At 44.7% G+C, this 144,179-nt stretch overlaps 2 long non-coding RNA genes across 2 annotated transcripts in view; both read left to right on the top strand.

Annotated features, from left to right (window-relative positions):
* The window catches only part of LOC143809060 (uncharacterized), a 50,932-nt gene extending 7,994 nt beyond the window's left edge, over nucleotides 1-42,938 (top strand). The window contains exons 2-3 of the long non-coding RNA XR_013222050.1: nucleotides 39,192-39,258; nucleotides 42,815-42,938. This is a non-coding gene — a long non-coding RNA (uncharacterized LOC143809060). The remainder of the gene's footprint in view (nucleotides 1-39,191; nucleotides 39,259-42,814) is intronic.
* Nucleotides 42,939-67,191: 24,253 nt separating this feature from the next.
* On the top strand, nucleotides 67,192-129,061 carry LOC143809059 (uncharacterized). Its single transcript, XR_013222049.1, has 3 exons — nucleotides 67,192-67,365; nucleotides 85,644-85,750; nucleotides 128,898-129,061. It is a non-coding gene; the product is annotated as an uncharacterized LOC143809059 (long non-coding RNA).
* Nucleotides 129,062-144,179: the final 15,118 nt, after the last annotated feature.

The raw sequence follows: 144,179 nt of genomic DNA, 5'->3' as shown, positions 1-144,179 counted from the left end.
CCCAATAGAAGTCAATGGGAACCTGAACTTCGGTGCTTGAAAATGTCTGTAAAATGGTGATAATAAGGGCTAGGGGGCTGCAAAATTAAGCCAAATGGGGGTAAGAACAAGATAATTGCCCTTCAAACAAATCTGGAATGGGAAAGTTACTTAAAATAACATAGTATTGTAGGGTGGAGAGCCAAGCTAACGGTCTTTCTTGCGTTTCTGGGCCGGAACCATCGGGGCTGTCACCAGTGTTTCAGGGGGAAGACATTGTGGACTGGAGCAGTTCAGGGCACCTGACTGAAGGGAGCGGCTCCGACATAAATAGCAGTTTGAGCGGGAAGATGGGACATTTGGGGGGGACCAAGCTTGTGAGTAGTAAGACGGTTAACTCCCTCTTCACGGACCCACGCCCGCTAGCTGTGCCTATACCCTCAGCTAGCCAGACTGCCGACGTATCCTACCCTAAGCCCAGAGAGACTTCCATCCTGATCAGGATAAAGTACGGACCTTTGCTCCGCTCACCACCACCGAGGCACAGCTTAGTCCCATCCTTGTGGTGCCTGCTGAGGACCGGCCCGTGCCTGTGGCTGTGTCCGATGGACAGTGTGCTCCTACTGTGGCCTTGCTCACTTAACTTTCTGCTTCTTCTTCTGTGCTGCCGACCATCACCTCTGCCTCATCGTGATCAGGAGATCGCGTGCCGAAGAACCCGGAGGATTCGTCATCGCAAGGAGAAAGTGCATCGCTCATCTGCGGGACCGGATCAGAGACATCTCGCACCGCGTGAGGCGCCGCCGAGGGATCTTCCAGCCGCCTTCCTCCTGTGGTGCCCCAGGGTCCCGGTCATCACCGTAACATTGCTTTCCTCACTGGGAGAGTGATGTTACACTTGGAAGCGATGAAGGATATCTCTTTATCCGGTAATCACAATGCACACAACATGTTCACACTCCAGGCCACAAGGGGGAGCTTTTGATCCTATTCCTAGGTGACTCCCCTATATATTGTGGTTTGGAGGGAAAGAGTAGTCAGTTCCAGAGGGAGACACAGGAGAGGGCAGACCGACAGTGTCAGAAGGTCTGAAGGGGTCCTGTTGTGAATTTGGATTCTGGGCTCCCCCGGTGGCTACTGGTGGAATTGAACTGGTGTCTTCATCTTCTCTGTTCACCTGTTCCCATCAAGATGTGGGAGTCGCTTATAACCTTGCTGCTCTGTTAGTTTCTTGCCGGTCAACAATGTTATCAGAAGCCTCTCTGTGCTTGTTCCTGCTCCTAGACAACTACTAGATAAGTTGGACTCTTGTCCATGTTTGTTTTTGCATTTTTGTTCCAGTTCACAGCTGTAGTTTCGTTACTGTGTCTGGAAAGCTCTTGTGAACAGGAATTGCCACTCTGGTGTTATGAGTTAATGCCAGAGTTTTAAAGTAATTTCTGGATGGTGTTTTTGATAGGGTTTTCAGCTGACCATGAAAGTGTCCTTTCTGTCTTCTGCTATGTAGTAAGTGGACCTCAAATTTGCTAAACCTATTTTCATAATACGTTTGTTATTTCATCTCAACTCACCGCCAATACATGTGGGGGGCCTCTGTCTCCTTTCGGGGTATTTCTCTAGAGGTGAGCTAGGACTAATATTTTCCTCTGCTAGCTTTATTTAGTCCTCCGGCTGGTGCTGGGCATCTAGAATCAACGTAGGCATGCTACCCGGCCACTGCTAGTTGTGCGTTAGGTTTAGTTCATGGTCAGCTCAGTTCCCATCTTCCAAGAGCTAGTTCCTATATATGCTTAGGCTATGTTCTCTTGCCATTGAGATCATGACAGTTTGACCGGCCCACAAAGTGTTAATTGTTTGGGCTGAAGCAGGAGTAAAAGAAGTGTTGAAGGGAAATTTTTTTTTTTTTTTTTTTTTCTTCCCCTCAGAGTTTTGCTGCCTAGCCCTTAATTGCTGTCTAGCTGCTTCTTACCTCCTCTTAACCCTTGAATGGCTCTGTGTCCACCTGTTTGTAATGGATCTTCAGAGTGTAACTGCAGGTTTGAATAATCTCGCCACGAAGGTACAAAATTTGCAAGATTTTGTTTGTCATGCACCTGTATCTGAGCCGAGAATTCCTTTGCCGGAATTTTTCTCGGGGAATAGATCCGGGTTTCAGAATTTTCGAAATAATTGCAAATTATTTTTGTCCCTGAAATCTCGCTCTGCCGGAGACCCTGCACAGCAGGTCAGGATTGTGATTTCCTTGCTCCGGGGCGACCCTCAAGACTGGGCTTTTTCATTGACACCAGGGGATCCTGCGTTGCTCAATGTGGATGCGTTTTTTCTGGCCTTGGGGTTGCTTTATGACGAATCTCATTTGGAGCTTCAGGCAGAAAAAACTTTGATGTCCCTATCTCAGGGGCAAGATGAAGCGGAAATTTACTGCCAAAGATTCCGTAAATGGTCTGTGCTTACTCAGTGGAATGAGTGCGCCCTGGCGGCGACTTTCAGAGAGGGTCTCTCTGATGCCATTAAGGATGTTATGGTGGGTTTCCCTGTGCCTGCGGGTCTGAATGAGTCCATGACAATGGCTATTCAGATCGATAGGCGTTTGCGGGAGCGCAAACCAGTGCACCATTTGGCGGTGTCCACTGAGAAGTCGCCAGAGAGTATGCAGTGTGATAGAATTCTGTCCCGAAGCGAGCGGCAGAATTTTAGACGGAAAAATGGGTTGTGTTTCTATTGTGGTGATTCTACTCATGTTATATCAGCATGCTCTAAGCGCACTAAAAAGCTTGGTAAATCTGTTTCCATTTGCACCTTACCGTCTAAATTTATTCTATCTGTGACCCTGATTTGCTCTTTGTCATCTATTACCACGGACGCCTATGTCGACTCTGGCGCCGCTTTGAGTCTTATGGATTGGTCCTTTGCCAAACGCTGTGGGTATGATTTAGAGCCTCTGGAGACTCCTATTCCTCTGAAGGGGATTGACTCCACCCCATTGGCTAATAATAAACCACAATACTGGACACAAGTAACTATGCGTATTAATCCGGATCACCAGGAGATTATTCGCTTTCTGGTGCTGTATAATCTACATGATGATTTGGTGCTAGGATTGCCTTGGCTGCAATCTCACAACCCAGTCCTCGACTGGAGAGCTATGTCTGTGTTGAGCTGGGGATGTAAGGGGGCTCATGGGGATGTACCTGTGGTTTCCATTTCATCATCCATTCCCTCTGAAATTCCTGAGTTCCTGTCTGACTATCGTGACGTCTTTGAAGAATCCAAGCTTGGTTCGTTACCTCCGCACCGAGAGTGCGATTGTGCCATAGATTTAATCCCGGGTAGTAAATACCCAAAGGGTCGTTTATTTAATCTGTCTGTGCCTGAACATGCTGCTATGCGAGAATATATAAAGGAGTCCTTGGAAAAGGGACATATTCGTCCATCGTCATCTCCCTTAGGAGCCGGTTTTTTCTTTGTGTCAAAAAAAGACGGCTCTTTGAGACCATGTATTGATTATCGGCTTTTGAATAAAATCACTGTTAAATATCAATACCCATTGCCGTTGCTGACTGATTTGTTTGCTCGCATAAAGGGGGCCAAGTGGTTCTCTAAGATTGACCTTCGTGGGGCGTATAATTTGGTGCGAATCAGGCAGGGGGATGAGTGGAAAACCGCATTTAATACGCCCGAGGGCCACTTTGAGTATTTAGTGATGCCTTTTGGTCTTTCTAATGCTCCGTCAGTTTTCCAGTCCTTTATGCATGATATTTTTCGCGATTATTTGGATAAATTTATGATTGTGTATCTGGATGATATTCTGATTTTTTCGGATGACTGGGACTCTCATGTCCAGCAAGTCAGGAGGGTTTTTCAGGTTTTGCGGTCTAATTTTTTGTGTGTGAAGGGTTCTAAGTGTGTTTTTGGGGTACAGAGGATTTCCTTTTTGGGATATATTTTTTCCCCCTCTTCCATTGAAATGGATCCTGTCAAGGTTCAAGCTATTTGTGATTGGACGCAGCCCTCTTCTCTTAGGAGTCTTCAGAAATTTTTGGGCTTTGCTAACTTTTATCGTCGATTTATTGCTGGTTTTTCGGATATTGCTAAACCATTGACCGATTTGACTAAGAAGGGTGCTGATGTTGCTGATTGGTCCCCTGATGCTGTGGAGGCCTTTCGGGAGCTTAAGCGCCGTTTTTCCTCTGCCCCTGTGTTGCGTCAGCCTGATGTTGCTCTGCCTTTTCAGGTTGAGGTCGACGCTTCTGAGATCGGAGCTGGGGCAGTATTGTCGCAGAAAAGTTCTGACTGCTCCGTGATGAGGCCTTGTGCCTTCTTTTCCCGTAAATTTTCGCCCGCTGAGCGGAATTATGATGTTGGGAATCGGGAGCTTTTGGCCATGAAGTGGGCTTTTGAGGAGTGGCGCCATTGGCTTGAGGGGGCCAGACATCAGGTGGTGGTATTGACTGACCACAAAAATTTGATTTATCTTGAGACCGCCAGGCGCCTGAATCCTAGACAGGCGCGCTGGTCATTATTTTTCTCTCGGTTTAATTTTGTGGTGTCATACCTACCGGGTTCTAAGAATGTTAAGGCGGATGCCCTTTCTAGGAGTTTTGAGCCTGACTCGCCTGGTAACTCTGAGCCCACAGGTATCCTTAAGGATGGAGTGGTATTGTCAGCCGTTTCTCCAGACCTGCGGCGGGCCTTGCAGGAGTTTCAGGCGGATAGACCTGATCGTTGCCCACCTGATAAACTGTTTGTTCCTGATGATTGGACCAGTAGAGTCATCTCTGAGGTTCATTCTTCTGCGTTGGCAGGTCATCCTGGCATTTTTGGTACCAGGGATTTGGTGGCAAGGTCCTTCTGGTGGCCTTCCCTGTCACGAGATGTGCGAGGCTTTGTGCAGTCTTGTGACGTTTGTGCTCGGGCCAAGCCTTGTTGTTCTCGGGCTAGTGGATTATTGTTGCCCTTGCCTATTCCTAAGAGGCCTTGGACGCACATCTCGATGGATTTTATTTCAGATCTGCCTGTTTCTCAGAAGATGTCTGTCATCTGGGTGGTGTGTGACCGTTTTTCTAAGATGGTCCATTTGGTTCCTCTGCCCAAGTTACCTTCTTCTTCCGAGTTGGTTCCTCTGTTTTTTCAAAATGTTGTTCGTTTGCATGGTATTCCTGAGAATATCGTTTCTGACAGAGGGACTCAATTCGTGTCTAGATTTTGGCGGGCATTCTGTGCTAGGATGGGCATAGATTTATCTTTTTCGTCCGCTTTCCATCCTCAGACGAATGGCCAGACCGAGCGGATTAATCAGACCCTGGAGACATATCTGAGGTGTTTTGTGTCTGCTGACCAGGATGATTGGGTTGCTTTTTTGCCATTGGCGGAGTTCGCTCTCAATAATCGGGCCAGCTCTGCCACTTTGGTGTCCCCGTTTTTCTGTAATTCGGGGTTTCATCCTCGATTTTCCTCTGGTCAGGTGGAATCTTCGGATTGTCCTGGAGTGGATGCTGTGGTGGAGAGATTGCATCAGATCTGGGGGCAGGTGGTGGACAATTTGGGGTTGTCCCAGGAGAGGACTCAGCTTTTTGCCAACCGCCACCGTCGTGTTGGTCCTCGGCTTTCTGTTGGGGATTTGGTGTGGTTGTCTTCTCGTTTTGTCCCTATGAGGGTCTCTTCTCCTAAGTTTAAGCCTCGGTTTATCGGCCCGTATAAGATATTGGAGATTCTTAACCCTGTTTCCTTCCGTTTGGACCTCCCTGCATCCTTTTCTATTCATAACGTTTTTCATCGGTCATTATTGCGCAGGTATGAGGTACCGGTTGTGCCTTCCGTTGAGCCTCCTGCTCCGGTGTTGGTTGAGGGTGAGTTGGAGTACGTTGTGGAGAAAATCTTAGACTCTCGTGTTTCCAGACGGAGACTCCAGTATCTGGTCAAGTGGAAGGGATACGGCCAGGAGGATAATTCTTGGGTGAATGCATCTGATGTTCATGCCTCCGATCTGGTTCGTGCCTTTCATAGGGCCCATCCTGATCGCCCTGGTGGTTCTGGTGAGGGTTCGGTGCCCCCTCCTTGAGGGGGGGGTACTGTTGTGAATTTGGATTCTGGGCTCCCCCGGTGGCTACTGGTGGAATTGAACTGGTGTCTTCATCTTCTCTGTTCACCTGTTCCCATCAAGATGTGGGAGTCGCTTATAACCTTGCTGCTCTGTTAGTTTCTTGCCGGTCAACAATGTTATCAGAAGCCTCTCTGTGCTTGTTCCTGCTCCTAGACAACTACTAGATAAGTTGGACTCTTGTCCATGTTTGTTTTTGCATTTTTGTTCCAGTTCACAGCTGTAGTTTCGTTACTGTGTCTGGAAAGCTCTTGTGAACAGGAATTGCCACTCTGGTGTTATGAGTTAATGCCAGAGTTTTAAAGTAATTTCTGGATGGTGTTTTTGATAGGGTTTTCAGCTGACCATGAAAGTGTCCTTTCTGTCTTCTGCTATGTAGTAAGTGGACCTCAAATTTGCTAAACCTATTTTCATAATACGTTTGTTATTTCATCTCAACTCACCGCCAATACATGTGGGGGGCCTCTGTCTCCTTTCGGGGTATTTCTCTAGAGGTGAGCTAGGACTAATATTTTCCTCTGCTAGCTTTATTTAGTCCTCCGGCTGGTGCTGGGCATCTAGAATCAACGTAGGCATGCTACCCGGCCACTGCTAGTTGTGCGTTAGGTTTAGTTCATGGTCAGCTCAGTTCCCATCTTCCAAGAGCTAGTTCCTATATATGCTTAGGCTATGTTCTCTTGCCATTGAGATCATGACAGGGTCCTGTAGTCCGAGGTACTACAGCCCCTGGAGAGACAGACATGCAAAAGGAAAGAACATCGTTCAGTGAGCGTGCAGGAGAGCGAAGCACAGGAGAGTGATATTAGGGGAGACCAGCTGCGAATGGGCTGCCTCCCTCTGAAGCGCAGATAACCGGCAGTCGGAATACCGAGGTTGTAAGGGATTCTACGACTTACAGCAGAGACTGGCAGGACAGCTGAACTGCAAGTTACCTGTCCGCCACACACACCTGAAGACACAGTAACACATAGAGCCCGGGACGTGATAGAGTCCCTATAAAAAGGCTTGAGTTACCTGTCATACAGGTATTGTCTTATCCTATATGGGGTACAGAGAGAAGAACAGTGAGGACCTTATCTGAAGCCATAGGAAGTAAGGGACTACAACACCACCACGCTAGAGGAAGGCTTTTAACTCCACCTGGTAAAGGGGACTCTGGATTCGCTTCCAAGCCTGCCGGACTCTGCCTGCCCTGTGATCTAGTACCCTGGACTGCGGTTGCCTGAAGCCTACAGTAAACCAGGTAAAGAGACTGCAAACCTGTGTCCTCGTTCTTTACTGCACCGTTCACCATCCTCATCTATACATCGGGAGCCCTGGGGATATACTTCACCTGTGGGAAGTTATATCATCTACCTGCCATAACATCACCCCAGTGGACTCCACTGAGCAGCATCCCCACTGACCGAATACCAGAGGTGGCACCACAAACATAAACTTTATTCCCTTTAAAAACCTTTCCCTTTTACATGGGCGCCCAGGGCCACGGACCGGGTCGCCACAGTGACATCCCCCTGTGAACACCGGAACCGGTACTGGGTACCCCACGGCCCTGGCGGGTGACTCATTCCAGCGCACAGAGACTGATAAGTTAACCTGTTATATTCTTGTGCATTTTTACTTTCCCCCATTCTCCAATCACATCCCTTACCTCCTGATTGTACCATTACTGTTCCTATACATAAAGAACCTGTTAACCCTTACTCTGCCTCCTGTGTGTCACTGCATCCTACACACCTGCTAGCATCCTACAGTATCAAAAAAATACATAACCTTGAACCAGGAGGCAAAGGTTCAAGTGAAGCAGAAGGGTGAGTAGGAGGTGGTGGTGTATGTGGACTCGTAAGAGCTAGCCAACAGTTTTTTTGTTTGGGTGGGGGGGGGGGGGGGGTACTCTGAAAACAGGCAGTGTAATAATCTGTTGGACACTCTCTCTTTGTATACAGGCCATGTAATACTTTTTTGGGCTGAAAACAATGAGGAGAGCCTCAAGTAGGAGATGGGGCAGTGTTGCTGGTAGTGGTGACGTAGCTTCTGCAGGGAGAGAGAGAGCGTTGTCGATCTGTGTCTGCTACACGCCATAATGCCTTCCTCTGGTGCAGGCAGGCGACAGGACGTTCTCTGTAATTTCGTAGGCCCGAGTACCACTGGATGAATGGTGAGGTCAGGACAAGTAGAGGTTGTTTTAGACTGGTTGGCTTAGAGTGCTCCTCCGCAGGCGTACTTCTCTGCCCTGTTGAGGGCAGAGCAAAGTACTGCAGTGCGCTGGTGCCAGGGCTCTTTGACCTTTTCCGGCGCCTGCACACTGCAGTACTTTGGTCTGCTCTCAACAGGGCAGAGAAGTACGCCTGCGGAGGAGCGCGATGCCGGGGAGCCTGTGTGGATGATGCAGGGACGCTTCATCCACAAGAAGCAAGCAGGAGAGCGGCGATTATAAAAAAGATGGGAGGTGCCAGACCAGCAACGCCCATTGGATCGGACCGCCTCCCAGGTGAGTATAATAAAAGTCATTTTTCAGTTCCTCCAGGTCGGATCGGGGGCTTTTATGCAGCATTATAGAATGCTATGTATAAGCTCTGAAAGGTGATGGCCGTATTCTATATAGGCCAAAACTGCTGACAGGTTCACTTTAAAGGTTAGTACAATTAGGACAAAAAAAACTAACTTTTAATGAATGTATTAAAATGTCTTAATAAAGACTCTAAAAAAAGTTCTATTAGATGCATAAAAAACACACAATCAACAATAACACCATCTGCGGGTACTGCGATGTACCATTTATAGTACATGTATCTTGACACAAGTCTCTAAGTGAATGCTTTGTGGAAGATTTTTGGTGTACACTTAGTGTTAAAACCACCCTATGAATCTATCCACCTTTTTGAATCACTTTTTGTAAGACAATATATAAAAAAGGTCTCACCCATTCATGATGTGGTTACTCCGGCAAGTAATCAGCAGAGTGAAGCTTTCAAACACATGTGTGAAGAAGCTGACCACGAGTGTTTTCCCAACTTGTTTCCTCCCATATCGAGATTCATCAGTGGAGTTTCCAGTACATTCCTTAGTGGTACTTCACACAAATCATAGGGGTCCCACCGCTACTCACAGTAAATCAGGATCAAAAAGCATCTCATACACAAAGAATTCCAATTATTTATTTCCCAGACTACTGGAAAACACACACCAGTTTAGAAAAATTATTATTTTGGCCAATTATTTATTTGTAACACTACTAGAAAACACACAGCAATCCGGAAAAATTATTTCTTTGGCCTACAATTGGCAACAAGACGACTGATACCAATTATTTATTTCTCAGACTACTATAAAACACACTCTGGTTTAGAAAAATTATTTATTAGGCCTATAAATGGCAACGAGGTGGCTTATGCCAATTATTTGTTTGCCACACTACTAGAAAACAATACTCCTGAAAAATTAATTATCTGGCCTACAAATGGCAACGAGATGGTTGATGCTGGTTACTTATTTCTCAAACTACTAGAGAAAACACAGCGGTCCGGAAAAGTTATTTGTCTGGCCTACATATAGCAATGAGATAGCTGATGCCAATTATTTATTTCCCAAACTACTAGAAAACACACAGCGGACCGGAAAACTTATTTGTTTGACTTAGAAATGGCAATGAGATGGCTGATGCCAATTATTTATTTGCAACATTACTAGAAAACACGGCGGTTTGGAAAAATTATTTATTTGGCCTACAAATGGCAAGGAGAAGGCCGATGCCAATTATTTATTTCTCAGACTACTATAAAATGCACAACAGTTTTGAAAAAAACAATTTCTTTGGCCTACAAATGGCAATGAGACTGCTAATGCCATAATTTATTTCCCAGACTACTATAAAAACACACCGATCCAGAAAAAATATTTCTTTGCCCTAGAAATTACAACAAGACGGCTGATGCCAGTTATTTATTTCAGAATCAGCAAGGTAGAAAGTACTAAAATATAACTTTTAATTTATATGCAAATAAAATAGCCAGAGGCTAATAAACATACAAAACAAATAGACACACAAGTCTCCTCATATAAAACCAAATAACCCAATATAACCCAAATAAAAAAAGTTATACTAATTTAGTCCTCATGTGTAATGAGGTGCCTTACAAGACGACGTATAAGAGACTGGATATAAAAATTTAAGGAACGATCTCACCATGAATGCTGGTGGTGTCCTAAAGAAGTTGTCCAGGTCAGACCCCTTGTGTGGTATAGAAGGGGGGGCACATATTTCCCATAATAATTTCCCCAGGATCAAACGTAATTGTGCCCTACAGCACAATACGTGGCATGACTGTGATGACTCCAGAAGTGGCCACAGTCTAAAAGCTTGCTGATTGGCTGCAAACTATGTGAAAATCTAAATTTGTGGCAGTCTCAAAACTTTTGGCCACAACTGTAGATTGTGCAAGTGCCCAAAGTTTGCTAATGGTTCTGAGACTGCTGAGTTCTGCCACCTCTGTCAGTTCAGTAGAGAGCTACTAGAGCTGCTTTACGGGTGTGTGACCATGCTGCTCTTTTATTCTGTCCTGATATGAAAAACTATAGAATTATTTTTTGAGGGGAGGTTAAGTACAAAGATGAGCAAGGTTCCTATTTGTAAAGACCAAATGCGCCCCAGCCGATTGGGGGTGCACAGGCTCTTGCCACTCCTTAGCAAAGAAAATGGGTCCAACAGGGCACCTTTTCAAGAGCGCCATATCAGTTGCATGGGCTGCCCCAATATTAGGCATACCCTTGTTTGGGGTTTATTAATGGAGGGGGGCATAAATATATCAAAACTGAGGCAAAAGAAATTTGGATTTGTTGTCCAGTCCAATCAAATTCTAGCTTCATTTTTCACAAACGTTGACGATGTAAAACCAGTAACCCCATTGGGAGCTATGAGTAACTGATCCAAAGACGTTTATTTTTGCCTGCGTAGAGCTAACCTTACAGCGAATGTATGCAATATTAGATATTGGCCATATATACATACATGTCGATATCTTCACCCATTATATCTCAGAACTGCTCCATCTTGACATGCCTAGAATCTGTAAATGTGCTTTCACACTGCGCTTTGTCCCACATTCATCGGTCCCGTTGGTGCTTACGTCCCCCCCTACAACACAGAATTGTGCTGACGGAGCCATTGACCATATATGCCTACTGGAGGAGAGCGCTCAGATGCATATTACTATGTCTAAGGGTACTGTCACACAGTCACACTTTGATCGCTACGACCGTACGATCCGTGACGTTCCAGCGATATCCATACGATATCGCTGTGTCTGACACGCAGCAGCGATCAGGGACCCTGCTGAGAATCGTACACTGTAGCAGATCGTTTGGAACTTTCTTTCGTCGCTGGATCACCCGCTGACATCGCTGGATCGTTGTGTGTGACAGCGATCCAGCGATGTGTTCGCTTGTAACCAGGGTAAACATCGGGTAACTAAGCGCAGGGCCGCGCTTAGTAACCCGATGTTTACCGTGGTTACCAGCGTAAACGTAAAAAAAACAAACAGTACATACTCACATTCCGGTGTCTGTCCCCCGGCGTCTCAGCTTCTCTGCACTGTGAGCGCCTGCCAGCCAGAAAGCGAGCACAGCGGTGACGTCTGACGTCACCGCTGTGCTTTCCGGCTCTGCTGCTTACACAGTGGAGAGAAGCAGAACGCCGGGGGACAGACACCGGAATGTGAGTATGTACAGTTTGGTTTTTTTACGTTTACGCTGGTAACCAGGGTAAACATCGGGTTACTAAGCGCGGCCCTGCGCTTAGTAACCCGATGTTTACCCTGGTTACCCGGGGACTTCGGCATCGCTCCAGCGCCGTGATTGCAACGTGTGACCGCAGTCTACGACGCTGCAGCGATCCAAAGTGTGACTGTGTGACAGTACCCTAAGTGTCTGCCTCCATTAGGCGTTGTAGACTTGCAGCTGGACAGGTACTGGATGGGAGATATGTGTCACCGAAGTGGTTAGCCTCGGTGATGTAAACCTGGAAAAGCAGCTTCCAGCATAGTTAGTATTGAGAGAGTTTTTTAATGGTCCCAAATTTAGGGTCTGGGTTTTAAGAACGGCAACTAGAGTTGGGTGGGACTGGCCGTTCCCATATCTCTACCGCCAGGTCTTCGAATGGCCTATTTAAGACAGTTTAGCTGCTTTATTCTTGGTCTGTGAGCAGAGGTGAAAAGATCCCTGATATGTTGGTCAGTCTCTGCCTGAGTCTAGTGTTTACCTAATTTGCAAACGGGTGAGCTCGTACCTGCTATAGGAATTGTTTTTGTATATTTTTGTCACACTTGTTTTCTGCCAAAGGAGGCTATATTCGTTTGTGTGCTTTCAACATTTGTGGACTTTGTAATAAACAGCACACTGTTTGACATAAGAACTGGATCCCTGTGTCTAAGCTACCAGCTACCAAAAAGCGAAATCCTTACAGTGTATATGCCCAAATATGATGCATCACAGAGCACACATTGACTCCGTCGGCACCATTATAGTCAATGGTCCCATCTGTGCATACACCCTAATTCCGTTTTGCAGTTGTTTTGGACATAAGTTCCGAGAGACCCTGAATGTGGCAAAGAACACAATGTGAAAGGGCACTAAAAAATATAGTGGCCTGTCACTTTAAAAGAAAAAAAAAAAGAGTAAGGCACACATATCTCCCACAAGAGGGCACTAGAGTGCAGATTAAGAAGATACTTTTAGGACAATCTGAAGGCAAAATGTATCTCTTCAAAACTAAGAAAGTCTAATTATCTTAAAATCATAATTGCAGATTATGTACAGATCGTACAGATGTATATATCTTCTCTAGTATCAAATACAAATGCCATGAAAACATGTAAAACTGACTAACAACTAAGAAGCTAATATTCAATTCTAGATACGTAACAAATTCTATAGCCAAAGTATGAAAACCATCATAAGAAAATTATGAAACCAGGACAGTACACGCTAGTGCCTTAGAACCTACAATATCTTTCACCAGGTGGCTTCATGAGGAATGCTTTCTATTTACTGACAGCATGCAGAGGTCTTAAAATGTTAAATCAATAGTATTTATTTAAAGTTGGATAACCCAGGTAACAGGAAAAAAAAAAAAAGCTTCCAAACTTTTTTTATGTGGTCAGATAGTACATTGAAGTGTACAGAGAAATATTAAACACACAAGACATGACAAAGACATTCATCTTTTGAAGTATTTTGCTTTCCTTTGCTCAGTCACATTTTTTCTTTGTTGTAGGAGCAGTGAAACTATGGGCTCTTTATTGTAAGAGCAGTGAGACTATGGATTCTTTACTGTAAGAGCAGTGAGACTATAGATTCTTTTCTGAAAGAGCAGTGAAACTTTTGATTCTTTATTGTAAGAACAGTAAGACTGTGGATTCTTTTCTGTAAGAGCAGCGAGACTTTGGATTCTTTATTGTAAGAACAGTAAGACTGGATTCTTTACTGTGAGAGCAGTGAGACTTTGGATTCTTTACTGTAAGAGCAGTGAAACTATGGATTCTTTACTGTAAGAGCAGTGAAACTATGGATTCTTTACTGTAAGAGCAGTGAGACTATGGATTCTTTACTGTAAGAGCAGTGAGACTATAGATTCTTTACTGTAAGAGCAGTGAGACTGTGGATTCTCTACTGTGAGAGCAGTAAAACTGTGGATTCTTTACTGTAAGAGCAGTGAAACTGTGGATTCTTTACTATAAGAGCAGTGAGACTATGGACTCGTTACTGTAAGAGCAGTGGGACTATAGATTCTTTACTGTAAGAGCAGTGAGACTGTGGATTCTCTACTGTGAAAGCAGTAAGCCTATGGATTCTTTACTGTAAGAACAGTGAGACTGGATTCTTTACTGTAAGGGGAGTGAAACTATGGATTCTTTACTGTAAGAGCAGTGAGACTATGGACTCTTTACTGTAAGAACAGTGAGACTATGGATTCTTTACTGTAAGAGCAGTGAAACTATGGATTCTTTACTGTAAGAGCAGTGAGACTATGGAATTTTTACTGTAAGAGCAGTGAAACTATGGATTCTTTACTGTGAGAGCAGTAAAACTATGGATTCTTTACGGTAAGAGCAGTGAAACTATGGATTATTTACTGTAAGAACAGTGAGACTGGATTCTTTACTGTAAGAACAGTGAGACCGGATTCTTTACTGAAAGAGCAGTGAGACTATGGATTCTTTACCATAAGAGCAGTGAGACTATGGACTCGTTACTGTAAGAGCAGTGAGACTATAGATTCTTTACTGTAAGAGCAGTGAGACTGTGGATTCTTTACGGTGAGAGCAGTAAGACTATAGATTATTTACTGTAAGAGCAGTAAGACTATGGATTCTTTACTGTAAGAGCAGTGAGACTGTGGATTCTTTACTGTAAGAGCAGTGAGACTGGATTCTTTACTGTAAGAGCAGTGACACTATGGATTCCTTACTGTAAGAGCAGTGAGACTATAGATTATTTACTGTAAGAACAGTGAGACTGGATTCTTTACTGTAAGAACAGTGAGACCGGATTCTTTACTTTACAGAAAGAGCAGTAAGACTATGGATTCTTTACCATAAGAGCAGTGAGACTATGGACTCGTTATTGTAAGAGCAGTGAGACTATAGATTCTTTACTGTAAGAGCAGTGAGACTGTGGATTCTTTACGGTGAGAGCAGTAAGACTATAGATTCTTTACTGTAGGAGCAGTAAGATTGTGGATTCTTTACTGTAGGAGCAGTGAGGCTGGATTCTTTACTGTAAGAGCAGTGAGACTATGGATTCCTTACTGTAAGAGCAGTGAGACTAGGGAACTATCTGCCACATGATATGATAATTCACTACAAAAGTACAAAGAGGTCTGGATGTTTTCTTGAAAAAATATAATATTATAGGTTATGGGAACTAGATTTTGTGATGGGACTTTGATCCAGGGAACTTGTCTGATTACCGTATGTGGAGTTGGGAAGAAATGTATCCGCTAAAATGGGGAAATTAGCATCTGCCTTCATCTGGATCAACATGTCAGGTAGGTTATAGGCTGACCTCAATGGACTTATGTCTACTTTCAACCTAAAAAACTCTGAAACTATGAGTCCAGCGTCACACTGGCGAGTTTTACGGACGTATGAGCGCATAAACTATGTCCGTAAAATACGCATAACACACGGCCCAATGATTCCCTATGTCCCAGCTCCTATCAGCCGTATTTTACTGATCCGTATTATACGGTCTTGTACGGCCGTAGAAAATCGCAGCATGCTGCGCTTGTCACTGTATTGCGCAAAAAAATCTCCAATGAAAGTCTATGGGGACGAGAAAAATACGGATTCCACACGGACCAGCAGTGTGACCTGCGAGAAATACGCAGCGGTGTTAGTGAAAAGCCGGTAATTCAATTGCCGGCTTTTCATTTCTCCTTCCCAAACCCGACAGGATATGAGACATGGTTTACATACAGTAAACCATCTCATATCCCTTTTTTTTTGCGTATTCCACACTACTAATGTTAGCAGTGTGTATGTGCAAAATTTGGGCGCTGTAGCTTGTAAAATAAAGGGTTAAATGGCGGAAAAAATTGGCATGGGCTCCCGCGCAATTTTCTCCGCCAGAGTGGTAAAGCCAGTGACTGAGGGCAGATATTAATAGCCTAGAGAGGGTCCATGGTTATTGGCCCCCCCGGCTACAAACATCTGCCCCCAGCCACCCCAGAAAAGGCACATCTGGAAGATGCGCCTATTCTGGCACTTGGCCACTCTCTTCCCACTCCCCTGTAGCGGTGGGATATGGGGTAATGAAGGGTTAATGTCACCTTGCTATTGTAAGGTGACATTAAGCCAGATTAATAATGGAGAGGCGTCAATTATGACACCTATCCATTATTAATCCAATTGTATGAAATGGTTAATAAAACACACACACATTATTACAAAGTATTTTAATGAAATAAAGACACATGTTGTTGTAATATTTTATTAGACTCTTAATCCACCTGAAGACCATCGTTCTGTAACAAAGTTAAAAAAACAAACAACAATATCTCATACCTTCTGTTGTTATGTCCCACGATGTAAATCCATCTGAAGGGGTTAAATCATTTTACAGCCAGGAGCTGTGCTAATGCACTCGCTCGTGCCTGTTAAACCCTGGGTACTGAATGGAAAGCAGGGTGACCTGTAGTTACCTTGAGTTGCGGTGATGCGCCCTCTGCTGGATGTCCTCATGAACTGGAGCCTTGGAAAAGTTCCCACGCTCGAGTTCATATGAGGACATCCAGCAGAGGGCGCCTCACCGCAACTCAAGGTAACTACAGATCACCCAGCTTTCCTTTCAGTACCCGGGGTTTTACAGGCACGAGCGAGTGCATTAGCACAGCTCCTGGCTGTAAAATGATTTAACCCCTTCAGATGGATTTACATCGTGGGACATAACGACGGAAGGTATGGAATATTGTTGTTTGTTTTTTTAACTTTGATTCAGAACGATGGTCTTCAGGTGGATTAAGAGTCTAATAAAATATTACAACAACATGTGTCTTTATTTCAATAAAATACTTTGTAATAATGTGTGTGTGTTTTATTAACCATTTCGTACTATTGGATTAATAATGGATAGGTGTCATAATTGACGCCTCTCCATTATTAACCTGGCTTAATGTCACCTTACAATAGCAAGATGACATTAACCCTTCATTACCCCATATCCCACCGCTACACGGGAGTGGGAAGAGAGTGGCCAAGTGCCAGAATAGGCGCATCTTCCAGATGTGCCTTTTCTGGGGTGGCTGGGGGCAGATGTTTGTAGCCAGGGGGGGCCAATAACCATGGACCCTCTCCTGGCTATTAATATCTGCCCCCAGTCACTGGCTTTACCACTCTGGCGGAGAAAATTGCGCGGGAGCCCACGCCAATTTTTACCGCAATTTAACCCTTTATTTTACCAGCTACAGCGCCCAAATTTTGCACATACACACTACTAACATTAGTAGTGTGGAATATGCAAAAAAAAAGGGATATGAGATGGTTTACTGTATGTAATCATGTCTCATATCATGTCGGGTTTGTGAAGGAGAAATGAAAAGCCGGCAATTGAATTACTGGCTTTTCACATATCTCGCGCTGAATTAAATATAAATACAGAATATATATATATGTGTCTCAATGATATATATATATATATATATATATATATATATATATATATATATACTGTATATATGTTTTAACGAACATTTGAGCACATAAACCCATTAGATGTCGGTTTTGCAAGCCTGCGAGAAAATATCGCAGTACGAATGCCTTACGGATTACATTCGGAGGATGCCATGCGCAAAATACGCTGACACACCCTGCCTACGGATGACATACGGATCACTATTTTGGGGAGTTTTTCTGCGTATTACGGCCGTAAAAAACGGACCGTATTTACATACGCTGAGTGTGACGCCGGCCTGAAACACGGGGAGAGGGAAAGTTCGCTCTCTATGGCAGGACAAATGTGGCAGTGGAGGAAACAGTAGTTTAAAATAGGACAGAGGATGCAATTATAATGAAAAAGTACATGACTAAGTTCAACTATTTTTCAAATAAAATACAATAAACATATTTTTCTCCTTTTGGACAGTCCCCTAAACCGTAAATAGAGCTCAACATCTTTTATCTATTTAGCAAACATGTTCACTATATGATAAAACTGACTTGGAAATAGGATTACCCGGGTCAGTATGAGTACGCAGATATCAAACATATATCTTTTTTATTTAAGTGGTGAAAAATTTGGAAGTTTGCAAAAGAAAAAAAAACCTCCAGATTATGACTGTCATGGCAATGCATTGGCGCCCTGCAACGATCACCTTACGGGTGCGCCAATGGGTTCATAGAATGATGATCCTCCCTGCTGGTACTTGTTAAATGCCGCTGACAGATATTAAAGATGGGATTTAACAGGTTAACAGCCGTGGGTGGAGCGGAAAAGCACATGATGGCTGATTAAATGAGCAATCATCTGCCGGGAAAGATGGACACGACATATGATATACATGTATGTCATATGTCGTGAAGAGGTTAATGGTGGACATTTAAAGGCACAAAATACCATGTATGCCAAAATGTTAATACTTTATAACAATAGCATTAATTACAATAATTAGTGTTTTTTGCTTTGTACTGTTTTGTACTTCCATGTACTTCAGAGACGCTGTTGATGTCACGTAAAGGACATTTACGAGTGCGGACTCCACTGTCTGGTCCTGATGACTTCTCATAGGTCCTGATAGTCGCTGTAGAAATTTGTGTTGTGTTTTGGGGGTTTTCCATATTTACAATACTAAATGTAAGGTGAAAAGTACTGGAAATTTCCTCAAACTGAAGCCCGAGGACATCGATGTAATGATAGTTACATAAAAGAATGTTAATGGTTCCTCTTCTGTCTCCAAACAGGTCGGTTCGTTTTTCTTTTAGTACTGATTTAGTGTTTGGAAAAAGCGTCATACTTTGTATAAATTGTGTATATCAATGGTAAAGTTTAATAACTTACAGAGTGAATTTTACTGGAAAAATGTGAGACCATCTGGACTTCCAATAATGTCTGCAAATCTAAGCACCCAGAACAAAAAATGCCAGAAGATTGTGCCCCGGCAACTCAATAGATGGTGAACCCAGGCACAGAGGGCAAAGAATGAGACTGCAGTGATACCTCGACACTCGGCCACATTCGGCTCTGGAAGGCTGGCTGAGTACCGATCAGTTTGAGTTCCAAGGACTTTTTTCTCATGAAAAATTAGTGTAAAAATATTTATTCATTTCTGTGAGCCACCAATAGCCAATATCTGCACTTTGTATTATTCATAGTGCAGTATTTTATAGTATGGCATTTCTAAATAGGTGGGCTTCTTTTGTTCTTTCAATGTTTAGGGTGTCATTGACAAATACAGTACTGTTCAAGTTAATCATTACAGTAAGTTTAAAACTCCTAATTTTTTATAAGGAGGGCGGAAGTCTTGCGTGAACGATGGTGAAAAAGGGTGAGAGGAGGAGGAGGTCATTGTTCGGAAAGGGGGTCCACTTCCATAATGACTCAAGATAATTCACCTTCTGCAAACTTTTTTTTTCCTGCCTGTTTGCTTCAATCTCATGAAATACGTCTCAATGAAAATCTGTTTTTCTTATTTAATGAAGATCATTCTAAAGTGAGATACAATACGGTCCTTCACTATGTTAAGGATACGGTCTATTCCAGCTCCGTTCAAAAAAGTTTTGCATTTCTGACACATATATCTTTAAGCACTGGAGCTGGAAGTTCTCCCTTTTGCTCCTCTTCCTCACCTGCAAATTCTTGTTTTGCCATCTCTCGCTATTCCTTCTCAAGGTCCTGCAGTTCTTCGGTCTTGAACTCTTCTCGGGGCTCCTCCACCAATTCGTCAACATCATCAACATTGACGTCCAGGTCCATGCACTCCCCCAGAGACATCATCTCCTTGACCACAGGCTTATCCTCATCCTCAAATCCTTAACATTTTCTCCAAACAGAGTTCATTGTCCTACAGGATACGTCACCCCAAGCCTTGTCTAGAAGACTTATGCAATCGAGAATGTTATAAATGCTCCTTCCAAAACTCTCGGAGGGTCAACTGTGTATCAGGCGTGATTTCAAAGCACCTATGAAAAAGTCCTTTTGTGTAAAGTTTCTTAAAATTTGATGTCACCTGCTGGTCAATGGGCTGCATACGGAGAGTTGTATTCGGTGGCAAAAAAATTTACAGACATGAAATGACATTCCTGCATCCATGTTTACTCTGTTCCTGGAGGGTGTGCAGGTCACTGTCCATGACTAGAAGGGCAATTGTTTTTCCTGAAGATATGTTTTTACTAACGGGCCAAAGACTTCGTACACTCATTCATGAAAATTTTGGGGGGTTACCCAAGCTTTCTTATGTGCTCTTACATGGAGCTTGCTTTTTTTTAACATTTCCGTTAAAAGCTCAGGGCTCTTCGCTATGGTGGACAAGCATTGGCCTCAATTGTCTCCACTTGCATTCCCACTCAAAAAAGGGTCAGTCTAGGCTTCATTGGCTTGTGCCCTGGCAAATGTTTTTCCTCTTCAGTGAAGAAAGTCCTATTTGGCACTTTGTACCAAAACTATCCTTCGGCAGAACAAACCCTTCCGCATCTACGAACACTTTAAATTCTGACTCAAACTATTCTGTGGCCTTTTGGTTGGCAGTGGCACTTGCAGCCTCACCATGTCAAACCACTCTACAAATTCCATTTCTCTTTTTAAATTTCTCAAACCAACCATGGCTGGCCGTGAACGTTTCTGCTTCAGCACTAGGTGCTTGCTTTTAGTAAGATCTGCATATAGTTGCAATGCCTTGTGGCTGATCATGGTCTCTGGAACATTATTACCATAATTTCTCCATCTCTTCCATGATTTGAGACCTTTGCTTTGTTACCGCCTTTACTCCTCGCAGTACATTAGCTGCTTTAATGGCTTCTTTATCCTTCAGTATTGTCGATATTGTCACCATGCCCATAGCTAATGGATAGTTTTGATGCACATATACCATTTTCATACTTGGTTATAAGTACTTTTTTCCTTTCAATTGTTGTTCTCACCATTTTCCTCTTTCCTTCACTGTTAGCACTAGAGACCTTCTTGGGTGCAGAGGTGACCATATGGTACAGTACTGTACAGTATATGTAAAATGGTGATCTGTTCTTTGCTTCATCAGCACGACATCATGAGTTGGGTGCCAAGCAAGTAGTCGAGCAGGGAACCAGACTTTCTCAAAAATGTTGGTTGATGACCGAAAAGTTTGGCGCTGTTTGAGAGCCGATGTACCACTGTAAAGGTGGTATGGCATGTAAAATGGGCATGGCAATGACCTAAACGTTCCACTGGCATGTGAAGAAGTTGGCAAGTATGCATAAATGGTTTGTTATCGATTCTGGACATTCTTCTTCCAAAAACAGCTCCACAGGTGTCCACAGGTTTTATGTGTATCATAACGACTCAAACCCATAGACTTCAATGAAGCATAGCCTAATTATCAGACATTAATCATGGACCTCAGTGGCTGTTTGGGAAATATAGCAATCATTTTTTTTTGATCGTGGACACCCCTTCTAACTTTGATGTTTTCTCAAGGTTTGGACAAAATCATGGTTTCCTGGGCATTTTAAAAAAATGTCATAATTCGTGAAGATTTTTCAAAAGTGATTGGCAGAGCTCCATATGAATGAAGCACCTACACTTTTTCCAGCACATACGAGTGTGTTGGGTAGAGTTGGTCAGATTTCAGATTTGCTCCAAGTGCTACTAATTTGTCATTTTTCTTCAGTTTTCACCTCTTCTACTAAAGACGGGACCATCACTTCCAAACTGAAAACTGGTGTGTACAGGTGCATACTGAGAGCAGCCATCTCCATATATAACTAAGAAATAAAGTAGCACTCTGTAGCAATACATATCATGGAAACATGAATATATGAAATATGAATTGCACTACTGCTCTAGATAATAGGAAAAAAAATGAAAATTCTTAGCAAATAAAGTGGCTAACTGCTGTATGCCCACCAGCCATGACAAGGTGATCTCCTGTTGCTGGGGACCTATCCTAATACAAATCCTCTCCTAGGCTTAAGTCTGCATTTACTGTATATGAGTAGGTAGGATCCTGCTGTAATTAAAACCACATGGTGGTACTTATGAGCTAAGTATCTTCATATCTTTACTATTGTGCAGTAACACTCATGCTCTCATAAAGTCAGCATGGCACAAACTTTTCTCCATCTTTTCTGTATCTGGTTCTGTATCCGTATCCTTCTATTTCTATATCTGTTGATCATATTGCTTGCATTAAATGATGGTGTAGATAAAAAAAAACTAGAGAGCCTTCTGTTTTTTTATGAACTGTTAGATAAATAGGGAAGATGGAGACAATTTTTTTTCACATAAAAGAAAAACGCATGAAAATCAGATGTAAAAAAAAGTTTGAATGAACTCTTAAGCTGTTAGAGGCTGACCACCAGTCCCATGTAAATCCACAGATAACATTGCACTCAGGTAAAGTTCTTGTTTTTTCGTCTAAGTCACAGCAGAAGGAACATTGCCAAATAGATTTATGACAGGTTATAAAATGACTTATACCATGAGATGATGTAATTAGAAAACACTGTGTTATTTTGTCATCCATTACCTGGAATACGTCCCATCAGATACTGGGGGATAATTGGTTTGGTAAAAAAAAAAAATTCCAGCTTCAATAGACTATTATATAATCAGTAGAAAAACACGTAATGTAATAATACTCTATGTGACTTTATTGCATATTATATCATATTATCATTTAATTTTTTTTTTGTTGTGCATTATAAACGCTAATTATATATTTTTATATATTAAAAAAATAATAATAATAATATGCCCCTAGATTTTTTTTATAAATAGTTTTATCTTCAAATGGGTATATTTTTTTTCTATCTCTCCCACAATATTTATTATAAAAAATGCTGAAGAGAAATTTAGATTAAGGGCTCGTACATACTACTGTTTTAATCGTACGAGTGCTATCCATCAGGATCAGGACAAGGTATTTTGGTGTCCTGGACAGATGAAGCCGATGGCGCCCCCACATAAACCCTCAGCCCCCATGTAAAGGAATGGGTCAGAGACTAAGGTAGCAGTACCCCTAACACACACCCGCCCTCCGATGGGTCAGGTAACGAGCGCTGACGATCACTTCCACTAGAATTGTTACCTATTTCACCACAAAGTACCAGCAAAAGTAAAAAAAGAGGTGTACTTTACAGGTGATGCTCAACAGGGAGTGTGTTTTCATAGTTAGATATGGAATCATTCATTGCTTGGAGACCACTTACATGATACCAGGGAAAAATAGCGATATTCATCTCTGACATCCTATATACTAAATATCAAACCCAAGCAAACCCAAGGACAGTCATGCAAACTAATATTATTTAACCATAATGGGGACAGTTAGGTTTTTCAATTAAGCTGTGCAGCATTTGGCGGATATCCCAATAGAAGCTAAACAGACCCTGTTATAAAAAGGATAACATGCAACATGCAACAAATACAGTTTGCAACATGTGGTTTTGGTGCCAATTTCCTATATGGATAGTGGTTCTGGTGACATATTCATATACTGAAGGTGGTTCTGGTCTCGTATTCCTATACTGTTGGTGATTGTGATGACATCTTCATGTAATAATGGTTGTTTGGTGCTGTATTCATGTACTATTGCTGGCTCTGGTAATGTATTCACGTAGTGATGATGGTTCTGTTGCGGTATTCATCACCAGAACTGTCATCAGTACATGAATACGAAACTAAAATCATCATCAGTATATGAATACATCACCAGAGCAATCAACAGTACATACAAATGGCACCAGAACCATCATCAGTAAATGAATAGGTCATTAGAACCACCAGCAGTACATGAATACATCACCAGAGCAATCAACAGTACATACAAATGGCACCAGAACCATCACCAGTAAATTAATAGGTCATTAGAACCACCAGCAGTACATGAATACATCACCAGAACCACCATCCGTAGATAAATGCATCACCAGAACCACTATCAGTACATTACATTAATGCATCACCAGAACCTCCATCAGTACATGAATACATCACAATAACCACTGTCAGTAACTAAATACACAAGTACATGAATAAATCACCTGAACCACCATTAGTACATGAATACATCACCAGAATCACCATCAGTACATGAATACATCACCAAGCTTAGTACAGCAATAAATTGTAATGTCAAGTCAGGCCCATGTACATTTGTATCTCATGAACCTACAGTTCCCAGTATGTCCTTAACAATAGTAAGGAGATGCGGGGAGTTTTTGTTATTAGTCATTATCAGACTGTGGATCATACAGGAACCACAGTACTGATGCAAATACAAATGAGTGCTGGGAATGAGCGAAGGCCAGGGCGCAGGCGGAGAGAAGGCTGAGCAGTATCAGTAACTGACACTGTTCCCCTGTATGCCCATGCCCCAGCTGTCACTGTGCTGAATACCTATGGCCGGAGCAATGTGATGGGTGGCCGCATTCAGCACTGTCAGGCTTTTTTTTCTCCAAAATGTACCCCCCTCAGGTAGGCAGGAAGTAACAGCCTAGGCAGGTGCCTACCCCTCGTCTTTGCTCTGCTATCAGTAGTTTTGACAGATAGCACTTCTACCCATGTTATTCTATAGGGTTTTGCATATGTCTGATTTTTTTCCCTTGGTCAGAAGAAAAAAATTGCAGCATGCACGATTTGCCTTCAAGAATCCGATAGCACTCGCCCATTCATGTCTATGGGTCCGTGAACATTTTTTTCCACGGACTGACATAATGGAGAAGGTGGAGAAACTTTTTTTTTATTTCCACCTCCAAGAAAATGAGATCCCACTCAGATCAGTCAGATTACCATTATCAGACTGTGTGCACCTGCCTGTACAGTAATTCTGCTAATCAAGAGATAAAATTAATCTAATATATAAAGCTGAATGTGTGTGTGTATGTCCGGGATTGGCATCTGCACCGTCACAGCTACAGCCACAGAATTTTGCACAGTCACACGTCTGGACCCTGAGAGCGTCATAGGCTATGTTGTGAGGCAAAATTTTAACCCCGCGCTTTCCAATTCACCAAACAATTTTGCCCCTATCTACATAATAGGGAAAAAGTGAAAGGAAAAGTGGTGGAGGCAAATTAACAGCTGCCAGATGTGAACAAGGGGGACTTAAAGAATGAGAGCGATGGCGCCAAAGAGTATATACCGTACAGTTGCTAAGGTGGGGCCCCGACATGGGATACTCACCACACCACCACGGGGATATGAACACACACATAAAATGCGCCACACACTACCATGTGCTTGAACACATATACCACCCTCAGCGCACATTTCACCACACATACACCAACCTCGCCACATAAAAGTCGAAACACAAAAGTCTCCACTCAAAACTCACCATGCGCAAAATTCGCCACATGCAAAACTCGCCACATGCAAAACTAGGCTCACGCAAAACTCACCTCATGGAAAACTTGCCACACGCAAAACTTGCACACTCGGAAAAATTGCCACATGCACAAAAGTTGCAACACATGCAAAAGTTGCCTCACACAAAACTTGCACATACTCAAAACGCACCACACATAAAACTCGCCACGCGCAAAACTCGCCATGAGCAAAACTTGCTGCACACAACTTGCTACACTAACCTGTCACATGCAACTCGACACACAAAAAGTTGCTACACGCATGTCGCCACACAAAACTCATCTCACAAAAGTCGTTACATGCATGTCGCCACACGCAACTCAACACACACAACTTGACACACGAAATTCGCCCTAAAACACCCACAAGTCTGGTATTATCCTTCAAAAATAAAAATCTGATTAATAAGCAGACAAACTACAAGAGCAACAAATGTACCATATAGGAAATCCGGCAGCTGTCAGTCACATGACCAGTCTATTATGTGTATGTGTGAGCTAATATATACTGCCAGGGGGTGGGCTTACTGTTGGCTGGGGATTTATCAGGCTGCCAATTTAGCTTACAAATACTGAGGTAAAAATACTGATCAAATAACGTGTGAACGAGGTCTAATACAGGAGGAGATGACATACAGATATATATTATATACAGGAGGAGATGACACACAGGTATATACTATTTACAGGGGAGATGACACACAGGTATATACTATATACAGGAGGAGATGACACACAGATATATACTATATACAGGAGAGATGACACACAGGTATATACTATATACAGGGGAGATGACACACAGGTATATACTATATACAGGAGGAGATGACACACAGGTACATACTATATACAGGGGAGATGACACACAGGTATATACTATATACAGGAGATGACTTACAGGCAGGGGCGTACATAGATTTCACAGGGCCCCATAGCAAAATTGAGCAAAGGGCCCCCCCCCCCCCGAAGAAGGGAGGGGAATAGGTGGCGCGCGTAGCGCGTCGAAAATTTGCATGTTAAGCCACGCCCCCTCCACAGCCACACCCCCTCCACAGCCACACCCTCTCCACAGCCACACCCCCCAATTACTAATTTATATGGCGAAGGCAATAAAAAATAGACTTACCAGAAAGCAGCATTGCAGGAGAAAGCAGCATTGCATTGCAGTAATAGATAAAATGAATTCAACCTAAAAAAGTGAAACTATTATTATTTGCCATCCCCAATACAGTGTGATCCTAAACATTTATTCACTTTAGTATGATAAACATTACCTGGAACTTTGAACAACAGAGAATGGTGGTGTTCCCAGCAAAAACTCCCAAACTTGAAAATAACAGAAAAACTTGGAAACATTCTAAACTTCTGAAACTTGAACTCAAAACCAAAACTGTGGCCAAACATTCCGCAAATATTGAGATGTGGCAACCTATAATGTAAATAACACAAATTAGTTGAGTGAGACTTTGAATGCCTTTTACCATGTGTGCATACAGCTGCCATTCACCATAACGTGCTTGTTTTTTAAACTAGAATATACCATAATGGTATATATTTAAACAGATATAGCAAAATACATTTTAGTGACTGACGTAGATATATTTTCAGTATTAAAATGGCCAATAAAATTGTCAGTTAACTACTGTAAAGGAAATAGTTGCCACTTGCCCTCTGCAAAATATGGACAGGGCAAAGTAGCTTCTAACCCCTTACAACACCTGCAAAGACATGTGAATGGTGTATGATACAGCTGTATACAGGTCTGCAAAAGGCTTAGAAAACGTTTTTAAACAACATAAAGAACTGATGCATTCATGCAGATGCAACAAATGGAACTTTGAAACCAGAACTCTGAAATAGAGATGGGTGAATTTTTTTTTTAAGAGAAGATTAAGTCTCATTGTAAAAAGAGGTGTTTTGATAGCCAATTAAAATCCTAGATTAAAACATTAACAAAACTGGCATTTACGAAAAAAATTACATTCCAGGGGAATCTGGAAATAAGTATGGAAAATCCACCCATCTCTATAAAAAAAAAATAAAACTTCAACTTCAACTTGCATACTCACGGAGTATAACAAACGTTAGGAAGGTTAGAACTGGCGCCTACGTGCTTTTGCTTCAGCAAATTGGTCAACAATGCCATCTATGTCAAGTTGGTTGGCTCTTGCATTTTCAATGCTTAGAATGGCAAGACCAGAGAGTCTGTGTTCAGACATTGTACTTCTTAGATAGTTTTTAATTTGTTTTAATTTTGAGAAGGATCTTTCTGCTGATGCTACCGTTACTGGCAAGGTTAGGAATAAAAGTAAGACTATGCACACATCCGGTAGATTTGACGATAGCAGGCTATTTTCGACTAACAGTAAATGTGCAAGGTCCTTGACAGATGTCAATTTTTGAATGTCATTCTTTAGAGCACATCTAAAACTCAGAAGCTGGGCTGGAAATGCTGGTGAAAGATCTTGGTTGTACTTTTTCTGCAGCTGTAATGCAGCCTCATATAATTCCTCATCTGAGGAAGATGCCAGATCTGCAGGCTGAAGTATCCTAAAATACTGCACAACCCGATTCATTCCATTAAATCGGTTTGACAGCTGACCTACAATGATGTCTAAATACTCATAGAACACGGTGACTTTAAATCGGTCCTCCGGAATGTGCAATCTCTCATCCGTACTCAGTTCATCAAAATGCTTTTTAACTTTTGATAATCGCTTACTTTCAAAAGCTGGGGAGATGCCCCAGCTGCGTGCCAACAAGATAGCGCTCTCTTTCGCTTCATCAAAATGATTTCTGAATTGTGAAAGTTCTTCAGCTGCATTCTTTATTAAATTAGTTGCCTTAGATAAATCCATGCTTTCTGCCTGCAGCATGGTTGACAGTGCATTAACAGTCTGTAATACTTTTGTCTGAAGGACAACCAAAAAAACAAACTGAAATGAATCCATTTTCTTTTTAAGAGCCATTGCCTCATTTATTTCAGTTTTTTTGGATGAAATAAGGATGATTTTTGACAATGCCATCATTACATCAGAAAAACGAAATCTTAGGGCAAGCAGCGACTCATGACGGGAAGACCAGCGTGTGGGACATAATTTTTTTAGTGTGACCGATGAACTGCTTGTAAATGATGACAAAAGCTCCCAACGTCGTATGCTTTCCCCAAAAAATGTATAGACATGTTGCAATATATCAGAAAAGTTTGAAATTTCTGTAATTTCTGAAACAGCATCTTGAAGAACAAGATTCAAATTATGTGCTGCACAGTGAACATACATAGCATTGTGTTCTTTTTCTAAAATTCGGGCCTGCACACCAGAATAGATGCCACTCATTGTGGCAGCTCCATCATAGCCCTGACCACGGCACTTATGAATGGAAAGGCCATTGCTGTCAATGCATTCCAGGATCTCTTTCTCTATACCAGCAGCACGCTGGTCATGAATGGCTTGAAATCCAAGAAAGGCTTCATGGATGCGAACTTTCGTGGCTCTCATATTTGCATTCCTTTCAACAGACACGTATCTAATTACTTGGCTCATCTGATCAGTTTTTGATACATCTTGCGTTGTATCCATGATCAGCGAATAGAAGTGAGCTTCATTCACTTGAGATAAAATCTCAGATTTTACTTTGGTTGACAAAATTTCTATTAATTCGTTTTGAATTCTGGGACTAAGGTATTTTGCTGTGCCCTCTGGCAGTTCCAGCAGTTCCTTAAGCAGGGGATCATAGAGTGCTAGTAACTCTATAATTGCCAGGAAATTACCACTATTGATTTTGCCAATTTTTTCTCTGTGACCCCGAAATGGCATGTTAGCCATGGCCATTGTTAGGGTAACATTCACTATTCTTTTTAAAATTTGCCTCCAGAAATTATGTTGATTTCTTAACTGATTTTCAGTTTGCAGGTCAATTGATCCCTTTCTTCGCCACTGATCATAAACTACACAAGCTTCTAGATGAGATTGTGAACATTCATGGCGTTGTATTTTGTGCGATAAGCCTCTCCAGTTTTTAAGTCCTCTGGCCCAAGCTGGGGAAAATCCTAATTTTCTTCGATCAGCAAACAGCCAGCATGGCTCACAGTATGCTGCATTTAATTTTGGCGAGTAACAAAGCCAAGAAACTGGAAATTTTTGACCTGTTTTCGTTATTTTCTCATAATACTTCGCAGAAAAGCATCTTTTATTGTCGTCATTATCTCTAGGAAATGGTCCTGGTGGTCTGCAAGGGCCATGCGTAATTATAAACATCTTAACAGACGAGTCTGTTATAGTAACTGGGAAATTTGCTCTGTCTGTTATGTATTTTTCACAAGCAAGGTTGATAGGACTCGTACTGCTATCAAATGGCATAACGAATTCTTCGCTAGCCAATCCAGAAGTGCCTGGCTGGTCTGCCTGTTTTTCACAAATATCTTCCGTGCTAGCTTCAGTAACACGTGCCATTTGCTCAACTGTACTTGCTGCAGGATGATCTCTGGATTGCGCCAGTTCCTGTATTGAATTATCTGAGGAGCAAAGACTTTCAGCCCTTGCTTCTAAATCTTCTGTATGTGAAATAGTAACAGAGCTCTCTGCAGAAGAAGGGGCATTGAAGAAACTACTGATTTTGGGCATTTTGGCATGTTTCTGGCTTTCCTCTCTCTTTTTTTTACGCTTCTGAGCACCGCTCAGATGCTTGTAGCTTGACATAATGGTAAAGCTTTTTTCTGTAGAAACAAAGCACATTCAACCTTATATCCCCCTCCACAGCAGAGCTTCATAACCTGGAAACCACTTGAACTGAAGAGCTAAATTCAGTAAAACCTTAACTTTAGATTAAACACCTGATCTGGTCTGTCTGACTGTAGGGCATCAATTGCTATGTCTCCTGGAAATACATCACATCTCCCATCAAGGGGTTCTTGCAGACTACCTCTAGTTCCGTGTAACTCAGTGTGACCTTCTAGCTGCAGAACAACTTAGTATAACCACTACTGAACTGCAAAAGCATTGCTCACGTTTCCTCCCTGGCATAACTACATAAATACACTGAATGGTCTAGGTCTGAATGGTAGATTCAGGACCCCTAGCTGAACATCTTTTTTTTATACTGCCCTGCACCACTCGATGGCTGGGAAGCACTGTTACCCATATCGCCGGGATCACCACTCTCCGAGCTGCCAGGAGGCAGTCAATTAAAATCCTGTGTCAGGCTCTGCCCTGTCGCAATTCATTGCGCGGCGGCCATACACACTGGAGCATAGTTGATAGAAACTGACAATTTTGGCTGTAATGACCAGTCGTCATCTGGATTGGTGAAATGGAGCAACAAATGATTGACAAATGTTTGGCCTGGATTTTTGATGGGGCCAGTGGAGACCACCAGCTGGTGTAATCGGATGTGTGTATGGGGCTATTGCGGAACAAATGATCATTTGACTAACGAACATTCATTTATCATCTAGTGTGTGTGGCCAGCTTAAAAGGAACCTGACCGGAGACTGTACGCCGCATAAATCAGACACTGGCTCCGTTATTGGAGCCGTGAATGTTTTACTATGAACGCTGTTAAGTGTCAAAGCAAACACAATTATAAAAGACATCCTGGGACCAGGGCTGTGGAGTCGGTAAGCCAAACCTCCGACTCCTCAATTTCCATGACACCGACTCCACCAAAATGGGCTCCGTCTCTGACTCCATGACTCCACAGCCCTGCCTGGGACTATTGGTATGAGAAGTGTAGACCAAAAAGCAGCTTCTCCCCACCCACCAGGACTGACAGGTCTCTGCCTACCCTGTGTGTAAAGGGAGAGACTTGTAAGTCTAGACAAGAGGAGAGGGCAGAAGCTGCAGGGGACCCGCCTCTGGGACTAGTCATCTGAGATTCATGGACCCTACTCGGCTTTTAAAATTAGGTTCTCCCTGAAACTCTGCAGCGTTACAAAGGAAACAATACACGGCTGATTCATACCGCACAGTTTGGGCAGCAGGAATACACTGTCACGTTTACGCTGAAGGGCTTATCCAGGACTTATATCAATGATGATCTGTAAAATATGTGATCTATCTCAGATCAGTGCGGAATAAACTGCAACACACGGAAGTGACCACTAGATGTAAGAAACTGCTGATCAGCTCCGTACATGGTCTTCATACTGCCAGGGCTTGGGATCACATCAGCTGGTTACTGGGGGTGCGGGTTTTGGACGCCCCCTACTGATCTAATATTAATAACCATCAATATGTTCGTGCCAGACAACCCCTTTAAGGATGCGGATGGGTAGAGGCCTCCCTAAATGTCTTCCTTAAGTATCGCTTTAAGCAATTTGTTTAGTGAAACAAGATCATCTTTAGTTACAAGACCACACATTAGTATATTATATAACTATATACTGATCTACTGGAAGCTACAGACGGACAACACCGAAGTCTCGGATATCATAACAGCAATGTAGGAAAATGCAACAAGTGCACACATGACAGGTAAGCTAGCGCCAGCTCACCGGGGGGAACAATTTGCTGCCCTAATCCCGCATATAGGGAGCCCGGTAAAGCAGCGGGACTCATAGGTTTGTCTACGGGCTCACTGGTCAGTCTACGGGCTCACTGGTCAGTCTACGGGCTCACTGGTCAGTCTACGGGATCACTGGTCAGTCTACGGGATCACTGGTCCGTCTACGGGCTCACTGGTCAGTCTACGGGCTCACTGGTCCGTCTACGGGATCACTGGCCCGTCTACGGGCTCACTGGTCCGTCTACGGGATCACTGGTCAGTCTACGGGATCACTGGTCCGTCATTTTGGCATCTAGCAACTGGAACAAAGATTTAACTTATTAGGCCAGCCCCCTATAGATCACCCGGGTCACGGCCAGTAGCTTATAAGTGCTCGCCGGACAATCCAGCCCCCCTGAAACCCCCAAATATACTGGATGCCAAACAGCAGCAACAATATCCCCTGCTGCTCCTTCACAGTCCAGGGCTTTTATTTTCTGCCATTTATTTACATGGGAGGATGGAGGTGAGCACAAAACCACAGGCTATTATTCTATACATTATCACTACTACATACACAGCCATTATATTAGACATTATTACTACAGACATGATATATATTATTACAGACAATGTTATATTATCACACACACTGAAGACGAAGCTGCAGACCATCCCCAACATAAGGAACCAATGGTGGAATAATATTCATACAATCGCCTCTGTCTGCAGCAAACAACACAGGACTCCTATAAGAAAAGCCCCTCACTGATGCCACAGAAGCCCCCATTGTCTGCCCCCCAGGGAGGGGATCAGTATGCAGCAGCCTGTGCGGCACAATGTGACTGGGGGGCAGCATCAGCTCCATGTATGATACAGCCCCCACCTGACCGCTGCCTCCATCACTGGCGGTGAGCGCTGCGCACGGTCTCCCGCATGATTAACCCCTTGTCTCCCCGCCTGTGAGCAGCGCTCTCCTGCTCTGGCACGCGGCATGTGTGCTCCGAGCCCATCAATAACCTGCGATGCACAGGCTGGTGACGGCACACCGACGCCCCGGGCTCTCACCTGTGTAATGGCTGCGGGCTGCTCCGGGGGTTCAGGGTCCCATGGTCCGGCGGCTGCTCCACTGCACGGGGGCGCGCACAGAGAAACAACACAGGCGCGACCCCGACAGCCTCCGCCAATCAGAGAGGGGGATTGTCTCAGACCACGCCCACCTGCTCACCTTGGTGCCAGAGCAGTGCAGCTACATGTCTGCAATACACAGGGCCGGGGAGTAACGCTGCCTGTAATGTATCATATACTGGGGTCATAATCATATACTGGGGTCATAATCAGGAGCGAGCAGCCGTCGGTCGCAAAGGGTGCACGGTGACGTCACTTCCGGTCGCTCGGAAATGAGATCACCGCGCCCCCTATGTGACCTTCCCCCTCCAACTGCAGCGCAGCACCGTGGGGAAGCTTCCTGCTTCCCCACACGCTCATCTCCGACAGGGCCCGACAGCAAAGCCCTGTCGGCTCTCTCGCGCGCGCCCCCCCCCCCCCCCCCCCCCCGGGACGACTGGTCCCCGACCCGAGCAAAAAAAAATTAACACAAAAAAAAAAAAAAAATAGGTGGCGTACACACCATGGGGCCGGGCAGCACCGGGCCCCCCCGGCCGTGGGGCCCGGATGCGGCGGCACCCGTCGCATACATGGTGTGTACGCCACTGCTTACAGGTATATACTATATACAGGGGAGATGACACACAGGTATATACTATATACAGGGGAGATGACGTACAGGTATATACTATATACAGAAGAGATGACACACAGGTATATACTATATACAGGAGATGACTTACAGGTATATACTATATACAGGAGGAGATGACATACAGGTATATACTATATATAAGAGGAGATGACATACAGGTATATACTATATACAGGAGGAGATGACATACAGGTATATACTATATACAGGAAGAGATGACACACAGGTATGTACTATATACAGGAGGAGATGACATACAGGTATATACTATATATAAGAGGAGATGACATACAGGTATATACTATATACAGGAGGAGATGACACACAGGTATATACTATATACAGAAGAGATGACACACAGGTATATACTATATACAGGAGATGACTTACAGGTATATACTATATACAGGAGGAGATGACATACAGGTATATACTATATATAAGAGGAGATGACATACAGGTATATACTATATACAGGAGGAGATGACATACAGGTATATACTATATACAGGAAGAGATGACACACAGGTATGTACTATATACAGGAGGAGATGACATACAGGTATATACTATATAAAAGAGGAGATGACACAAAGGTATATACACCAAATACTTGGAGTATCTCGATTGCCCAGGAGGGTTCCCTGGACATGGAACGGGCGCCCCAATAAGTGAGTGCTGTCAGCCACTTTTCTATTGTATACACAGGTATATACAGGAGGAGATGACATACAGCAGGTACATACTATATACAGGGGAGATGACATACAGGTATATACTATATACAGGAGATGACATACAGGTATATACTATATACAGAAGAGATGACATACAGGTATATACTATATACAGGAGGAGTTGACACATAGGTATATACAATATACAGGAGGAGATGACATACCACAGGTATATACTATTTACAGGGGAGATGAGATACAGGTATATACTATATACAGGAGATGACATACAGGTGTATACTATATATAAGGGAGATGACAAACATGTATATACCGAGGGGAAAATGAGAGGTGTGAGGTGAAAATGAAAAGGTGTGAGTGCAAAATGAGAGGAGTGAGGGAAAATAGTGGAGTGATCGGAAAATGACAGATGTGAGGTCAAAATGACAAGTGTTAGGGGGGAATGAGAGGAGTGAGGGGGAAAATAAGAGGAGTGAGGGGGAAATGAGAGATGTGAGGGGGAAAATGAGAGATGTGAGGGAGAAAATGAGAGATGTGAGAGAAAATGAGAGATGTGAGGGGGAAAATGAGAGGTGTGATGGGAAAATAAGAGAAGTGAGGTGCTATAACTAAACACAGATATTTATAATGCCCAGGCAACGCCGGGCTCTTCAGCTAGTATTAATATAAAATAATAGTAATACTTACCCACAACAGTCATGGTCTCTCAAGTGGCCCCTTAGGAAAATTGATTACCCACCCTTGCTATAAGGTGAACGCCAAATGAAAAAAATGGCAGAATTGCTGTTTTTCTGTCACCTTCAAAAAAATTTAATAAAAAGATATTGGAAAAAATACATATGGACCTCAAAGCTACAGCTTGTACCACAAAAAAACAAGCCCAGATACAACTCAAAAATAAAAAAAAATTAGTTCTTGGAAGGCGAAAAGGAGAAAAAAATTGAAAGCAAAGAGTGACCCACTGGGGGAAAGGGGGTATTCTGGAGGGCACCCAGCTGCCATGACAATGTAATTATTGGGATGGGGAGGGCAATGACTTCCAGAAGGGACAACCACCCCCATTTTGAACAATGAGGGGTTAAACTGCTGTGATCAGAGCAAACTCCGATTGCAGCAGTTAGACCCAGGTGCCGGCAGAGTAATAAGCGAGCCTAGCATCCGGACTGTACGGAGCGGGCTCAGTTCCTGAGCCTGCGCCATATATACATTACATGTAATGCATATGTCGCCAACGGAGGACTGCTACTGAGTGCATAGCCCAGGTGTAGCGGGTCTGGTACTGCCCCGGGTTACTGATGCCGACCCTCCAATTGAGACCAGATTAAGCAAATTTCACTGCAAATGGTGAAGCACACTTTTTAGACTTTCTATTGCTAAGAGAAAACAAGAAAAATACTACAATCAGCCTCTTGAATTGGCTGATAACAGAGAGCAATAGATTCCATTCAGCCGCACAAAGTATTATATTATTCTTTAGATCTAGAAATCATATCCCCTTAAGATTGCTGGGAAAATTGTTTCAGCAGGATAAAGGAAGCTGAAGGTAATTGCTCTGCACAAAATAAACAAACTTTTTTGGCAGAAGAAAAAAAAAAACGAGATGGAAGTTGAGCTAAAACTAGCACAGACATGTTCTAAATATCGGACTTATGCAACCTTCCAGCAATCTTTACAGCCACTATCAGGATGGTGTAATGCAGTGAAATGTGCTGTCACTCATGTAAGGACTTGTCAATAATTAATGATTTGGCTTAAAGGGCCACTACAGCCTTTTAAACAAGCAGGTTTTTTATTTTATAAGGCTCGCACTTATGTAATGTTTCTGGGAATTCACAGAGCTAGAAATAATGTGCAGAACGTAAAAGGAATATTTTTTTTCTGATTACTTTTAATAATCCTTTTAATGAACATCCTCTCTATATAATAAGGCGTGATTAACCGACCCTTGTTTTTTATAGTCGATGTACGGACAGTAATTCATGGCCTGATCATGGAGCTTTTGACTCACACTAACAGCCTCATGTATGCCTATAAGGTTGTTATTTCAGGCCAGAAAACCTGCTGCTGGGCTGGAAATTGTGGTCCACACATGATTCGGAAAATAGGGATGTGTGAATCTAACCGTAGACTGACCTAAAAGGAACAACGTGGGGATTGTGGACGATGCGGCACCTCTTTAAATAAAGTATTGTAAGCCGTCATCCTTGGTGGTAGATTGCATAACAGATGCGGGCATACACAGATAACAGCTTATTAGCATTACTCACAGACAGGCATCACGCTGGATGGTTACAGTCTTACGTGAGGCAATATGCTTAACGATTACAGAGTCTTACATGAGCCAAGAGGCTTGATGGGTGCAGAGTCTTACATGAGGCAACAAGCTTGATAGTTAAATAGTCTTACATGGGGAAACAGGCTGGATGGTTACAGTCTTACATCAGCTAATACACTTGATGGGTACATTGTCTTACATGAGGCAACAGTCTTGATGGTTACAGAGCCTTACATTAGAAAACTGTCATGGGGAGACTAGGTGGGCGAGAGCTAATAACCCGGGCCCCTGCGATTTCCCTCAGACTAGGGAAATCCTAACTGACCCTCTACCTGAAGTTTACACTGATGGTGTGCATGTTCAGGCCTCGAACCTCACCCTGCCTCCTGTTTAAACCCTAGGCTGAAAACCTTCGCCCACCACCCAGTGAATGCTATACACCAATACGAACAGTTTGCACAGACAAGGATAAAGGAAAATATACACCACGCCGCAGACACTCAGGAATACACTATAAATGTGAAGGGCAAAATAAACACAAATATAGGAAGGAGTAAATAAGACAAAGGAAAATACACCACCAGCAACGAACTCCAACAACCAGCTCTCCACTCCAGACCGAGATAACGATGCACAAGACAGAAGCTATAATCGGCGACGCCCAATGATCAGGAGAACTATTTAAAGGCAGTGGGCAAGGCCCAGCTTCCAATCCGAGGATAAGGTAAATTAACCCCGGAACAGCTAGATAAAATCTAGCGGACGGCAATGAGCAAATAGTGGTCAAAAGCGGAATTACCGCTCTCTGTCGGACGACCTGGTCTGAACAGCGTCCGACATGACAAAAACAAGCCGGATGGTTACCATCTTACATAAGCCAAGAGGCTTGATTGGTACATTGCCTTAAATGAGGCAACAAACTTGATGGTTACAGAATCTTACATGAGGCAACAAGCTGGATGGTTACCGTCTTACACGAGCCAAGAGACTTGATTGGTGCAGAGTCTTACATGAGGCAACAAGCTTGATAGGTAAAGAGTCTAGCTTGTGGAAACAGGCTGGATGGTTACAAAGTCATACCTGAGCCAATACACTTGATGGGTACATTGTCTTACATGAGGCAACAAGCTTGATGGTTACAGAGCCTTACATGAGAAAACAAGCTGAAAATTTAGTCTTACATGAGGCAATATGCTTGATGATTGCAGAGTCTTACATGAGGAAACAAGCTTGATGGTTACAGAATCTTACATGAGGCAACAAGCTGGATGGTTACTGTCTTACATGAGCCAAGAGGCTTGATGGGTGCTGCAGAGTCTTACATGAGGCAACAAGCTTGATAGGTAAAGAGCCTAACTTGTGGAAACAGGCTGGATGGTTACATTGTCATACATGAGCAATACACTTTATGGGTACATTGTCTTACATGAGGCAACAAGCTTGATGGTTACAGAGCCTTACATGAGAAAACAAGGTAGATGGTTATAGAGTCTTACTTGAGGCAACAAGCTAGTTAGTCTTACATGAGGCAAGATGTTTGATGGGTGCAGAGTCTTACATGAGGCTTGATGATTGCAGAGTCTTACATGAGTCAAGATGTTTGATGGGTGCAGAGTCTTACATGAGGCAACAAGCTTGAAGGTTACAGAGTCTTACATGAGGCAACATGCTTGACTGTTACAGAGTCTTAAGTGAGCCAAGAGGCTTGATGGCTACAGGGTCTTACATGAGGAAACAAGTTTGATGGTTACATAGCCATTCATGAGCCAACATGCTTGATGAGTACAGAGTCTTGCATGAGCCAAGAGGATTGATGGGTGCAGAGTCTTACATGGTTACAGAGTCTTACATGCGGCAACAAGCTTGATTATTTCAGAGTCTCACAGTACATGAGCCAAGAGGCTTAATGGGTTCAGAGTGTTACATGAGGTAATGAGCTTGATAGTTACAGAGTATAACATAAGGCAACAATATGGATGTTTACAATCTTACAAGAGGCGACAAGATTATTGGTTACAGAGTCTTACCTAAGGCAACAAGCTTGATAGTTTTAACAGTTCAACATGAGGCAACAGTTTAAAGAAACCCTGTCACCTGCCTGAGCCCCCTAAACCACCACTATTATCTCTATTGCATCCTTTTCTGCACTCTAACAAGCCCCATATATGTGGTTTGGCAATCAATGAATGAACTGAAAATGAACTATAAATCCTGAGCTCGCTCCATGTAGATCAGTGAGTAATTAGACAGAGACGTTCATTTTCTCAGACTAATCCTACCTCACATCATTGAAGCATGTCCCTGCGGGCTTGACCAACATGATTTATAGGAGCAGTGTGATCTTTGCAAATCTTGTTCATGTGTGTGACGTTCTGCCTCCCCGAGAATACACAGAGAAGTTGGGCGCATGCTCATTAGCTTCATCAGCGCACCGCGCATGCCCATGAAGGCAGCAGTGATGAAGATTTTGGCCTGCTTTGTGACTTGCAACAGTGACCATTGTCACCACTCTGTATAATGATTGGCCAGCGGCAGTCATGTTATTGAGTATATGGTTTTTTTTCACACAACATTAGATGCATTAGTAAGAAAAGAGGGATGGACAACCCCTTAAAAAAGCCTGAAAAAACCTTTAAATTAATAAACTCTGTCTCTAGCTGCCACTAGAGGGCGCTTGCTGTATACAGATTTATACACTTCACAATTACTTCCCGGGAATAAGGAACTCATGGCTCTTCTTTCCAAGATGGTCTCAGTTTAAAAAAAATTAAGACTGGAGGGGTTGTATTGAGAAAACTTATTCCAGAAGTTGAATTTCACTTTTATGCTTATATTCAAGGGTGACGTACCGAATTATGTAGACATTCCACGCAATCTGTGACAACATTGAAAAGAACAGTATTAAAGTAAGTTTCAAAACTTTTCCTTACAAATACAATTTCTGGAATATTTGGAATTACAAAAACTTGTCATTGGTATATTTAAAGACTAGAAAAGTAAGGGAAAACGGCCAAGTGCAGATCTAAAGATGAGCGCAGGCAAAACAATCAGGAAATCATTTTTTTTAAAGAAATATCTGAGTATTTTTAGCAGCATGCACCTGTCTGTTAACCGGGAAACGCAGATCACTGACATCACGCAAGAAAATACTTCCTTCTATCAACATCTTAGATCTATATTAGAGCAATGTTGACACACCATTATGCTAATCTCAATATAAAAAGAAAGGGGTTTTTTAGGTTCCTTATTATGTCATACGAAAATGTCTTTAATCGCCATAAGTGGTATGGAACCATTATTTTATTTATTTTAGATTCTAAATTACTAGATTGTCGTATAAAGTATTTAAAGGGTAACTGTAGTTTCAAGTAACTTTTCAGAAAGACTAATTTATGAGGAATAACAGCATTTCTGGCCAATATATGACTTGTATCCTGCATTTTCACCACTTTTTCCCTTTATTTCTTAATTTTCAATCCACTGGGAGCTGGTGGGGCAGGAGGGGAGACCACCTGCAGTGATCTCTCCCACACACAGCACAGCACACAGAGAGGGATTCCTGCTTTTCATTTCTTTTTAGCACAAAGAGACAATCATCAGCATCATGGGGAATATTATACAGCAGAGCCGAGCTCTCTGGATGTGAATCATCTCTGGGATGAGGTAAATGACTTGTTAGAGAGCTCTCTTGGATGTTTCTGTATTCCTCTGCCTGTTTCCTCTCCCTGCTCTTCGCTTTTCTTCCCTTCCTGTTAGAGGATAATGGGTTGTGTCACATGACGCCTGCAGTCCATCTTGTGTGAGTAAGATGGAGTTGAGCTGGGTTTTCAGAGTGAATGACAAATTCAGGAGTGTCTCATACAAGGAGAAGGAAGCTGACTTCACTAATAAGATACAATACAAAGCTTCTTATATTTACCCGTACTATTGATTAAAACAAAGTTTGTTGAATTAACAGTTCCATTTTTAACCTCACCTATGATGGTAGTGAAATTAATGAAGAAAGCCTAAAATATTATTTTACTAAAACATCTGTTCCTATAACTTTTTTAGCTTATGTACCTTTTTAATTTGAAAATTTTCCTGTTGTTAGGGCTAAACTATAATTCAAGGTATAATACATGCTGTATATAGAGGAGTGATGCAGAGTCTGCACTACAATAAATACCAGACCCGCAGCAATCATCTGATTAGCTATATAGATATCGCTATATATTTTAATATACTAAAAATAAGAAGAAAACCTTGCAATTTTCACAAAAACCATTAGGTTTTAAATAGAGACTCACACCTCTGGATATGGCGATATCACAGCTCACCTCCTCCTGTACAATGACTGAAAACACCTCTATATACAGTAGATAACACAGGATCCACCATTCACAATAGGTGATGTCACAGCTCACCTCCTCCTCCTGTACAATGACTGATAACCCCTCTATATACAGTAGATAACACAGAATCCACCATACACAATAGGTGATGTCACAGCTCACCTCCTCCTCCTGTACAATGACTGATAACACCGCTATATACAGTAGATAGCACAGGATCCACCATTCACAATAGGTGATGTCACAGCTCACCTCCTCCTCCTGTACAATGACTGATAACACCTCTATATACAGTAGATAACACAGGATCCACCATTCACAATAGGTGATGTCACAGCTCACCTCCTCCTGTACAATGACTGATAACACCTCTATATACAGTAGATAACACAGGATCCACCATTCACAATAGGTGATGTCACAGCTCACCTCCTCTTGTACAATGACTGATAACACCTCTATATACAGTAGATAACACAGGATCCACCATTCACAATAGGTGATGTCACAGCTCACCTCCTCCTCCTGCACAATGACTGATAACCCCTCTATATACAGTAGATAACACAGAATCCACCATACACAATAGGTGATGTCACATCTCACCTCCTCCTCCTGTACAATGACTGATAACACCTCTATATTCAGTAGATAACACAGGATCCACCTTTCACAATAGATGATGTCACAGCTCACCTCCTCCTCCTGTACAATGACTGATAACACCTCTATATACAGTAGATAACACAGGATCCACCATACACAATAGGTGATATCACAGCTCACCTCCTCCTCCTGTACAATGACTGATAACACCTCTATATACAGTAGATAACAGGATCCACCATTCACAGTAAGTGATGTCACAGCTCATCTCCTCCTCCTGTACAATGACTGATAACACCTCTATATACAGTAGATAACACAGGATCCACCATTCACAATAGGTGATGTCACAGCTCACCTCCTCCTCCTGTACAATGACTGATAACACCTCTATTTACAGTAGATAACACAGGATTCACCATTCACAATAGGTGATGTCACAGCTCACCTCCTCCTCCTGTACAATGACTGATAACACCTCTATATACAGTAGATAACACAGGATCCACCATTCACAATAGGTGATGTCACAGCTCACCTCCTCCTCCTGTACAATGACTGATAACACCTCTATATACAGTAGATAACACAGGATCCACCATTCACAATAGGTGATGTCACAGCTCACTTCCTCCTCCTGTACAATGACTGATAACTCCTCTATATACAGTAGATAACGCAGGATTCACCATTCACAATAGGTGATGTCACAGCTCACCTCCTCCTCCTGTACAATGACTGATAACACCTCTATATACAGTAGATAACAGGATCCACCATTCACAGTAAGTGATGTCACAGCTCACCTCCTCCTCCTGTACAATGACGGATAACACCTCTATATACAGTAGATAACACAGGATCCACCATTCACAATAGGTGATGTCACAGCTCACCTCCTCCTCCTCCTGTACAATGACTGATAACACCTCTATATACAGTAGATAACACAGGATCCACCATTCACAATAGGTGATGTCACAGCTCACCTCCTCCTCCTGTACAATGACTGATAACACCTCTATATACAGTAGATAACACAGGCACAGGATCCACCATTCACAATAGGCGATGTCACAGCTCACCTCCTCCTCCTCCTGTACAATGACTGATAACACCTCTATATACAGTAGATAACCCAGGATCCATCATTCACAATAGGTGATGTCACAGCTCACCTCCTCCTCCTGTACAATGACTGATAACACCTCTATATACAGTAGATAACACAGAATCCACCATTCACAATAGTTAATATCAGAGCTCACCTCCTCCCCCTTCACAATGATCTTTGTCGTTATAAGCTTATGCTTAGATTAGAAGCTCAGAGGGTTTCTATACAAATGATGAGATCTGAGTCAGCCTACCGATGCTGATGTCCATAAGCCAAACAAGAAGTAGGAGTCTTAACTGTGAAAATGGAAAGATTTTTTTAAACATAAAATATGAATAATGAAAATGAACAATGTGAAAAATATTTTGTAAAAATACATTTAACACAAAAAACTGATTTAAACACTAGATCTTTTCCTGATGACACACTGCTTTTCAAGTCAAGGAGAGACCTCAGTCAGGAGCCAGAGAATTCTTGCCGAACATTCAATGCGTCTTTAATGGAATAATTGTGTCCTAAATCAGCCATTAAATGATTTACTGTGTACAATGTGTTCTCTGTATAGTGTTTCCAAAAATTGTGCACCTTTTACCCTCATGGAAAGTTGAAGACAATTGCACAAGGCTATTCTTCCAGTGAAGGAACCATGTTTTGTTCATACTGTGTATAAGATTTACAGGTGAGTAATCTACATGGAGATGAGGTAAGAGACAGCCTGGACCTGTGAGTCAGCGTCTGATAGGAGAACATGTCCTCAGCTCCGTCTGTGCAGTCACTGGGAGAATGCATCTATCTATTATCTATCTATTATCTATTATCTAATTATCTATCTATCTATCTATGTCTACTGTATCTATTATTTATTAATCTATTTATCAATTATCTATCTATTATCTATTAATCTATCTATCTATTTGTCTATCTATCATCTATCTATCTATTATCTATCTCTATATGTATTATCTATCTATCTATCTATCTATCTATCTATCTATCTATCTATCTATCTATTATCTATTTATATACAGTTGTGGCCAAAAGTATTGACACCCCTGCAATTCTGTCAGATAATACTCAGTTTCTTCCTGAAAATGATTGCAAACACAAATTCTTCGGTATTATTATCTTCATTTAATTTGTCTTAAATGAGAAAACACAAAAGAGAATGAAGCAAAAAGCAAAACATTGATTATTTCACACAAAACTCCAAAAATGGGCCAGACAAAAGTATTGGCACCCTCAGCCTAATACTTGGTTGCACAACCTTTAGCCAAAATAACTGCGACCAACCGCTTCCGGTAACCATCAATGAGTTTCTTACAATGCTCTGCTGGAATTTTAGACCATTCTTCTTTGGCAAACTGCTCCAGGTCCCTGATATTTGAAGGGTGCCTTCTCCAAACTGCCATTTTTAGATCTCTCCACAGGTGTTCTATGGGATTCAGGTCTGGACTCCTTGCTGGCCACCTTAGAAGTCTCCAGTGTTTTCTCTCAAACCATTTTCTAGTGCTTTTTGAAGTGTGTTTTGGGTCATTGTCCTGCTGGAAGACCCATGACCTCTGAGGGAGACCCAGCTTTCTCACACTGGGCCCTACATTATGCTGCAAAATTTGTTGGTAGTCTTCAGACTTCATTATGCCATGCACACGGTCAAGCAGTCCAGTGCCAGAGGCAGCAAAGCAACCCCAAAACATCAGGGAACCTCCACCATGTTTGACTGTAGGGACCGTGTTCTTTTCTTTGAATGCCTCTTTTTTTCTCCTGTAAACTCTATGTTGATGCCTTTGCCAAAAAACTCTACTTTTGTCTCATCTGACCAGAGAACATTCTTCCAAAACGTTTTAGGCTTTTTCAGGTACGTTTTGGCAAACTCCAGCCTGGCTTTTTTATGTCTCGGGGTAAGAAGTGGGGTCTTCCTGGGTCTCCTACCATACAGTCCCTTTTCATTCAGACGCCGATGGATAGTACGGGTTGACACTGTTGTACCCTCAGACTGCAGGGCAGCTTGAACTTGTTTGGATGTTAGTCGAGGTTCTTTATCCAACATCCGCACAATCTTGCGTTGCAATCTCTTGTAAATTTTTCTTTTCCGTCCACATCTAGGGAGGTTAGCCACAGTGCCATGGGCTTTAAACTTCTTGATGACACTGCGCACGGTAGACACAGGAACATTCAGGTCTTTGGAGCTGGACTTGTAGCCTTGAGATTGCTCATGCTTCCTCACAATTTGGTTTCTCAAGTCCTCAGACAGTTATTTGGTCTTCTTTCTTTTCTCCATGCTCAATGTGGTACACACAAGGACACAGGACAGAGGTTGAGTCAACTTTAATCCATGTCAACTGGCTGCAAGTGTGATTTAGTTATTGCCATCACCTGTTAGGTGCCACAGGTAAGTTACAGGGGCTGTTAATTACACTAATTAGAGAAGCATCACATGATTTTTCGAACAGTGACAATACTTTTGTCCACCCCCTTTTTTATGTTTGGTGTGGAATTATATCCAATTTGGCTTTAGGACAATTCTTTTTGTGTTTTTTCATCTAAGACAAATTAAATGAAGATAATAATACCAAAGAATTTGTGTTTGCAATCATTTTCAGGAAGAAACTGAGTATTATCTGACAGAATTGCAGGGGTGTCAATACTTTTGGCCATGACTGTATGTATTATCTATCTATCTATTATCTATCTATCTATCTATCTATCTATCTATCTATCTATCTATCTATCTATCTACCCCTACACCCTGCTGCGCTCAGATGGGGTAGCAAAAACCTGTTGACAGAATCCCTTTAAGTATCTATTTATCTATCTATCTATCTATCTATCTATCTATCTATCTATCTATCTATCCATTATCTATCTATCTATCTATCTATCTATCTATCCATTATCTATCTATCTATCTATCTATCTATCTATTATCTATCTATCTATCTATCTATCTATCTATCTATCTATCTATCTATTATCTGTCTATCTATTATCTATCTATTATCTATCTATCTATCTATCAGAACATGACAGTGCAATAATCAGGTGTATCACGTGAGTCATCCTGTTGCACTCTGTGGTTATTGTCATGTTCTAGTAGATTCTTTATTCCCGCCATCTCATGGTCTGTGATGTAAGACGTCATGTGCTGGGGATTTCTCATCAGCTCCTTGTAAACAATGACAGTGGAGAATTAGCAGGACGCATAGAGCTGACTATAATGACACAGGGCCATGATAGTGATGTTACCGGACTGTGGCTGGAGGGTGTATGATCCTGAGGACCCAGGAGGAGACACGATGGCTCCAGCTTCATTGTCAGTGAGATTAGTTTCAGGAAACGCTGTCTGACAACCGCTGTGGCTACAATTATTGCTTCCGTCTGAGTGGTCACATAGTTTTACCTTTATTAGCACAAGAATAAAGAAACCCCTCACCTCCTCCACCGTGACTGCTGCAAAGTGTTAGAAAATGCTGCCCGGGCGCCGCCCATGGTGCCACAGGGAGGCTTGTAGGGAGGAAGGGCAACAGGCCGCATCTGATGGGTCTACAGCTACGTGTTTCGGCAATAATCCAGTACAGTTATACAAGAGTCCTACTGTACAGGAACAGAGAGGCGGAGCTTCCTACTGCACAGAAAGGGGCGGAGCATCCTACTGCACAGAAAGGGGGTGGAGATTCCTACCGCACAGAAAGGGAGGGGCGGAGCTTCCTACTGCACAGAAAGGGGCGGAGCTTCCTACTGCACATGAAGGGAGGGGCGGAGCTTCCTAATGTACAGGAACAGAGAGACGGAGCTTCCTACCGCACAGAAAGGGGTGGAGCTTCCTAGTGCATAGAAAGGGGTGGAGCTTCCTACTTTACAGAAAGGGGGCGGAGCTTCCTACTGCACAGAAAGGGGTGAGGCTTCCTACTGCACAGAAAGGGAGGGGCGGAGCTTCCTAGTGCATAGTAAGAGAGGAGTGGAGCTTTCTATTACACAGGAAGGGAGGAGAGGAACATCCTACTGCACAAGGAGCGAAAAATGGTGCTGCCTACTGCAGAGGAATGGGCAGAGCTTCCTATTGCCCAGAAAGGGAGGGGCGGAGTCTCCTTCTGGCTATAAAGAGAGGGGCGGAGCTTCATACTGTACAAGAATGGGCAGAGCTTCTTACTGCACAATAAGGGAGGGGCGGAGCTTTATACTGCCCAGTAAGGGAGGGGCGGAGCTTTATACTGCCCAGTAAGGGAGGGGTGGAGCTTTCTACTGCATAGTAAGGGAGGGGCGGAGCTTTATACTGCACAGTAAGGGAGGGGTGGAGCTATATACTGCCCAGTAAGGGAGGGGCGGAGCTTTCTACTGCATAGTAAGGGAGGGGCAGAGCTTTCTACTGCACAGTAAGGGAGGGGCGGAGCGCCCGCTAGGACCATGGGGTACTCATTACCGGCCCGGTTCTTAAAGGAATGTGTCATGGCAGCAATGACCCGGTCCATGGCCCTGGGCATCCTAAAAAAGGGGATAAATGCAAGTGGAAATAAAGTCTAATTTAGGAGAGTTCGTGTTGCCACCTGTGGTACTTTGCCAGGGATGGCCGACACTACTTAAAGGGGTCCACTGGGGATGATGGTATTGCAGCAGAGGTGGTATAGTTCCCCACAGGTAGAGCTTAATCCCCAGGGCTCCAGGTGCAGTTGGTAAGGATGATAGATTGTGAAGTGCAGGAAAGAGTTGGAGGACACAAGGTTGCAGTCTCTTTACGTTTTACTGGTGAAGTTCAGGTACAGGTTACAGATGATCTTTGGAATCCGGGCAGCCTGGAAGCGATTTGGAATCCCCCTAGCCAGGTGGGGTTGGAAGCCTTCCTTACTGCGCTGTGTTCTCAGTCCCTTGCTGCCTGAGGCTTCACACAAGGTCCTCTATCAATCTGTCCCTTTAGATGGACACTACCGGCACGGCAGGCAACTTGAGCCTTTTTACAGGTGTCCCTTCTCGTGGTGGCACTAATCTGCTGCTGTGCCTTCGGGTGTAATCTCCTGCCCGCCGGGTTCTGCTGTGTGGCATACAGTTCCCCCACAACCTCAGACTTCCAGCCTCCGGTTTCTTGCTCTTGAACCTAGAGGGAGCCCAGTCGCAGCTCTCCAGTTTCTCTCTCCTCCTTTGCTCCTTCTCCCCTCACTGTCTCCTACAGACTGATAAAATCTCCTCCAGCCCGAATATATAGGGAAGCTACCCTTAAACTGGGTCGAGAGCTCCCCCTTCTGGTCTGGAGTCATAACAGTGTTGTATGTACGTGTTACCTGTTAAAGTGATCCTTGTCACTTCTAGGCATGGCATCACCCTCCCCGTGAGGAAGGCAATACCACTGTGACAACCGGCTTTCTGGGGTGTCACAGGGGCAGAACTTCCTAATGCACAATCGGGGCGAGGCGGAGCTTCCTACTGCATATAAAAAGAGGGGCGGAGCTTTCTAGTGCATGAGATGGGATGCACATGTTTCCTCCTCTTTTAAGGAGTCCTATGGCATCTATCTATCAGGTGTGACCGGGCCTGCATGTGTTCTGTCAGTGGAGAAAGCTGCCTCAGATTGCAGAATTTTTTTGAGCTCTCCTGGTAACAGACATTATTGTCTCCGGACTGTTATCATCTAGATGTGATTGTGCATGTCGTCCTGTAAATAATAACCATGTGGTGCCATCATTTATACAGGATCTGTGGGGGATAAATTATTTGGAAACCGCCAAGTGGAATATTCTCATCCCATTACGTTACATAACGGTCTGATGATCCCATATATTATGGATTGATCATGGAGCCCCCCCAAGATCTTTACTAAAGTTGTAAAACCTCCCTCTATATCGGGGTCCAGTTTAATATTAGCTGATAAAGGGTTTTGCATAAGATATCAGCTATATCTCATAAAAAGACTAAAAAAAACCTGACCAATGACTTTTTTTTCCCAAAACATCATTTTCAAAAGAATTAGGTTTCCCCATTTCTAAAAAAAATTCTCTGGCTCTTCCTTGTAGAAAAGAGGAAAAACAATTCCACGGTCGAGTGACTAAGACAACGACATTCTTGTTATTATGCTTCTTACAAACAAATAGGATTGTTGTTACCAACGTTGCTTCACAGCCTCCTAAGGTCATCGTACTCTTATTTAGCTTCTCTAAGTGCCCCGGGACCATACCCCGTGAACTTTACCCCTTCTTTCACGTTACACCCACAGACTTCAATGTATTTTATTGGTATTTTATATGATATAACAAACCAAGATTTTGTGAAGTGTAAAGAAATGATACATGGTTTTCTAATTGTTTAAAAATATAAATCTGAAAATTGTGACTTGCATTTGTATTCACCCCCCCCCCCCCCCCCGAGTCTATACTTTGTAGGACCACCTTAGCAATTACTGCTAAAGTCTTTTGGGGTCTGCCTCTACCAGCTTTGCCCATCTAGCGGTGGCATTTTTGCCCCTTCTACTTTGCACACTCGCTGTCGCTCAGTGACATTGGATGTAGATGTCTGTGATCAGCAATTTTCAAGTCTTTTGTGGCAGATTTTCATTGGGATATAGGTCTGGATTGTGACGAGGCCGTTCACTCACATGAATATGCTTTGATCTAAACCATCCTTTGTGGCCCCAGTAGGATGTTTAAGGTCGTTATCCTGCTGGAAGGTGAACCTATACCCCAGTCTCAAGGGGTTTGCGGCCTCTAACAGGGTTTCCTCCAGGATTGTCCCATATTTAGCTCCATCCATCTTCTCATCAACTCTGACCAGCTTCCCTGTCCCTGCTGAAGAAAAGCTCCCCCACAGCATGTTGCTGCCACCACCATGTGTGACGGTGGGTGTGGTGTTTTCAAAGTGATATGCAGTGTCAGTTTTCTGCAACATGTAACATTTTGCATTTAACCCCAAAAGTTCTTTGGTTTCCTCTGACCATAGGACCTTCTTCCACAAGCTCACTGTGTCCTCTACATCCCAACCTTTGCAAGACACCTTAACTGCTTTCTAAACCAAAGTAAGTTTCGAGAATAGGGAGTACACCACTGATTAGATGCAGTAGCAGGAAATATACACTGTTCTATCCAGTGACTCACAGGACTTCTCTGATTGTGCACATTTTTTTCATTATCGTCACTTTTCAGCCCATACAACCACAACGATTCTCTGCACAAACATGTCATGCTCCTTGCTTTTCCATCATCCTCTTTTCCTTCTTAAGTCAAAGTTCTCATCCTGGTGTCCTCACCTGATGCCATCCTACTTCTAGTCCTAATACAGTGCTGAAGTGTTGCCCAGTGCCCCCAAAATGAGTGCGGAAATAATAGTGGCATATCTATAGTCACCCCAAAATTAAAATGGTCACACAGTGCATACAAAATAGTAGCGCAACCCAGCCAAACTCACATTTAGTGGCCAGTGTCAGGCAGCTGCTACAAAGTCAAATAAAATAATGGGATGCATTAAAAGAGGCATAGATGCTCATGAGGAGAACATAATTTTACCTCTATACAAGTCACTAGTTCGACCACACTTAGAATACTGTGCACAGTTCTGGTCTCCGGTGTATAAGAAAGACATAGCTGAACTGGAGCGGGTGCAGAGAAGAGCGACCAAGGTTATTAGAGGACTGGGGGGTCTGCAATACCAAGATAGGTTATTACACTTGGGGCTATTTAGTTTGGAAAAATGAAGACTAAGGGGTGATCTTATTTTAATGTATAAATATATGAGGGGACAGTACAAAGACCTTTCTGATGATCTTTTTAATCATAGACCGGTGACAGGGACAAGGGGGCATCCTCTACGTCTGGAGGAAAGAAGGTTTAAGCATAATAACAGACGCGGATTCTTTACTGTAAGAGCAGTGAGACTATGGAACTCTCTGCCGTATGATGTTGTAAAGAGTGACTCATTGCTTCAATTTAAGAGGGGACTGGATACCTTTCTGGATAAGTATAATGTTACAGGGTATATACACTAGATTCATTGTTAGGGCATTGATCCAGGGCACTAGTCCGATTGCCGTATGTGGAGTCGGGAAGGAAATTTTTCCCCAAGGTGGAGCTTACTCTTTGCCACATGGTTTTTTTTGCCTTCCTCTGGATCAACATGTTAGGGCATGATAGGTTAGGCTATGGGTTGAACTAGATGGACTTTGTCTTCCTTCAACCTTATTAACTATGTTACTATGTTACCTAGTGCCTCCAACAATAATGGTGGCAAGCAGCTAGTGCCCAGACAGTACTAATAGTGCCCCCAATAATAACCCTACCAACATCTAGTGAACAGATTAGTAATAGGACCACACTGCAACCCAAAAATAATTGTGCTCAGCAGATATTGTTCTACATCAGTGACGGTGCCTATAAAATAACTGTACCAACCAGAGGACTGGGAGGTGTTTACCTAATAAAGCGCCAATATAACGTCCATGAAATAATATGGCCAACTGGAGGGCACTCACAGGACTGAAGAAGGCAGTGGTCTACGAGGCTGAAGGGTCAGGGAAGAATGGCCAATAGTTGGAGAGGTACTCAGGACGTATTGGGGATTTACTGCAACTGAGGAGCAGCTGACTGAGACAGCGGGAAACTAATGTAGGGTTTATAGTTGTGTCTGCTCCATGAATAACATGGTCCACGGACCTACCCCGTACTGTTTATACAGGCATGGAGAAGACAGGAATAGGATGGTGACTGTCTGACAGCCAACCTGCAGCCACCTTTTTGCTATGCTATTTTTACAAAGTTGTAGGCTGAGGTTCCTTAAAGGGGTACTACCCCAAATTAGCAAGTTGTCATCAATCTATGGGAACTGTTCTATAAATAAATTCACTTTTTTTTACCTTTAACCTTTGGAATACTGCCTCTACTTTTTGGATATCTATCTATTATCTATCTATCTATCTATCTATCTATCTATCTATCTATCTATCTATCATCTATCTATCTATCTATCTATCTATCTATCTATCTATCTATTATCTGTCTATCTATCTATCTAATACCCCAAAAAATGGAACAGCACAACTTCTTATACTTAGCTTCGGGTGCAATGCCCATAGACCACCCGTCCACCGGTCGTCTTCCAATCAATATACAAAAAAAGCAGGCAGCACTCCGTTCTCAGAAAAAATGCAGGACTTTTAATAAACCCACATGTCTCAGCGACGTTTCGGCTCAACTGAGCCTTTCTCAAGCTTGAGAAAGGCTCAGTTGAGCCGAAACGTCGCTGAGACATGTGGGTTTATTAAAAGTCCTGCATTTTTTCTGAGAACGGAGTGCTGCCTGCTTTTTTTGTATATCTATCTATCTATCTATCTATCTATCTATCTATCTATCTATCTATTATCTATCTAAAGGTACCTTCACACTGAACAACTTAACAACGATAACGATAGCGATCCGTGACGTTGCAGCGTCCTAGATAGCGATATCGTTGTGTTTGACACGCAGCAGCAATCAGGATCCTGCTGTGCCATCGTTGGTCGGAGCTAGAAGGCCAGCACCTTATTTCGTCGCTGGATCACCCGCTGACATCGCTAAATCGGTGTGTGTGACACGGATTCAGCGAAGTCTTCACTGGTAACAAGGGTAAACATCGGGTTACTAAGCGCAGGGCCGCGCTTAGTAACCCGATGTTTACCCTGGTTACCAGTGTAAATGTAAAAAAAACAACCACTACATACTTACATTCCGGTGTCTGTCGCGTCCGCTTCCCTGCACTGCGTCAGCGCCGGCCGGCCGTAAAGCAGAGCACAGCGGTGACGTCACCGCTCTGCTTTAGGGCCGGCACTTACACAGTGCAGGGAAGCGGATGCCGGGGGACGCGACAGACACCGGAATGTAAGTATGTAGTGGTTGTTTTTTTTACATTTACACTGGTAACCAGCGTAAACATCGGGTTACTAAGCGCAGCCCTGCGCTTAGTAACCCCGATGTTTACTCTGGTTACCCGGGGACTTCGGCATCGTTGGTCGCTGGAGAGCTGTCTGTGTGACAGCTCTCCAGCGACCACACAATGACGAAACAGCGACGCTGCAGCGATCGGCATCGTTGTCTATATCGCTGCAGCGTCGCTTAATGTGACGGTATCTTTAGACAGTGTTCCCCAACTCCGGTCCTTAAGAGCCAACAGATAATTCTGTCAGGATTTCCTTAGTATTGCCCAGGTGATTGACTTGTTGCCTGTGCAGGTTCTGCAATTATCACCTGGACAATACTAAAGAAATCCTGAAAACATGACCTGTTGGTGGTCCTTGAGGACTGGAGTTGGGGATCTAATTTCTTCGTTCTTTCATTTCTTTTCTCTCTTTTTCCTTCTTTCCTTATGTTTTTCTCTTTTCTTTCCGTTTCTCATTTATCTTTTGTTCTTTCTCTCCTTTTCTCATTTGTCTTTCTTTCCTTCTGTCTTTCCTTATTTGTCTTTCATTCTTTCTTTCCTTTTCTCATTTGTTTTTCGTTCGTTTTTCTTTCTTTCCTTTTCTCATGTATTTTGTTCTTTCTTCCTTTTCTCATTTTTCTTTCCTTTTTTCATTTCTCTTTCACTCTTTCTTTCTTTTTCTGTCTTTCCTCTTCTCATTTGTCTTTCTCTTTCCTTATTTGTCTTTCATTCTTTCTTTAATTTTCCATTTGTCTTTCTTTTTCTCATTTCTTTCGTTCTTTCTTTCTTTTTCTTTCTTTCATATGCTCATTTGTCTTTTATTCTTTCTTTCCTTTTGTCATTTGTCTTTATTTCTTTCCATCTCTAATTTATCTTTTGTTCTTTCTCTCCCTCTTTCTTTCTTTCCTTCCTTCCTTTTCTCATTTGTCTCTTTTGTAACAATTTGTAGAAATGGTCCTATGATTGTCATATGTCACACCATTCATTCTCAGCAGCTGTTCTACAGAAAACATCATACTTTTTACCGTGGAAAAATATACTCATTGTTGATGACTTATATACTGAATCTAAGGAACTGCAATAATTAAAGGGAATCTGTCACCCCCCGGGACGTGTATGACCTATTAATATGGGCATACAGGTAACAGAAATGTAAACTAGATCTACCTGTATACCTCATATTTCGGTCTTGTTGAAAAATTGTCTTTTATTTCTTTAGGCTATTGATTTCCTCCAGACTCCAGGGCATATGATGCCTGGATGAAATCTCTGCCTCCTGTCTCCATTTGCATATCTCACCCCTCCAGTGTCACCGCGCCCTGTGACACGTCATGGTTGCCCGGAATCCCGCACCTGCACTCTGCAATAGCGCGATTATACAGCACCTATTCCGTCCTTCTATGGGCATTGGCTGCAGCGTTCTTCGAGCCTTTGTCAGCTCTGCCTGCCTAATGAAGCTTGCAATCTAACATCTTATGTTACCTACTAGATGGTGGCCCGATTCTAACGCATCGGGTATTCTAGAATATGTATGTAGTTTATTTATGAAGATTTCGGAATAATGCAATGAATACACAGGATTCGGCCAGCCAGGCGCGATCAATTAGCGAAGCGTGGTTCAAATCCCGCACCAATTTGCATCCGTGTGCGTCTGTCGCTGATTGTTTGCGGCCGGCCGGGCCAATCAGTGAAGCCAGAGCGAGCTCCAGGTTTGTGAGGGCCCCAGGCGAAAGAGTCTCACAGCCCACGTAGCATATAACACAGCCCACTTAGTATATAGCACAGCCATGTAGCATATAGCACAGCCACGTAGTATATAGCACAGCCACGTAGTATATAGCACAGCCACGTAGTATATTGCACAACCACGTAGTATATAGCACAGTGATGTAGTATATAGCACAGCCCATGTAGTATATTGCACAGCGACGTAGTATATAACACAGCCCACGTAGTATATAACACAGGCCACGTAGTATATAACAAAGGCCACGTAGTATATAGCAATATTGGCACCATATCCCTGTTAAATAAAGAATTAAAATAAAAAATAGTTATATACTCACCTTCAGGCAGCCCCCGGATCCAGCCTAGGCCTTTAGCAAAGCTCCTTGCGACGCTACGTTCCCAGTAATGCCTTGCGGCAATAACCTGTGATGATGTAGTGGTCTCGCGAGACCGCTACATGATCTGGTGTCATTGCCGCAATGCATTCTTGGGACAGGAGCATCGCGAGGAGCGGGAAAGGCCGCCGCGGACGCCAGAAGGTGAGAATATAATGCTTTTTTTTTAATTATTATTTTTAACATTATATGTTTTTACTTTTGATGCTGCATAGGCAGCATCAAGAGTAAAAAGTTGGTCACACTTACAGGGTTAATGGCAGCGTTAACAGACTGCGTTACACCGCGTTATGCCGCGGTGTAACGCAGTCCATTTAACGAATTGCTAAAATGCTATGTGGGCGCTGACTGGAGGGGAGTAGGGAGGAGCCAATTCGCGGCCGGACTGTGCCTGTCGCTGATTGGTCGCGCGCTGCCGTCGCGGGATTTCCGTGATAGACAGACAGACAAACAGGCGGAAGTGGACCTTAGACAATTATATATATAGATAGATAGACAGACTGGGAGCAGTTTTAATACAAGACAAATGATATGACAAGAATTTCATTTTTTAGGGAGAAAGTCCAAAGAAAGTCACATAAACACTGGGAGAAAGTTTAGCAGTATGAGATGTCTGAATCTTTCATACGAGTGCTATGTATGGTTTTCACGGATAGTACATATGATACTCTATGAGGCCATTTACATGTCTGTGATTTTTCATGGACCAATGGTCTGCGGAAAATTGTGGAGTCATGTTCGATTTTGATCTGAGCGTCAGAATCGACAAATGCAAGTCTTTGGGTCCGTGAAACATCGGACTGCACCAATAACATCATTTTCACAGACTGTTAAACAGGAGAAGGTGGAGAATCTTTTCTTCCCAAGGTACGAGAAAAACCTGAGGACACTCGGATCACGCTCTGATCCCACTCTGATTAGAATCTGATCAAAATAATTTTGTAAGACTTGTACTTGAGAAAATCGGATGTTTGAATGAGGCCTAAAGATGTTTCCTTTAAATGATAGAGGCCCTAAGGCAAATCGGTTGGAGCTGTACTCTTAAACATCAAGCTCTAGGTCCACTAAAGCTAGTGGTGATCTCAGGAGGAGCTGGTATCATTATCTGCTTGCAGTGGCGCCCCCAACGTAGATGTGGCGCTGGTCAGATACAAACTCAAGACTCAACATTTGCAAGGTAAGTCTGCTAATATCAATGATCTCACGATAGCTCATCACCGTGATGAACGGTAATATTTTAATGGGCATTTAGCTCAATTATTTCCTTCTTGGAAATAATGGGGAAGTGAAGTAGAGGAAGACAATCCCAAGGGGTTTTCCAGATTCATGTAAATATATCACAACCATTGTATAATCAAAAGTTCAGTAACCTTTAATATGTGAAGACTTGTTTTTTGGAGGGTTGAGCTATAATTTCAAATTACACAATTTTGGCTAACAAAATACTTTGGTTGCTTTTTATTGCATTTGTTTTAACATGCAGAAGCAATTCTAGCATTTTAATTTTTTCCTTCTTTAGGCAATTTTCCGATTTTGGTTAATTAATGTTATGTTTTTATAGGCACAGACTTTTTTTTGGACATGGTTGACAATTATTAATCTTTATTAATGATTTGTTTTTAATTTTCTTGTAAACAAATGTTTTAAACTTTTTGCATTAATTTTTACTTTATTTTTAAGCCCCTATAGGGGAGTCGAACCTGGGATTCTTTTATCATTTGTACCATTTACTGCAATACTACAATATTTCTGTATATAGTGAAATTGACATTTACCTATGAAGCACAACCACATAGGGGGACCAAGATGGCAGCAATGGAGCACCTTATGGAGAAAAGGGGGCTTGGGCACGGATACACGTGTAAACTGGCAAGCCGACCATTTAACTGCCGCTGTCAGTGACTGACAGTGGCAACTAAATAATTAAACAGCAGCGATCAGCACTAGCTCTGGTTGCTACACGGTAGGTACTGGCTGTATTACACAGCTGGCACCTGCCCAGTATGGAGAGGGCTGAGTTCCTGAGAAACTCAAACATGACTTTAATGTAATATTATGTAAGCTGTGAATTTAAACCAGTATGTTTATACTGACAGCAAGCAGGTATCTTGAAAAATAATGAAAAATATATTGAAACATAACTTTTTATTACGCAACATATTAAATACGACTTATGTTGAAATTAGCAAATGGCACCAATAATGTAATGCATGTTATAATTGATGATGTGCAGCGGGGGGCTGCGCCTTTAATGTTGCTCTGTAGGTCGGGGGTCTTTTCATGAATCTAAGCATGACTCACAATGCAGCGCTAGATCTAAATAGAGGACAAGTGCGTGTAGTAGTTGTGCACTAAGTGCTAAAGGTGTCACAATGACTCACAGATCATATTAAGTCTCCCTATGTCAGTGCCGTTCCGTCATTGCTGAGCTTATTACTCTGAGCGTATAGGGTTTTATTGTACATCGTAGTCATCTGCATATTAATTATTTTCTCTTGGGCACATACTCAATGACACACACACAAAATATATGTTAAAGGAGTAGGGCAAAAACATATTACAAAAGCATACTTTTGCTTTGGGAACAAAGATGTGTTTCTGGCTCCTAATGTTCCTCGTTGCACAAACCTTTACAAAGTTGAGTTATTTCTCTTATGTACCTTCATTTTCATGTGCTCCACGTCAGGCTTTGCAAGTAGCTTGACATGCTTCCATGTGTTGTATTTTCTAGACCTGTGTATGGCATCCTGAGATACACACCTGTGTTTAATATTGTATAAAGACTTTCTAGTAAATCTTTTAGTTTGTCTGTGCACAGTTCCTGTCCGCAGGCTCCAGGCCGTCTCCTGATTACCTGTGGTCCTGTAATTTCCAGTATCTGAGTTATTTGTCTGCAGCCTTCAATAGCCCTGCTTCATGTCAGTGGTCTCCAGGACCCCATTAAGACGTTCAGTTTGCCTCTACGTGTCTGCCTGCAGTTTCCAGGATGTCTTCTGTCCGCTTGCAGCTTCCAGGACACCGTTAAGACTTTCAGTTTGCCTCTCTATGTCCACCTGAAGGTTACAGAACGTCTCCTGTCCACTTGTGGCTTCCAGGACCCCATTAAGACTTTCACTTTGTCTCTACTTGTCTGCCTGCAGCTTCCAGGACATCTCCTGTCCGCTTGCGGCTTCCAGGACAACGTTAAGACTTTCAGTTTGCCTCTACGTGTCCGCCTGCAGTGTCCAGGATGTCTTCTGTCCGCTTGCGGCTTCCAGGACACCGTAAAGACTTTCAGTTTGCCTTTCCATGTCCACCTGAAGCTTACAGAACGTCTCCTGTCCACTTGTGGCTTCCAAGACCCCATTAAGAATTTCACTTTGTCTCTACATGTCTGCCTGCAGCTTCCAGGACATCTCCCGTCCGCTTGCGACTTCCAGGACCCCATTAAGACTTTCACTATGCCTCTGGATGTCCGCCTGCAGCTTCTTGTAACTCTTCTAGGTGTTTCCCGCGTGCTTCACTCGCATGCTGCCTAATACCCATGGCCTGTGTGCTTACCTGGACCCTGGGCTTAGAGGATCCACATTACCTAGTATGGCCGCTTTGTGTAAGAACTTCATAAGATCCATCGTTAAGTAGATTATGGTCACAACCAAAAGATTTCCCAATAATGCACTGAAATACCAACCAGCTCTTCCAGTCATTTACCAATAGGGACATTTCTACTAGGATGCAAAAAAATAATAGGAAAAGTTATTTTAATCATAGGAGAATAATACTTAGTTTATAGGAGTGTTCTCAGAACTAGAACTTATTACCTATTCACGGTTGGTTACTTGGGGTCCCTCTACTGGGACGCCTTCTTTTTATTACAATAAGGTTGGTATGTCACCCATTAAACTAAAGAAACTGGTCAGATGCGTGTGCTCACACTCCATTCAAAGTCTATGGTACTGGTGGAGATGCATCAGCAGTGAATTGAATATCAGATGGGTGCACCACCACCGAGGCCGAAGGAAGAAGCACATTGTAAGTGTGTACTGACCATTCCCAGATATCACAGCTCAGGCGCTATCACGGGTACTGGGCTGGGGGACAGGGAAACAAGTATACCCTGGGCCGACCAGTGCCCGTTTAGATATTTAGGGTCAGAATGGCTGAATATAATTAACTCGTCAATTAAAGGTGGCAAGAAGCTACCAGAGCCACAGCCCCAAACTCATTATTCTCTGGGGATGATGGGGTCCATGATGGGTCCCCTGGCCGGCCCCCATAAAATCCGGCTATACTATGTGTGACAGATTCTACAGATAAGTCATCAATATCTCAGTCCTATATAATCTCTTTAATAGAGTATTTTACCATGGCATTTCTATAACCTCTGGAACTTCAGATAATATTTAGAACCTAATGAAGCCCGCAGGGAACATGGGAAATTACGGGGAGGGCACGACCTAAATAAAATTATGAAATTAACTGTAAATGAGAATAGAAATGCAATAATCCCAACCACATAAGGGTATATGAAAGAGCAAAAATGTACACTTCACAAAGCGTTACAGAAGAAGTGGCCGTAAAATGGGGAACGAGGATAGGAAGTGGGCTAGGTGGGCGTAAGAGGGAAATGGTTCACAATTTCAAGGAAAGAGATGGACGGCCCAGATGTGATATATATCCATTCTCTGCCTTACATAATCATTGAAGATTAATGTTACTTATCGGAAGTTGAAGAGGGAATTCCTTAACCACAACGGAAGGATATGTACTGACGTAGAAGTAACAAGCGTTCTCCCTAGACTTGTATAAAGTGGGATTTAAAGGGTCTCCTATGTGCCACCACTACCCGATCCTTTAAGTTGTCTTCACATTCACTAGCAGAAGTGATTTAAAAAAAGTATTTTATGTTTCATATGTAAATTAGCTTTCTGGCTTCAAGGAGGTGGAGCCATTTCGTAGAAGAGTCAAGGATGGCAGTATCCAAAACCTGCCCAGTCTTCTAGTTCTGGAACGTCTACATTGTGGTGAGGAAACCAGGACAAGTAACATGCAGCTTCACTGCTCATGTGCCGGACCATGATGACAAAGGCACATTGGAATCAAGGCAGACTTGGTATGAAAATCCTTGATTCTTCTCAGAGGCTCCACCATCTCATTCCTACTACTAAATATGCAGACAGCTTTAGAAAGCCAAAGAAATAATACATAAATCTGAATAATTCGCACATATAAAGTTAACCCCTTAACGATATTCACTGCACTCACAGCTGAGCATGGTCAATACAGTATTGGTGCAGTGGTGCTATACAGCTGGCACCTGCCTGTAACTGTTGCAGCGACAGTAGCTCTGATTGATTGCAGCAGATAAACCCCTTAGATGCCACGATCAATAACAACCAGGACGCTTAAGTGGTTAGACAGTGGGTAAGAGGCTCCTCTGTCATCCAGACGCCCAACGCAATTTATGGGTACAGATGGGTTACCAAGTTACTACTCCTATGAAGAAGTATATACTTCTATGTAGATAATATTGCAGTATATTATACATGTGGTTGTAGATTCCCGCTAAAAAAGACTAATAATAATAATGTTCAAATATTTAACCCCTTAAGGGTGGTTTGCACGTTAATGACCGAGCCAATTTTTACAATTCTGACCACTGTCCCTTTATGAGGTTATAACGCTGGAACACTTCAACGGATCTTGGCGATTCTGACATTGTTTTCTCGTGACATATTGTACTTCATGATAGTGGTAAAATTTCTTCGATATAACTTGTGTTTATTTGTGGAAAAAACGGAAATTTGGCGAAAATTTCGCAATTTTCCAACTTTGAATTTTTATGCCCTTAAATCACAGAGACACATGTCACACAAAATACTTAATAAGTAACATTTCCCACATGTCTACTTTACATCAGCACAATTTTGGAACCAACATTTTTTTTTGTTAGGGAGTTATAAGGGTTAAAAATTGACCAGCAATTTCTCATTTTTACAACCCCATTTTTTTTTAGGGACCACATCTCATTTGAAGTCATTTTGAGGGGTCTATATGATAGAAAATACCCAAGTGTGACACCATTGTGAATACTGCACCCCTCAAGGTACTCAAAACCACATTCAAGAAGTTTATTAACCCTTCAGGTGTTTCACAGGAATTTTTGGAATGTTTAAATAAAAATGAACATTTAACTTTTTTCACACAAAATTTATTTCAGCTCCAATTTGTTTTATTTTACCAAGGGTAACAGGAGAAAATGGACCCCAAAAGTTGTACAATTTGTCCTGAGTACGCTGATACCCCATATGTGGGGGTAAACCACTATTTGGGCGCATGGCAGAGCTCGGAAGGGAAGGAGTGCCGTTTGACTTTTCAATGCAAAATTGACGGAATTGAGATGGGACGCCATGTTCCGTTTGGAGAGCCCCTGATGTGCCTAAACATTGAAACTCCCAACAAGTGACACCATTTTGGAAAGTAGACCCCCTAAGGAACTTATCTAGATGTGTAGATGAGCTTTGAACCCCCAAGTGTTTCACTACAGTTTATAACGCAGAGCCGTGAAAATAAAAATTCTTTTTTTTTCACAAAAATGATTTTTTAGCCCCCAGTTTTGTATTTTCACAAGGGTAACAGGATAAATTGGACCCCAAAAGTTGTTGTCCAATTTGTCTTGAGTACACTGATACCCCATATGTGGGGGTAAACCACTGTTTGGGCGCATGGCAGAGCTCGGAAGGGAAGGAGTGCCGTTTGACTTTTCAATGCAAAATTGACTGGAATTGAGATGGGACGTCATGTTGTGTTTGGAAAGCCCCTGATTTGCCTAAACATTGAAACCCCCAACAAGTGACACCATTTTGGAAAGTAGACCCCTTAAGGAACTTATCTAGATGTGTGGTGAGCACTTTGACCCAATAAGTGCTTCACAGAAGTTTATAATGCAGAGCCGTAAAAATAAAAAATCAAATTTTTTTCACAAAAATGATTTTTCGCCCCCAATTTTTTATTTTCCCAAGGGTAAGAGAAGAAATTGAACCCCAAAAGTTGTTGTGCAATTTGTCCTGAATACGCTGATACCCGATATGTGGGGGTAAACGACTGTTTGGGTGCATGGCAGAGCTCGAAAAGGAAGGAGCGCCGTTTGACTTTTCAATGCAAAATTGACTGGAATTGAGATGGGACACCATGTCGCGTTTGGAGAGCCCCTGATGTGCCTAAACATTAAAACCCCCCACAAGTGACACCATTTTGGAAAGTAGACCCCCTAAGGAACTTATCTAGATGTGTTTTGAGAGCTTTGAACCCCCAAGTGTTTCACTACAGTTTATAACGCAGAGCCGTGAAAATAAAAATTCATTTTTTTTCACAAAAATTATTTTTTAGCCCCCAGTTTTGTATTTTCACAAGGGTAAGAGGATAAATTGGACCCCAAAAGTTGTTGTCCAATTTGTCCTGAGTACGCTGATACCCGATATGTGGGGGTAAACCACTGTTTGGGCGCATGGCAGAGCTCGGAAGGGAAGGAGTGCCGTTTGACTTTTCAATGCAAAATTGACTGGAATTGAGATGGGACACCATGTCATGTTTGGAGAGCCCCTGATGTGCCTAAACATTAAAAACCCCCACAAGTGACACCATTTTGGAAAGTAGACCCCCCAAGGAACTTATCTAGATGTGTAGATGAGCTTTGAACCCCCAAGTGTTTCACTACAGTTTATAACGCAGAGCCGTGAAAATAAAAATTCTTTTTTTTTCCACAAAAATTCTTTTTTAGCCCCCAGTTTTGTATTTTTCCAAGGGTAACAGTAGAAATTGGACCCCAAAAGTTGTTGTCCAATTTGTCCTGAGTACGCTGATACCCCGTATGTGGGGGGGAACCACTGTTTGGGCGCATGGCAGAGCTCGGAAGGGAAGGAGCGCTATTTGGAATGCAGACTTAGATGGATTGGTCTGCAGGCGTCACGTTGCATTTGCAGAGCCCCTGATGTACCGAAACAGTAGAAACCCCCATAAGTGACCCCATATTGGAAACTAGACCTCCCAAGGAACTTATCTAGATGTGTTGTGAGAACTTTAAACCCCCAAGTGTTTCACTACAGTTTACAACGCAGAGCCGTGAAAATAAAAAATCCTTTTTTTCACACAAAAATGATTTTTAGCCCGCAAATTTTTATTTTCCCAAGGGTAACAAGAGAACTTGGACCCCAAAAGTTGTTGTCCAATGTGTCCCGAGTACGCTGATACGCCATATGTTGGGGTAAACCCCTGTTTGGGTGCACGTGAGAGCTCGGAAGGGAAGGAGCACTGTTTTACTTTTTCAGCGCAGAATTGGCTGGAATTGAGATCGGACGTCATGTCGAGTTTGGAGAGCCCCTGATGTGCCTAAACAGTGGAAACTCCCCAATTCTAACTGAAACCCTAATCAAAACATGCTCCTAACCCTAATCCCAACGGTAACCTTAACCACACCCCTAACCCTGACACACCCCTAACTCTAATCCCAACCCTAATCCCAACCGTAAATGTAATCCAAACCCTAACCCTATCTTTAGCCCCAACCCTAACCCTATCTTTAGCCCCAACCCTAACCCTAACTTTAGCCCCAACCCTAACCCTAACTTTACCCTCAACCCTAACCCTAACTTTAGCCCCAACCCTAAGCCCAACCCTAATCCTAACCCTAGCCCTAACCCTAGCCCTAACCCTAGCTCTAACCCTAACCCTAGCCCTAGCCCTAATGGGAAAATGGAAATAAATACATTTTTTTAATTTTATTATTTTTCCCTAACTAAGGGGGTGATGAAGGGGGGTTTTATTTACTTTTATAGCATTTTTTATAGCGGATATTTATGGTTGGCAGCTGTCACACACTAAAAGACGCTTTTTATAGCAAAAAAGGTTTTGCGTCTCCACATTTTGAGACCTATAATTTTTCCATATTTTGGTCCACAGAGTCATGTGAGGTCTTGTTTTTTGCGGGACGAGTTGACGTTTTTATTGGTAACATTTTCGGGCACGTGACATTTTTTGATCGCTTTTTATTCCGATTTTTGTGAGGCAGAATGACCAAAATCCCGCTATTCATGAATTTCTTTTGAGGGGACGTTTATACCGTTCCACGTTTGGTAAAATTGATAAAGCTGTTTTATTCTTTGGGTCAGTACGATTACAGCGATATCTCATTTATATCATCTTTTTATGTTTTGGCGCTTTTATACGATAAAAACTATTTTATAGAAAAAATAATTATTTTGGCATCGCTTTATTCTGAGGACTATAACTTTTTTATTTTTTCGCTGATGATGATGTTTGGTGGCTCGTTTTTTTGCGGGACAAGACAACATTTTCAGCGGTACCATGGTTATTTATATCCGTCTTTTTGATCGCGTGTTATTCCACTTTTTGTTCGGCAGTATGATAATAAAGCGTTGTTTTTTGCCTCGGTTTTTTTTTTTTTTTTTTTTTACGGTGTTCACTGAAGGGGTTAACTAATGCAACAGTTTTATAGGTCAGGTCATTACGGACGCGGCGATACTAAATATGTGTACTTTTATTGTTTGTTTTTTTATTTAGATAAAGAAATGTATTTATGGGAATAATATTTTTTTTTTTCCTTTATTTAGGATTTTTTTTTTTTTTTACACATGTGGAATTTTTTTTTTTTTTTTTTTTTTACTTTTTTACTTTGTCCCAGGGGGGACATCACAGATCGCTGATCTGACAGTTTGCACAGCACTCTGTCAGATCAGCGATCTGACTTACAGCGCTGCAGGCTTACCAACGCCTGCTCTGAGCAGGCGCTTGGTTAGCCACCTCCCTGCAGGACCCAGATGCAGCCCCGCGGCCATTTTGGATCCGGGGCCTGCACGGAGAGGAGGTAAGAGGAGGTAAGAGACGCTCGGAGCAATGTGATCACATCGCGTTGCTCCAAGGGTCTCAGCGAAGCCCGCAGGGAGCCTGCTCCCTGCGCGATGCTTCCCTATACCGCCGGAACACTGCGATCATGTTTGATCGCAGTGTTCCGGGGGTTAATTTGCCGTGGGCGGTCCGTGACCACTCCTCGCACATAGTGCCAAATGTCAGCTGCGATAGTCAGCTGACACCCGGCCGCGATCGGCCGCACTCCCCCCGTGAGCGCGGCCGATCGCTTATGACGTACTATCCCGTCACTGGGAATTAAGTCCCAGGTCACCTTGACGGGATAGTACGTCATATGGGATTAAGGGGTTAAAAAAGACCCCATAAAATTCTAATCACCCTCCTTTTCCCTTTATATAACTGTTTTTGTAAAAAATATATATATATATATATAAATATTGTCACGCTCACGCCCTGACTGGTGGGTGTGAGCTGGGGGGGTTTGTGGCCCCACTGTGCCACAAACCAGACTACCCTGCAAGGGGCGTGACTATGGCAGCTGCCTGAGTTTTCACTGGAGCCGCTGATGGTGAGTTCAGGCTTGTGCAGCAGGCAGCTGCCAGGTGCTACTCCAGGGTGGTGTCTGGCTGTGGCTGCTGATCCCACTTGGAGAACAGGAACACTAGGACAGGTGCGGGCATCAGGCAGGACTGGCAGAAGATCACGGCTGAAACTCAGACGAGTTGGCTGGCACGGCTGAGACACAGGGCTGGCAGAGACACGGCAGAAAACACAGGGCTGGCAGGCATGGCAGAGAACACAGGGCTGGTTGGTGTGGTGTATGAGGGAACAGGTAGGGACCTGTTCACACAGGATGTGCAGGTAAGAAAACAAGCAGGAAGGAATGAAGTATGAAGGAACAGGTTGGGACCTGTTCACACAGGAGATGCAGGTACGGAAACAAGCCAGAAGGAAAGGAGAATGAAGGAACAGGTTGGGACCTGTTCGCACAGGAAGAGAAGAGCAAGGCTGCTGATAGGAGCGGAAGAGCAGCAAGAGATAGCGTAGCAACAAAAGCTAAACAGAGCAGAACCGCAAGGAATGCGGAGAGGAGCTGCAGTAAGAGATTACTGCAGCAACTGAAGATAAGCAGGTTAGAAAGGAGCAGAACCGCAGGAGTGCGGAGCAGAGGTAAAGCCACAAAGGTACAGAGCAGGCAGAGCCGCAAGAGTGTGGAGTGAAAGCAGACTGAGAATACAAAGAAAGACACAACAGGGAAGGAAGCCACAGACAAGGAGACCGAGATAAGACTAAGTTCAGACAAGGTAATGGAACAAGACTGTAATAATTATAGGGATAACTCAGGAGACTCTTTGCGTGGAACAAGACAACTACAGGACACAGTTCTATAAGTGGTAAAGTCTATATTATCACATGGTGATTCAAGCAGGCGCAGAGAGAAACTCAAGTCCACAACACTTGGTGCAAATATCAAATGCAGCTCAGCAGTCTATAGGAAACTTCAGAGGAAAATGCAATCACGCAGAAAGTCTATGAAGCACAGTTATTCTTGAGGATACTTGACCACGAATAAATCCTTGTCTTAGTCCAAACACAGATAGATGAGCTTATAAGGCAGTTCAAATAATATCTTAGCTCAACCAGGGAGCCCTGGTTAATAGTCTCAGGTTTTTGCAGAGCAGCAAACACTTACATGACCAGCAAATGCAGATGGAATTAAATACGAGCAGCAGATGAAGGAGGATTACTGGAATTGATGTATGCAGCAGGAACTCAGAGCAGAGTAGCAGGATCACCACACAGGTTCACAGGAGCAGGTATATAGCCAGGGAGTAATCAGAGGTCAGGAGCTGGATGCAAGGCAGAATACTCTAGCACAGACTGAAGGCTGGGGTGGAGTTTTATAGCTGGAAGACACAGTGCACATGAGACCAAAGACGCCATCTTGGAAAAGGGCAGTAATGCACAAAAGGTAAAAAATGTTCAGAGTCCTGACATTACTCCCTCCTTAGAAGCGGCCTCAGGACAATCCTGGACCTGGTTTCTCAGGGAATCTCTGATGAAAACGAGAAATGTTCAGAGTCCTGACAAAGACAAGGAACAAGAACAAAGACACAGGGTCCAGGATATTCTGCCTCCTGGAGGGAAGACAACAAGATCAAGACAAGAACACTGAGAAAAGCCTCCAGAGAGGGAGTAACGCAGAGCAAGGCCTGGCAAACTCAGAGGCTAAACACAAACTGAGCTAACACATTGCACAGGCCCAGTCCACTGGGTGGAGCTGCACTAAATACTGGAGGTCTCTTGGTAATTGGTCAGGAACAGATTAGACAGGTGCACCTGATTCCTATAAGAAACAGAGAGTTAAGGCGCCACCTCCCTATGCACACAGCTAGGAAGCATGCAGAGAGCAGAGGAACAGAATATGGAGCTGGCAAGAAACAGAAACCACATCATGGCCTGGAGCAGTGGGTAAGATAGTGTGAGAGATGAGAGGCCATGCCGTGATGCCAGCAGAGTTGTTACAAATAACATATTTGGTATTTAACACATACAAACTAATAAAGTGCATATATTATCATATATTTATCTCGGCATAAAAATAATAATAAAAGAATGCTGGAACCACTGTAAGGTTCTTTTATTTTTTTAATGGCATTGAAACATAAAAAAGCTACATTTTTTCAACGCCACAAATTTTTTTCTGCTTTCCAATGCATCATTCAGTAAATAAATTGGCACTACTAAAAAATACAATGTGTCCCATAAAACACCAAGCCTTTATGTTACGTTCCCACATTGCAAAAAAATGCAGTGGATTATTTTTTTGGTGTATGAGAATTCCAGAAATTCCAAGCACAATCTGCAAAAAATACCAATACAGTGTCAGTTTTTGCTGCGGATGTAGGTGTGTATATGTGTCGCTTTTTTCTTCATCTGGCGCAGTGTAGAAGTTAGGTAAGTAGTGGAGAATGTGCTCCGGAAGTGGTGCTCTAGATAACTGTGTGTTATTTTTTGTAGAGACGAGACCTGGCTGCAATAAGTGATAGTGGTCTGTGCAGGAAGAAGAAGAAAAGCGAAGATGAGGAACTTCAACAAGAGACGACACTAGTGAGTCAGTGTATTACCTGTACACTGACACTATACACTATATACTGTGTACAGAGCTCCTGTGTATAATGCCACTGGTAATCACTGTATTTCCTGTACATTGACACTATCTGCAGAACTCCTGTGTGTAATGTCACTGGTGATCAATTTATTACCTGTACACTGACACTATATACAGAGCTCCTGTGTGTAATATCACTGGTGATCACTGTATTATCTGTGCACTGACACTATACACAGAGCTCCTGTGTATAATGTCACTGGTGGTCACTGTATTACCTGTACACTGACACTATATACATAACTCCTGTGCATAATGTCACTGGTGATCACTGTATTACCTGTACACTATATACTATATACAGAGCTCCTGTGTATAATGTCACTGGTGATCACTGTATTACCTGTACACTGACACTATATACAGAGTTCCTGTATATAATGTCACTGGTGATCACTGTATTACCTGTACACTGACTATATACAGAGCTCCTGTGTATAATGTCACTGTGATCACTGTATTACCTGTACACTGACACTATATACAGGGCTCCTGTATATAATGTCACCGGTGATCCCTGTATTACCTGTACACTGACACTGTACACTGTATACTATATACAGAGCTCCTGTGTATAATGCCACTGGTAATCACTGTATTTCCTGTACATTGACACTATCTGCAGAACTCCTGTGTGTAATGTCACTGGTGATCAATTTATTACCTGTACACTGACACTATATACAGAGCTCCTGTGTGTAATATCACTGGTGATCACTGTATTATTTGTGCACTGACACTATACACAGAGCTCCTGTGTATAATGTCACTGGTGGTCACTGTATTACCTGTACACTGACACTATATACATAACTCCTGTGCATAATGTCACTGGTGATCACTGTATTACCTATACACTATATACTATATACAGAGCTCCTGTGTATAATGTCACTGGTGATCACTGTATTACCTGTACACTGACACTATATACAGAGTTCCTGTATATAATGTCACTGGTGATCACTGTATTACCTGTACACTGACTATATACAGAGCTCCTGTGTATAATGTCACTGTGATCACTGTATTACCTGTACACTGACACTATATACAGGGCTCCTGTATATAATGTCACCGGTGATCCCTGTATTACCTGTACACTGACACTGTACACTGTATACTATATACAGAGCTCCTGTGTATAATGTCACTGGTGATCACTGTATTACCTATACACTGACACTATATACAGAGCTCCTATGTATAAAGTCACTGGTGATCACTGTATTACCTGTACACTATATACTATATACAGAGCTCCTGTGTATAATGTCACTGATGATCACTGTATTACCTGTACAGTGACACTATATACAGAGCTCCTGTGTATGTTACTGGTGATCACTGTATTACCTGTACACTGACACTATATACAGAGCTCCTGTGTATAATGTCACTGTGATCACTGTATTACCTGTACACTATGCACTATATACAGAGCTCCTGTGTATAAAGTCACTGGTGATCACTGTATTACCTGTACAGTGACACTATATACAAAGCTCCTGTGTATAATGTCACTGGTGATCACTGTATTACCTGTACACTGACACTATATACAAAGCTCCTGTGTATAATGTCACTGGTGATCACTGTATTACCTGTACACTGACACTATATACAGAGCTCCTGTGTATAATGTCACTGGTGATCACTGTATTACCTGTACACTATGCACTATATACAGAGCTCCTGTATATAATGTCACCGATGATCCCTGTATTACCTGTACACTGACACTATACACTGTATACTATATATAGAGCTCCTGTGTATAATGGCACTTATGGTAATATTAGTATTTTAATTTTTTTTAATGATCAGTATTGTAGTATTCAGTCACTATGTGGTGGTAATATGTTGTCTGATCATGGTGTGGCGCTATTTCTTCCTTGTATGTGGTATTATTCGGTCACTATGCGATATTGGTCATTTTTAACCCCTTCATGACCTTGGGATTTTTCGTTTTTCCGTGTTCGTTTTTCACTCCCCTCCTTCCCAGAGCCATAACTTTTTTATTTTTCTGTCAATTTGGCCATGTGAGGGCTTATTTTTTGCGGGATGAGTTGTACTTTTGAACGACATCATTGGTTTTAGCATGTCGTGTACTAGAAAACGGGAAAAAAATTCCAAGTGCAGTGAAATTGCAAAAAAAAGTGCAGTCCCACACTTGTTGTTTGGTTGGCTTTTTTGCTAGGTTCACTAAATGCTAAAACTGTGAAGGAACAGATGATTGGCCTCGGGGAGACCAAAACATCCAACACCGCGGAGACACCATCACGTGTTTCTCAACGCAGTGATCCAGAACACTGCCCCCATCCCTTATGGGAAATATGCAAATGCATGTAGGATAGCTGCGGAGACACCATCACGTGTTTCTCAACGCAAGCAGTGAATAGCCAGACCTTTCCCCGGGAAGGAACAACCACGGGAAGGGCAGCATCCTATAAAGGAAAACATCCAATACAGGAAAACCACCTATGCCAAGCATGGTATCCATCCACAGACAGCTGTTTCGGGGTGTTTGCCCCTCATCAGTGTGGAGTAGGAATCTGGCTATTAGGAGCAGTGCCTAGTAAAAGGCTGTGAAGGAACAGATGATTGGCCTCGGGGAGACCAAAACATCCAACACCGCGGAGACACCATCACGTGTTTCTCAACGCAGTGATCCAGAACACTGCCCCCATCCCTTATGGGAAATATGCAAATGCATGTAGGATAGCTGCGGAGACACCATCACGTGTTTCTCAACGCAAGCAGTGAATAGCCAGACCTTTCCCCGGGAAGGAACAACCACGGGAAGGGCAGCATCCTATAAAGGAAAACATCCAATACAGGAAAACCACCTATGCCAAGCATGGTATCCATCCACAGACAGCTGTTTCGGGGTGTTTGCCCCTCATCAGTGTGGAGTAGGAATCTGGCTATTAGGAGCAGTGCCTAGTAAAAGGCTGTGAAGGAACAGATGATTGGCCTCGGGGAGACCAAAACATCCAACACCGCGGAGACACCATCACGTGTTTCTCAACGCAGTGATCCAGAACACTGCCCCCATCCCTTATGGGAAATATGCAAATGCATGTAGGATAGCTGCGGAGACACCATCACGTGTTTCTCAACGCAAGCAGTGAATAGCCAGACCTGCCATTATGATTCTCCAGGTCACTACGAGTTCATAGACACCTAACATGACTAGGTTATTTTTTACCTAAGTGGTGAAAAAAAATTCCAAACTTTGCTAAAAAAAAAAAAAAAATTTGCGCCATTTTCCGATACTCGTAGCGTCTCAGTTTTTCATGATCTGGGGTCGGTTGAGGGCTTATTTTTTGCGTGCCGAGCTGGGTTTTTAATGATAGCATTTTGGTGCAGATACGTTCTTTTGATCGCCCGTTATTGCATTTTAATGCAATGTCGCGGCGACCAAAATTTTTTTCTCGCTACCCTGTTTAGCGATCAGGTTAATGGTTTTTTTTATTGATAGATCCGGCGATTCTGAACGCGGCAATACCAAATATGTGTAGGTTTGATTTTTTTTTATATTGATTTATTTTGATTGGGGCGAAAGGGGGGTGATTTAAACTTTTATATTTTTTTTATTTTTTTCACATTTTTTTTAACTTTTTTTTTTTTACTTTTGCCATGCTTTAATAGCCTCCATGGGAGGCTAGAAGCAGGCACAGCACGATCGGATCTGCTATATAGCAGCGATCTGCTGTTCGCTGCTATGTAGCAGAAAAAAAGGTGTGCTGTGAGCGCCGACAACAGGGTGGCGCTCACAGCTGCCGGGGATCTGTAACCATAGAGGTCTCAAGGACCTCTATGGTTACAATACTGAAGCATCGCCGACCTCCGATCATGTGACGGGGGTCGGTGATGCCGTCATTTCCGGCCGCCCGGCCGGATGCGGTAGTTAAATGCCGCTGTGTCATGATCTCAATGGCAAGAGATCATAGCATCAGCATATATAGGAACTAGCTCTTGGAAGATGGAAACTGAGCTGACCATGAACTAAACCTAACGCACAACTAGCAGTGGCCGGGTAGCATGCCTACGTTGATTCTAGATGCCCAGCACCAGCCGGAGGACTAAATAAAACTAGCAGAGGAAAATATTAGTCCTAGCTCACCTCTAGAGAAATACCCCGAAAGGAGACAGAGGCCCCCCACATGTATTGGCGGTGAATCAAGATGAAATAACAAACGTAGTATGAAAATAGGTTTAGCAAATTTGAGGTCCACTTACTACATAGCAGAAGACAGGAAGGACACTTTCATGGTCAGCTAAAAACCCTATCAAAACACCATCCAGAAATTACTTTAAAACTCTGGCATTAACTCATAACACCAGAGTGGCAATTCCTGTTCACAAGAGCTTTCCAGACACAGTAACGAAACTACAGCTGTGAACTGGAACAAAAATGCAAAAACAAACATGGACAAGAGTCCAACTTATCTAGTAGTTGTCTAGGAGCAGGAACAAGCACAGAGAGGCTTCTGATAACATTGTTGACCGGCAAGCAACTAACAGAGCAGCAAGGTTATATAGCGACTCCCACATCTTGATGGGAACAGGTGAACAGAGAAGATGAAGACACCAGTTCAATTCCACCAGTAGCCACCGGGGGAGCCCAGAATCCAAATTCACAACAGTACCCCCCCCTCAAGGAGGGGGCACCGAACCCTCACCAGAACCACCAGGGCGATCAGGATGGGCCCTATGAAAGGCACGAACCAGATCAGAGGCATGAACATCAGATGCATTCACCCAAGAATTATCCTCCTGGCCGTATCCCTTCCACTTGACCAGATACTGGAGTCTCCGTCTGGAAACACGAGAGTCTAAGATTTTCTCCACAACGTACTCCAACTCACCCTCAACCAACACCGGAGCAGGAGGCTCAACGGAAGGCACAACCGGTACCTCATACCTGCGCAATAATGACCGATGAAAAACGTTATGAATAGAAAAGGATGCAGGGAGGTCCAAACGGAAGGAAACAGGATTAAGAATCTCCAATATCTTATATGGGCCGATGAACCGAGGCTTAAACTTAGGAGAAGAGACCCTCATAGGGACAAAACGAGAAGACAACCACACCAAGTCCCCAACACGAAGACGAGGACCAACACGACGACGGCGGTTAGCAAAAAGCTGAGTCTTCTCCTGGGACAACCTCAAATTGTCCACCACCTGCCCCCAGATCTGATGCAATCTCTCCACCACAGCATCCACTCCAGGACAATCCGAAGATTCCACCTGACCAGAGGAAAATCGAGGATGAAACCCCGAATTACAAAAAAACGGGGACACCAAAGTGGCAGAGCTGGCCCGATTATTGAGAGCGAACTCCGCCAATGGCAAAAAAGCAACCCAATCATCCTGGTCAGCAGACACAAAACACCTCAGATATGTCTCCAGGGTCTGATTAATCCGCTCAGTCTGGCCATTCGTCTGAGGATGGAAAGCGGACGAAAAAGATAAATCTATGCCCATCCTAGCACAGAATGCCCGCCAAAATCTAGACACGAATTGGGTCCCTCTGTCAGAAACGATATTCTCAGGAATACCATGCAAACGAACAACATTTTGAAAAAACAGAGGAACCAACTCGGAAGAAGAAGGCAACTTGGGCAGAGGAACCAAATGGACCATCTTAGAGAAACGGTCACACACCACCCAGATGACAGACATCTTCTGAGAAACAGGCAGATCTGAAATAAAATCCATCGAGATGTGCGTCCAAGGCCTCTTAGGAATAGGCAAGGGCAACAACAATCCACTAGCCCGAGAACAACAAGGCTTGGCCCGAGCACAAACGTCACAAGACTGCACAAAGCCTCGCACATCTCGTGACAGGGAAGGCCACCAGAAGGACCTTGCCACCAAATCCCTGGTACCAAAAATGCCAGGATGACCTGCCAACGCAGAAGAATGAACCTCAGAGATGACTCTACTGGTCCAATCATCAGGAACAAACAGTTTATCAGGTGGGCAACGATCAGGTCTATCCGCCTGAAACTCCTGCAAGGCCCGCCGCAGGTCTGGAGAAACGGCTGACAATACCACTCCATCCTTAAGGATACCTGTGGGCTCAGAGTTACCAGGCGAGTCAGGCTCAAAACTCCTAGAAAGGGCATCCGCCTTAACATTCTTAGAACCCGGTAGGTATGACACCACAAAATTAAACCGAGAGAAAAATAATGACCAGCGCGCCTGTCTAGGATTCAGGCGCCTGGCGGTCTCAAGATAAACCAAATTTTTGTGGTCAGTCAATACCACCACCTGATGTCTGGCCCCCTCAAGCCAATGGCGCCACTCCTCAAAAGCCCACTTCATGGCCAAAAGCTCCCGATTCCCAACATCATAATTCCGCTCAGCGGGCGAAAATTTACGGGAAAAGAAGGCACAAGGCCTCATCACGGAGCAGTCAGAACTTTTCTGCGACAACACTGCCCCAGCTCCGATCTCAGAAGCGTCGACCTCAACCTGAAAAGGTAGAGCAACATCAGGCTGACGCAACACAGGGGCAGAGGAAAAACGGCGCTTAAGCTCCCGAAAGGCCTCCACAGCATCAGGGGACCAATCAGCAACATCAGCACCCTTCTTAGTCAAATCGGTCAATGGCTTAGCAATATCCGAAAAACCAGCAATAAATCGACGATAAAAGTTAGCAAAGCCCAAAAATTTCTGAAGACTCTTAAGAGAAGAGGGCTGCGTCCAATCACAAATAGCTTGAACCTTGACAGGATCCATTTCAATGGAAGAGGGGGAAAAAATATATCCCAAAAAGGAAATCCTCTGTACCCCAAAAACACACTTAGAACCCTTCACACACAAAGAATTAGACCGCAAAACCTGAAAAACCCTCCTGACTTGCTGGACATGAGAGTCCCAGTCATCCGAAAAAATCAGAATATCATCCAGATACACAATCATAAATTTATCCAAATAATCGCGAAAAATATCATGCATAAAGGACTGGAAAACTGACGGAGCATTTGAAAGACCAAAAGGCATCACTAAATACTCAAAGTGGCCCTCGGGCGTATTAAATGCGGTTTTCCACTCATCCCCCTGCCTGATTCGCACCAAATTATACGCCCCACGAAGGTCAATCTTAGAGAACCACTTGGCCCCCTTTATGCGAGCAAACAAATCAGTCAGCAACGGCAATGGGTATTGATATTTAACAGTGATTTTATTCAAAAGCCGATAATCAATACATGGTCTCAAAGAGCCGTCTTTTTTTGACACAAAGAAAAAACCGGCTCCTAAGGGAGATGACGATGGACGAATATGTCCCTTTTCCAAGGACTCCTTTATATATTCACGCATAGCAGCATGTTCAGGCACAGACAGATTAAATAAACGACCCTTTGGGTATTTACTACCCGGGATTAAATCTATGGCACAATCGCACTCTCGGTGCGGAGGTAACGAACCAAGCTTGGATTCTTCAAAGACGTCACGATAGTCAGACAGGAACTCAGGAATTTCAGAGGGAATAGATGATGAAATGGAAACCACAGGTACATCCCCATGAGCCCCCTTACATCCCCAGCTCAACACAGACATAGCTCTCCAGTCGAGGACTGGGTTGTGAGATTGCAGCCAAGGCAATCCTAGCACCAAATCATCATGTAGATTATACAGCACCAGAAAGCGAATAATCTCCTGGTGATCCGGATTAATACGCATAGTTGCTTGTGTCCAGTATTGTGGTTTATTATTAGCCAATGGGGTGGAGTCAATCCCCTTCAGAGGAATAGGAGTCTCCAAAGGCTCTAAATCATACCCACAGCGTTTGGCAAAGGACCAATCCATAAGACTCAAAGCGGCGCCAGAGTCGACATAGGCGTCCGTGGTAATAGATGACAAAGAGCAAATCAGGGTCACAGATAGAATAAACTTAGACGGTAAGGTGCAAATGGAAACAGATTTACCAAGCTTTTTAGTGCGCTTAGAGCATGCTGATATAACATGAGTAGAATCACCACAATAGAAACACAACCCATTTTTCCGTCTAAAATTCTGCCGCTCGCTTCGGGACAGAATTCTATCACACTGCATACTCTCTGGCGATTTCTCAGTGGACACCGCCAGATGGTGCACTGGTTTGCGCTCCCGCAAACGCCTATCGATCTGAATAGCCATTGTCATGGACTCATTCAGACCCGCAGGCACAGGGAACCCCACCATAACATCCTTAATGGCATCAGAGAGACCCTCTCTGAAAGTCGCCGCCAGGGCGCACTCATTCCACTGAGTAAGCACAGACCATTTACGGAATCTTTGGCAGTAAATTTCCGCTTCATCTTGCCCCTGAGATAGGGACATCAAAGTTTTTTCTGCCTGAAGCTCCAAATGAGGTTCGTCATAAAGCAACCCCAAGGCCAGAAAAAACGCATCCACATTGAGCAACGCAGGATCCCCTGGTGTCAATGAAAAAGCCCAGTCTTGAGGGTCGCCCCGGAGCAAGGAAATCACAATCCTGACCTGCTGTGCAGGATCTCCGGCAGAGCGAGATTTCAGGGACAAAAATAATTTGCAATTATTTCGAAAATTCTGAAACCCAGATCTATTCCCCGAGAAAAATTCCGGCAAAGGAATTCTCGGCTCAGATACAGGTGCATGACAAACAAAATCTTGCAAATTTTGTACCTTCGTGGCGAGATTATTCAAACCTGCAGTTACACTCTGAAGATCCATTGCAAACAGGTGAACACAGAGCCATTCAAAGGAGAGGAAAAAAAAAAAAATTTCAGCAGACTACTTATTTCTCTCCTTTCTCAGCCAAGGATTTTAACCCTTTAGTGGGCCGGTCAAACTGTCATGATCTCAATGGCAAGAGATCATAGCATCAGCATATATAGGAACTAGCTCTTGGAAGATGGAAACTGAGCTGACCATGAACTAAACCTAACGCACAACTAGCAGTGGCCGGGTAGCATGCCTACGTTGATTCTAGATGCCCAGCACCAGCCGGAGGACTAAATAAAACTAGCAGAGGAAAATATTAGTCCTAGCTCACCTCTAGAGAAATACCCCGAAAGGAGACAGAGGCCCCCCACATGTATTGGCGGTGAATCAAGATGAAATAACAAACGTAGTATGAAAATAGGTTTAGCAAATTTGAGGTCCACTTACTACATAGCAGAAGACAGGAAGGACACTTTCATGGTCAGCTAAAAACCCTATCAAAACACCATCCAGAAATTACTTTAAAACTCTGGCATTAACTCATAACACCAGAGTGGCAATTCCTGTTCACAAGAGCTTTCCAGACACAGTAACGAAACTACAGCTGTGAACTGGAACAAAAATGCAAAAACAAACATGGACAAGAGTCCAACTTATCTAGTAGTTGTCTAGGAGCAGGAACAAGCACAGAGAGGCTTCTGATAACATTGTTGACCGGCAAGCAACTAACAGAGCAGCAAGGTTATATAGCGACTCCCACATCTTGATGGGAACAGGTGAACAGAGAAGATGAAGACACCAGTTCAATTCCACCAGTAGCCACCGGGGGAGCCCAGAATCCAAATTCACAACACGCTGTCTGCGTTTGACAGCGGCATTTAACTAGTTAATAGGCACGGGCAGATCGCGATTCTGCCCGCGCCTATTGCGGGCACATGTCAGCTGTTCAAAACAGCTGACATGTCCCGGCTTTGATGCGGGCTCACCGCCGGAGCCCGCATCAAAGAGGGGCTTCTTACCTCGGACGTACTATCCCGTCCGAGGTCAGAAAGGGGTTAAAAATTTATGTCATACATTCCCTTAAAGAAATATTTACCTAAAAAGAGTATTGGATATTTTAAGAAACGTTTAATAGGATAGAGTAGGGTAGGGCCCAGCAAACAGAATTTACCTTGTTGTGGTGGTGGCTTAAAAAATGTTTTGACCAGAATAAACGCTGCTGGCTATGTATGTGATCTGGTGATGGGAACTGTTAATGTGTGATTGGCAGGGGCTGACTGGCCCAGGTGGCAAAGAGGCAAATGCCCCCCGGGCCGCTCCCCCAGCAGCTGTTCAGGGCCGGCTGCCTGGTGGTGGCTACAGCCACACAGCAAATTGTGCGCAGCTATGTCTGCTGTACTGTGACGTGGCTGGCAGCAGACACAGCTGCATCACAGTTAGCGCACACGTCTGCGCCCGGGGAAGGATGCTTGGCTGTCACCTTAACGGCTGCGCAGCTACTGCTCCCTTCATGTTCTCTATACTTCCAGGTTAGGTGTTGGGCATGCGCGATGGCGTCCTCACGCACACGCCGACATGACCCGGATGCTAGAAGCAGAGAGGCACTGCAGGGGAGCGACTGGTGAGGTAAGTATGAAGAACTTTTTTTTCTTTATAAAATAAATTTAATGGTGGGTAACTGCAAGTTATGAAGTGGAGGGTGTAAGGAGGCTGCACATGATGGAATTTGGGGGTTAAAGGAGACTGCACATGATGGAGTGAGGGGGTAAGTGGGGCTGCACATGATGAAGGTTGATTGGGGCTGCACATGATAAAGGGGGAGTGGGGCTGCACATGATAGTTTAGTGGATAAATGAGACTGCACATGATGAAGTGGGGAGAGTGGGGCTGTACATGATGGAATGGGGCAGCACATGATGATGTGGGGGTAAGGGGGATTGCGCATGATGAAGGGGGAGTGGGGCTGCACATGAAGTGGGGGGTAAGGGGGACTGCACATGATGAAGTGGGGGGTAAGGGGGACTGCACATGATGAATTGGGGGTTAAAGGGGATTGCACATGATGAAGTGGGGGTAAGGTGATCTGCACATGAAGGGGGGGGGGGGGTAATGGGGACTGCACATGATAAAGTGGAGTGTAAGATGGACTGCACATGAAGTGGGGGGTAAGGGTGACTGCACATGATGAAGTGGGGGGTAAGGGGACTGCACATGATGAAGTGGGGGGTAAGGGTGACTGCACATGATGAAGTGGGGGGTAAGGGGGACTGCACATGATGAAGTGGGGGGTAAGGGGGACTGCACATGATGAATTGGGGGTTAAAGGGGATTGCACATGATGAAGTGGGGGGTAAGGTGATCTGCACATGAAGTGGGGGGTAATGGGGACTGCACATGATAAAGTGGAGTGTAAGATGGACTGCACATGAAGTGGGGGGTAAGGGTGACTGCACATGATGAAGTGGGGGGTAAGGGGACTGCACATGATGAAGTGGGGGGGTAAGGGTGACTGCACATGATGAAGTGGGGGGTAAGGGGGACTGCACATGATGAAGTGGGGGTAAGGGGGACTGCACATGATGAATTGGGGGTTAAAGGGGATTGCACATGATGAAGTGGGGGGTAAGGTGATCTGCACATGAAGTGGGGGGTAATGGGGACTGCACATGATAAAGTGGAGTGTAAGATGGACTGCACATGAAGTGGGGGGTAAGGGTGACTGCACATGATGAAGTGGGAGAAGGGGACTGCAGGACTGCCCATGATGAAGTGTGTCTGATGTGGGACTGCTCATGATGAAATGGAAGGGGGATAGGGGGCTGCAAATGATGAAGGGGCACTGCAGATGAAGTGAGGGGGTGATAGGGGACTGCAATTAATGAAGTAAGGGGACTTCAAATTAAAGTGGGGGGACTGTAAAATGATAAATTCAGTGTGAGGGACAGGGGGACAGCAATTTAATTGAAGGTGGGGGTGGGGAGAGCAAATGATCAATTGAAGAGGGGGTGGGGAGAGCAAATGATGATCTAGGGGAAGAACAAATAATGAATTTTAAGGGTGGGGGAGTAAATGATGTATTGAATGTAGGGTAGAGCAGTTGATAATGAATAGAGAGTGAGAGAGAAAGACATGACAATGAATTGGGGTGGGAGGGGCATGTAACTATAATGAATCGGGGTTAAGGTTAGAGTGGTAGGTACATAGTGGGGGCGTTGAGGATGAAGTGACTGGTAATGAATTGGGGGAAAGAGTACAGGTGCTAAATAATTTATATATTAAATGGGGAAAGTGGCTATTTATAGTTAGTGGGTGCACAGTGGTGGATTATAATTTATATTTGGAATGGTTAATAATAATAATTATGATAATTTTATTTCTATAGTGCCAACACTTTACATTTTAGAGGGGACTTGTACAGACAATGGACATCAAGCATAGCAATAAGCACATAGATCAACAGATACCAAAAGGAATGAGGGCCCTGCTCGCAAGCTTACAATCTATGAGGTTGCATAATAACCAATTATATATTGTTTGTGGGTGCACCTCTGTATTCAGATGTCTAGTGTACACCATGTTCCAAATTATTATGCAAATTGGATTTAAGTGTCATAAAGATTTAATTGTTTTGTTTTTCAAATAAACTCGTGGATGGTATTGAGTCTCAGGGCTCAATGGATCACTGAAATCAATCTTAAACACATGTGATCATTAGTTTTCCAAGTGATTCTAATTAAAGAAAAACTACTTAAAAATGATATTCCACATTATAAAGCAGACCACAGGGTTCAAGCAAAATGGGAAATAAAAAGGATCTCTCTGCTGCTGAAAAGCATTAAATAGTGCAATGCCTTTGTCAAAGTATGAAAACATTAGATATTTCACGAAAACTTAAGAGTGATCGTCATACTGTGAAGAGATTTGTGACTGAAACAGAGCACAGACAGAGTTCATGCAGATAAAGGCATAATGAGGAAGGTTTTCTGCCAGACAAATTCATTGGATAAAGAGAGCAGCTGCCAAAATACCATTACAAAGCAGCAAACAGTTATTTGTAGCTGCTGGTGCCTCTGGAGTCCCTCGAACCTCAAGGTGTAGGATCCTTCAAAGGCTTGCTGTGGTGCATAAACCTACTATTCAGCCACCCCTAAACAGTGTTCACAAGCAGAAACGGTTGCAGTGGGCCCAGACACACATGAAGACTGATTTCCAAACAGTCTTGTTTACTGATGAGTGTCGAGCAACCCTGGGTGGTCCAGATGGATGGAGTAGTGGATGGTTGGTGGATGGCCACCATGTCCCAACAAGGCTGCAACGTCAGCAAGGAGATGGAGGAGTAATGTTTTGGGCTGGAATCATGGGGAAACAGCTGGAAGGGCCCTTTAAGGTACCTGAAGTTGTGAAAATGACCTCTGCAAAGTATATGGAATTTCTGACTGACAACTTTCTTCCATAGTATAAAAAGCAGAAACGTGCCTTCAGGAGCAAAATCATCTTCATGCATGACAATGCACCATTTTGTGCTGCAAAGAATACCTCTGAGTCATTGGCTGCTATGGGCATGAAAGGAGATAAACTCATGGTGTGGCTACCATCTTCCCCTGACCTCAACCCTATAGAGAACCTTTGGAGTATCATCAAGCAAAAGATCTATGAGGGTGGGAGGCAGTTCACATCAAAATAGCAGCTCTGGGAGGCGATTCTGACTTCATGCAAAGAAATACAAGCAGAAACTCTCCAAATACTCACAAGTTCAATGGATGCAAGAATGGTGATAAAGAAGGGTTCCTATGGCAACATGTAACTTGGCCTGTTAGGATGTTTTGGAGTTAAATATCTTTTTTGTTCAGTGAATGTGACCTCCTAATGCTGCAAATTCCACAAATGAGCATTTTCAGTTCTTTAAAACAGATCAAATGTTTAGAAATTCTACTGTGCCTAATAATTTGGAACAGTGCATTTTGAGTTTTTATTCATTTTGGAGATTATACTGTTATCATTGGGAGGTTTCTCCAATAAAATTTGATGTATACTCTAACGGGTGATGACTTTTATTAGACTCACTGTCATTTGCACCGACCATTTAGGAAAATCCGAGAAAAATATAATTTGCATAATAATTTGGAACATGGTGTAGAAGAAAGGGAAAAAGTGGGGAATGTGGTCTGGAAGCCGTGCTCTAGGCAACTGTGTTATTTTATGCAGAGACGAGTCCTGGCTGGAAGAAGTGATGGCAGTCTGTGCTGGATGAAAATGAAAAGCAAAGATGAAGGACTTCAGCTAGAGACATCACTAGTGACTCAGTGTATTACCTGTATACTGACACTATACACTGTATACTATATACAAAGCTCCTGTGTATAATGTCACTGGCAGTGGTGATCACTGTATTACCTGTACACTGACACCTTATACAGATCTCCTGTGTATAATGTCACCAGTGATTACTGTAGTATCTTTACACTGACCGTAAATACAGAGTTCCTGTATACAATGGCACTTAGTGTTGTGCTTTTTTTTAAATTAATGATCAGTATTGTAGTATACTAGTAGTAAAAGTTGTACACTCCCTGACAGAAGTAATGTCGCTTATCCATGTTATGTAAATAAAAGCTTATAACCTGATGTTAAATTCATCCATTGGTTGTATAAATTATTCTTTTGAAAGCTGAAACCTTCCAAAATGTGGTTTAGGTTAAGAAAATAAATTGACATCAATGCAGAAATATTGATCAGTTAATGGACACAGAATGGTCAGATTTTAGCAAGACAAAAGTTTTGTCGCCTGGTCATATAATGCACCCAATCCTAGTTTACATCCTCACCTGTGCTCAGTAAATGATCGGCTATTTAGTGTGTGTGTATAAAAAGAAACCCAGCACCCCAGACCTTCACTTGAACTGCACCTTGAGCTCTTGACAACATGCCAAAAATCCACCCTGCGACCAAAGCCTGGATTATCAAGAGGCTGAAGACCAGATCCACTGCAGAGGTGGCGGGCATCTTTAATGTGTCTCAGCGTCAAGTACAAAGAATTAAAAAAAAGATTTGAAGAGACTGGAGATGTGTTTGACTAGCCCAGGTCCGGCAGACCCCGCAAGACAACTGCTCAGGAGGAATGTTTGTTGGTTAGAAAATCCAAAGCAAGCCCCTCTTCCACAGCAGCAGAGCTCCAACAGGCCTGGTCACCTCAAGTCCCTGTGTCAACTAGTAAAAGTTAAATTCACCGCACGTGACATGCCGATCGTTAGCAAGGCACGGAAGCACCACTGGTCATAACAGACACTGCAGGTCCACAGTACTGGACAGGATCTTCCATAGGCGGACATTTAGATTACAATAGAGCTTATATTACACCGCTGGGACTTTCCGCCTTCTCTGTATATCACTATCTTAGCTGGAACAAGCGATTATGTGACAAAGGCTCTGGTTGAGCCGAAACGTTGTATATAAAAAAATCACAGATGCTGTAATATTCTGTTACGCTCCCAGTTTATGTATAATACATTTATACCAGACTTTGCATAAGAAACCTAGAGAGAGTGCAGTGAATTTAACTTTTACTGTTATTCTGGGCCATCAGTCCGTTACACCAGCACCTCGCCATATTAAGGCTGAGTGCACACCTAAACCTTTACCAGTGTCAACTAGAACAGTTTGTAGGATTCTGTCTCAAAATGGCCTCCATGGTCGAATCAGTGCCCAGAAGCCAGCACTAAACAAAAGGCAAATCCTGTCAGCCCGGTCCCCCGCCTTACTGCTTCTGGATACAATATACAGATCGTGCCTCCTCCTCCTCTAGCAATCGCCGGGCAAGAAGCAACTTTGGAAACTTGCCTGCTAGGTGGTGTGTGTTGTGTCTAGGTGTGTTATTTATGGGTCTTGATCTGATAATAAATTGGGGGTGATCTTTACCCAGCTAGCAGGCAAGTTTCCAAAGTTGCTTCTTGCCCGGCGATTGCTAGAGGAGGAGGAGGCACGATCTGTATATTGTATCCAGAAGCAGAAAGGCGGGGGACCGGGCTGACAGGATGCAACACGCTGCGCGCATGCCCAGGAATACCAGCCCCGAACTGTGCATAATGCATAACACAGTGCGGGGCGGGGATTCCAAAGGTGGGGGCCGCACTGCCCACGCAGGCGCAGTGTGAAAGCCTGGCTTGGACGGCAGACGGCCAGAGCTTACTGCGCCTGCGCAGAACAGTACTACACAGCGCAGGCGCCGGTTTGAAAATGTAAACAGCGCTGAGGGGGCGGCGCAGAAAGACCAAGAAGATGTGAGTGACGGCAGAGGAGCGTTTTGAGCTGGGGAGGGAGGACCAGCCTAAGTGGCTAGAGACACCAATTATGGCTAAGTATGAAATCGCTTTTTTGGGGGTATACTTGAACCTAAAACTAAAAGAGCCACCTTGTTAGAATGCAGCATTACTGCTGCACAAGGTGGCTCTTTTAGTTTATAACGGCTGGAGGGGGTGACAGTGGCCCTTTAAAGTGGCCACTTGCAAGTTGTTCTCCTGTTTGAATCTCTTCTGAAGAGTGGCATCATGGGCTCCTCAAAACAACTGTCAAATGATCTGAAAACAAAGATTATTCAACATAGTTGTTCAGGGGAAGGATACAAAGAGATGTCTCAGAGATTTTTAACCTGTCAATTTCCACTGTGAGGAACATAGTAAGGAAATGGAAGAACACAGGTACAGTTCTTGTTAAGGCCAGAAGTGGCAGGCCAAGAAAAACATCAGAAAGGCAGAGAAGAAGAATGGTGAGATCAGTCAAGGACAATCCTCAGACCACCTCCAGAGAGCTGCAGCATCAACTTGCTGCAGATGGTGTCACTGTGCATCGGTCAACTATGCAATGCACTTTGCACAAGGAGAAGCTGTATGGGAGAGTGATGCGAAAGAAACCGTTTCTGCAACCACGTCACAAACAGAGTCGGCTGAGGTATGCAAAGCACATTTGGAGAAGCCAATTTCTTTTTGGAAGAAGGTCCTGTGGACTGATGAAACCAAGATTGAGTTGTTTGGTCATACAAAAAAGGCGTTATGCATGGCGGCCAAAAAACACAGCATTCCAAGAAAAACACTTGCTACCCACAGTAAAATTTGGTGGAGGTTCCATCATGCTTTGGGGCTGTGTGGCCAATGCCGGCACCAGGAATCTTGTTAAAGTTGAGGGATGCATGGATTCCTCTCAGTATCAGCAGATTATTGACAATAATGTTCATGAATCAGTGACAAAGTTGAAGTTACACAGGGGATGGATCTTTCAGCAAGACAATGATCCAAAACACCACTCCAAATCTACTCAGGAATTCATGCAGAGGAACAATTACACTGTTCTGGAATGGCCATCCCAGTCCCCAGACCTGAATATCATTGAACATCTGTGGGATCATTTGAAGAGGGCTGTCCATGCTCGGCGACCATCAAACTTAACTGAACTGGAATTGTTTTGTAAAGAGGAATGGTCAAAAATACCTTCATCCAGGATCCAGGAACTCATTAAAAGCTACAGGAAGCGACTAGAGGCTGTTATTTTTGCAAAAGGAGGATCTACTAAATATTAATGTCACCTTTCTGGTGAGGTGCCCATACTTATGCACCTGTCAAATTTAGTTTGAATGCAGATTGCACATTTTCTGTTACTGTACAATAAACCTCATTTCAAGTCAGAAACATTACTGTGTCCAACAGTTATTAGATATATGAAACTGAAATAGCTGTTGCAAAAAAAACTATTTTTATAAAACATTAAGCCTAAGATTAATAGGGGTGCCCAAACTTTTTCATATAACTGTATAAGCAGGGAAAAGGAGGGCCACCGCAACTCGAGGGCCACTGCCTTGTGATTGCCCCCCAGGCTGAAAATTGCCAGCCAGCCCCTGGTGATTGGTGAGGACGGGGTGCAGAAGTGGAGTTTTTCCAAGAAGAGGCAGTGGGATGGGAAGGTTTAAAAGGTGGAGGCGGAGCTGAGGTGGAGCCTGGGCGGAGTCTCAAGGGGGCCCAAAAGTATTGTCAGTATAGGGCCCTAAAATTCCTGGTGGCGGCCATGCCTGGAAACCTCGGCTATGGGAAGTCCACATTAAATATGTTTAGTGGGAAAGTAGTCTTATACGGCTATGCTAATGGGAAAAAAAAATTATGGCTCTTATGAGGCAGGAAAAAAAACGGCTGCAAAAAAAACAAAAAATGTTTGTATCCTAAAGGGGTTAATATTTAATGCCTTGATAATACTCCAACATTGGCATACTATGTAAGAAAATCTGCCTGTTTACTTTTTATTCTTGTGTAATGTATTATTGTGTCGGATAATTTCAGCCTGTATTGATTTATACGCTGCAGTTGCATTAATTCATTAATTAATAAATGTATAGAATGATAGAAGCAACTAATGTTAAGAGGTGAGTCACTGCAATACCAAAACCTATACGACCTCGCATTATCATCCTCGCTCTGGCTGATGTTCTCCCTGATGCTGCGTTACATAATAGTCATCCATATCTGTTTCACAGTATCATCAATAATTCCTCGGCACGTGATGTGTGATCCGCTGCCCCAGGACCTCACGTCTGACTCATCCAATATTATTGGATATACCCTCATGTTCAGCCCTGGGACTGTGAGTATAAAGTGGATTCATGAGAAAGTGTCATAATCAATTACATTTACATGGACTAAATGCTGTGATGTTTCAAGCACTGCAGATGGATTTTATTCTTTCTTGGCTGCATAATTTTACGGGTTAAGTCCGGTCCCGTTATGAAAATATATTCTCTCCGTATAGAGAAGATCGAATTAAGCTCGCTATTATCTGATGACTATTTGATAAAGGATGTGATCTGCAATTTACTTTAATTAATTATGTTGCCTCATCCCCTCCAAAAAAAAAATCACTTCAAAGAGCCGGCCACTATGTGTCTCCCTTCTCTGTAAGTTGCTGTCCACTGCCTGTTGTAAAGTACAATCCATGTGTAGCAGCAGAGACGTCAAGATGGATTACAGGTCTTTTTCTTCCCACAGCAAGTGGGGATGAGTCTGCAGAAAGTCGGGATTAGTCTTTTTATTTTTACAGGAAGTGGGGGCCAACCTTAAGGCCCCGTCTCACATAGCGAGATCGCTAGCGAGATCGCTGCTGAGTCACAAGTTTTGTGACGCAACAGCGACCTCCATAGCGATCTTGCTATGTGTGACACGTACCAGCGATCAGGCCCCTGCTGCGAGATCGCTGGTCGTGTCGGAATGGCCTGGACCTTTTTTTGGTCGTTGAGGCCCCGCTGACATTGCTGAATCGGTGTGTGTGACACCGATCCAGCGATGTCTTCACTGGTAACCAGGGTAAACATCGGGTTACTAAGCGCAGGGCCGCGCTTAGTAACCCGATGTTTACCCTGGTTACCAAAAAAAACAAACAGTACATACTCGCCTTTCGGTGTCCAGGTCTGCTTCCTGCTCTCACTGACTCCCGGCCGTACAGTGAGAAGTGAGAGCACAGCAGTGACGTCACCGCTGCGCTCTGCTCTCACTGTACGGCCGGATCTCAGTCAGAGCAGGAAGCAGACGGCAAGGGACCTGGACACCGAAAGGCGAGTATGTACTGTTTGTTTTTTTTGGTAACCAGGGTAAACATCGGGTTACTAAGCGCGGCCCTGCGCTTAGTAACCCGATGTTTACCCTGGTTACCCGGGTGCTGCAGGGGGACTTCGGCATCGTTGAAGACAGTTTCAACAATGCCGAAGTCGTTCCCCTGATCGTTGGTCGCTGGGGAGAGCTGTCTGTGTGACAGCTCCCCAGCGACCACACAGCGACTTACCAACGATCACGGCCAGGTCGTATCGCTGGTCGTGATCGTTGGTAAATCGCTATGTGAGACGGGGCCTTTAGTCTCAGCAGAAAGTGGGGATTGGGTCTTCATCCCTCTACAAGAAGTAGGGGCAGGTCTATAATTATCTCTATGCTGCTGCCTATCTGCCAAACAGCACACAAGCATAAAAGTGAGGAAGACTTTCAGTTCAGGTCAGGCAAGCTACAGGACAATGGCAAGTGCAGTGGAGGGAGTAGGTTCCAGCACCTATAGTGCTGGCAAAATGCACACAAAAAAGTAGATAGCAATTTACAGAGCATGAGAATCAGGACAGTTCCTGTACATATAATACTGGTATGTCTACCAAAAACAGGTGTATGTTGTTGAGGGCAGCAAGATGCTTTTTATAAAGGTTTTATGTGAAAGACAGGAATGCTTTAGTACTGTGGAATTTCATCTATATAGCTTCCCATGGACAGGTGACTGAACAGTCGGGGTGCCTGTCCTGCTCTGCCCCTATTCACACTGAGGTTGGCTGACACAAGGTAAGGTTTTAATACTAGAGACAGGATAGGACCGTCCCGTTTGGGTCACCTTGTCGCGGTGGGATGGCTTTTATGCTTTTTTCATCAAAATAGTTTTTACTCGATACCCTATTTGTTTAAATGTACTATTACTGTTTATTTACTATATGGTATTTGCTTTTTTTTTTCTTGGATTTTGTCTATGAAATGGTCACAATGTGAACGTGCTCTTAAACTTGTCACATATACCAACTTATGTTCCGGCTAATTTCTTTGGTTTTGGCCAAGATAGAGTTGCTGGTTGGTGTCCTGACAACTTGCATCCAGCGCACATGCCCCAGTAATATAATACAAGGCGGTACCGAGTTCTTTGCTACCAGGTACACTGTGGCTCGTCACTGCTCTGACTAATGTAGGTGGTGCGGGGGCTCGCTAGAATTTCCAAATACCTTATAGGTATAATATACGATATATTACACCAATACAAATAGTTTATATGGAAAGTTTTTTTTCTAGTTGACTGTCTAGGATTAAAAATTAAAAAAAAGTCTTCCTTCTTCCACAGACAGCGCCACTCGTGTCCTGTCACTGTACTTGGTATTGCAACGTAGTAACAAACCTTTAATAAGATTACGCTGCAAAACTGAAGACAAAATGGACAAAACAGACTCCTCTTCTAATCCTGGACAAGCCCTTTATGTAGAAGACCTCACAGCTTGGCCAGCAATTTGGAATAAAACTGTGAACATAACATAATTTTAGCGTTTTCCTAAAGTCACTTTGTGACAATTGTAAAAATCCGGATCATGTTTAGATCAGTTATAATGGTCATTGGTCACGCGACACTTTTTTTTTTTACCCACAGGGGAACATTAAAGAAGTGACAAGGTCCAAAAGTAGCTCCAAAATGTTTTCCCATTGTCAGCACTTTCAGGAATATTGCGATCGTAAGTAATAAGAATTACTAGACGGTGTCTGGGATCAGATATATTAGATCCAGATCACATGTGGTGTCTCGCTGCTGAGCAATGGAAATCCCGACCAGACATAAAACTGACAACTCACCAAAACTCAGATGTGATCAACTGATAATACCTGGCTCCTAACTGTGTGCTGTGTTCCAGATCCGCAGCAACGTGCGGGCGAAATCGGGAATTAACCTCGTCGATGCCAGAATGTGCTGCAATATTGTACAATTTACAGCTCTGGCAAAAATTAAGAGACCACTGCAAAATGTTCAGTTTGTCTGATTTTTCTCTTTATAGGTATGTTTTTCAGTAAAATGTAAATTGTTCTTTTATTCTATAAACTACTGACAACATGTCTCCGAAGTTCCAAACAATACATTTTGTATTTATTTTCTGAAAATGAGAAATGGTCAAAATGAAAACAAAACAAACCAGTGCTTTCAGACCTCAAATAATGCAAATAAAACACGTTCATAATCATTTAGAAACAACAATACTAATGTTTTAACTCAGGAAGAGTTCAGAAATCAATATTTTGTGGAATAACTATGATTTTTAATCACAGCTTTCATGCGTCTTGGCATTCTTTCCTGGTGTCTTTCACACTGCTTTTGGATGATCTTATGCCACTCCTGGTACAATAATGTAAGCAGTTCTTCTTTGTTTGATGGCTTGTGACTACCCATCATCCTCTTGATTACACTCCAGAGGTTTTCAATGGGGTTCAGGTCTGGAGATTGGGCTGCCCACAGGGGTGGATTAAGGGTAGCAAGGGCCCCGAGCTGTTCAGACACTGTGGGCCCCCCCGGTCATGTGACAGGGTCATGTGACGGGGTCATGTGTGTCATGTTACAAAGATTTTTTAAGCCGCCACCATAACACGGTAGACACTTTTGACCAGGCCCTAATCTACTGTAACCTATTAAATATTTGGTAAAATATGCAATACAATTTAGGTATATTTTGATTTATTTTTAAATTTTTAAAATGATCAATAATATCACATACAAGGAACAAATACCACCACACCATGACCAGACCACATATTACAACCACAGTGATCGAATAATATCACATACAAGGAACAAATACCACTACACCATGTCAAGACCACATATTACCACCACATGGTGACCAAATAGCACATACAAGGGACAAATACCGCAACCCCATTTCCAGACCACATGTTACCACCACATAGTGACTGAATACTACAATACTGATCAGTAATTAAAAAAAACCCACCACAATACTATCACCATCAGTGCCATTATACACAGGAGATCTGTACTTAGTATGCAGTGTCTGTGTACAGGTAATACAGAGATCACTGGTGGTATTATACACAGGAGTGCTGTATATAATGTATAGGTAATACAGTGATCACTGGTGACATTATACACAGGACCTCTGTATATAGTATACAGTGTATAGTGTCAGTGTATAGGTAACACTGACTCACCAGTGACGTCTCTAGGTGAAGTCCTTCATCTTTCATCCAGCACAGACTGCCATCGTTTCTTCCAGCCAGGGCTCGTTTCTGCAGGAAATAACATAGTTATCTAGAACTCCGCTTGCAGAACACATTACTTAATTTTTCCCAACTTCTACATTACACCACATGAAGAAAAAGAGGCAACATAGTGTCACTCTGCACAGTAACATTTAAAACAGTATACTCAAAAAATAAAATAAATACATCACTGCAGGAATAATATCCCTTAATTAGCCCCTATGGAAATAATATTCCCCATCCTGGCCCCGTGTATCTCATTCCTGGCTCCAGTCATATGTTCTCGCATCCTGCCCTCTTGAGTATCCATTCTACCCCATATGATCTCCCCATCCTGCCCCATCTATCTCCATCATATCCATCCTGCCCCATGTCTTTCATCCTGCCCCGTGTCTCCAATCATGCCCCGTATCTACATTCTGCCCATGCCTCCAGTCCTGCCCCAGTGTGTCCAGCATATTGCCCCCAGTGTGTCCAGCAATCTGCCCCAGTGTCTCCAGCATATTGCCCCCAGTGTGTCCAGCATTGCCCCCAGACAGTGTGTCCAGCAATCTGCCCCAGTGTGTCCAGCAATCTGCCCCAGTGTGTCCAGCATATTGCCCCAGTGTGTCCAGCATTGCCCCAGACAGTGTGTCCAGCAATCTGCCCCAGTGTGTCCAGCATTTTACCCCCAGTGTATCCAGCAATCTGCCCCAGTGTGTCCAGCATTGCCCCCAGACAGTGTGTCCAGCAATCTGCCCCAGTGTGTCCAGCATATTACCCCCAGTGTGTCCAGCAATCTGCCCCAGTGTCTCCAGCATTGCCCCCAAACAGTGTGTCCACCAGCAATCTGCCCCAGTGTGTCCAGCATATTGCCCACAGACCAGCATTCTGGCCCGTGCCCCCCGGATTGCCTTTAGCAAAAAAGAAAAAAAAAAAACGAGTTCTCCTCACCCGACCTGTGCGCTCCAGCGGCGAGCTCCCTCCAGCAGCGCGCACTCGCCAGTGACTAACAATGACGTCAGAAGCCGGGGACGTGTGCGCTGTGCCTGCGGCCGACTTCAGCTGCCAGCCTCCAATTGGCTGGCGGCTGTTGTTAACTATTGACGTGCGGGCGCGCGCCCGCACGTCAATAGGTGAAACTGCCGCAGCGCCGGTAGGGGCCCGGTGAGCAGATGAGACGGGGCCCGATGCGGGCCCCCTCTCTGCCCACCGGTCCCATACACCAGTCAGGGCAGTAATGCCCTGATGGTGGCGGGCAATCTGAGTGGTAGCCCAGGGCCCCCCCACACCACTCGGCCCTGGGCTACCGCCCAGATTGACCCTATTATAATCTGCCCCTGGCTGCCCATGACAGGGATTTGATGTGGTGGTCCGTCATCCACACTTTGATTGACCTAGCTGTGTGGCATGGTGCATTGTCCTGCTGGAAAACCAGTCCCCAGAGTAAGGGAACATTGCCTGAGCAGAAGGAATCAACTGGTTTTCCAGGATAACCTTGTATGCTTCTTGATTCATACGTCCTTCACAAAGATTAACCTGCCCAATTTCAGCCTTGCTGAAGCATCTCCAGATCATCACCGATCCTCCACCAAATTTCACAGTGAGTGCAAGACACTGAGGCTTGTATGACTCTCCAGGTATCCGTCTAAGCATTAGACGACCAGGTGTTGGGCAAAGCTGAAATTTGGACTCATCAGAGAAGATTACCTTACTCCAGTCCTCTATGGTCCAATCCTTATGGTCTTTGGCAAACTTCAGCCTGGCTCTCCTTTGCTTCTCATTGATGAAAGGCTTTTTTCTAGCTTTACATGACTTGAGTCCTGCCTCTAGGAGCCTGTTACGAACTGTGCTTGCAGTGCTCTTCACCCCAGCTGCCATTTGCCATTCCTTTTGTAGGTCACTTGATGTCATCCTGTGGTTGCTGAGTGACATTCGAATAAGATGACGGCCATCCCGGTCAGTGGAGGGTCGTTTTCACCCTCTGCCAGTCTGTGGCTTTGTTGTCCCCAATAACTGCTGCTTAACCTTGTTGTAATGGACTGCCGTCTTCAAAATTTTAAGGATGGAGGCAACATGATGCTCCCTGTGTCCCTCTACTAGTAAAGCAAGAATTGAGCCCTTCTTTTCCTCACTCAAGACTTTTCTTTTCAACTCCTTTGACATGGTTAAAAGTTATTTTTTCATTTCTATTACTTTTGGGATATTACTAGCACTTCGCCATGCAGCTTGTCCTATTGCAAAAGGATTGTGAACACCACAGCAGGGTTTTTTATACTTTCCTTTGTTAAATAAGATTTGGTTCAGGTGATCACCTAATCAGAAGCACATTAAGTAGAATGGAATGGCTGTCAGACATGTAGAGAAGCGGATTTTTATAGAACTGTGCAGTGGTCTTTTAATTTTTGCCAGAGCTGTATTTAAAAATGTAAAAAAAATGTGTTTTCAAGCAACAGATAATTAAAGAGACAGTCTTCCTACTGACAACTAGGGTTGAGCAATATATTTGAAAAAACTGACCGTCACATCCATACATAGACTAAGTGTGAACAGGTGCTGAACCTAGAGTAACCAACTCATATATAGTCAAGTAAAAAAGGCAGCACACTGCAGCGCTAAGACATGCAAACATGAAACATGAAAACTGAACTGCAATACTGCACTAGAAATATGAAAAATGAGAGCGTTTAGCGCATAAAAATGGCCAATTTTATGTGTACCTGATAGCCCCTTTACGGCATCTCTCGTATATCAGGTCCTATATATGACTATATATGAGTTGGTTACTCTAGGTTCAGCACCTGTTCACACTTATATATACCCAAAGAAAGTATCTACTGACAACTCAATAAATAATTTTAATCAAATTCATTTTATTTGTATTAAAAGGACATAACACAACAATTATCATTATTTTATTAGAATTTTAACCGTTAAAATAACTGAATATATACTATTTTTAAAAAAATATAAAAAATATATATATATATATAAAAATATATAGCCTGTATGTGGGGGGCGACCTTTAGTTTTTTAGGGTCGAGTCGGGTTTTGTGAAACCCGACTGTCTTAAAAGTCGAGTCGAGTGAAATCGGCCGACCACCGTGAAAAGTCGGGTTTCGGCCGAAACACGAAACCCAATGAAGGAATTTTTTTTTTTTTTTCTTCTCTCTCTTTCTCTCTCTCTCCCCTCCGTCCCAGCACAGAAAATTTCGTATTGCACATTCCAAATCCCTACTGCGCACAAGCGATAACATGACGATAGGCGTTCACTCCCCTAAGACCTATGTCATCACTCTGCCCATGCTCATTCATTGGCTGAAAAAATGGCGCTAAACGCGTCATATGAAACGCGACTTTGGCGCCAAGATCGCGTACCGCATGGCCGACCCCGCACAGGGATCGGGTCGGGTTTCATGAGACGCCGACTTTGCCAAAAGTCGGCGACTTATGAAAATGCACAACCCGTTTCGCTCAACCCTACTGACAACCACTATAGCATGAGCTGTGGCATACCCAGGAGATGGAACAATAGGTCCAGAATAACTCTGCAAATGTCCTAATGAAAAACATTTTTTGTACTTTTTTTTTTAAACAGTAACTAAATTTTGCTATTTTATTTTAAATATTTACTATGCTTTTGAATTCTTTGTAGATCAGTGGGGCTTGAGGTCCTGAAATCTCCAATGATTGCTCAAAGGAGCACAGCTCAGGAGGCAAAAGTGCAGAACTGAGCAGCAGCCCACTCAGACAGAACAGTGAGCAGCGCAAAGACTTCTCAGGAGCAGGCAGCAGCCCCCAGTCACAGCACACTGGCGCCACCTAGACCACCTCAGCACTTTAACCCCTTAATCCCGTATGACGTACTATCCCGTCAAGGTGACCTGGGACTTAATTCCGGGTGACGGGATAGTACGTCATACGCGATCGGCCGCGCTCACGGGGGGAGCGCGGCCGATCGCGGCCGGGTGTCAGCTGACTATCGCAGCTGACATCCGGCACTATGTGCCAGGAGCGGTCACGGACCGCCCCCGGCACATTAACCCCCGGCACACCGCGATCAAACATGATCGCGGAGTACCGGCGGTATAGGGAAGCATCGCGCAGGGAGGGGGCTCCCTGCGGGCTTCCCTGAGACCCCCGGAGCAACGCGATGTGATCGCGTTGCTCCGAGGGTCTCCTACCTCCCTTCTCGCCGCAGGTCCCGGATCCAAGATGGCCGCGGCATCCGGGTCCTGCAGGGAAGGAGGTGGCTTACCGAGTGTCTGCTCAGAGCAGACACTGGTAAGCCTGCACCGATGTAAGTGAGATCGGTGATCTGACAGAGTGCTGTGCACACTATCAGATCATCGATCTGTGATGTCCCCCCCTTGGACAAAGTAAAAAAGTAAAAAAAAAAAATTTCCACATGTGTAAAAAAAAAAAAAAAAAAAAAAAATCCTAAATAAATAATAAAAAAAATATATATATTATTCCCATAAATACATTTCTTTATCTAAATAAAAAAAACAAAACAATAAAAGTACACATATTTAGTATCGCCGCGTCCGTAACGACCCAACCTATAAAACTGCCCCACTAGTTAACCCCTTCAGTAAACACCGTAAGGAAAAAAAAAAAAAAAACGAGGCAAAAAACAACGCTTTATTACCATACCGCCGAACAAAAAGTGGAATAACACGCGATCAAAAAGACTGATATAAATATCCATGGTACCGCTGAAAACGTCATCTTGTCCCGCAAAAAACAAGCCACCATACAGCATCATCAGCAAAAAAATAAAAAAGTTATAGTCCTGAGAATAAAGCGATACCAAAATAATTATTTTTTCTATAAAATAGTTATCGTATAAAAGCGCCAAAACATAAAAAAATGATATAAATGAGATATCGCTGTAATCGTACTGACCCGTCGAATAAAACTGCTTTATCAATTTTACCAAACGCGGAACGGTATAAACGCCTCTCCCAAAAGAAATTCATGAATAGCAGGTTTTTGGTCATTCTGCCTCACAAAAATCGGAATAAAAAGTGATCAAAAACGGTCACGTGTCCAAAAATGTTACCAATAAAAACGTCAACTCGTCCCGCAAAAAACAAGACCTCACATGACTCTGTGGAGCAAAATGTGGAAAAATTATAGGTCTCAAAATGTGGAGACGCAAAAACTTTTTTGCTATAAAAAGCGTCGCTGGTTTCACACTTGCGTTTTTGTCTGCAGCATTTTTTTGCACAAAAAAACGCATGCGTTTTTTCCCTATATTTAACATTGAAAACGCATGCGTTTTTTTTCTGCATGCGTTCATTTTCAGAAATACAACCTGCAGTATTTTCTTGCGTTTTTAAGCACATGCGTTTGCGTTAAAAACGCATGCGTTTTTATCGAAAAAAACCAGAAAACACACTGAAAAGCCACCCACCACCATCAAGGTGATAAAGAGATCCAAACCCTAACTCTACCCCTAACCTCACCCCTAACCGTTTAATGAACATTTTCTGACAGTCATAGTGCCACGTATTTCAGTGCCACGTATTTCAGTGCCACGTATTTCAGTGCCACGCATTTCAGTGCCATGTATTTCAGTGCCACGTATTTCAGTGCCACGTATTTCAGTGCCACGTATTTAAGTGCCACGTATCACGTATTTCAGTGCCACGTATCACGTATTTCAGTGCCACGTATCACGTATTTCAGTGCCACATATTTTAGTGCCACGTATTTAAGTACCACGTATTTCAGTTGCACGTATTTCAGTTGCACGTATTTCAGTTGCACGTATTTCAGTGCCACGTATTTCAGTGCCACGTATCACGTATTTCAGTGCCACGTGTTTCAGTGCCACGTATTTAAGTGCCACGTATCACGTATTTCAGTGCCACGTGTTTCAGTGCCACGTATTTAAGTGCCACGTATCACGTATTTAAGTGCCACGTATCACGTATTTCAGTGCCACATATTTAAGTGCCACGTATTTAAGTACCACGTATTTCAGTTGCACGTATTTCAGTGCCACGTATTTCAGTGCCACGTATTTCAGTGCCACATATTTCAGTGCCACGTATTTCAGTGCCACGTATCACGTATTTCAGTGCTACGTATTTAAGTGCCACGTATTTAAGTGCCACGTATTTCAGTGCCACGTATTTCAGTGCCACGTATTTCAGTCATGTTTAGGGTTAGGGTTAGGGCTAGGGTTGGAGGTAAAGTTAGGGTTAGGGTTGGGGCTAAAGTTAGGGTTGGGGCTAAAGTTAGGGTTAGGGTTTGGATTACATTTACGGTTTGGATTAGGGTTGGGATTAGAATTATGGGTGTTTCAGGGCTAGGGGTGTGGTTAGGGTTACCGTTGGGATTAGGGTTAGGGGTGTGTTTGGGTTAGGGTTTCAGGTAGAATTGGGGAGTTTCCACTGTCCAGGCACATCAGGGGCTCTCCAAGCGCGACATGGCGTCCAATCTCAATTCCAGCCAATTCTGCGTTGAAAAAGTAAAACAGTGCTCCTTCCCTTCTGAGCTCTCCCGTGCGCCCAAAAAGGGGTTTACCCCAACATATGTGTTATCAGCGTACTCGGGACAAATTGAACAACAACTTCTGGGGTCCAAGTTCTCTTGTTATCCTTAGGAAAATAAAAATTTGGGGGGCTAAAAATCATTTTTGTGGGAAAAAAAAGATGTTTTATTTTCACGGCTCTGCGTTATAAACTGTAGTGAAACACTTGGGGGTTCAAAGTTCTCACAACACATCTAGATAAGTTCCTTGGGAGGTCTAGTTTCCAATATGGGGTCACTTGTGGGGGGTTTGTACTGTTTGGGTACATCAGGGGCTCTGCAAATGCAACGTGACGCCTGCAGACCAATCCATTTAAAGCTGCATTCCAAATGGCGCTCCTTCCCTTCCGAGCTCTGTCATGCGCCCAAACAGTGGTTCCCCCCCACATATGGGGTATCAGCGTACTCAGGACAAATTGGACAACAACTTTTGGGGTCTAATTTATCCTGTTACCCTTGTGAAAATACAAAACTGGGGGCTAAAAAATCATTTTTGTGAAAAAAAAAAATTATTTTCACGGCTCTGCGTTATAATCTGTAGTGAAACACTTGGGGGTTCAAAGCTCTCAAAACACATCTAGATAAGTTCCTTAGGGGGTCTACTTTCCAAAATGGTGTCACTTGTGGGGGGTTTCAATGTTTAGGCACATCAGGGGCTCTCCAAACGCAACATGGCGTCCCATCTCAATTCCAGTCAATTTTGCATTGAAAAGTCAAATGGCGCTCCTTCCCTTCCAAGCTCTGCCATGCGCCCAAACAATGGTTTACACCCACATATGGGGTATCAGCGTACTCAGGACAAATTGCACAACATTTTTTGGGGTCCAATTTCTTCTCTTACCCTTGGGAAAATAAAAAATTGGGGGCGAAAAGATCATTTTTGTGAAAAAATATGATTTTTTTTTTTTACGGCTCTGCATTATAAACTTCTGTGAAGCACTTGGTGGGTCAAAGTGCTCACCACACATCAAGATAAGTTCCTTAGGGGGTCTACTTTCCAAAATGGTGTCACTTGTAGGGGGTTTCAGTGTTTAGGCACATTAGGGGCTCTCCAAACGCAACATGGCGTCCCATCTCAATTCCAGTCAATTTTGCATTGAAAAGTCAAATGGCGCTCCTTTCCTTCCGAGCTCTGCCATGCGCCCAAACAGTGGTTTACCCCCACATATGGGGTATCAGCGTACTCAGGACAAATTGAACAACAACTTTGGGGGTCCATTTTCTCCTGTTACCCTTGGTAAAATAAAACAAATTGGAGCTGAAATAAATTTTGTGTGAAAAAAAGTTAAATGTTCATTTTTATTTAAACATTCCAAAAATTCCTGTGAAACACCTGAAGGGTTAATAAACTTCTTGAATGTGGTTTTGAGCACCTTGAGGGGTGTAGTTTTTAGAATGGTGTCACACTTGGGTATTTTCTATCATATAGACCCCTCAAAATGACTTCAAATGAGATGTGGTCCCTAAAAAAAAATGGTGTTGTAAAAATGAGAAATTGCTGGTCAAATTTTAACCCTTATAACTCCGTCTCAAAAAAAAATTTTGGTTCCAAAATTGTACTGATGTAAAGTAGACATGTGGGAAATGTTACTTATTAAGTATTTTGCGTGACATATGTCTGTGATTTAAGGGCATAAAAATTCAAAGTTGGAAAATTGTGAAATTTTCAAAATTTTCGCCAAATTTCCATTTTTTTCACAAATAAACCCAAGTTATATCGAATAAATTTTACCACTAACATGAAGAACAATATGTCACGAGAAAACAATGTCAGAATCGCCAAGATCCGTCAAAGCGTTCCAGAGTTATAACCTCATAAAGGGACAGTGGTCAGAATTGTAAAAATTGGCCCGGTCATTAACGTGCAAACCACCCTCGGGGCTTAAGGGGTTAAAGATACAGTTGCGGCTCACTATGTCCTGGAAGTATTTTGCTGTGTTCCGGGACATAGTGCGCCGGCGCATGCGCACTAATGGTTTTCGGCTTTGCCCGCAGTTGGGCAAAGCATACTGCGTGTGCGCAAGGCAAGATTGCCTTGCGCAGGCGTGTACTACGGAGGACAGAGAATGAACTTCAATCCAATATTGTGGCCAGCATGCAGCCAGCGGGTAAGGAAAGAGTGAATCAAACACCCGAAAACCCCGCCCATATGACCGAAAACCGGTCCCGCCAAATTCAGGTGACAGGTTCCCTTTAAAGTAAATGCATACGGTACTCACCAACAACCCTGATTTTGCCTGTACAGGAGGGTGTGGGGCTTAGCAAAGTCACACTGAAAAGCGAACATGCCCAATTTGGGGACTTTTAAGAAGAGTCCTGGGGGCGGGACTTTAAGAGGAGCTCTCAGTTAGCATAAATATTTTCAACTGGTATAAATGCCGCTGCTCTCCTGAATCCGGCCATGTTTCTCTTTTGTTCCTGCTCCTCTCCGTTCCTGAGATATGGCTTTCTTTTCCCTGTATACTCATTTTACCAAGTGGGCGTAGATTTGAGTATCACACCCACTTGGCTAACAAGACAAGATTTATATACAGAATAGGAGAGTTCCATATCTCAGGAACGGAGAGGAGCAGGAAGAAAAGTGAAACGGCAATCTGGTCCTTTTAAAATATTCTAATTTTTTTTGTTTTATTCTAAGTAGTAACAAGTATGTAAATTACTTCCTGGAAAGGAGATTTTTTTTTAAAATGAAGATGTCGGCAAAGATCCTCAATAAAGGGAAGGAGTGAGCTTGTATACAGCTCCTTTTTCTTGGCAGTGATGAGCCGCAGGGTTTGATGGAGTGTGCACGGAAATGAGCAGATGGAGCAGGACACACCATTCCACTTCCCTGAAATCCGGGCTATTTCCTGGTACTTGGCGCATCTTCTGCAAGGATGACACATCCAGAACGGCAGAGTACAACATGTCACTTCTCATCAGCCGGGAGGGCAGTAAATGTTATTGCCGCTATTGATCGCTTTCAATTTGAACCTATAACCCGTTTTGTGGCTGAAGTGCTCACGGCAGAGCATTAATCTTGCATGGGGCTGAGCTGGGAGCAGTCACGCCATCATCTCGCCCGCTGGCGTCACAGGACGCACAGCTCCCATTGGCCGGCAGCACTGACAGCTCATCCGGAGGGACTTATCATCTTCCAGTCGGATGCCGCAGATTCAGTTTACAAACAATCACATGCCTTGTGCACGGCGATGACTTACAAATTTACTATAAAGTCCTCTGCTGATATCATCCCCGCTCAGTCACCGCTGCAGAAAACTCTCCGCTTACTGTACGGACAGATGTTCTGCTAAAAGCCCGCATTAAATTATCTTTAATTAGTGATAATGCCTTCACTCATCCTAATCGCAAATCAATACGAAAGTCGTTTAACTTCTTCACTGCTGGACTGCGAGGATAAAAGTTTTATTAGCAGATGCACTTCTGTAATGTTATACAAGAGACAGATGATAATAAAAAGATAGAAAATAGAAATGGAAATATGTTCAACAAGTAGATATGAGATCGATGCGAAAAAGAGAGATTTGAAATGAATAGGTAAATTCTGTAAATAGATAGGAAAGAGAGAGATGGGCAGAGATATATAGATATGAGATAACTAGATGGCAGCCCGATTCTAAAGAATCGGGAGTCTAGAATCCATATACACTTTATTTATTCAAATGTAAGAATAATTTGGTGGGCGGGGACCCTCGGCCTCCGATTTGGTTGGCGGGGCCCCACGACCTCCGATTTGGTGGGCGGGGTCCCTCTGCCTCCGCTTTGGTGGGCGGGGACCCTCGGCCTCCGATTTGGTGGGCGGGGACCCTCGGCCTCCGATTTGGTTGGCGGGGCCCCACGGCCTCCGATTTGGTGGGCGGGGTCCCTCTGCCTCCGCTTTGGTGGGCGGGGCCGCTCGGCCTTCGATTTGGTGGGCGGGGCTCCTCGGCCTCCGATTTGGTTGGTGGGGCCCCACGGCCTCCGATTTGGTAGGCGGGGCCCCTTATCCTCCGATTTGGTGGGCGGAGACCCTCGGCCTCGGATTTGGTGGGCGGGGCCCCTCGGCCTCCGATTTGGTGGGCGGGGCCCCTCAGCCTCCGATTTGGTTGGCGGGGCCCCTTGGCCTCCGATTTGGTGGGCAGGGGACCCTCGGCCTCCGATTTGGTGGGCGGGGCCCCTCGGCCTCCGATTTGGTGGGCGGGGACCCTCGGCCTCCAATTTGGTGGGCGGGGACCCTCGGCCTCCGATTTGGTGGGTGGGGCCAGGCCCCTCGGCTTCCGCTTTGGTGGGCGGGGCCGCTCGGCCTTCGATTTGGTGGGCGGGGCTCCTCGGCCTCCGATTTGGTGGGCGGGGCCCCTCGGCCTCCGATTTGGTGGGCGGGGACCCTCGGCCTCCAATTTGGTGGGCGGGGACCCTCGGCCTCCGATTTGGTGGGCGGGGCCAGGCCCCTCGGCTTCCGCTTTGGTGGGCGGGGCCGCTCGGCCTTCGATTTGGTGGGCGGGGCTCCTCGGCCTCCGATTTGGTAGGCGAAGCCCCTCGGCCTCCGATTTGGTGGGCGGGGACCCTCGGCCTCCGATTTGGTGGGCGGGGACCCTCGACCTCCGATTTGGTGGGCGGGGACCCTCGGCCTCCGCTTTGGTGGGCGGGGCCCCTCGGCCTCCGATTTGGTGGGCGGGGTCCCTCTGCCTCCGATTTGGTGGGCGGGGACCCTCAGCCTCCGCTTTGGTTGGCGGGGCCCCACGGCCTCTGATTTGGTGGGCGGGGTCCCTCTGCCTCCGCTTTGGTGGGCGGGGCAGCTCGGCCTTCGATTTGGTGGGCGGGGCTCCTCGGCCTCCGATTTGGTTGGTGGGGTCCCTCGGCCTCCGATTTGGTGGGCGGGGCCCCTTATCCTCCGATTTGGTGGGCGGGGACCCTCGGCCTCCGATTTGGTGGGCGGGGCCCCTCGGCCTCCGATTTGGTGGGCGGGGCCCCTCGGCCTCCGATTTGTTTGGCGGGGCCCCTCGGCCTCCGATTTGGTGGGCGGGGACCCTCGGCCTCCGATTTGGTGGGCGGGGCCCCTCGGCCTCCGATTTGGTTGGTGGGGCCCCTCGGCCTCCGATTTGGTGGGCGGGGACCCTCGGCCTCCGATTTGGTGGGCGGGGACCCTCGGCCTCCAATTTGGTGGGCGGGGACCCTCGGCCTCCGATTTGGTGGGCGGGGACCCTCGGCCTCCGATTTGGTGGGTGGGGACCCTCGGCCTCCGATTTGGTGGGCGGGGCCCCTCGGCCTCCGATGTGGTGGGCGGGGCCGGGCCCCTCGGCCTCCGCTTTGGTGGGCGGGGCCGCTCGGCCTTCGATTTGGTGGGTGGGGCCCCTCGGCCTCCACTTTGGTGGGCGGGGCCGGGCCCCTCGGCCTCCGCTTTGATAGGCGGGGCCGCTCGGCCTTCGATTTGGTGGGCGGGGCTCCTCGGCCTCCGATTTGGTTGGCGGGGCCCCTCGGCCTCCGATTTGGTGGGCGGGGCCAGGCCCCTCGGCTTCCGTTTTGGTGGGCGGGGCCGCTCGGCCTTCGATTTGGTGGGCGGGGCTCCTCGGCCTCCGATTTGGTTGGCGGGGCCCCTCGGCCTCCGATTTGGTGGGCGGGGCCAGGCCCCTCGGCTTCCGCTTTGGTGGGCGGGGCCGCTCGGCCTTCGATTTGGTGGGCGGGGCTCCTCGGCCTCCGATTTGGTTGGCGAAGCCCCTCGGCCTCCGATTTGGTGGGCGGGGACCCTCGGCCTCCGATTTGGTGGGCGGGGACCCTCGACCTCCGATTTGGTGGGCGGGGACCCTCGGCCTCCGCTTTGGTGGGCGGGGCCCCTCGGCCTCCCATTTGGTGGGTGGGGTCCCTCTGCCTCCGATTTGGTGGGCGGGGACCCTCGGCCTCCGCTTTGGTTGGCGGGGCCCCACGGCCTCTGATTTGGTGGGCGGGGTCCCTCTGCCTCCGCTTTGGTGGGCGGGGCCGCTCGGCCTTCGATTTGGTGGGCGGGGCTCCTCGGCCTCCGATTTGGTTGGCGGGGCCCCTCGGCCTCCGATTTGGTTGGCGGGGCCCCTTATCCTCCGATTTGGTGGGCGGGGACCCTCGGCCTCCGATTTGGTGGGCGGGGCCCCTCGGCCTCCGATTTGGTTGGCGGGGCCCCCGGCCTCCGATTTGGTGGGCGGGGACCCTCGTCCTCCGATTTGGTGGGTGGGGCCCCTCGGCCTCCGATTTGGTTGGTGAGGCCCCTCGGCCTCCGATTTGGTGGGCGGGGACCCTCGGCCTCCGATTTGGTGGGCGGGGACCCTCGGCCTCCGATTTGGTGGGCGGGGACCCTCGGCCTCCGATTTGGTGGGCGGGGACCCTCGGCCTCTGCTTTGGTGGGCGGGGCCGGGCCCCTTGGCCTCCGCTTTGGTGGGCGGGGCCGCTCGGCCTTCGATTTGGTGGGCAGGGCTCCTCGGCCTCCGATTTGGTTGGCGGGGCCCCTCGGCCTCCGATTTGGTTGGCGGGGCCCCTCGGCCTCCGATTTGGTGTGTGCTCTGCCTGGGGCCACTGTCCTCTGCCTGGGGCCCCATATGCTGCCTGGGGCCCCTGTGCTCTGCCTGGGGCCCCATATGCTGCACCGGAGACCGATGGGAGCGACGCTGGAAAACGATGAAGGCGGAAGCAGGTGAGTATAAGACAGGAGGCAGGGGAATTACATTTAAAGCACTACAGTGGTGCAATAAAAAAAACTGCCGGAGTGGTGCTTTAAGGCCTGATGAATTTGGTGTGCTTACTTTGAAATAAAATATTTTTTTCAGATACTTTGTTATGCCATGACTAATATGAGACCTAAGTAGTGTTAAATATGTCTAGATAGTCAGATATCAGACGATCATCAGGTGGGCTCCTGACCCAAAGCTCCAGTTTTCCTCTATGGTCTTTCTTCATAGTGTTTTCTAGACTGTATGAGACAATTTCGTTGTAGTCCAGCTCTACAAATATTTATTCCCAATGCCAAATTATCAGGAAGTTGAGTCCCCAGTGCTGCAAGGACACCACAGGTATCTGGTGATGCTGGTACTATGACCGTACACTCTCCTCTCATTAATAAGGTCGGGTAGTTCATGGCCGCCATACTTGAAACAATCATGTTAGAAGAAAACGTTCAGGTTTTGGGAGCAGCCTGACACGTGGGTCCTGAGTCACAGGTGGAAAAAGATGGTTCTACTTTTCGTGAACCGTCATCTTCACATCCTTGCTTGATCATCATGTGCCAGCGAACAGCACAGAATCACGACACAAGTCACAAGGCCAGTTTTCCACCATATGTGCCGGCCTTACATGTGACACTTTTCTAAAATAGTGTTAACATCAGGGCGGTGTTTATATCTAAGAAACTTTGGTAAATTTTCTAAAAATTGCTGAAATTAAATAGGTCTTTACTATTTTGGCATCTCACTTCCCAGTTGTAGAAATAATCATATCGGAAAGAATTAAAGGGGTTGTCAAGTATTTACATATTAATGGCCTATCCTTAAAAATTGTTTTAAAGAAGACACATAACCTCTTTCCCACATTCTTTTCAGTCCATTTGAAGCTAAGAAAACAGCTGCAGTTCTGAAACAGACACCCACCCAAGTTCAATTATTTATTACTATTATTTCCGGGAGAATGATAGAAGTTAGCTTAACATTCCCCTCGACAAGGATGAAAGACGCCCTCAAACATCTCTACTCAAATACACGAATATATCAACAGACCCACCATCAGTACTTGACTACGCACCAGAACCATCATCAGTAAATTAATAAGCCATCAGAACCTCTATCACTACATGAATACATCACCAAAACCAACATAAGTACATGAATACATCACCAGAGCTAAGAATAATTGAATACAAGAACCAAGCTTAGTACAACGATCAAATCATAATTTCAAGTCAGCTCGATAAACAATTGCATCGCATGATGAGATCGCGCTGCTCCGGTGACCTGGAAGGAGTCCCCGGATCCAAGATGGCCGCGGGACTCCTTCCGGGTCATGAGATGACCTAGCTTGCCGGCGCCTGCTGAGAGTTCCTAATAGCAGGCGCCGGCAAGCTTCTGCCCTTGCCTGTGGGATCGGTGATCTGACAGAGTGCTATGCACACTGTCAGATCACCGATCTGTGATGTCCCCCCCGGGACAAAGTAAAAAAGTAAAAAAAAAAAATGTCCACATGTGTAAAAAAAAAGAAAAAAAAAATCCTAAATAAAGAAAAAATATATATATGTATATTCCTATAAATACATTTCTTTATCTAAATAAAAAAAAATCACACAATAAAAGTACACATATTTAGTATTTAGTATCGCCGCATCCGTAACAACCCCACCTATAAAGCTATATCACTAGTTAACCCCTTCAGTGAACACCGTAAAAAAAAAAAAAAAAAAAAAGGAGGCAAAAAACAACGCTTTATTCTCATACCGCCAATCAAAAAGTGGAATAACACGCGATCAAAAAGACGGATATAAATAACCATGGTACCGCTGAAAACAACATCTTCTCCCGCAAAAAAAAGCCTCCATACAGCATCATCAGCAGAAAAATAAAAAAGTTATAGCTCTCAGAATAAAGCGATGCAAATACAATTATTTTTTTATATAAAATAGTTTTTATTGTGTAAAAGCGCCAAAACATAAAAAAATTATATAAATGAGGTATCGCTGTAATCGTACTGACCCGAAGAATAAAACTGCTTTATCAATTTTACCACACGTGGAATGGTATAAACGCCCCCCCTAAAAGAATTTCAGGAATTGCTGGTTTTTGTTCATTCCGCCTCCCAAAAATCGGAATAAAAAGCGATCAAAAAATGTCATGTGCCCGAAAATGGTACCAGTAAAAACGTCAACTCGTCCCGCAAAAAACAAGATCTCACATGACTCTGTGGGCCAAAATATGGATAAATTATAGCTCTCAAAATGTGGTGATGCAAAAACTATTTTTTGCAATAAAAAGCGTCTTTTAGTGTGTGACGGCTGCCAACCATAAAAATCCGCCCAAAAAACGCTATAAAAGTAAATCAAATCCCCCTTCATCACCCCCTTAGTTAGGGAAAAATAATAAAATTTTTAAAAATATATTTATTTCCCTTTTCCCGTTAGGCTACTTTCACACTAGCGTCGGTACGGGGCCGTCCCTCTGCGTCGGCCCGACGTACCGATGCATACTGTGCAAGCGCCGCACAACGGGGGCAGCGGATGCTGTTTTTCCACGTGCAGCACCCCAGAGTCCTGGTTGTTGCAGTACTGTGGCTCCGCCACTATGGGGAGCTGTGGTACGTCTGATTGCACCAAAGGAGTTTCTCTGACCAGGTACACTCACACCACACTTCACACTCCGGCCACCAGGGGGGGTGGTCCTATCTAGTAGGCCACTCCTCACAACTCTGGTAAAACTGGGGGTTGGACAGGAAGACAGAGAGAAGTAGCTGGGAAGAGCTAGTGAGAGGACCTGTCAGGGATGGGGATCCTGGCAGACTCCTCAGAGCAGAACTAACCAGTAAACAACGGGAATACAGAAAAAGGAGAAATACCAGAAGGGGTCTTGCTGTTAGACCGAGGCAACATCCTTCTGAGGCGCAAACAATCGGTGGCCGGAACGCCGAGCAAGTAAGAGACTTTAAGTACATTGCAAACCACGGCAGGACAGCTAATTACAGGTTGGCTGTCTCACTTAACACCTAAGCAGACAACGGAGGCAGCTGTGGGAGAGGGGCGACTCTAGAGTCCCGGAAGAACTCCAGGCCTACCCCGTCATACGGGTGCGTCCTACCATATCACCTGGAGGACGGAGAAAGAACAGTAGAGACAGAAAGAAACAGTTGTGAGGACTATCCCGGGAGCTCAGCAGGGAAGAACTACAACACCCAGCGCTAGAAGGTAGATACTGATTCCCACCTGTGAGGAGAACTCCTGATGTGTCGTTGGACCGGCCGGTCTCTGAAAACCCAGTTAACAGCGCTCTGGACTGAGGTCTCCAACATCTTCAGTAAAGAGGTAAAGAGACTGCAACCTGGTGTCTTCATTATTTACCGCGACCTGCACCGTTACAACACCGCTTATTGCACCGGACGTCCCCCACTGACGGACAGGGCCACGGACCGGGTCTAGCTACCGTGACAACCCCAGGACTGAGACCTAGAGGCCCGGCTCCGGGTACCCCTCGGCCCTGCGGCGGTGTGGGGGCGCTCCAACTTGGCGTCACGAACAGGATTTACTTAAGCCTGAAAAATCAGGTCATGTGTGCCTTGGAACTGTGATTTATTGTGCTTGGACTGTACTTTATTGAAAAGACTGTGCTGTGCCATTTGCCGCCAAAATTCGCCATTGCCGCGCGCGGAGGGAGGAGCCTTAGCTACGTGGGCGGGATCGGCCAAAAGAAGCGCGGAACGGAAAGCGCGGTGAGGCGCCCATCCCGGAAGAGGAACTCCGACCTCCAGCAGGTTAGTGGGAGGAAGGGACGGCCATGTCCGAGTCGGGAGGAGAGGAGGTGGCGGTCGCAGCCGCGGACGCAGGGGCAGCTCCGGTCCCCGCAGCGGGCGAAGCCGCGGCCCTAATACCACCACCGGCTGCCGCAGAACCCGCTGCTCCCATCAGCCAGTCGGACACTGCCGCTAATGCAAAAGCCATAATGCCCTTCTCCATGCCCTACCTGCCCGGAGCGGCCTGGCTCCCACGATACTCTGGGGAGGCGCATACGTTCACTGACTTTAAAGAAGGACTCTGCAGCCTGCTCGAGTTCTATCCCCTAACCGAGCCCCAGAAGGTCCATATGATAACCGGCCAACTCTTTGGGGCGGCTCTGAGAGAAGTGAAATCCTGGCCCGATGAGGATAAAGGAACTGCACAACAGATTTTTGCCAAGCTTAAAGCCACCTTTGATACTCGCACTGCTACAGAAATTAAACTGACTTTTTATGGATGCAAACAAAGGTCACAGGAGAGCTTGCGGGACTATGCTCTTAATCTCCAGGAGGCGATGCGGGCCATTAAGCAGAGTGACCCCGGCAGCATGCAGGATGAAGATAAAATCCTGAAGGAGCGGTTCATTGAGGGGCTCCTGTGCAGTCACCAGCGGGGCCAATTGCACTTCCTGGCCATGCAAAATCCAGACTTGACTTTTGCGCAGTTTAAAGATAAAGCTATCCAGGCATTGCAGGAGCGACAGCCCAGCCGCGCAGTACCACCCAGGCGCCCCGCTCTCACCTACCACCAGGAGGTGGCATCGGATACCCCAGTTGCCGCGGAGGCCGACGCCCAGAGCTTCGAGGACAACTCCCCTGCAGGACTCCGTCTCCAGATGCAAGAGCTAACCAAGAGCGTTGCTGCCCTGGCCCGGACGGTGCAGTCCCTGCAGGAGGCCCCCAAAGAGAAGATCCAGTTGGCTTCCAGCCCGGAGGATGTCCCTTGGATGCGACGGAGGAGGACTCCGCTGACCAGGAGCCGGCCCGACGATCGCTTCCACCAGGATGGACGACCCATCTGCCGCCGCTGTCACCAGGTGGGCCATCTTGCAAGGTACTGTCCTTTAAACGAGCAACCCCTGGGGCAAAGGGCCAACCCCCAGGAGTAGGACGGTCAGGCCCGCAGCATTGGAGAACCAAGTATATTGGAGGACGACCAGTTCTCCCTGTAGTGATTGATGGAATCCCCTTGAATGCTTTGCTGGACACCGGTTCTCAGGTGACGACTATACCTCACGTGCTCTACAAACAGTATTGGGAGGACGCTGATATTACTCGTGGCCCTGACGATGATTTCACCATAATCGCCAGTAATGGTCAGCCGTTGCCACAAGTGGGGTATAAGGAGGTCACCATCAAAGTGGGGCGGGTGGAATTGAAAGCCCAAGGGATTGTGATTGTAGATATTGATCGTCGAGAATGTAATCCCATGATGACTCTTGGTACTAATGTTATAGAAAATTGTCTTGCAGAAGTGATTGTTTTGTTGCAACAGGTGGCAGAAAACGCTGGCCACAGTGAGCAACGTGCCCTGCAGAAGGAAATCAGGGCTCTGATGCAGAGACAGCAGGTAGAGCTGACTGGTGGCGAGATTGGTCGTGTCACTGTAAGTGATTCAAACCCCATCGCGATACCTCCCAAGAGTGAAATGTTAATATGGTGTCGAGCAGCCATAGGCCTCAGGGGTAGGGACTACCAGGCCTTGGTAGAACCTGTATATTCAGACAATAGGCCTACTGTTCTGACAGCCCGGGGGGTGGTCGACGTCCGACAGGGGAGAGTGCCCGTACGTGTCCTTAATTGTGGGGAGGAAGAGGTCCACCTAACCAAGTATACCACGCTCGCCAAACTGTTCACTGTCAATAATAGTGTAATACAGACACCTGGACCCTTGGTCCCGTCAAACGTGGCGGAGAACAAAGGTTCTGCAGAGCACTCGAAAGACTGGTGTCGGGAATTGCATGTGGGCACTGACTCTACCCCATCTCATCAAATACAGGGGGCTTACAGGGTAGTACACGAGTACGAGCAGGTATTCAGCAAACACCCCTCAGATTTTGGGCAGGTGAAAGGGATCCAACATCACATCCCCACGGGAGATCACCGACCCATAAAAGAGAGATATCGCCCTGTACCCCCAGCTCATTACCAGTGTGCCAAGGACATGTTGCGGGAAATGAAGGAGGCTGGGGTGGTGAGAGACAGCTGTAGCCCCTGGGCAGCTCCGTTAGTCCTCGTTAAAAAGAAAGATGGTACAATGAGGATGTGTGTTGATTATAGGCAGTTGAATCGCATTACACATAAGGACGCATACCCACTGCCCAGGATAGAGGAATCTCTGGCTGCTTTAAAATCTGCTAACTACTTCTCTACCCTAGATCTCACCAGTGGGTACTGGCAGGTTCCTGTGGCGGAGGCGGACAAAGAGAAGACGGCCTTCACGACGCCAATGGGCCTCTGTGAGTTCAACTACATGCCCTTCGGATTGTGCAATGCTCCCGGAACGTTCCAGAGGATGATGGAGAGCTGCCTGGGACACCTGAACTTTGAAACCGTACTGCTATATCTGGATGACGTCATAGTCTTCTCTAAAACCTACGAAGACCATCTGAAGCACCTGGCCGAGGTGTTCGAAGCCTTGTCCAACTTCGGCCTAAAAGTGAAACCGTCCAAGTGTCATCTGCTGAAACCTAAAGTGCAGTACCTGGGCCATGTGGTGAGCGCTGAAGGAGTGGCCCCAGACTCCGACAAGGTCACAGTGATCAAGGACTGGCCAAAGCCCAGTGACCTCCACGAAGTCCGGCAGTTCCTCGGGTTGGTAGGTTACTATCGGAGATTCATTAATGATTTCACCAAGAAGGCCGCACCCTTGCAAAATCTGCTGGTGGGCCAACCAAAGAAGACCAAGGGGAGGAAAACCCCCTTTGATTGGAACGAAGAGCTGGAGGAATCCTTCACCTGCTTGAAGTCGGCACTGACGGGAGAAGAGATACTGGCTTACCCCGAATACGATCAACCGTTTGTGCTGTACACAGATGCCAGTAATGTGGGATTAGGAGCCGTGCTGTCCCAGGTTCAGAACGGCAAAGAAAGGGTGATCGCTTACGCCAGCAGGAAACTCCGTCCCACGGAAAGGAACCCTGACAACTACAGTTCCTTCAAACTGGAATTCCTTGCCCTTGTCTGGGCAGTGACAGAGAGATTTAAGCATTACCTGGCCTCTGCGAAATTCACCGTCTTCACGGACAACAATCCGCTAACGCATCTGGATACTGCCAAACTCGGGGCTTTGGAACAGCGGTGGATGGCCCGGCTGTCCAACTATGATTTCACCATCAAATATCGGGCAGGACACCAGAATGCCAATGCTGATGCTCTGTCCCGAATGCCCAATCTACCAGAAGTGGGAGAAGACCCGGAGGCACTTGAAGAGGTGGAGCTGCCTGCCTTCCATCGCCCCAAAGCCACTCAGAGCTCTCACCATGTGAAGAACAGGCACAAGAACCAACCGGATGCCACGCTGAATCCCCTGCCCCACCACGGATGGGCAGAAACCCAGGATAGTGACCCCGCGGTCCGTCAGGTGAAGGAGCTCTTGACGCAGGCTGGGTTGCACCCTGGCCCAGATGATCCACAAGAAACCCAACAGCTGTGGAAGGGGAGAAGCAAGCTGTTTATCCATGATGGCAAGCTGTGCAGGAGGAGCATCGACCCACGTACTCATGAATTGGTGTGGCAGATAGTGGTGCCAAGGCGAGATGCGCCCATGGTTCTGGGAGCCTACCATGATGGAGCCGGACACTTCGGATGGAAGAAGCTAGAGAAGCTACTCCGAGGGAGGTTCTATTGGATTGGCATGAAGAGAACCATTGAGAAGTGGTGTCGGGAGTGTGGTCCATGTAGTCTGCGCAGAAAGGACCGTGACAGCCAACGGGCCCCCCTGCGGCCTATCATCACCAAACGGCCGCTTGAACTGGTCGCGCTGGATCATGTGAAGCTGACACCTAGCCGGTCGGGCTATATCTACGCCCTTACCATCGTGGACCACTACTCCAGGTTTCTGGTGGTTGTGCCTGTTAAAGATCTAACGGCCAGGACTGCCGCCAGGGCCTTCCAGCAGCACTTTTGTAGACCCCATGGCTACCCAGAGAAGGTACTGACCGACCAGGGGCCTGCCTTTGAAGCGGAAGTATTCCAAGAATTCTGCCAGTTGTACGGGTGTAAGAAGATCAGAACCACACTGTACCACCCTCAAACCAACGGGATGTGCGAGAAGATGAACCAGGTAGTAATCGATTTATTGAAGACCTTGCCTGTGGAAGAACGGAATCTGTGGCCGACAAAGTTGCCTGACTTGGTGGATATGTACAACCACATCCCAGTAAGTTCCACCAACTGTACTCCAGCGTACCTGATGCGAGGAAGGTCTAGTCGGTTACCCGTTGATCTGGACATGGGGGTCCTAGTACCTGAAGATACCTCGCCGGATGCGGATTGGGATGAAGAAAGGCAGCGAAGGTACCGCGAAGTGCAAGAGTGTGTGGAGAGAAGTCTCGCCCAGGCTAGGCAGAAGCAAGAAAGGGACTACAACCAACGCGCTCCTGCGATTCCCCTGTCACCTGGTGAGCAAGTGCTTAAACGGAAGAGGAGGTTACACAAGCTCGATGACCAATGGGAAGCGGAACCGTATACCATCTTGCCATCCGACTTCGACAACACTAAGGTCTGTCTCATCAGCAAGGACAAAGGGGAGACCTCGACAGCGGTATCCAGGGATCACCTTAAGGTCTGCCCCGATAAATTGAAAGAGAGGGGCACGGCCCCAGAGATCTCCCCGCCGGTGGAAAAGGAGAAAATGTTCCATACTGTCCTTGGTGACTTTCCCCAGTCCTGGACGCTGATAAACCAAGCCGTTGCGGTACCTGTTGTAATGTTTGAACAGCCGGACCCGCCAGAAACAATGGTGGTACCAGATCATCTGGCTCCACTACCTCAACAAGCCTTGCCTGAAGATGCCATGCCAACCATTGAACCGGCAAATCCTCCCTCTGCTATCAGTGAATCTGCTGTACCCACTGTTGATAATTGCAGCTCTGAGAGCCCTAACCTGCCAGTGCTACCCAGACTCACTAGAAGTGTAGTTAGAAGACAGCGCACTACACCAGCGGTAGCAAGCATAGCGGGCCCTGTTAGGCCAATAGCAACCCCTGCGCTGCGAAGGTCCACACGCAGCACTCAAAATCAAACTCCCCTCCGCTACAAACTTTGGAGGTATTAATAAGGGCTGCTATTTAATTGAAAATGTTGTATATATATCTTTTTGTTACAGGTTTTTAAATGGACAATAGAGTAATGGACGGTGAATTGCTCAAAAACTTTCAAAAGGGGGGCCCCTTTGTTTACCCGGGGTCCCCGCTGTTTCAATCACAGAACTGAGAGTCATAAACTGTGCATGACCTAACTTTTGCAACGTTCAAGAATCCTCACCTCCCGTAAAGGGAAGCCTTGTTATGTTCAATTGTTATGCTATTTCAAAAGTTTGTGTGTTTCCTGTTAACATGTATTATTGTTCTTGTTTTCCCAGTCCCGGAGTACTGGATTTAACCGGGGGGGAGTGCAGCACCCCAGAGTCCTGGTTGTTGCAGTACTGTGGCTCCGCCACTATGGGGAGCTGTGGTACGTCTGATTGCACCAAAGGAGTTTCTCTGACCAGGTACACTCACACCACACTTCACACTCCGGCCACCAGGGGGGGTGGTCCTATCTAGTAGGCCACTCCTCACAACTCTGGTAAAACTGGGGGTTGGACAGGAAGACAGAGAGAAGTAGCTGGGAAGAGCTAGTGAGAGGACCTGTCAGGGATGGGGATCCTGGCAGACTCCTCAGAGCAGAACTAACCAGTAAACAACGGGAATACAGAAAAAGGAGAAATACCAGAAGGGGTCTTGCTGTTAGACCGAGGCAACATCCTTCTGAGGCGCAAACAATCGGTGGCCGGAACGCCGAGCAAGTAAGAGACTTTAAGTACATTGCAAACCACGGCAGGACAGCTAATTACAGGTTGGCTGTCTCACTTAACACCTAAGCAGACAACGGAGGCAGCTGTGGGAGAGGGGCGACTCTAGAGTCCCGGAAGAACTCCAGGCCTACCCCGTCATACGGGTGCGTCCTACCATATCACCTGGAGGACGGAGAAAGAACAGTAGAGACAGAAAGAAACAGTTGTGAGGACTATCCCGGGAGCTCAGCAGGGAAGAACTACAACACCCAGCGCTAGAAGGTAGATACTGATTCCCACCTGTGAGGAGAACTCCTGATGTGTCGTTGGACCGGTTGGGGTTAGGGCTAGGGTTAGGGCTGGGGTTAGGGTTGGGGTTAGGGTTTCAGTTAGAATTGGGGAGTTTTCACTGTTTAGGCACATCAGGGGCTCTCCAAACGTGACATGGCGTCCGATCTCAATTCCAGCCAATTCTGCTTTGAAAAACTAAAACAGTGCTCCTTCCCTTCTGAGTTCTCCTGTGCGCCCAAACAGTGGTTCCCCCCAACATATGGTGTATCAGCGTACTCAGGACAAATTGGAAAACAACTTTTGTTGTCCAATTTCTCCTGTTACCCTTGGAAAAATAAAAACATGGGGGCTAAAATATCATTTTCGTGGAAAAAAATATATTTTTTATTTTCGCGGCTCTGCGTTATAAACTGTAGTGAAACACTTGTTGGTTCAAAGTTCTCACAACACATCTAGATAAGTTCCCTGGGGGGTCTAGTTTCCAATATGTGGTCACTTGTGGGGGGTTTCTACTGTTTAGGTACATCAGGGGCTCTGCAAATGCAACATGACACCTGCAGACCAATCCATCTAAGTCTGCATTTCAAACGGCGCTCCTTCCCTTACGAGCTCTGCCGTGCGCCCAAACAGTGGTTTCCCCCAATGTATGGGGTATCAGCGTACTCAGGACAAATTGGACAATAACTTTTGTGGTCCAATTTCTCCTGTTACCCTTGGGGAAAAAAAATTGCGGGCTAAAACATCATTTTGTGGAAAGAAAAAATGATTTTTTAATTTTCACAGCGCTACATTCTAAACTTTAGTGAAACAATTGGGGGTTAAAAGTGCTCACCACACATCTAGATAAGTTCCTTAGGGGGTCTTCTTTCCAAAATGGTGTCATTTGTAGGGAGTTTCCACTGTTTAGGCATGTCAGGGGCTCTCCAAACATGACATGGGTTCCGATCTCAATTCCAGCCAATTTTGCATTGAAAAGTCAAATGGCGCTCCTTCCCTTCCGCGCTCTGCCATGCGCCCAAACAGTGGTTTATCCCCATATATGAAGTATCAGCGTACTCAGGACAAATTGCACAACAACTTTTGGGGTCCAATTTATCCTGTTACCCTTGGAAAAATAAAAAATTTGGGGCAAAAAATCATTTTTGTGAAAATTAATATGAATTTTTTTTTTACGGCTCTACATTATAAACTTCTGTGAAGCACTTGGAGGTTCAAAGTGCTCACCACACATCAAGATTAGTTCCTTAGAGGGTCTACTTTCCAAAATGGTGTCACTTGTGGGGGGTTTCCACTGTTTAGGCACATCAGGGGCTCTCCAATCGCGACATGGGTTCCGATCTCAATTCCAGCCAAATTTGCATTGAAAAGTCAAATGGCGCTCCTTCCCTTCCGCGCTCTGCCATCAATGGTTTACCCCCTCATATGGGGTATCGGCGTACTCAGGACAAATTGTACAACGACTTTTTTGGTCCAATTTCTCCTGTTACCCTTGGTAAAATAAAACAAATTGGATCTGAAGTAAACATTTTGTGAAAAAAAGTTAAATGTTAAATTTTTTTTAAACATTCCAAAAATTCCTGTGAAGCACCTGAAGGGTTAATAAACTTTTTGAATGTGGTTTTGAGCACCTTGAGGGGTGCAGTTTTTAGAATGGTGTCGCCTGTGACATGGTCATGGAGCCCAAATGGCTTGCCATAACAGCCGGGGGTCTGCTGAAGACCACTACGCCTGTCATGACGATTCTCCTGTAAAAACCAGCCCATGGTCGGCGGTCATAGGAGATCGTGATATTCTCTATACACAGCAGTGCTGATGAACTGCCCTATATAGTACAAACAATAAGACGATCACAGCTTCAAGTCCCCTAAGGGGACTATTAAATACAGTAAACAGTTAAAAATATGAAAAAAAAAATTACAAAAAAATCACTGCACTCAGAAAAGGCCAATCTACCAAAATATAAAGTAAACTAATCCAATCGGTAAACGGCATAGCGAGTAATACAAAGCAAAACACCAAAAGTCTCAGAAAATGGCTACAAAAGCAAAAATGTATATATTTTTTTTTTTACAAATTTCCCAATTACCGTAAATGAAAAAACAAAATTCAGTATATACATGTTTGGTGTCTGTGTACCTGTAATGACCTGGAGAATCCTACTGCCTGGTCAGTTTTACCATATAGTGAACATGATAAATATAAACCCCTCAAAACAAGGTTAGAATTGCACTTTTTCTTTTGCAATTTCAGCGCACTTGGATTTCCCCCCCCCCCACTTTTCAGAGCATTACATGAGACAATAAATGGTGTCATTCAAAACTACAAATCGTCCCGGAAATAAACTATGTGGACGGGAAAAAAAAAAAAGTTATGGCTCTTGGAAGAAGGGGAGGTAAAAAAAAAAAAGAAAACGAAAAGACCGGAAAATAGTCCGGTCATGAAACGGTTAAAGCTATGTAGCCTATTATATAATTGTTTAGGTTGCATTATGGGAAATAAAACACTGAACTGGATACGTTTATTAAAATATTTTTTTTAGAGGGAAAAAAAAATCAAAAATGTAGCTAAAAGAAATACATGGGAATGTAGACAATAGTCGGTATTTGCCACATACCGGTAAGTGGAAACCCATCGACAGGATTAAGAATACGTTGTTGGTTTTATCCAAAAACGGCACCACCTCTGTCCAAAGTATGTATACAGTATTGTGGCTCATCATCTTTAACGTCCATGCATCTGGACTGTAATACCATGCACTGCCATGCAACAGTGGGGGCGCTGTTTCTGGCAGATATCATCTATGATTTTGGAATATTGTAAAATCTCTTTAACACGCCACGTAGCAGCAGGAATACAGACCTCCGGCACATGTTTACCCAGCACCATAATATATGATCCTATAAACATTCTGCTTCTGTCTGAGAGGTGGAATAAAGGAGCTGATAACAGAGAGCAAAAGCTGTGAAATAGTAGCAGTCAGGGAGCAAAGCTGTTGTGTTATCTGCACGTTTCTATCTGACTCACCAAAACCGATACTGAGATAAAAACATAATAAAGCAAAAGAATAAAATAATAAATTGTTATGTAATAATAACATATCAAGTGTGTCACTCACTGTCTGCAACAGAACGTCCACAGTCCATGGAGATTTCCCATCACAGCAACGCACCAAGGAAAGATGAGCAACATTTCCGGCCTTGATATCTACTTCCAGTATTGCCCGGGATATCGTACATTATACAGATACTTTATCACATATAACATATTAGTGCTGATTTTAACCCCTTCCCGAAACAGCCATTTTTTTTCATTATTTTTTTTTTTCATCCCCATATTCCAAGAACTAAAATCGCAATTCATCATTTGATAGGGAAGGGGAAGGGGGGTGGGTTGTGATGTTTTTTTCCAGGGCTATTCATTGATTGTTTTTACTACAACATTTTTATTTTCATGAATATTGCGTAAAAAAATAAAAAAAATTAAAAAATGCTTTTTATTTTCTATTTAAAAAATAAATAAAAAATACAGATGGAAATAAAATCACAATTCACTCCAGGAGGGGACTGATATATATTTGAAAAAGTCCATATTAACCCCATGTCTGCAGGTTAATAGCGGTTTTGGGACACAGCAAGTTCCCCTTAAACATAAAATAAAAAATCCCATTGGAACATATAAATGAATAGACGTTAAAAAATGTATATGTTAAATGAAGAAAAAGGCCCAAAAAATCCCACGTAAAAAGTTGTGATTGTAAGCTGCGAGCATGGACCTCACTCCTCCTGTGTTGCTTTGTGATGTCTTTATTGTTTGTACATGTCACTGCTTAACTGTAAAGTGCTGCGGAATATGTTGGCGCCATAGAAATAAAATGATTATTATTACTATTTAAAAAAGGAGCAAATGCAAAAATTAATCAGGTCCTAAAACTTATTTTTTTCCCATCGACATAAAGACTTGTTTTTTTGGGGGGGAGAGTTTTTTTTTCAATAGTACCATTTAATGTCTGAAAAAAAAACATAAAAACAATTTTTTTTTTTTTTTTTGTAGGGTGGAATGAAAAACATTTCCACCATTGTTTTTGGGATGGGTTTCAATGTGCAGTAATACTGACCGGTAAACTTTACTCTGTGGGTCAATGGACACGATAGCAAATATTTATAGTGTAATTATATTATATGAAATGGCTGCACAATGGCCAAAAAAGACCCAACTATGTGTTTTTTCCTTTCTGTACCTCCTCCTTTATACTCTCATTGTGAGGGGCTGCAAGGAAGACATGAGAGAGCGACTGAGGGACAGAAAAGCAGCTTCTTGATATGTTCTAAAAGTGAAAGATACTTTATGGCAAACTGTGAAACTTTGTGGCTGGGAGTTTGCTTTATGTGGAAATTCAACAAACGTTGCATAAGTCAGCAGTACAAGTGAAAATAAGAAACTTTGCAATATCTTATCAAAGGAATTTGCTTCTTTCTCCACTGATAAGAAACTTCTCCTTACCCTTGAACTCAACAATATTAGTCTGAAAAAACTGCATTAATCTGGCAGGCTCCGAACAAAATTTGCTGCAAGAACACTGAGGGATCAGATTACAGCGAGAAAGAAAAGCAGAATCACACGCATACTTGGTGTTGCTGCTTTCTAGTAAGTGTTTTATCTCATCCTAGAGCTGGACTCACGGCTACACTGCTCAGTACTTTTGTATTATGTCCTCCATGCTGTTGTTGCTTCTGAATATGTGCTGCAAAGGGACAGTAGAGCAGGAATAGATCATGTATGAGTGTGAAGTATTTAGGAAACATCATGGCAGGCAGTCTCCACCCACTAGCTCAGCGATATGTGAAAATTAAAGATAAGGTCGGCAGAGAGAAGAAAAACTGGTAAAAAAAATATACAGGTCATATAATGGCCAGAAATAATGTTATTCCCCATGTACAAACACAACATCTTATTGTGAAAAGTTACCAGAAAGGAAACAAACGCATAAACTTACATAATAAAAAAAGTCATGTGATTGCACCACTGTTGCCTCAGTTCAGTTTTTACAAACATGTCAATAATAAATCTCTGCCATTTATGGTTTATTATATCTTCAGCTGGGAGTCTGGTAATTTACAGTCTATTTTGTGGAGTCACCAAGTTCAAATAATCATGTGAAGTTCTCGTGCACCTTTCCCTGCTCGAGGCGGTGCGAGTCTGCCATGGAGCTAGAATGTGAGCGCGTGATGCCGCACCACACAGGTGGTAGGAGATGCTGCGTAAAGGTGCTGACATAACGGACTGGACCTTCAGAGCTGCCAAAAAATAGGAAATATATGTATTAGTTGACTATGGACATGCGCTAAATACTAGAAATTGATTAATTCTACATTCTGGACATATTGTTTTATCTGTTTGTTTTTTTTAATTGTAGATTATTTTAGACTATTTTATATACAGTAAAGACCAAAAGTTTGGACACACCTTCTCATTTAAAGATTTTTCTGTATTTTCAGGACTATGAAAATTGTACATTCACACTGAAGGCATCAGAACTATGAATTAACACATGTGGAATTATATACTTAACAAAAAAGTGTGAAACAACTGAAAATATGTCTTATATTCTAGGTTCTTCAAAGTAGCCACCTTTTGCTTTGATGACTGCTTTGCACACTCTTGGCATTCTCTTGATGAGCTTCAAGAGGTAGTCACTGGGAATGGTCTTCCAACAATCTTGAAGGAGTTCCCAGAGATGCTTAGCACTTGTTGGCCCTTTTGCCTTCACTCTGCGGTCCAGCTCACCCCAAACCATCTTGATTGGGTTCAGGTCTGGTGACTGTGAAGGCCAGGTCATCTGGCGTAGCACCCCATCACTCTCCTTCTTGGTCATATAGCCCTTACACAGCCTGGAGGTGTGTTTGGGGTCATTGTCCTGTTGAAAAATAAATGATGGTCCAACTAAACGCAAACTGGATGGAATAGCATGCTGCTGCAAGATGCTGTGGTAGCCATGCTGGTTCAGTATGCCTTCAATTTTGAATAAATCCCCAACAGTGTCACCAGCAAAGCACCCCCACACCATCACACCTCCTCCTCCATGCTTCACGGTGGGAACCAGGCATGTAGAGTTCATCAGTTCACCTTTTCTGCGTCACACAATGACACAGTGGTTGGAACCAAAGATCTCAAATTTGGACTCATCAGACCAAAGCACAGATTTCCACTGGTCTAATGTCCATTCCTTGTGTTCTTTAGCCCAAACAAGTCTCTTCTGCTTGTTGCCTGTCCTTAGCAGTGGTTTCCTAGCAGCTATTTTACCATGAAGGCCTGCTGCACAAAGTCTCCTTTTAACAGTTGTTGTAGAGATGTGTCTGGAGCGGCCCCCAGACGCAGGACGGCGGGGTACTCGGTACCGGGTCTGTCGGTTCTGAGGATGTCACGGTGGGCCGACCCGGTCCATGGTCCTGCTAAGGGGCGCCCAATGAAAGGTGTAGGTGGTGGTGCAGGTCGCAGTAAATAACGAGGACACAGGGTTGCAGTCTCTTTACCTCTTTACTGAAGGCTTCGGGATCCGCAATCCAGAGCACTGCTAACAGGGCTGGCTGAGACCGGCCGGTCCGAAGGCACATCCAGAGTTCCCTTTGCAGGTGGAAATCAGTGCCTACCTACTAGCGCCTGGGTGTTGTAGTACTTCCCTGCTGAGCACCACGGGATAGTCCTCACAACTGTCGTGTATATTTCTGTTCTTTCTCTCCGTCCCCCAGATGATATGGATAGGACGCACCCGTATGACGGGGTAGGCCTGGAGTTATTTTATAGGGACCCTAGAGACGCCCCTCTCCCGCAATTGCCTCCATTGTCTTCATTAGGTGATTTAGGTGAGGCAGCTAACCTATAATTAACTGTCCTGCTGCTGTTTGAAGTACTGCTTGGGGCCCAATACTTCCTCGGCGTTCCGGCCACCGGCTACGCGCCTCAGTAGAATGTTGCCGATCTCGGGGCACGACTCCTACTGGTTCTCTCTCCTTTGTGCTGTGATCTCGTTTCTCACTTCTCCACAATAAACCTCGCTTCTTATCCTTTCTTAAGATACCGCTGCAATGAAGTGCAGGCGCGGCTCCGTAACGATCTGTTCTGTTCGCTAGGCCTCTGTCAGGATCCCACCCCTGACAGGGACCCCCCCTGAATCTTCCCAAGCAACCTCTTCTCTCACCAGGTGTTGCCTGGGCAAAACCCAGTCAGCTTCTTCCTGAGTTCCTATCCAGCCCCCAGTTTTACCAAATTGTGAGGAGTGGCCTAATACATAGAACCCTTTGCTCCCCCTGGTGGCCAGAGTGTGAAGTGTAATGTGTGACTGTGATACCTGGTCAGGTGAACTCCTTAAGTGCCATCAGACGTACCATCACTCCCCTTAGTGGCGGAGCAACAGTACTGCAACGACCAGGACTCTGGGGCGCTGCATGTCTGCTGCTAGAACTCTGTGTGGCATTGACCTGGTTTCTAATCTGAGCTGCTGCTAACCTGCGATTTCTGAGGCTGGTGACTCGGATAAACTTATCCTCAGAAGCAGAGGTGACTCTTGGTCTTCCTTTCCTGGGGCGGTCCTCATGTGAGCTAGTTTCTTTGTAGCGCTTGATGGTTTTTGCCACTGCACTTGGGGACACTTTCAAAGTTTTCCCAATTTTTCGGACTGACTGATCTTCATTTCATAAAGTAATGATGGCCACTCGTTTTTCTTTACTTAGCTGCTTTTTTCTTGCCATAATACAAATTCTAACAGTCTATTCAGTAGGACTATCAGCTGTGTATCCACCAGACTTCTGCTCAACACAACTGATGGTCCCAACCCCATTTATAAGGCAAGAAATCCCACTTATTAAACCTGACAGGGCACACCTGTGAAGTGAAGACCATTCCCGGTGACCACTTCTAGAAGCTCATCAAGAGAATGCCAAGAGTGTGCAAAGCAGTCATCAAAGCAAAAGGTGGCTACTTTGAAGAACCTAGAATATAAGACATAATTTCAGTTGTTTCACACTTTTTTGTTAAGTATATAATTCCACATGTGTTAATTCATAGTTTTGATGCCTTCAGTGTGAATGTACAATTTTCATAGTCATGAAAATACAGAAAAATCTTTAAATGAGGTGTGTCCAAACTTTTGGTCTGTACTGTATATACAGTATACGATAAGTTGTGAAAAAAGTGGCAGACTCTTTATTAGCCTCCGTGGCAACGTTTCGGATCCAAAACAGAACATTTCTTTGCTATGGAACGGAAATGTTGCTTGCTCTCTCAGGGCCCCGGCACTTGCGATACTAACCTCTCCCTGCTCCTCCGCTACGGTGTCTTCCCCGTCTTCTGACTGTGAAGCTTCGGGTCAGAGGGTGCAATGATGTCACTAGTGTGTGCCCCCTGCCTGAACAGTCACAGTGCCTCTGCACTGGCTCTCTAGCCAGGAGACGCCGATGCTGAGGAGTCCGGAGCAGAGCAGCGGCCAGTGAGGAGAGGTGAGTATTTCATTTTTGTTTGGAGCAATATATAGGGCCTATTATATACTGGAGCATCATATGGGGCCCATTATATATGGAGCATGATATGGAGCCTATTATATATCGTGCATTATATGTGGCCCATTCTGTTTTGAGCAATATATGGGGCCCATCATATACTGGAGCATTATATGGGGCCCATCATATACTGTATGGAGCATTATATGGGGCCCATCATATACTGGAGCATTATATGGGGTCCATCGTATACTGTATGGAGCATTATATGGGGCCCATCATATACTGGAGCATTATATGGGGTCCATCGTATACTGTATGGAGCATTATATGGGGCCCATCATATACTGGAGCATTATATGGGGCCCATCATACACTGTATGGAGCATTATATGGGACCTATTCTGTATGGAGCAATATATGGGGCCCATCATATACTGTATGGAGCATTATATGGTTCTAATTATGTATGGAGCAATATATGGGTGCATTATATGGGGTTAATTATACTATATGAGGCAATATATGGGGCTCATATATGGAACAATATATGGGGCTCATTATACTGTCTGGAGCAATATATGGGGCTCATCTATAATATAACGCTGGGAGCGTCACTCTGTCCGAAGCCTTTATAGACTGAGCTGCGCAAGCGCCGGCGCAGTCTGGACCCCACAGAGTGACGCTCCCAGGAGATCGCGGTATGTGTAAACACTGAACGCACACCGCGATCTCCACCGGAGAGGCAGGGACCGCCAGGAGGGTAAGTATATTCACCTGTCCCCCGTTCCAGCGCTGCGTGCGGCTCCGTCTCCGTGTCCCGGTCCTCTGCCTGTGACGTTCACAGTTCAGAGGGCGCGATGACGCGCTTAATGCGCGCCGCCCTCTGACTGAACAGTCACAGCCAGAGGAGCCGGAAGAAGCGGCGGGCAGCGCTGGAACGGGACAAACAGGTGAGTATAGCAAGTGCTGGGGGGCCTGAGCTGGCGGCGATACCGGCATCTGACCCCCACAGCACGCCGGTGTCCCCGCCTGCTCAGGCCCCCCAGCACTCGGCGCCCAGCGACGATAGGTGAGTATGGTATTTGTTTTTTTTTATATCGCAGCAGCATACGGGGCATATATTATGGAGCATCTTATGGGAGCCATCAACCATAATGGAGCAGTGTACGGGGCATATACCATGGAGCATCTTATGGGGGCCATAAACCTTTATGGAGCAGTGTACGGGGGCATATAATATGGAGCATCTTATGGGGGCCATCAACCATAATGGAGCAGTGTACGGGGGCATATACTATGGAGCATCTTATGGGGGCCATCAACCATAATGGAGCAGTGTACGGGGGCATATACTATGGAGCATCTTATGGGGGCCATAAACCTTTATGGAGCAGCGTATGGGGCAAATGGATGGGAGCAGCAAATTACAGAACGGTGGCGCAGGATGGGAGCAGCACATGACAGAACGGTGGCGCAGGATGGGAGCAGCACATGACAGAACGGTGGCGCAGGATGGGAGCAGCACATGACAGAACGGGGGTGCAGGATAGGAGCAGCACATGACAGAACTGGGGCGCAGGATGGCAGCAGCACATGTCAGAATGGGGGCGCAGGATGGGAGCAGCACATGTCAGAATGGGGGCACAGGATGGGAGCAGCACATGTCAGAATGGGGGCGCAGGATGGGAGCAGCACATGACAGAATGGGGGCGCAGGATGGGAGCAGCACATGACAGAATGGGGCGCAGGATGGGAGCAGCACATGTCAGAATGGGGGTGCAGGATGGGAGCAGCACATGTCAGAATGGGGGCGCAGGATGGGAGCAGCACATGACAGAATGGGGCGCAGGATGGGAGCAGCACATGTCAGAATGGGGGCGCAGGATGGGAGCAGCACATGTCAGAATGGGGGCGCAGGATGGGAGCAGCACATGACAGAATGGGGGCGCAGGATGGAAGCAGCACATGACAGGATGGGGACGCAGGATGGAGCAGCACATACCAGGATGGAGACCATATACCAATATAAATGCTCGCCACCTGGGTGTAGAACGGGTTCAATAGCTAGTTATACTATATGGAGCAATATATGAGGCTCATATATGGAGCATTACATGGGGCTCATTATACGGTATAAAGCATTATAAGGGGCCCATTATGTATGGAGCACATTATATTGTATGAAATATTATATGGGCCTCCTTATACTGTATGGAGCAATATATGGGGGCTTATTATTCTTTATGGAGCATTATTTGGGCCCATTATAATGTATGGAGCATTATATGGGGTCCATTATTCTTTCTGAAGCATTATATGGGGCCCATTATACTGTATTGAGCAAAATATAGTGCTCATTATAGTGCTCATATAGTGCTCATTATTCTGTATGGAGCAATTTATGGGCTCATTATACTGTATGGAGCATTATATGGGGTCCATTATTTTATATGGGGCTCATTATTCTGTATGTAGCACTATGAGGTGCCCATAATTCTGCTGGGACCCCCATGATCCTGAAAATCAGAGCTCTGTAGAACGCCATGTAAATGCAGCTGTGGGCGACAGCGTCGGACTGGAGCACCTTGGGCCCACCAGAGAAAATCATGCTTGGGGCCCACTATGTAGCTACATAGAAATAGATACAAGACCACCAATTGTGCGGTAAAAAGCGCTAATATCAGGGTATAATATGAGGTAGCTCACGCCTTAATTATGTAGCAAGGGTTGGGGTAGCCCCCTCACAGAATATAATGTAGCCCCCTCATAAAATATAATGCGGTCCCCTCTCATAGAATATAATGCAGCACCCCACAAAATATAATGCAACCCCCTCAGGTATCACGCAGTCCCCACCATAGAATATAATGCAGCCCCCTCATATAGTATAATGCAACCCACCACAGAATATAATGTAGTCCCCTGAGAGAATGCAGTTCCACCACAGAATATAATGCAGCCCCCCATAGAGTATACTGTAGCCCCCTCATATAGTATGATTTAGCCCCCCATAATATAATGTAGTACCCTGAGTATAATGCAGTCCCCCCACAGAATATAATGTAGCCCCCCAGGGCCGTATTTAGAGTTTCTGCTGCCCGAGGCACTTTTAGTGCTGCCTCCCCCTTTGGTGAGTATGACACTATCGGCAGTGACTTTGGTAAGAATCGCTGATGTGAAAGTCGCCTTTTGCAGCAGATCCGGCAGTTTTTCTGCATCTGCCGCATAACGGATCACTTACAGCAACACTGCGTTCGGCCTCATTCATTCCCTATGGGATTTGCGGCACTTGCCGTGATCTGGCAAATGTGGTACCATACCTCCCAACTTTTGAAGATGGGAAGGAGGTATAAAGTTTGCGGCGCGCGTAGTGCGCCGCAGCAAATTTTAGGCCACGCCTCTGACCACACCCATTTCACAACTAGTCACACCCATATCCACGTCCCAACCACAGCCATTTAGCGTTGCTGATCCCATATATATACTATATTATATACAATAATTATACAATAATTATAAAAAAAAAAAATATGGCCACACTGTGCTCCCTACTGTGTAATGGCCACACAGGATACTCAATACTGTATAACGGCCACCACACATGATACTCCATACTGTATAATGGCCACACACAGTTCTCCATACTGTATAATGGCCGCACACAGTTCTCCATACTGTATAATGGCCACAAATGATGCTCCATACTGTATACCGGCCACACACAGTTCTCCATACTGTATAATGATCCCAGATGATGCTCAATGCTGTATAATGGCCACACATGATGCTCCATACTGTATACCGGCCACACATAGTTCTCCATACTGTATAATGATCCCACATGATGCTCAATACTGTATAATGGCCACAAATGATGCTCCATACTGTATAACGGCCACACACAGTTCTCCATACTGTATAATGATCCCACATGATGCTCAATACTGTATAATGGCCACACATGATGCTCCATACTGTATAACGGCCACACACAGTTCTCCATACTGTATAATGATCCCACATGATGCTCAATACTGTATAATGGCCACAAATGATGCTCCATACTGTATAACGTCCACACACGATGCTCAATACTGTATAATGGCCACACAGTTCTCCACACTGTATAATGCCCCCCTCCAGTATGCATGGCTCATATCCCCCCTGTATGCATGGCTCAGTCATATTCCCCCTGTATGCATGGCTCATATCCCCCCTGTATGCATGGCTCAGTCATATTCCCCCCTGTATGCATGGCTCAGTCATATTCCCCCCTGTATGCATGGCTCATATACCCCCTGTATGCATGGCTCAGTCATATTCCCCCCTGTATGCATGGCTCATATTCCCCCCCTGTATGCATGGCTCATATACCCCCCTGTATGCAAGGCCCATATTCCCCCCTGTATGCATGGCTCATATTCCCCCCCCCCCCTCGTATGCATGGCTCAGTCATATTCCCCCTGTATGCATGGCTCATATACCCCCCCTGTATGCATGGCCCATATTCCCCCCTGTATGCATGGCTCATATTCTCCCCCCCCCGTATGCATGGCTCAGTCATACTCCCCCCTGTATGCATGGCTCATATCCCCCCTGTATGCATGGCTCAGTCATATTCCCCCCTGTATGCATGGCTCAGTCATATCCCCCCTGTATGCATGGCTCAGTCATATTCCCCCCTGCATGCATGGCTTATCTCTCCACACCCCCTGCCCCCTCCGCTCCGCTCCTGCTCCCATCTTGCATGGCGCAATGGCTTAAGTCCTCCTTCATCCCCCCGTCCCTCATACTCACCTCTCCCACACTGCTGCGCCGCCATCCCTCGCGCTCTGTCCCGACTCCCGGCGCAGCACCTTCTTCCTGCCTAAGCGGTCATGTGATACCGTTCATTAAGGTCATGAATATGCACATATTCATGACCTTAATGAGTGGTACCACGTGACCGCTCATTCAGGACAAGCTGCAGTGCAGACGCCGAGACCAGGCATCGCTGGAGCAGGGTGAGTATCGTCTTCAAGGAGGGTGGGAGGCCGGCGGCCGGAGGGGGGGGGGCCCTGGAGCAGTGGGGGCCCTAGGCAGCTTCTGGCCAGTATGCCAGTAGGTGTCAATGCCAGGGCCCACCGGAGGATCCTTGGGTTCTCCGGTGGGCCAGTCCGAGCCTGGTGGGCAATGATACACACTGTGACGGCATTCACATATGGCTTTACTCTCCTAAAAGGAGATATTTGTAAGGGGCACGACAAAGTAAAGCAAAATTCACTGATCGGGGTGGGGAGTGTTATAGTTTTTGGGCTGGTGGGGTTTGTGTGGTAGGGTTTTTTTTTGTCCCAGTGCGGCTCTGCCTGTAGCCCAGCTCTGATATCAGTAACCCCTCCCTTCTTCCCTAGTTAGATAGTTTCTAGGTTCATCTCTGTATATCTCTGGTTCAGAATTGTCTTTTTACTTACTGCTATTCTTACTATTGTGCATAATACAAGAATTCAGCCTGAGAATAAACTTCATCTGGAATCTTCACATGTGCCTCTGCAGTCGAGTTGAAGCTATCTGATGAAATCTCCTAGTGTGAGTACTGGCTCAATGCAGACATCCATAGACATGTTGTTTAAAGAGCCCCACAGCCTCGTTATGGAGTCAGAATAGCCAGTTTTCTGATTTTTTTTTTTAAAGACGCATAGCGTCATGGAAAATGGACAAAAACATGAAAATATGTGCCACATAATATATAGACTTACTATTCCAAGCACTCCGGTTTGTGGAGGTACTAATGTCTATCATAACCTTATACTAACAAATTGCTCCTGATTCAATGTCAATGATTAAATTGGTTCCAAATTAGATCGTCACGAAATATAACGCACCAAAGCTCAATGGTATGATGTATAAAAACCGTAAACAGTTAGGGTATGTTTCCACGGTCAGGAAACGCTGCTTCTTTGACGCTGCGCAGAGCTGCAGCGTCAAACAAGCAGCGTCCAGATGTTCCAGCATAGTGGAGGGGATTTTATGAAATCCCGTCTCCACTATGCGTGGAAACCCGCATCAGTCTTCCCTGCGACTCCGGACATGCTGCGCGTCTTTTCAGATCGCAGCATGTCCGTACACCTTGCGGGGACGCAGCGTCCCCGCAAGGCATAACACAGGGCGCTATGGGAGACAGCGATGATCCCGGATGTGAAGAGTTAACACATCCGGCATCATCGCGTCCCAGAAAGGGGGCGGGGCATAGTGCCGAGCGGCTTCGCCGCTGCGGCGATACTGCCGGCCATCCTGACCGTGGAAACATACCCTTATGCAATTATTTTTCTTCCATTGCACCCAAAAAATAGAATTCAGTTGTTTTGAGTCTGCAGCTATGTTTATGTGTTTCCATGGCTACATATGAACCATTTGTGTAGTCAAATGTCACTCCATACCATCAAATGTTACTCCATTCCATCAAATGTTACTCCATTCCATCAAATGTTACTCCATACCATCAAATGTTACTCCATTCCATCAAATGTTACTCCATTCCATCAAATGTTACTCCATACCATCAAATGTTACTCCATTCCATCAAATGTTACTCCATTCCATCAAATGTTACTCCATTCCATCAAATGTTACTCCATTCCATCAAATGTTACTCCATTCCATCAAATGTTACTCCATACCATCAAATGTTACTCCATTCCATCAAATGTTACTCCATTCCATCAAATGTTACTCCATTCCATCAAATGTTACTCCATTCCATCAAATGTTACTCCATTCCATCAAATGTTACTCCATTCCATCAAATGTTACTCCATTCCATCAAATGTTACTCCATTCCATCAAATGTTACTCCATTCCATCAAATGTTACTCCATACCATCAAATGTTACTCCATTCCATCAAATGTTACTCCATTCCATCAAATGTTACTCCATTCCATCAAATGTTACTCCATTCCATCAAATGTTACTCCATTCCATCAAATGTTACTCCATTCCATCAAATGTTACTCCATACCATCAAATGTTACTCCATTCCATCAAATGTTACTCCATTCCATCAAATGTTACTCCATTCCATCAAATGTTACTCCATTCCATCAAATGTTACTCCATATCATCTGTGACTTTTTCCAACATCTGTAAATTTTTAATTTGGACAGAAGGTAACACTTCTTTATGTCCTCTACATCTATGTATTTTTTTTTCCAGGTATAGGAGAACATTTTTGGCATCTATTATTTCTGCTAATATCTCTGAAGGACGTCTAACTGGTTAAATCTTGTAGAAGTGAGATCTGGTACATTCTTTGGATTTTCTTTGCTGTGATCATCACTCTTCAGATCGGCCACTTTCATTACACGAGTAATAGTAAAAGGACGACTTAGAAGAGTTTCATAAGCTTTCTAGTAAACAAGATCACAAGATGAAGCAACCTTGGGAAAGTTCTCAGAATTGCAGAACATACCGTAAATTATTGTTTACCAGCACAATACTCTGGGATCTAACACTGACATATTATAAAGTTGCAGTAAAAATTATTACCCCCTTCCTCAGTGCAAATCACTTAGGTTTATTGGTAAAGTTTACATACTTTCCGTCATTTGCAATAAACCAAACAAGAAGAATTTCAATAGCTCAACACAACTAAGATAACAAGTGGTTTCTACAAATTCTTGACCAAATTCCACTTGTACTGACTACTGCAGCCTCAGAATTATTCAGCCCCTCCATAAGTGTTTTTAGTAGTTAGCAGAGCCTCTATGGCTGTTATGACCTGCTGCAGACGTGATGTATATTCAGACAACTGCTTCTGGCAGCATTCTTGAGGAATCTCTGTTTACTTCTCATGGGCAATGGTCTGCGGGTCACTAATATCCTTGGGTTGTCAAGAGAGTAGTACAAAAAGAGAAGAGATCATTACCTTGTACTATTATGGAAAATAATATAAAAAGATAGTAAATACATAGAATTTTCTTAGAAATACAATTGGAAGCAAATTTTGCAAGTTCAAAGAGACACTGCCTATATCATCTGGACATGGCAGGAAGAAGAAGCTATCACCGGCTTCCATCAATGTCTCCATGTCCGAACTCCAATACTTTGCATCAACTGACCCAAAAGCACAGAAAAGTCATCTCCGATGTTCTCTAAACCATCTGACAGAAGTTTTGGGAGCAATAAATAAAACTGGAACTTTCCTAGTCTATGGATCTGCGCTATGTCTGGAAGAGAAAGAATGAAGCATATGCTGAAAAGTAGATTCTACCTTCAATGAAGCATGGTGGAGGCTTGTCAATGCCTACAATTAACCATAGAAGTGGCTCGGTGATGCCTATAATAAAACATAGTGATGGCTTGGTGATGCCTACAGTGAAGTATGGCGGGGTTCAGTGATTACTTCACTTAAATTAAACCTGTCAGCAGGACTATGCTCAGTAAACTACAGACATGGTCAGGTTGGCACCATTATACTGATTAAAATGATACCTGGTGATGAAATCCATCTTGTGGTTGTTGTTAAATCTTTATTTGCAGTTTTCAGTTAATGAGATTCTCGCGCGCCGGGGCCGCCTGTGGGGGGGGCTTAATGTGGTGCTCTGCTTACATATGCATGTTTATGGGCTTATGAGAGGTCACTGATCATTTAGTGACCTGCCCCTTATTTTACACACTGAGTAAAACTTAAAAGGAACCTGTCAGCAAATTCTTAGACCTGCGAACTATCGTCATCTATCTAAAGTCCCTTTAATGAAGGTAGATGGACATTCGGTGAATTGAGGTGGTGCTCAAATATGTATTTCAATAAAGTCTCGGCTCTGTGAGCGCCAGGACCTCACTGAAATATATTCTTCTCACAATTACTTGCCCCCAGCTCGAGTTTTCTCGAAAGCGCCATTGTTCCTAGGGCGACATGTGCGTAGTTAGGTGCCAATGACATTTGAGAGCTGGACAATTGATCTGAGCATGCACCGCCTCTGGGAATGACAGTAATTTTGCAAGATCTCCTGCATGGGTTCTAGCAATGGGTGGGAAATTACTGACTGGGGCCATAGAACTGTATGTGCAGGGTTAAGCATAAAAATTTGCAGATGGATTTCTATAAAATAGAGTCACGGACTTATTAAAAAGTATGGATGTATTCAACATTACAGGGACTTTACATAGATGACATTAGCTTGGGGTCTAAAAATCTGCCCAGAGCAGTCCAAGATAACAAAAACCTGCATCACTTATCTAACCAGCATCGCTCCTCCACACTCCATACTGTGCCCCCTGCCATTATCTGTTTATTCCTGTTCTGACTGAATGTGAAGGCTGCCGCTGATCAGTGACTGCTGATTGGCTGCAGGGGTCAAGTGATGCCTCTAGTGGAATGTTGATGAGAGGGACACATATGGGGTGCAGAGGGCCCGGAAGGTGACTAGTTTTTTTTTTTTTTTTTCTTATATTGCACTGGGCCCATTAGGATTAACTTGTATATTAGTAGAGAACTATTAGTAGAGAACTCCTTTAAAACCAGTTTACGCATATGCTTTACAGTAGCCACATAAATTTAGAAAACGTGTGTCTGGAAATGATTAACTGTCTTCTACTGGGGAGTGTTGTGGGCATGCTCTGTCACCTGGGCGGAGGTCACTGTGCAGCGCCGGGAAGGTGAGGATGTAAGCTGATTCATTTATCTATTGACAAACGTGGTTCTGATATTAGCCGCCTCTTGGTTTATATCAGTGATCATAAGATCACTGCTGAGAAGTGATCTCTACAGAACAGGGAGTGATTACCGCTGATCATGATGAGATGACTACTGAGAAGTGATCTCTACAGAACAGGGAGTGATTACTGCTGATCATGATGAGATGACTACTGAGAAGTGATCTCTACAGAACAGGGAGAGATTACCGCTGATCATGATGAGATGACTACTGAGAAGTGACCTCTACAGAACAGGGAGAGATTACCGCTGATCATGATGAGATGACTACTGAGAAGTGATCTCTACAGAACAGGGAGTGATTACTGCTGATCATGATGAGATGACTACTGAGAAGTGATCTTTACAGAACAGGGAGAGATTACCGCTGATCATGATGAGAGGACTACTGAGAAGTGATCTCTACAGAACAGGGAGAGATTACCGCTGATCTTGATGAGATGACTACTGAGAAGTGATCTCTACAGAACAGGGAGTGATCACCGCTAGTGTTGAGCGATACCGTCCGATACTTGCAAGTATCGGTATCGGAAAGTATCGGCCGATACCGGCAAAGTATCGGATCCAATCCGATACCGATACCCGATACCAATACAAGTCAATGGGACTCAAGTATCGGACGGTATTCCTGATGGTTCTCAGGGTCTGAAGGAGAGGAAACTCTCCCTCAGGCCCTGGGAACCATATTAATGTGTAAAAGAAAGAATTAAAATAAAAAATATTGCTATACTCACCTCTCCGACGCAGCCTGGACCTCAGCGAGGGAACCGGCAGCGTTGTTTGCTTAAAATTCGCGCTTTTCTTTCCTTACGTGAAGTCCCGGCTTGTGATTGGTCGCGTGCCGCCCATGTGACCGCAACGCAACCAATCACAGCAAGCCGTGACGTAATTTCAGGTCATTCAGTATTTTAAAATTACGCTCCGGCTTTGTGATTGGTTGCGTCGCAGTCACATGGGCGACGCAACCAATCACAGCAAGCCGTGATGTAATTTCACGTCCTTAAGGATTTTAAAATTACGTCCCGGCTTTGTGATTGGTTGCGTCGCAGTCACATGGGCGACGCAACCAATCACAAGCCGTGACGTCACGGGAGGCTGGACACGCGCGCATTTTAAAATGCGCGCGTGTCCAGCCTCCCGTGACGTCCCGGCTTGTGATTGGTTGCGTCGCTGTCAACCAATCACAAGCCGGGAGGCTGGACACGCGCGCATTTTAAAATGCGCGCGAGTCCAGCCTCCCGTGACGTCCCGGCTTGTGATTGGTTGCGTCGCTGTCAACCAATCACAAGCCGGGAAGCCATTTTAAAATGCGCGCGTGTCCAGCCTCCCGGCTTGTGATTGGTTGACCGCGACGCAACCAATCACAAGCCGGGACGTCACGGGAGGCTGGACTCGCGCGCATTTTAAAATGCGCGCGTGTCCAGCCTCCCGTGACGTCACGGCTTGTGATTGGTTGCGTCGCCCATGTGACTGCGACGCAACCAATCACAAAGCCGGGACGTAATTTTAAAATCCTTAAGGACCTGAAATTACGTCACGGCTTGCTGTGATTGGTTGCGTCGCCCATGTGACTGCGACGCAACCAATCACAAAGCCGGAGCGTAATTTTAAAATACTGAATGACCTGAAATTACGTCACGGCTTGCTGTGATTGGTTGCGTTGCGGTCACATGGGCGGCACGCGACCAATCACAAGCCGGGACCTCACGTAAGGAAAGAAAAGCGCGAATTTTAAACAAAGAACGCTGCCGCTTCCCTCGGTAAGGTGCAGGCTGCGTCGGAGAGGTGAGTATAGCAATATTTTTTATTTTAATTCTCTCTTTTACACATTTTTACATTAATGTTGTTTCGATACCGATACCCGATAACACAAAAGTATCGGATCTCGGTATCGGAATTCCGATACAGCAAATATCGGCCGATACCCGATACTTGCGGTATCGGAATGCTCAACACTAATCACCGCTGATCATGATGAGATGACTACTGAGAAGTGACCTCTACAGATCATAAAGTGACAGCCTTTGATAATAATGAGATCTTACTGAGAAGTGATCTCTACAAATCAGAGAGTGACAGCTTCTGAACATAATAAGATGACTACTGAGAAGCGATCTCTACAGAACAGGAAGTGATTACTGCTGATCATGATGAGATGACTACTGAGAAGTGATCTCTACAGAACAGGGAGTGATTACCGCTGATCATGATGCGATGACTTCTGAGATGTGATCTCTACAGAACAGGGAGTGATCACCGCTGATCATGATGACTACTGAGAAGTGATCTCTACAGAACAGGGAGTGACAGCCTCAGAACATAATAAGATGACTACGGAGAAGTGATCTCTACAGATCAGAGAGTGACAGCTTCTGCTCATAATGAGATGATTACTGAGAAGTTATCTCTACAGAACAGGGAGTGACAGCTCCTGATCCTTCAGCTTGTGATTAGGGATGAGCGGACTGTGGAAGTTTAGGTTCTGCTACCCGACCAAAACTTTATTCCAGAGTTCGGTTTGGTATCAGAACTGTACCTGAAGTTGAACCAGAACTTGAACCCGAACCCCATTGAAAACAATGGAGACTCGAACTTTTGAGCTTCTCCTCTTGGACTTCCCCCAGAATTCTGAACATTGCAACAAACTTCTGGGAGAAGTCAGTGTTCAACATTTAGCACCGGACACTAACTGGCTGGTACAAACCCCCGAACATTTGAGTTCCATCATCTCCACTTGTGTTGTGATGATAATGAGTGAAAAAACTGCAAGTGTCTTGACTTGGGAATCATGCAGTATTGTATTATCATTTTATTGCTGTTAAGCCCCCGTCTCACATAGCGAGATCGCTAGCGAGATCGCTGCTGAGTCACAAGTTTTGTGACGCAACAGCGACCTCAGTAGCGATCTCGCTATGTGTGACACGTACCAGCGATCAGGCCCCTGCTGTGAGATCGCTGGTCGTGTCGGAATGGCCTGGACCTTTTTTTGATCGTTGAGGTCCCGCTGACATCGCTGAATCGGTGTGTGTGACACCGATCCAGCGATGTCTTCACTGGTAACCAGGGTAAACATCGGGTTACTAAGCGCAGGGCCGCGCTTAGTAACCCGATGTTTACCCTGGTTACCAGCGTAAATGTAAAAAAAACCAAACAGTACATACTGACCATCTGATGTCCGTCAGGTCCCTTGCCGTCTGCTTCCCGCTCTGACTGTCTGCCGGCCGTACAGTGAGAGCAGAGCGCAGCAGTGACGTCACCGCTGCACTCTGCTCTCACTGTACGGCGGCACTGTCAGAGCAGGAAGCAGACGGCAAGGGACCTGACGGACATCAGATGGTCAGTATGTACTGTTTGTTTTTTTTTGGTAACCAGGGTAAACATCGGGTTACTAAGCGCGGCCCTGCGCTTAGTAACCCGATGTTTACCCTGGTTACCCGGGTGCTGCAGGGGGACTTCGGCATCGTTGAAGACAGTTTCAACGATGCCGAAGTCGTTCCCCTGATCGTTGGTCGCTGGAGAGAGCTGTCTGTGTGACAGCTCCCCAGCGACCACACAACGACTTACCAACGATCACGGCCAGGTCGTATCGCTGGTCGTGATCATTGGTAAATCGCTATGTGAGACGGGGCCTTTATACTGCTGTGCAATCAGTTTGCCTTTCAGAAGTTTGTCTTGTTTCTCTCCCTGTAGCCCAGCTCTGATATCACTAACCCCTCCTTTCTTCCCCAGGTAGCATTTTCCAGCCAACTTTCTAGGTTCATCTCTGTATATCTCTGGTTCAGAATTGTCTTTTTACCTACTGCTACTATTACTATTGTACATAATACAAGAATTCAGCCTGAGAATAAACTTTTTCTGGAATCTTCATATGTAACTCTGCAGTCGAGTTGAAGCTATCTGAAGAAATTTCCTAGTGTGAGTACTGGTTCAATACAGACATCCATAGAAATGTTACAAACACAAAAATTGAGCTTAACTTGAGTTGGTACACATGCAGAAGTTAAACACATGTTCACATTGGCCACAAAACATTAAAACCTACAAGAGAAAAAAGTACGCAAAAACCCTGATGTAGATAAGTAAAAAAGCAAAAGTGCATTTAAATAACACAGAGTTTTTAGTAATACGGTTTTTTGATCAAAAAATAGCACAAAAGCCATCTCACCGCATCAAGGTAACTCTGATCGAGACAGTCCTATATTGTCTAATATTAAAACCTTAACATGTGTCAATGTTGACCTCAGTGTGAATAAGGGCAGACAAAAGGACTGGGCCCAACCAGGGAACACCAGACTGGGGACGCCTTATATACAATCTCTAGCTCAGAAACAGGGAGGCCACACAGCGGCTTGCACAGAATGCAACAATACAAAGAAAAAAACACAAAAATTGAGCTTAACTTGTTGTCTAAAGAGCTCCACACTCACAGCCTCGTTATGGAGTCAGAATAGCAAGTTTTTAGAATGTTTTTTAAAGGGAACCTGTCACCCCCCCCCCCCCCCCCAGGTGTTTTTAACTAAAAGAGCCACCTTGTGCAGCACTAATGCTGCATTCTGACAAGGTGGCTCTTTTAGTTCTGGGTGCTGTAACTGCCGAAATTATCAGTTTTGTAATTTGTCCTAAATACCTTGTCTTCAGTCCTGGAGGCAGGCCTTTCCCCCCTGCTGCAGACGCCACACAGCCGTCACTCAAATCTTCTTGGCGCCGAGCGCCGCCTCCTCACCGCTATTTTGAAATTAGCCGGCGCCTGTGCTCTTTTCCCCTGCCTTGGGCAGGCGCAGTGAGCGCTGCCCGTCCTCTGTGCTCATATGCAGTCCAGCTGACTGCGCCTGTGCGGCCGCCCTGCCTGTGAATCCCAGCCCCGCAGTGTGAATAAATCAGAAGACACTGCGGGGTGGGGATCTACAGGCAGGGCGGCCGCACAGGCGCAGTCAGCTGGACTACATATGAGGATGGGCAGCGCTCACTGCGCCTGCCCAAGGCAGGAGAAAAGAGCGCAGGCGCTGGATCATTTCAAAACAGCGGCGAGGAGGTGGCGCCCGGCGCCAAGATATAAGTGACGGCTGTGTGGCGTCTGCAGCAGGGGGGAAAGGCCTGCCTCCAGGACTGAAGACAAGGTATTTAGGACAAATTACAAAACTGTTTATTTTGGCAGTTACAGCACCCAGTACTAAAAGAGCCACCTTGTCGGAATGCAGCATTACTGCTGCACAAGGTGGCTCTTTTAGTTAAAACCGCCTGGGGGGGGGGGGGGGTGACAGGTTCCCTTTAAAGATACATAGTGTCATACAAAAATTGGACAAAAACATAAATATATGTTTGTGAAGGGATCGATTTCTATCATAAGCTTATACTAATAAATAGCTCCCGATTCAATGTCCTAATATGACTAAATTGGTTCCAAATTAGAGCATCACTAAATATAACGCACCGATGCTCAATGGTATGATGTGTAAAGCCCGTATGCAGTTTTGCAATTATTTTTCTTCTAATGCATCCAAAATATAGAATTCATACAAAAATGAGCTGTGTGCAAAAGTGAGTATCTTGTTTATGTCCTCTGCATCTACTGTATATAGTAGCTCATGTTTTTTTTCCAGATATACTGTAGGTGTCAAGGGTGTGTCAGATGCTACAGTCTCTCTGCATCTGGCTGCAGAAGGTCTCTGCGTTTGGCATTGGAGATGCCGTCTTGATCCTTCTGACGTTTGGACCCAGTGGCAACCTCCCTCCGTCTCTAATTGACAAACCTGGACCTGGGTGTTTATAGACTCCCAGTCGCTTCAGGGAGTCGCCGGTGATATTCACATTTTCCCTTGTGAAAGCTTGGAGGGATAGCAGTCGCCTAACTTCCTCTCTGGAGCTGTTGAGTGACGTTTGTTGTTACCTCTCTGAGTCTACTCAAGCTAAGTTGCTTCCTCCTTGTTTGTCTCCCTTCTTTTCTTTAGTGTACAGTGAGGACTGACCAGTTCCCATCCCCCCTTCCTTATTCAGAGCTTAGCTCTAGGGATATACAGGGCTTAGAGTCCTGCTCAGTGATTGGTGTGGAACCAATATAGGGATGGTAGGGGAGGCAGGATGCTATTAAATCTGCCTATGGTCTCCACTCCCTCTTTCCCTAGCAGTTCGGTTTCCTTCCCCTCATATTGCACATAGTCTTCCAACACTGTGCATGACAATAGCTGTCCATTTTTGGCATCTAATATGTCAACTACTATCCCTGAAGGACGTCTAACTGGTTAAGTCTTGTAGAAGTGAGATCTGGTACATTCTTTGAATTTTCTTTGCTGTCATCATCACTCTTCAGATCGGACACTTTTATTACACAAATAATAGTAAAAAGACGACTTAGAAGCGTTTCATAGGCTTTCTAGAAAACAAGATCACAAGACAAAGCAACCTTGGGAAAGTTCTCAGAATGGCAGAACATAAATTATTGTTTACTAGGGATGAGCAAATAGTGAAATATTCGAATTCGGGAAAATCGTCACAAATAATTGCTATTATCCGTGTATTCGTACCGAATAACAAATCCAATGCAAGTCAATGGGAAAGCCGAATATTTTCCCGCTGGACCCAACAAACAGGTCTGGGGGCCTGAGAAAAAGCTGAAATGGACGGGAAAGAGCTAAAACTAACGGGAACAGCATGGAGAAGATACTCACATACGGTATCTGGGAATAATGTTGTCAGACTATTGCGCTGGTTTCACAGATTTTTAAAAATACCTACCAAGCCAACATTTTTTTTTTAACCCCTTCATGACCCAGCCTATTTTGGCCTTAATGACCTTGCCGTTTTTTGCAATTCTGACCAGTGTCCCTTTATGAGGTAATAACTCAGGAACGCTTCAACGGATCCTAGCGATTCTGAGATTGTTTTTTCGTGACATATTGGGCTTCATGTTAGTGGTAAATTTAGGTCGATAATTTCTGAGTTTATTTGTGAAAAAAAACGGAAATTTGGCGAAAATTTTGAAAATTTCGCAATTTTCACATTTTGAATTTTTATTCTGTTAAACCAGAGAGTTATGTGACACAAAATAGTTAATAAATAACATTTCCCACATGTCTACTTTACATCAGCACAATTTTGGAAACAAATTTTTTTTTTTGCTAGGAAGTTATAAGGGTTAAAATTTGACCAGTGATTTCTCATTTTTACAACAAAATTTACAAAACCATTTTTTTTAGGGACCACCTCACATTTGAAGTCAGTTTGAGGGTTCTATATGGCTGAAAATACCCCAAAGTGACACCATTCTAAAAACTGCACCCCTCAAGGTGCTCAAAACCACATTCAAGAAGTTTATTAACCCTTCAGGTGTTTCACAGCAGCAGAAGCAACATGGAAGGAAAAAATGAACATTTAACTTTTTAGTCACAAAAATGATCTTTTAGCAACAATTTTTTTATTTTCCCAAGGGTAAAAGGAAAAACTGGACCACGAACGATGTTGTCCAATTTGTCCTGAGTACGCTGGTACCTCATATGTGGGGGTAAACCACTGTTTGGGCGCACGGCAGGGCTCGGAAGGAAAGGAGCGCCATTTGACTTTTTGAATGAAAAATTGGCTCCAATCTTTAGCGGACACCATGTCGCGTTTGGAGAGCCCCCGTGTGCCTAAACATTGGAGCTCCCCCACAAGTGACCCCATTTTGGAAACTAGACCCCCCAAGGAACTTATCTAGAAGCATAGTGAGCACTTTAAACCCCCAGGTGCTTCACAAATTGATCCGTAAAAATTAAACAGTACTTTTTTTTCACAAAAAAATTATTTTAGCCTCAATTTTTTCATTTTCACATGGGCAACAGGATAAAATGGATCCTAAAATTTGTTGGACAATTTCTCCTGAGTACACTTATACCTCACATGTGGGGGTAAACCACTGTTTGGGCACATGGTAAGGCTCGGAAGGGAAGGAGCGCCATTTGACTTTTTGAATGAAAAATGATCTCCATCGCTAGCAGAGACCATGTCACGTTTGGAGAGCCCCCGTGTGCCTAAACATTGGAGCGCTCCCACAAGTGACCCCATTTTGGAAAGTAGACCCCCCAAGGAACTTATCTAGAAGCATAGTGAGCACTTTAAACTCTCAGGTGCTTCACAAATTGATCCGTAAAAATTAAAAAGTACTTTTTTTTCACACAAAATTTCTTTTAGCCTCAATTTTTTCATTTTCACATGGGCAACAGGATAAAATGGATCCTAAAATTTGTTGGGCAATTTCTGCTGAGTATGTTGATACCTCATATGTGGGGGTAAACCACTGTTTGGGTGCACGGCAAGGCTCGGAAGGGGAGGCGTGCCATTTGACTTTTTGAATGGAAAATTAGCTCCAATCGTTAGCGAACACCATGTCGCGTTTGGAGAGCCCCTGTGTGCCTAAACATTGGAGCTCCCCTACACGTGACCCCATTTTGGAAACTAGACCCCCCAAGGAACTTATCTAGATGCATAGTGAGCACTTATAACCCCCAGGTGCTTCACAGAAGTTTATAACGCAGAGCCGTGAAAATAAAAAAATAATTTTTCTTTCCTCAAAAATGAGTTTTAGCCCAGGATTTTTTAATTTTCCAAGGGTAATAGGAGAAATTGGACCCCAAATGTTGTTGTCCAGTTTGTCCTGAGTACGATGATACCCCATATGTGGGGGTAAACCACTGTTTGGGCACACGGCAGGGCTCGGAAGGGAAGGCACGCCATTTGGCTTTTTGAATGGAAAATTAGCTCCAATCATTAGCGGACACCATGTCACGTTTGGAGAGCCCCTGTGTGCCTAAACATTGGAGCTCCCTAACAAGTGACCCCATTTTGGAAACTAGACCTCCCAAGGAACTAATCTAGATGTGTGGTGAGCACTTTGAACCCCCAAGTGCTTCGCAGAAGTTTATAACGCAGAGCCGTGAAAATAATAAATGTGTTTCCTTTCCTCAAAAATATTTTTTTAGCCCAGAATTTTTTTATTTTTGCAAGGGTAACAGGAGAAATTGGACCCCAAAAGTTGTTGTCCAGTTTCTCCTGAGTACGGTGATACCCCATATGTGGGGGTAAACCACTGTTTGGGCACATGCCGGGGCTCGGAAGGGAAGTAGTGACGTTTTGGAATGCAGACTTTGATGGAATGCTCTGCGGGCGTCACGTTGCATTTGCAGAGCCCCTGATGTGCCTAAACAGTAGGAACTCCCCACAAGTGACTCCATTTTGGAAACTAGACCCCGCAAGGAACTTATCTAGATGTGTGGTGAGCACTTTGAACCCCCAAGTGCTTCACAGAAGTTTATAACGCAGAGCCGTGAAAATAATAAATGTGTTTCCTTTCCTCAAAAATATTTTTTTAGCCCAGAATTTTTTATTTTTGCAAGGGTAACAGGAGAAATTGGACCTCAAAAGTTGTTGTCCAGTTTCTCCTGAGTACGCTGATACCCCATATGTGGGGGTAAACCACTGTTTGGGCACATGCCGGGGCTCGGAAGGGAAGTAGTGACGTTTTGGAATGCAGACTTTGATGGAATGCTCTGCGGGCGTCACGTTGCATTTGCAGAGCCCCTGATGTGCCTAAACAGTAGGAACTCCCCACAAGTGACTCCATTTTGGAAACTAGACCCCGCAAGGAACTTATCTAGATGTGTGGTGAGCACTTTGAACCCCCAAGTGCTTCACAGAAGTTTATAACGCAGAGCCGTGAAAATAATAAATGTGTTTCCTTTCCTCAAAAATATTTTTTTAGCCCAGAATTTTTTATTTTTGCAAGGGTAACAGGAGAAATTGGACCTCAAAAGTTGTTGTCCAGTTTCTCCTGAGTACGCTGATACCCCATATGTGGGGGTAAACCACTGTTTGGGCACATGCCGGGGCTCGGAAGGGAAGTAGTGACGTTTTGGAATGCAGACTTTGATGGAATGCTCTGCGGGCGTCACGTTGCATTTGCAGAGCCCCTGATGTGCCTAAACAGTAGGAACTCCCCACAAGTGACTCCATTTTGGAAACTAGACCCCGCAAGGAACTTATCTAGATGTGTGGTGAGCACTTTGAACCCCCAAGTGCTTCACAGAAGTTTACAACACAGAGCCGTGAAAATAAAAAATCATTTTTCTTTCCTCAAAAAAGATGTTTTAGCAAGCAATTTTTTATTTTCACAAGGGTAACAGGAGAAATTGGGCCCCAATGTTTGTTGCCCAGTTTGTTGTGAGTACAGTGATACCCCATATGTGGGGGTAAACCACTGTTTGGGCGCACGTCAGGGCTCGGAAGGGAAGTAGTGACATTTGAAATGCAGACTTTGATGGAATGGTCTGCGGGCGTCACGTTGCATTTGCAGAGCCCCTGATGTGCCTAAACAGTAGAAACACCCCACAAGTGACCCCATTTTGGAAACTAGACCCCCCAAGGAACTTATCTAGATGTGTGATGAGCACATTCAACCCCCAAGTGCTTCACAGAAGTTTACAACGCAGAGCCGTGAAAATAAAAAATCATTTTTCTTTCCTCAAAAAAGATGTTTTAGCAAGCAATTTTTTATTTTCACAAGGGTAACAGGAGAAATTGGGCCCCAATGTTTGTTGCCCAGTTTGTTGTGAGTACAGTGATACCCCATATGTGGGGGTAAACCACTGTTTGGGCGCACGTCAGGGCTCGGAAGGGAAGTAGTGACATTTGAAATGCAGACTTTGATGGAATGGTCTGCGGGCGTCACGTTGCATTTGCAGAGCCCCTGATGTGCCTAAACAGTAGAAACACCCCACAAGTGACCCCATTTTGGAAACTAGACCCCCCAAGGAACTTATCTAGATGTGTGATGAGCACGTTCAACCTCCAAGTGCTTCACAGAAGTTTACAACGCAGAGCCGTGAAAATAAAAAATAATTCTTCTTTCCTCAAAAATTATGTCTTAGCAAGTAATTTTTTATTTTTGCAAGGGTAACAGGAGAAATTGGACCCCAACAGTTGTTGCCTAGTTTGTCCTGAGTACGCTGGTACCCCAAATGTGGGGGTAAACCACTGTTTGGGCACACGTCGGGGCTTGGAAGGGAGGGAGCACCATTTGACTTTTTGAATGCAAGATTGGCTGGAATCAATGGTGGCGCCATGTTGCGTTTGGAGACCCCTGATGTGCCCTAACAGTGGAAACCCCTCATTTCTAACTTCAACACTAACCCCAACACACCCCTAATCCTAATCCCAACTGTAGCCATAACCCTAATCCCAACCCTAACCCCAACACACCCCTAACCACAACCCTAACCCCAACACACCCGTAACCCTAATTCCAACCCTAGCCCTAATTCCAACCCTAACCCTAAGGGTATGTGCCCACGTAGCGGATTCGTGTGAGATTTTTCCGTACGACTTTTGAAAAATCTGCAAGTAAAAGGCACTGCGTTTTACCTGCGGATTTACAGCAGATTTCCAGTGTTTTTTTGTGCGGATTTCACCTGCGGATTCCTATTGAGGAACAGGTGTAAAACGCTGCGGAATCCGCACAAAGAATTGACATGCTGTGGAAAATACAACGCAGCGTTTCTGCACGGAATTTTCCGCACCATGGGCACAGCGGATTTGGTTTTCCATAGGTGTACACGGTACTGTAAACCTGATGGAAAACTGCTACGAATTCGCAGCGGCCAATCCGCTGCGGATCCGCGGCCGATCCGCTGCGGATCCGCGGCCGATCCGCTGCGGATCCGCGGCCGATCCGCTGCGGATCCGCGGCCGATCCGCTGCGGATCCGCGGCCGATCCGCTGCGGATCCGCGGCCGATCCGCTGCGGATCCGCGGCCGATCCGCTGCGGATCCGCGGCGGATCCGCCGCCGATCCGCTGCGGATCCGCTGCCGATCCGCTGCGGATCCGCGGCCGATCCGCTGCGGATCCGCTGCCAAATCCGCACATGCCATAACCCTAACCCTACCCGTAACCCTAACCCTAGTTCTAACCCTAACCCTAGTTCTAACCCTAACCACAGTGGGAAAAAAAAATAAAAATATTTTCTTTATTTTATTATTGTCCCTATCTATGGGGGTGATAAAGGGGGGGGTTTATTTATTATTTTTTTTATTTTGATCGCTGTGGTAGAACCTACCACAGCGATCAAAATGTACCTGTAAGGAATCTGCCGGCCGGCGGGCATACTGAGAATGCGCCCGCCATTTTGGAAGATGGCGGCGCCCAGCGAGGAGACGGCCGGACACCGGGAGGATCGGTAAGTATGAAGGGGTGGTGGGGGGGTGGATCTGAGCACAGGGGGGGTGATCGGAGGACGGGGGGAGCGGACAGCAGGACGGGGGAGCGGGCAGGAGCACGGGGCAGCGGAGCACAGGACGGAGGGGACCGGACCCCATAACGGAGCGGTGGGGGGGCGATCGGTGGGGTGGGGGGTGGTCACTTCAGGTTTTCCAGCCATGGCCGATGATATTGCAGCATCGGCCATGGCTGGATTGTAATATTTCACCTGTTTTTTAGGTGAAATATTACAAATCGCTCTGATTGGCAGTTTCACTTTCAACAGCCAATCAGAGCGATCGTAGCCACGGGGGGGTGAAGCCACCCCCCCTGGGCTGAAGTACCACTCCCCCTCTCCCTGCAGATCGGGTAAAATAGGAGTTAACCCCTTCACCCGATCTGCAGGGACGCGATCATTCCATGACGCCACATAGGCGTCATGGGTCGGATTGGCACGGGTTTTCATGACGCCTATGTGGCGTCATGGGTCGGGAAGGGGTTAAAGGGAAAAATGCTAAGAATCATTTTTTCCTTCATAATTACATGTATATAATGCAA

This window comes from Ranitomeya variabilis, chromosome 2 (assembly GCF_051348905.1).
Source record: "Ranitomeya variabilis isolate aRanVar5 chromosome 2, aRanVar5.hap1, whole genome shotgun sequence".
NCBI lineage: Eukaryota > Metazoa > Chordata > Amphibia > Anura > Dendrobatidae > Ranitomeya > Ranitomeya variabilis.
This window is presented reverse-complemented; position numbering and strand designations above follow the sequence as displayed.